General features: G+C 44.8%; 1 protein-coding gene across 4 annotated transcripts; it reads right to left on the bottom strand.

Annotated features, from left to right (window-relative positions):
• Positions 1-23,300: 23,300 nt before the first annotated feature.
• SERTAD2 (SERTA domain containing 2) lies at positions 23,301-120,917 on the bottom strand. Of its 4 annotated transcripts, XM_077814037.1 has the most exons (3): positions 49,433-49,460; positions 48,001-48,102; positions 23,301-28,996 (listed from the first exon to the last, which is right to left on the bottom strand). In XM_077814037.1, exon 3 carries the CDS (start codon positions 28,990-28,992, stop codon positions 28,036-28,038), a length of 957 nt encoding a protein of 318 aa, XP_077670163.1. In that variant the 5' UTR covers positions 28,993-28,996; positions 48,001-48,102; positions 49,433-49,460; the 3' UTR covers positions 23,301-28,035. The 4 variants fall into 4 exon arrangements, with proteins under 4 accessions (XP_077670163.1, XP_077670159.1, XP_077670162.1 ...); XM_077814033.1 differs by lacking the exons at positions 48,001-48,102; positions 49,433-49,460 and adding an exon at positions 120,565-120,917; XM_077814036.1 differs by lacking the exons at positions 48,001-48,102; positions 49,433-49,460 and adding an exon at positions 115,221-117,585.
• Positions 120,918-129,175: the final 8,258 nt, after the last annotated feature.

Here is a 129,175-nt window from a genome sequence, read left to right as displayed (position 1 = left end):
GCATCAGGCACCCAAATGCTTCCATACAATCACACTGAGTGCCCTTCATTGTGGCACAAACCCAAGTGAAACAGGGAGCCTGCAATGAATGCTGGACTTTTCTTAAGCAAGGCAACCCCCTTTCTGAGCCACTGCAGGCAGAGCTATCTGCAGAAGACCTAGCCAACTAATGTTCTCTTGGCCTAATAAATAGTCCTTCCTAATCTAGGAGGACAGGAATACGAATGAGCTGGAGACTGCTTTGCCCCCCTATCTGGCTGGTGAAGCCTGCACATGTCAGTACTTCCTGCTTTTAGGGACCTCCATTTTCTTTCTCCCCTCCTAAAGATCATAAGTTATTTGCAGTCCCCACCACTACCACCCAGGGCTGGCCTCAGCACCATGGAGACCGCGGCCACAGGTCCCTTGGCCATAGCGACAGCAGACTGATTTCTGGCTGCGGGGCATAGGGTTGCTCCCACGGCTGCTCACGACACTCGTGTTGTCACAAAGCTCCCACCCAATTGACTCCTCTGTGGCCCACTCAGTGGTATGAGTAGAAGTCTGATGCTGGGCTGTCTGTGTTCTGGGTTTGTACAGTGCCTAGCACAATGGGGTCCTGGTCCATGACCGGGGCTCCTAGGTACTTCAGTAATACAAGTAATAACAGGACTGAAAGCAAGGGGCCTCATGCATTATAACTGTAGCACTGCCTTCAGCTGAGCCCCTTAATCTTCTGCCTGAGTGTCCCCCTGAGACGTGGTGCTGTGATGAAGGTTTGTAAAGCTCTAAAATTCACCAGAATGTCCCTGTACCCTGTAATGGCCCAATCTTAGTTCGGGAATCATCCCTTGTAAACGCTGGCAGCTGTGTAATGGACGCAAGCGGCTGGACTGTGCTGGTCTCATAGGAGAAGGCTGGGTTATACGCCTAACACCCACTCTTTGATATAAAGTGAGTTAGTGTGGTTAGCCACACAGAACCCTCTCCCCGAGCCCTCCCCACACCCTCGGCCCAGCCCTGTGATCATGGTTGACAGGCGTTTAGAGGAGGGAAGCTGGGGGGGACTGTTGGAGCCCCATTCAAAACTGCAAAGGCTGGTTCTGTGTATTTCCAAGGCGATCACTGGACACAGTTTGGCTCTTAGGCAGCATTGATTCTAAGTATGAACACAAACATGTGGCTGTTGTGGAACCAGAATGGAAACAAGAGTTTCTTTTCTTTAAACTCACCCAGAAAAACCTTATTTCAGATGTTTTGTCCATATCCAAGGGACTGATATGACTTGTCCCTGTTTGTGTGAGACAGTTCTATTTCCAGATAGTTTGTGAGGCTCCAATATTTTAGTATGTGAAATTATTGTGCATTACTGAGCACTAAATTCTCCTGTTGCTCAGTTAACCCTGAAGTAAGTCAAAAGTCTACACGGAGCTGGTGGTCTAACTGCCAGTGGCATCACGCAGCTGTCAGGAATATTGTAAGTTAATAAACTTTCCTTGTGACTGGCTCTGACAGTGGCAAAGTGAGCAGTTGCCTAGCTGCTTTCGTGCACTTAAGTGTTCAGCTTTCCCTCCTTTTCTCTGGTTTTCTCCGTCTCCACCCATCTGGAGTCTGCTCTGGCAACCGTCCTCCTCCCTTGGCTGAAGAGGAGGGAAAGGGGTGGAGAGGGAGGACCCAAACAGCTGTTCCTTTAGGCTCCCAATCAATGTCGCTCCTTAGCGAGCTGGCAGTGTGAGTTCACACATTAGGAAGGCTGCCCTTTCATGCAGGGAGACTGCATGAGCCAGTTCTTCCGCAGCTCAGGGAAGAAGGGGTAGGGAGTTCAGCCTTTTCCAACATGGACCATCAGGCTGGCACAGGTTTCGTATGTTTCCATTATGGGATGATACAGACTTGAACAGTACAGTGAAGGACTATGCTGGCACTTAGGAAGAGCTCTGGTTCTATTATTTCTCTGCACACTACTGAAGTTTTGCAGTTTGCATGTTAAATTCCCTTTGTGTATTAAAGCCACTCTGCTGAGAATGGGATTAGTTATGAGTATGAGATCTTGATGTTCCTGTTTAGAAGGGCCAAATTCTGCTAGTTTAAGCCTGTGTAACTACAGAGTGATTCTACTCAAGCCAAACTGGGCCAGATCCTCGGCTGGTGTCAGCTGCTGATTTACCCCAGCTGAGGATCCAGCCCAATAGATTTGCACTGGTGGAACTAAGAGCAGAATCTGGTTTTGCATGGTCAGACTTTAATCCTACAGTTTTCTCTGCTCCTTGTGAGAGCTCCAGATAGTGTGAATGATTGGTATTTATAAATGCTAGTACAGTGTAATATGTTAGTTGAACAGACATACCATGGTCATGATCCAAAAAGCAAATGCCACTGACAGAGCAATACACAAATCTAAAAGGATAAAGGAGAACATCACCCTTCCCTCCAGTACTGAAGTAGGATAATAGGGGCCTGATTTTTCAGAAGTGCTGAGCACCCAAAACCCCAGTGGAAGTCAATGAGAGCAGTGGATTCTCATCATCTGTCTAAACTGAGGCCCCAGGAGTTGGGCTTTAGTTCAGGACTGTTGCTCCAGGCATGGCACCACAAAGCTATGTTGGAGAGGTCTGTTTCCCTAAGCATTTTTGTTCAAAGTGGCAGAGACGCATCTTGAAAGCTATGGGTGGGGAGTATTACAGTTGAAATCTCATTAGTAACTAACAGGTCTTGTGTACAGAATTCCACATCCCCTTCACTGACTTCTTGCCCTGCAGGATTTGATTGGCAGGCCTCAGAATTGATTCTTGCCTTTTAAGTGTGAACAGAAGGTCTGTGTTGGTTTACAGGTGATACAGGCAGGAGGCCGGATTATTGCCTTACAGGGGAAAATGGGGATTTCAGCCAGAGTACTGAAGGTACAACAGCTGGAAACGTTCCTCCTCAATGAATATAGCTAATGCCCACAGCCCTGGCGAAGACCTGAAATACCGGAATGTTACCTGCTTTGCAGCCAGCCTGCTACTTAGCAGCAGAAAGGGGGGTTGCTGAAAAGCAGCGGCTGAGAAGCAGCATCTGTTTCTTCTTAAGTGGTTCAGGGGATGAATGCTTGTCTGCCATCTGTTGGACTTGGACTGCTGCTATTGGGAAGTGGCCTCCCACACCAAAACCGACCTTTGGGACCCGAGGAACCCGCCTGAAGATCAGGTACCATTACTGATAGCAGCGGCACATGGAAACAAAAGTAATGGCAGAGACTCCAGCCAGTAGGGGGCAGAAGCAGCCAGAGCAAGGAGCTCTGGACATTGAGATCTTCCTCTGTCCTGTGCCGATGGGTGGTTGCTTCAACCCTCTCCCTCTTCCCCTGCCCCCTCCCACCCCCAAAAAAGCATGGAACTAGCATGAGAATTGCTGTCATCACGTAGGACAGTCTGTGTTCTACCCCATCCCTTACCCTGTCTATCTTGCCCATTTACATGGTAAGCTCTTCGGGGCAGCAGCCATCTGCTTCTCTGTGTTTGTACAGCGCCTAGCACAGTAGGTTTGTCCCTTGGCACTACTGTAACAAACAGCATTAAGAATGGTGAAAAATAATGGAACTACTAACTACATTAGCCTATTGCCACACCAAGGTGTCAGCAATGTAATGTTTCCCTAATTGAAACATACGCCATCTAGTCTCAGTTCTGTGCAGTCACTACACTTCAGGGCAGTGACTCTCTCTTACTATGTGCCTACAGTGCCTAGCGTAATGCGCCCCTCACCCCCCCCCCCCCACCAGCCTGCCTGAGGAGGCCTCTAGGTGCTACTGTAATACAACTAATTAATAATAATGCCCTTCGTTCCAGCTGTGAAACCCTAAGGCTTTCATGCACTGGTGTAATTGGGAGAAAAATTATTTGCAGACCCTGAGGTTGCAGAGACATTCCAGTAGCAGAGTGTGGGGGTCTCCTGTTAACAATTTTGCAAGAGTTACGCAATAACCCATTCCACGCCCCCAGGGCTGGGTTAGTTCTGCAGTGTGACATCAGTAAAACATAGGGCAAATGGACAGTAGAGTGCACTTAAGTGAGATTCTCTTAGCCCCTGCCAGGAATATGGCTAGTACCCCTGAAATAGTAATGTTAGGACAGTGCAAAGGAGTCCAGACAAAACTAACCTTGATTTAATGCAGCAGGAGTGGCTGCTTGGTCACTGGTCCCCGTTTTCTATCTGTGCTGCTTATTTCCTCTGAGTGCAAGACTTTACATTTATTTGTACCCAATCTCCGCTATTTGCCTGCAGCCCCTGCTACTCTAATCTCTCCAGGTCACTCTGCGGTTTGTGTGTTTGCTCCCCCTCTGTTGTTTGCTACCATCAGCACATTGGATCATGCTTGAATTTACATCCAAGAAACACTTGACAAAAAAGAGGCTTGATAATAGACTCCTGTTTCTTTGCAGCAAGCAAAACAGGCTGAGGCAGACAAGGGAGCTGTGGCAGGAATAGAGGGGAGCTGGGCTCTAGTTTCAGGCTTTCAGCTAGCTCTGCTTCCCTCTTCTGATAGGAGCAACGCTGCAGCCTGGTGCTGCTGGATACTCACCATAACTGTTTGTTAAAAGATTGAGAGAGCTGCCACTGATACAACAGGGAATCCAGGCTAGAAGGAAAATAAAGCTGGCATCATTCCTTTCCTCTGAAACCAGCAAGTGCCTAGAAAGTAGGGAGGCGCAAAAACGCCACATGCTAACCACCATTGAGGAAGAAAAAGTCTCTGCTCATGGGGGAAGAACTGCTGGTATTGTAGCACCAAAAGCACAATTCATAGCCTATCCCCCGCCCCCGCAGGAGAGTTGAACCAAACTTCATAGTGGCGATAAAAGAGTCTAATCCAACCAGTGAACTCTCTGCACACGTGACAAGGTGTGCGCCTCCTAATTCCCTCCACACACCTCAAAAGGTGGCTGAGAAGTGCCCCAATGGTTTCAGTAGTAAAATACCCAACATGGTGTCAGGATAGCTGCATATTTAATCATCTCCACTTCTGACAGGCATTCCAGACTGTCCTTTTTCATATCTAGGGAATTTGCTGCTGAGAACTGCTTTGTATTGTCATAGACAAAACAATAAATATTTTTGTCCGGTCAAGATTAAATGCGGTGGGGTAGAAGAAGCCCATCTGTATCAGCTCCCAGAGTTAACAAAAAGCCACCATGACTGTCATCTGATTGTCCTCCTTGGGGCTTGAGTAGCACGTGCAAGATGGGCCAGCATGGGCTGTGCCCCTCTCTTTGCGATGCAAAGAGGGTTTTGTGCACCCATGAACCAACTTGACTCTTATTCCTCTACGGGGAAACAAAAACAAATTCCATCAGAGCCCTACGTTGGTTCTTGTAGGATTCACCTCTTGGTGTGCAGTGGAGGTTATGTCTGGAGGAATAGGAAATCCAGGGCCTAATCCATCCAAAAATGTCTGCAGCCTTCTAGGCTCAGCCAGTCCTGGAAGGCTGCACAGGCTGGCTCGGTCTATCCAGGGGAAAGGTTAGCTTGCTGAAGGGCGCATCGAAGCTCAGTTGACAGGAGCTGTGGAGCTGCTCCAGGTAGGAGAGCTCACGTAAATGCTCTCCACGGCTGCCTTGGTAGGGACCCTCTTCCCTTTTCCTCCACTGAAGCAACACAGCCAGCAAAGCCTCATAGCCCTGGAATAGGGGCCAGGCACAACTCAGAGAGGAACACTAGGTTCTGGGCCAGCTTATGCTCCCACTGTGAGCTCTGAGCTGTCCTGGGAGGTGGAGTGCTTTCTAACATTGAAAACACAACCCCCACACCCATCCTTCAGCCTGGAATGGCTGAATACATGGGGCCTGATTATTTCCGCTTTCTGGATTAGGAAACAGAGGGAGGCCTGGCCTGAAATCCTAGATTTGAATCTCGTATCTCTGTAATCGGCCTAACCAAACCCCTCAAAAATCTTCAGGCACTCTGGTAATGGCAGTGGTGCCAGCATGCATCATTTTACTGTGACTTTCCTCAGATCTGGTGTTTTGCTTGAACACCAGCTCCAGGAGTCCTGTGATTACAGGAGAAGCTCAGCCATTCATTTTTTAAGAAAAGCAAATTTCTGGCCCCTGTCATTTGTACTCCAAATACAAGGGTTTAACACCTGCCTCTGAACTTCCCCCATGTGCACTGTGCTCAGATTTCTCCCAACCCAGAGAGCAGTTGGTGCTCTGAACTTGGATTTGAAACTGTATCTCTAGAGACCTGCCTGGCAGCTCCACAGCCGGTTTCCTGGGATTACCCCTGAGAAGTGCTGGGGCAGAGAAGCCATGCATCTCTGGGAGGAGCTCTGTCCAGCCCTACCCACCCCTGCCAGCTGGGCTCCTTCCCACCCTGCCTGGCTGTCTGTCCTGCATTCTTGGCATGCCCTGCGCCCACTCCTGCTGCGTCCTGCCCTTCCCACTTCCCTCAGGCCAGGAAGCCGAGTGTGCGAGGGCGTCAGCGCACGCTAGCAGCAGCAGAGGCCAAGGGTGGAGAAGAGCTGGCGTAGGTCCAGCCACTTGAAGGGAGCAAGGGTGGCCTCACAAGCGAGCTGAGGAGGGAGTGTGAGGCTGTCCAGCTGCTGGGGGTGGATCTTCTGTTTCTCTCAGGGGGACGGCTAAGGGAGGGGAGGTTAGAAGAGATGAGGAGCAGGGGGAGAGAGTGGATTTGGCTGAGGGACAGAACTGGTAGCAGAGTCTCCCTGGCTCCAATCTCTCACAATAGAGCCCTCTGTTCAGTCTGTGTCCCAAGGGTGAAAAAACAGAGCTCTCCATACAGTAGCTTTGGAAATCCCGAGCCTCCCTCAGGCAGGCCAGCGCTGCACTGCATTGCCTGTGTCCTCACTGCCTCCACAGTAGGGGGTACAGTCTCCCCAAGTGTCAGCAAAATGTCTCCGGCCCCTAACCAGAAGGGAAGGCTTCGTGGGCTAAGCACTGCCTAGTGGTGCCAGCTCTTGTGATTTTTTTAGTGTTTTTTCTTAAAACCTCAACAGCTGGACTCATGCTCCTGCATAAGAATCCCAGCTTTCATTTTGAAAAAGAAGTTTCTAGTCCTCATGGTTGCAGAAAAAGTGCCCCAAAAGCACCTCGAAGGTTCAGCAACCAGCAGGCACCAGGAAAAGAACCCAGCGATTTATTTTGTAAAAATCTCATGGCTTTTTCAGCCAACTTCATGATTCGGAGGGTGGGAAAAGGGGCTCATCATTTCTGAGCATTTGAGGCTGGGAACACTGTACAGGGATTGATAAAAACTGGATTGCTTGGAAGCATGGAGCCAAATCCTGAAATATCCTTTCTTCCCTTGGAGGTAGAGCATTTGAGTGCCATGCTGTTTACTGTGTGGGCGAGACCACAGAAACTGAGGTCCTGTCTGTTCTCATTAGAAAGGAAAGATTCCCTGGCAGCTCAGAGCACAGGTTTCCCCTAATGTCCTTGGCCAACATTCCCTGCTGCCTGACGGTTGTAAAGCTTGCTGTGTGTGCCAATATACCCCTCCCTGCTGCCCTTCACCCCAGAGGTGGTTGCATTTCATGATGATGCTTGTAAAGTGCTTTGGGATTAAAGGTGCTATATTATACATGTAAAATAAATATTCGTTAGCGGTGTTAAAATGAATCTATCCTCTGTTGTTAAGTGAATGGCAAGAAATCCACCGGGGCCATTGCACGTTGCTTCAGAGATTGGCCTCGAAAGACTCAGCGTTCACAGCAATGTATTGAGATTTAGAAAATCCCTAGCCTGTTTCTTCCATCTTCCTACTTTATTTCCACTCAAACATTACCTGCCTCAGGCTGAAGATTTGATATGGCTCCCTCTGCATCTGGTCTGTGCTATTGTCTGTATGGGGTACCAGCCTAAGACAGCAGTCTGTACACATGCTGTTACTCAGTAGCTGATTGTTTCACCCTCCCTAAGGGCAGCCCTGAGATCTGTGGGAGCCATGAGCCATCCCCCTCAACCTGCCAGCTCACGGACATCGAACTAATGCTCCTAGACTGCAGAGTCAATAAATAAATAAATCCACCTTTCACAAGTCATTTGACGGTGAACTGTAAAGTAACTTCCCCTCCCCCTATACATTGTTGCTTCCTTTTCTTGTGCGGTAGAAAGCTGGCTGGTCACTGTTTTAAAAGACTGAGGGTGGGCGCCGCAACTGCAGCTCCCATTGGCTGAGGTTCCCGGCCAATGGGAGCTACGGAGCTGGCACTTGGGGCGGGGGGAAAAAACTTCCTGGACGTGCCTGTGTATCTCTTCTCTCTCTCTGTCTTTTGCCCCCTGAATGTCTCTCCTTGTTTTCAGCTGTCCTGGGCCTTGACCTGCCTGGTCCATAGGTAAATACAATGACGGCTGAGCAATCATTTAAAAGAGGACTTGGAGATGAAATCCCCCTGCGGTATGGCAGTGAGTCCACTCAGGCCAAGGTAATTCAAGGAAATTTGGAAAACTGCATCCTGGAGATTAAAAATCATATTCTCTTTATGGGAATAGTAAGACTCCTCACTAATTGTTGGTTTACATGGAAAAAAACTGAAACATACTGAAACATTGACTCACAATAGAAGTTACTGTACCTTAATCGCCTGGTTCCTTTCTCGCCTTGCTAATAAGAAATAAGGCTAATTTAATGTTTACAAAGTCCCAAATCTGTGGCTACACAATTCAGAGGCTTAATAAGATTCTCCTGCCAAGCCAAGAAGAGCTTAGTGGTTTTCAGCTTGTTTTCTCTTTGTGTGTTCAAGACACTCTTGCAGTGACCAAGGCAATTGTGCTAGAAAAGCCTGTATTCCATCAGGCTTAGCCAGTGCCTCTGAGTAAGTGATTTTATTATATATATATATATGTCTCTCTCTGTATAAAAACTCAGCACTGTGCTCACATACAAACTTCAGAGCACCCCAGTGACCATGCAGATGTTGCAGCTGCTCCTACCACCACATTTATATGGTGGCAAATTGTTAATGGGGTGCCTCTCAGGGTTCTATGAGAGAGTTCATGATATCAGTAGGTGCCTGTTGTTTGTCCTCTATGTTAACACAGAGGCAACATAGATCCCTGGGGACGATGTATTTCAGGCATCCTATTCTGGAGTTATGTGACAACTATTTTGCTAGATGATACACAACTTCTGCATTATGGCGAGGGTACATGTTAAGCCTTGGGGTTTGTCCACAGGTGGGAATGGCATCATGTTAGAATATGTGTTAACTGACATGATGTTAAACTTGATTTGTTCCCTTAGTGTGGACAAGGCTAGTTGGGTTTAAACACCTGTTAGCTGGGCATGGCGAGGTGTTTGCTGTCCATGGTTATTAGTTGACAGTCCTCACCCACGAAGTTAACCACATCCAACTACCACATTTAACCACGTGACTTGTCCCTGCCTATACTGGGTGCTAAGGCATGTTTATAGCATGTTCATTACAATATGTTGTTTGACACATTTGTCAACAGCCTGCATGTCTCTGGCATAGAAATGATCATAACAATGTGGGGGGATTTCTGAAACCAAAGGGCCAAATTCTCTTTTCACTTACAGCTGATAGTTAACACCAGATTTACCCCAGGGTAACTGAGAAGAAGAAATTGATGCAAACTGTCCACAGTCATTCCTGGGTGTGTTTTGCTTGCCTGGTACAGGTAGCAAGTTGTACATGGGCGAGAGTAAACCTAGCAAAGAGCCATGTTACTGGGGGTTGAAATCTTGTTGCTGCAACGCAGAGGAAGAGACTCAGCATTGAAAGGAGTACAGCAAGTCTGAGATCATGACTTCACCAGGCTTAACATGCTGTGTTCCCCCTCCCGTCAGCAGCTGACCAGCCAGGCGGAGTGGAACTCTACCCTGAAACACTCAGCTAGAGCACAGAATTAAAGACGGGGTTTGTCTCAGCCCAGATGTTAGTAGCAACACCACCCCACGCACCCCGAGTCACAGTACTTGTGCAGCGCCACGCTGGGATTTGTGAAGTTAATGGGTGGGGCAAGGCAGGCGTGCTCCAAGCCAGTGTGCACTGCAATCATTTACCTCAGTAGCAGGGGCCTGATTCACACCAGTAGGGGTAGGACTCAAGCCTGGGTTAGGGGGGATTCCCTGTGCTGTGTGTATGCAGCAGCCTGATGGAAACGTTACCACCTTCTGACCCCATTTATATTGCAGCCTGGCCTGGGTGTGATTAAAGATTAACTACACTGCGGGCTGGTGATTTTCAGCACCTTTTCCATCTCCCTGTTCGTTGTATGGGCCGATCCTGGGATCAAACTGAGTACCTCCTGCCGGGGGCTGAGTATTCTCCGCTTCCAGCAACTGAGAGCAGAGAACCCAGCATCTCACAGGCTCAGCCCTAAGCCTGTGCTGGGGTAACCCTGTCTTCTGCCTTTGTGCTCCTATTTCATCACCCCGTCCCCAACCCAAAGAAGTCTCACCTCCACGGCTCCTGTTCCCGCCCCTCTCTCTTCCCTGTACGCACCCCCCCAGTGGGCCACTGGCCCCATGTTCCTGCCTTCCTGCATGGAGCGGCTCTGGGTTCCATCCTGGTTCTTTTCCATCTGGTCCCCTGACACCAATTCCTGCCCTGAGGGGGTGGCTGGGAGGCAGCAGGGGGTGAGAATAGGAGTTTTGGCAGGGGAACCAGGTGGGGATTGCTGCATCCTAGAGCCCAGCCTTGGTCCCACTTCCAAGTGCTAAGCACAGCCCCCGCCCCTCCAGTGGTCACGTAACCCTTCTGGGAAGTAGTGAGGCCCTGTGTGCCTGCCCCTGGGGTGTACCACTGGAGCTGGTTGAATAATTCATAGCAAATGGTTCACTAGACAGATTTCCCCTCTTGCTCTGTCCAGAAGCTGTTTGCAATATTCATAAAGGTGTTGGTTGTCATTAGGTATTGTTTCCATCCCTGTAGCACCCACAAGCCCAGGCATGGTCCACTCAGTCAAGTAGTCATTTGAATAATCATGTTAATTTCTGCAAATAATTCTTGGTCTCTTCAGTGTCCATGAGCTGTTCAATATCCCTAATCTGAGGCGGGGTGGGCAAACTTTTTGGCCTGAGGGCCACATCGGGTTTCTGAAATTTTATGGAGAGCTGGTTAGGGGAGGCAGTGCCTCCCCAAACAGCCAGGCAAGGCCCGGCCCCAGGCCTCTATCAGACCCCCCTGCTTCTCACCCCATGATGGCCCCCCCCAGGACTTGTGCCTCATCTGCCCCCCCCCCCTGTTCCCTGTCTCCTGACAGCCCCCCCCCCCCGGGACCCCTGCCCCATCCTCCCCTCCTTGTCCCCTGACCACCCCCGGATCCCCTGCCCCTGACTGCCCCCCCTCCAGGATCCCTGTCCCATCCAACCACTCTTTCTCCCTGACTGCCCCCCGCCATCCCATCCAACCCCCACTCTCCTTCCTGACTGCCCCCCTGACCCCTGCCCCCATTTAACCCCACTGTTCCCCTCCCTCTGACCACCCCAACCCCATCCACACCCCCGCCCCCTGACCACACGCCCCCCCCGAACTCCCCTGCCCTCTATCCAACCTTCCCTGCCCCCTTACTGCGCTGCCTGGAGCACGGGTGGCTGGCGGCGCTATAGCCGTGCTGCCCAGAGCACCGGGTCAGGCCCCCACGCCGCCGCACAGCACGGAGCACCGGGTCAGGCCGCCGCACAGCACGGAGCACCGGGCCAGGCCCCCACGCCGCCGCACAGCACGGAGCACCGGGCCAGGCCCCCACGCCGCCGCACAGCACGGAGCACCGGGCCAGGCCGCCGCACAGCACGGAGCACCGGGCCAGGCCCCCACGCCGCCGCACAGCACGGAGCACCGGGTCAGGCCCCCACGCCGCCGCACAGCACGGAGCACCGGGTCAGGCCGCCGCACAGCACGGAGCACCGGGTCAGGCCCCCACGCCGCCGCACAGCACGGAGCACCAGGTCAGGCCGCCGCACAGCACGGAGCACCGGGTCAGGCCCCCACGCCGCCGCACAGCACGGAGCACCGGGTCAGGCCCCCACGCCGCCGCACAGCATGGAGCACCGGGCCAGGCCGCCGCACAGCACGGAGCACCGGGCCAGGCCGCCGCACAGCACGGAGCACCGGGTCAGGCTGCCACGCCGCTGCACAGCACGGAGCACCGGGTCAGGCCGCCGCACAGCATGGAGCACCGGGCCAGGCCACCGCACAGCACGGAGCACCGGGTCAGGCCCCCACGCCGCCGCACAGCACGGAGCACCGGGTCAGGCCGCCGCACAGCACGGAGCACCGGGTCAGGCCCCCACGCCGCCGCACAGCACGGAGCACCGGGTCAGGCCGCCGCACAGCACGGAGCACCGGGTCAGGCCCCCACGCCGCCGCACAGCACGGAGCACCGGGTCAGGCCGCCGCACAGCACGGAGCACCGGGTCAGGCCGCCACGCCGCCGCACAGCACGGAGCACCGGGTCAGGCCCCCACGCCGCCGCACAGCATGGAGCACCGGGCCAGGCCGCCGCACAGCACGGAGCACCGGGTCAGGCTGCCACGCCGCTGCACAGCACGGAGCACCGGGTCAGGCCGCCGCACAGCATGGAGCACCGGGCCAGGCCACCGCACAGCACGGAGCACCGGGTCAGGCCCCCACGCCGCCGCACAGCACGGAGCACCGGGTCAGGCCCCCACGCCGCCGCACAGCACGGAGCACCGGGTCAGGCCGCCGCACAGCACGGAGCACCGGGTCAGGCCCCCACGCCGCCGCACAGCACGGAGCACCGGGTCAGGCCGCCGCACAGCACGGAGCACCGGGTCAGGCCCCCACGCCGCCGCACAGCATGGAGCACTGGGCCAGGCCACCGCACAGCACGGAGCACCGGGCCAGGCCCCCACGCCGCCGCACAGCACGGAGCACCGGGTCAGGCCCCCACGCCGCCGCACAGCACGGAGCACCGGGCCAGGCCGCGGCTCTGCCCAGCAAGCGCTCGTCGCCCCGCTGCCCCAGAGCATTGCGCCAGTGGTGCAGTGAGCTGAGGCTATGGGGGAGGGGGGACAGCAGGGGAAGGGCTGGGGGGCGAGCTTCCCGGGCCAGGAGCTCAGGGGCCAGGCAGGAGGGTCCCGCAGGCCAGATGTGGCCCGTGGGCCATAGTTTGCCCACCTTTGATCTGAGAAGTGCTGGTTACTTTGGATCAGTCCCATGGTATTGGAGAACTGGGCTGTAGACAGCAACGTGAAATTCAACAATGACAAATGTAAGGCACTACACTTAGGGACGAAATATCGAACGCACAAATACAGAATGGGGGGGAAATGGCTTGGCAGCAGCACTGCTGAGAAGATCTGGGCGTTGTGGTGGATCACAGCCTCAGCATGAGTCAGCAATGGGGTGCTGTTGCAAAAAATACAAATGCAATGTCAGGTTGCATTAACAGAGGCATAGCATGTGAGTCATGGGAGGTGATAGCAGAGCAGTACTAGGTGCTGGTTAGGCCTCAGCTGGAGCACTGTGTCCAGTTTTGGTCACCAATATATAGAAAGGATGTAAAGAAACCGGAAAGGATCCAGAGGTGAGCGACAAAGATGATCAAAGGGATGGAATGCAAGTCATATGAGCAAAGGCTGAAGGAACTGGGTATGTTTAGTTTGGAAAAGAGGAGCTAAAGTGGGGAATGATAGCAGTCTTCGGGTACTTGAAAGGCTGCCATAAAAAAAGATGGAGAAAAGTTGTTCTCTCTTGCCAAGAGGGCAGGACAAGAGGCCATAGGTTCAAACTACAGCACAGCAGATTTAGATTAAATCTCAGGAAAAACTGCCTAACTGTAAGAACAGCAGGACAATGAAACAGACACCTCGGGAGGTTGTGGGGTTGGACTAGATGACCCTTGCAGGCCCTTCTAGCCCTATGATTGTTTCTGGCCTTTGAAGGGTTGAATGTAACTCTTCAGATCAGGTTTCTGGTGCAAAGAGTCATGTTGGCGAGATCAACACAGCTTTCCAGGAATGGTCACGAACATTTGCTGACAATTCTTTGTTTCTGTGAACATTCCTGCCAATCAGCACGATCATTTGGGTGTTAGTGAAAAGTAAAAGGGGTGCGAACACAACCGCATTGAATTCAGGTGTTGCACAGTAGCAGCTATTCCTGGGGGGTCATTTTGACACAATCACCCAGCTTTCCTTAGACCGCTGTGAGGCACCTGCCTGACTTGGCAGACATACAGGCACTAGGCTCATGGATGGACTGGATTTAGCTGCCCCTCCTCATGTCAGTTTGGCTTCAAGCAGTGATCTCCCTTTCCCCTTTATCTCCCTTTCCCCATCCCATTTTTGCCTTGCATTCCCTCAATTTGTCTAGCTCACAGACTAAGGGGGAATGAACTCCCCCCCACACACACATACACACACGCCCCTCCAGCTGTGCAGGTGTAATCGGTGGAATTGCATGCATGTATCTGAGCGCCAAACACGGCCCATAGACATTGGAAGTAGGAAGGACCTACAGTCCTGGAGTCTTAAACTTGCACCTGTCCTGCCCAGGTCACAGGACCGCAGTGTTACTGGCCATGCAGGGTGGGAATCCCTTGCAGAACAGGTGGACAGTTAAAGTTCCAGGATTAGGTCATCTAGTTTCTCTGCTGCCCAGGCAGGATTATTCCCCAGCGCTCTGACAAGTTCATCTTTAAATGGTTCAGGCCATGCTGCTGGTTCCAGCTCCATAGTGCCCCATACTGAGGGGTACAGGGCAAATTCTGCCCTCACTTTTAGCCAGTGTAATGGCACTGACTTTGTGGAGTCTGGGGGGGAGGAGGGGCCAAGAGGGCAGAATTAGGAGCAAAGAGCTGCTCATTTTTTAACCCTTGAAGTCTATGTCTATAGAAACTATAAGGCAGCGGTTCTCCTTCTTATTTCTGTTTCAGGGGGGCTGTGACTGAAGCCCCAAGCAGCGGCGCCCCCCCACCCTCCCCGCCACTGCGGGGCTAAAGCCTCCAGGGCCAGGGACTTGACTTCTGTTTTCGGGGGCAGAGCCCAGAGGGACTCAGGCCAGCTCCACACAGCAGGACCTGGGGAGGAAGCGCCACCTCCACGCCCTGACTCACCTCAGCAGGCCAGCGAGACTGTCTGGGTTGTGTAGGGGTGCAACCAAAAATTATAACTCGGGGGGGAAGTGTGGCTCAAAAAGTTTGAAAACCACTCAGGGTGCAAACAAGGGGTAGCTCAGGGTGCAGGCAGGGTGGTAGCTAGGGGCTGTGTGCGGGGAAGGCCCCCACCTGCAATTGCTGCTCCCTGAGGGCTCTCTGAGCCCCAGAGCCGGATTCCCCTACCTGTGTGGCTCTTACCAGCCATGCAAGCAGTCAAAGGGAGCTGGGGAGCAGCTGCAACCTCGGGCACCAGCAACAGGAGGAGATGGGGGAATGCTACCGTTTCCCACTTCATGGCCCCAGCCAGAGTATTAGCAGCTGCCCAACCACTGCCCAGCTCCAACTTCTGGCCTCTGACTTGGCCTGGGGCTGGGGCCTCAGGAGAGAGAGGAGCTGGGGAAGAGAAGGAGGTGTCTGTGTTGTGGGGGAGGGGGATGGAGCTTCCCCTGGGACTGCCCCTTCTGGGTAAGGCAGTGTAGTTTGGATTGCAATGCTCCTATGCCCCCTAACTCCGCTCATGGGCTCGGGGCTTTAGTCCCATGGGAGATGGTAGGACTCAGGGTTTCATCCCGTTGGCTTCCGGCTTCAGCCCACCCAGGGGGCACCAGGGCTTCAGTCACAGGCCCTGCAGCCCCCCCCTGAAATGACTTGTGGCCAGGGGGCTGCGGACCTCCAGTTAAGAACCGTTGCTTTAAGGTGTAGGGTCACATTCAGTTTTGTACGTACGCTGGTAGAAGAGATGCCTTAAATCCTGGCCTTAAAAGAGTACAGTGGTGGAATATGTTCCCTTGCACTCACAAGCAGACAAACCGAGGGTGAAAATTTAACCTGCAAGTTCTTCAGTCTCAGTTAAAATAACTGGAAATGGTCCCCAGCTGCTGCGTTCAGATCTGCATGGGGACTCCCCCAAAGTCCATCAGGAATGTCTGGCTCTGGGCCTGAGGATTTGGGCCTGTAATGAAAAATAAGCTATGTTAGTTGTAGGCCAGCAGCTTCCTGAAGTTTTCCAGAACATTACACTTCACATAAATGAACTTCAGCAGGGTTCCCTGATAAACAGAGTAGGTTGTGGAGGGGTGGGATGTGTGCGTGAGAGAGAGATGCAAACCGACGTGGGGTACATCTACACTGCACCGAGTCTCAGCACCCAGGTAAATTGACTTGGGCTCATGGAGCTAAAAATTGCACCATAGCCCTTTGGGGCTCAGGCTGGTTAATGTGGAAAACCACAATACAAACCAATGAGATTCCAGCTGACGAAAAGGCAGCAGTTTCCCAATTATTCCATTTTCTCCATATCCTCACACACCAGCCCAGACAAGTGATTTATTTCCGCCTACAAGCAGGTAGAGACAGGAGAAGAACGAGATTCGGACAAAAAAGAGCTCGCTGGCTACCTCAGCTCTGCTGGAGAGTTTCCAAGCAAGGGAACTAAACTGACACCGAGCTGCCTAGGACTGTTCTTGCCTCCTCTGAGTGGGAGGCGGAGTAGAAACAAGCTCAACAGGTATGAGATTACCCTGCTCCAAAATCTTACTGTAGCTGCCTAGACAAGTAGGACGACCAAAGCAACAGCCACCTTTCGCTCCCTAGAAAGGAGGCAGGCGCCTATGCCCGACAATGCACTGCAGACCCTGCAGCAGCAGCATCACCAACTCTGGTGACTTTTCGAAAGCCTCACAACATTTGGGGTCTTTCTTAAAGCCCCAGCGCTTGGAGTCAGCTGATTTCACGAGACTCTCAGCTTTCAGTTAAAAATAAATAAACTTGGTCACTTGCCCTCCTGGTTGTGGAGAAAAGGTGATCCTAAGAACTCAGTAACCTCCCCCACTCCCCTTTATTATTTTTAACATCTACTGATTGTGAAGCCGGTCGGATGATTTTGGGAATACCTGAGGCATGATTTCTGAATGCTTGGGGGCTGCGATAGGAAGGCAGCGTCAGAGTGAGTGGCTGTATTCAGCCAGTAGTGATGGCAGCAAGTGTGGTGACAGGCCCCACGAGCCACTCACTGCACATACCCGTCAGGACAAAGCCTTTGCTTTCTCCAGCCTGGGTGCTGTCACTGGCCTAAGCCTCTCAGGCCTCAGGGGGCCTCGCACCAAAGCAGACTAACTCGTTCCCCCTGACTCAGTCTTGGCTGTATGACCCCACTCCTTGATGTCCCCAGGCAGTGTACATGGCCTGCTTTCCTAAGGGGGTAGAGACCTCTGGGATATAACCAGAGCCCTTCTGCCATCTAGCATGGGAAGCCCCTTCTCCTTGTGCATCCCATGGCCGAGGAGGCAGGAAGGCGGGGACACAGCGGGGGTCTCGCCTGGGGCAGAGAGTAAGGAACAGCGGAGGAGCCACGTATTGCAACTCACCTCTTCCCTGCCCTGTTTGCCGGCGTGTGAGTACGGCATTAACCGGTCCCACCTGCAGTCGCCCCAGGGGACGCCCTCTCAGGCTGGGGAGGCCGCTAATCAAACTCAGGGCAGAGTTCACTCCAGGCTGGAGTCTAGAAGTGGCCCCACTAGAAAAGAGAGAGAGGAATAAAACAACACATTAAATCTAATTAAACATTGTAAAATTGAAATGAACCTAACTGGCTCCGCAGGCCTAACCCTCAGCAAGTGCCTTCCTGCAGCCACGCACCGTGCCCAGCGTCCATCCCTCCCAAGCCAGTCGCAGTTGGCAGCAGTAATTCCTCCGGGAACTGAAATTGGGGGGCGGGGGTTGGTGTTTGAATTTACAGGGGCTGGAGGGATGGAAAACAACTGAAGAGGCAACACTGCATGTGACTAGTTGATTACTTGGGTGGGAATGGGGGTGTTCAAGGGGGCGGGGCGGTAGGGAAATCCCTAGTGGGTAGGCTGCCAGGGCAACCAAACGGGCTAGGAATTCATTGGAGGAGGGGTGGTAAAAGGACGCTGTGGTAGGAAAGATGGAGGACTATTTCCTTGATAAATATTGAGGGACATGCTTCCCGCTGCTCCAGCAGGCAAACGGGAGCGATTACGGGAAAGAGACAACCCCCCCCCACACACACACGCACACCCTTTCTCGTGGGGTGAACCTAGGCTCCAGTCTGGTCTTTAACTCCAGGGATAACATGTGCGAAAGGCTTTGTCCTGACAGGTGTGTGCAGAGAGCGTGTCTTGTCTACATGACTTTGGTTATAGCTACACTGGAGAAAATAAAAACAAGGCAGCGAGTCTCTGCTCTGGGTTTGTCTGCACTGCAGTTAGACACCCGGAGCTGGCCTGTGCCAGCTGACTCCGGCCTAAGGGGCTGTTTAATTGCAGGGTAGAGGTTCCATGAGTTCTGGGACCCTCACAGGGTCCTAGAGCCTGGGTGCCAGCCCGAGCCCTGACGTCTACACAGCAATTAGTCAGCAGGCCTTGGCCAGCTGGGGTTTGTGCCTGCAGGGTAGCCAGACCCTCAGAGCCCAGCTCAACTGATTTGGGCTCACCCTATGAGGCTAAAAGTAGCAGTGTAGGTGTTCCCACTTGGGAAGGAGCCCAGGCTCTGAAACCCAGCAAGGTGGCTGTAGGGGGGGGCACAGAGCCTGGGCACCAGCCCGAGCGGGCATGGCTACATTGCTATTTTTAGCCCCGTAGCGTGAGTCCCACAAGCCCAAATCAGTGGACCCAGGCTATAAGCCTTGTTTTTTTTTCCCAGTGTAGATGGCCCCATATTGCCCCAGGCACCACTGAACGGTAACAGTCCTTAGGCCTGGTCTACACACAGTGTAACTATTTCAGTTAGAGGGGATGTTGTTTACGGATATAGTTACACTGCTATAAGCCCCATCGTGTGGCTCCAGTGCCTTAAACTGGGATGGCTTAATCCCATTAAGGAAGGGGGCCTAAGCTACGCTGCTTTATGGTGCCTTTATACCAACAGAACTGCAGCGTCGTACTCGTATAACTGGCCTCATAGCGCTAAAGTGGGGCAGACGTTCGTGTGTCGCCGAGGCCTAGGGCACCTAAGTGACTTGGGCACTTTGAAACTGTTACCCAAGCCCTTAGACCGCAGGAGCTGGGCCAGGTTGACGAACACATGCCAGCGTCACACCTTTGAAGCCTAGCCCAGCAAGGCCTTTGCGGTAGTGAGATGGGCACAGAGCCCAGTGCTCTGATGTGAGGATGCGGGACACTGTTTTGCTGGTGCTGTTGCAATATGGGGGGCGAGGGGGAGGGTCACCGGGGGCCTTAGTGCACACACTATTCCAGTGCAGGCTCCCAGACAGAGTTTTTGGGTACAGTTTTGGAACAGACAGGAAATTGCACCTGCTCGTTGAACATTTTCTGGAGGAGGGCGTTCTCTCCCAGAACCCTCTTGTCTCTGCTGGTTCCTGCTTGCTTTTGGCTGGCTCCCAGCACAAGGAGAACAGAGGGTGAAGAAATGGCCAAAAAAAAAAAAGTGACTGTTTTAGTTTGGGGGTGTGTGTGCAATCTACCAGGGATGATGGATTCTTTCTAAAAAGGGGGGTGGGGGCATGAGGCCCTGCCCCCTCCATAGCCCCACCCCTGCCCCTCCTCTTCCCCCCCAAGTTCCCATCCCCCAGCCAAGCCAGAAGCTGGAGCCAGGCTGCAGAGCCTGGGCTCCTCCACCTACCCAGGGTAGGGAGGGCTTGAGAGCAGATCCCAACCCATCTCCCCCCTCCCCAGGCCTCCCACCCAGGGCAGTCCATGGCTCCCCACAGCTGCTCAGGCACCCGGGCCACGCTGACCTGAGCCAGGCTCCAGCTTCTGACCTGGCTAGGGAGTGGGGCCTGAGGGGGAAGAGGCCTGGCCTCAGGTTGGGCCAATGGCGAAAAGTGGACAGACCCTAGCGCTCCTCCCACTCCTTCAGATGAGCCCACCCCTTTACCCTTCAGTCTTACATTAACATTGGAGCCACCCCGCCCACTGCCCCTTCTCTACACCAACTCGGCCTTTCAGCTTCACAGAAACTGGCTGGATCCAGTGTCTGATCAGAAGCACCGGCAGGCTCCAGCAGTAATTATGTCCGGTTGCCCCAGGCCTAGGGAGTTGTTGTGATGCCTGTACTATGCTGCTGCTGGAAGGTTAGGGGAGGGGACAAGGAGAAATGGCGTCTCTGGTATGAACAGGGAGGACACCAGACACTCCTTGAACATAAAGTGATAGCCTGACTCATTGCCTGGATGGTTGGCAGCAGATGGCCGCATGAGCACGGGGGACATGGACTTTGGGAAGGGAAAAGGTGCACTTAGATTGTAGTTGCTCTCTTGATTTTTTGGGGGGACGGGGGTGTATATTTAAACTCTTGCAACTCCTCAATAGAGTGACTAATACACCTGCATGACTGCCCCATCCTTCCAGAGTGATCTAGGAGTCCAACTCAAATACCATGAGCCTGAGTCTGATCCCATCTACACTGATGTAATTCCACGGCCCTCCATGGTTCTGTACCTAAACAAACATGGAGTGAGGTCAGAATCGCCTTTGTCTGTACATATAACAGAGCACCCCTCATTTCCCTAACTTGGGATCTATAGTACTAAACAGCACAAGCATCTATTGTTTGAGCTAAAAGAAAAACTCTGTTATCTAGCAGCTGTAGTAGACCCTTCTCCTCCTACATGGACCAGCCATTAAAGGGAGACACAGATCACTCTGCCAGTATAGGGAAAAAATCAGAAAAGCCCTTATCTTATTGAATTGGAAAGATGAGCAGCTTTTAAAAAAGGGACAAATCCTATCCCCACCACCAATCTAGGCAGGCTAGGAACTGCATTCTACCAACAGCTTGAGATTTACCCAGAATCTATACCCTGTTCTGCAAAAGTAGCGAGCTATGGGAATAAATGGCTAAGATGTTTTAAAAATTAAATGTCAACCAAACTAGTAAAAACACAAAATCCCCAATCCCTTTACTAATCGTCTCCAGTTAGGTAATTAGGCTAATGATTCCTAAATATTTGATTAGGAATATTAGATTCCTTACGCACAAGAGTGAGTGTACAGTGCAGATGGGTGTGCTAGGGAGAGTGAGCACAAATTCACTCTGGTAAGATTCTGGTAAGGTATCTAAGAGTTTGGGAAGATGGTTTGCTTTATCATTGCACAGTTACATTCCACCCTTATTTAAATGGCTTCTGGTCTTAACAGAAATAGGAAAGCAAATTCCCCCCTGCTACATCATCACCAGCCTGTCCTTAAGCCTCGCACTCGTCTCATTGGCCTCAGTATTTTTTGTGCCCTGTATTCCTGCAGCCACTTGTTACTATTGCCGAGCAACAGACCTTAGCAGCAGCTGGTCTGCAGCAGTGTCGCAAGCATTCTAAATGCAGTGCCCTGCCATTGCTGGCTGTGATTCCGATGACATGAGCCAGTTCACTGCAGTGGAGACGGTGTCTGTGGCATGTTAAGACAGGAAAGCTCACTGCTTTCCTGAAGTTTCGAATCCCCAACTCAAGCTGCATCACCAGTGTCTGAACCTATGGCCCTGCCTGAATTTGTAAGAGACCACCACCTCTGTGAATACACGAGGCCATACGTAACCAGGATATATGATATGATTCAACCCCTCTGTACCTGGCCACAGCAAAACCCAGTCCTGATGTAGATTCTGCTCAGGAAGACTCATTATTGCTTAAAACTGCTCGAGCAAAGACAAGCCCTTGCCTTCTCCACTCCTGCTATCCTGGGAAGTAAATACCACTCACCAAGAGCTGGGGTTTTCAGGACAAATTTTTTGGTGGCCTCAAGAGTGCGGCCACCAACTCTTTCCGGTGGCTGTGCTCACACTTCTTCCTAAAACACTTAATAAGCTTTAGGAAAAACAAATAAATATGCACATAGATATCATTGTAGTTCCTTTACTGCTAGCTAGTAAGTCTGTTGTGAAAAGTGATACTTTTATGTTTGTTAATATCACTTTTCACAGCAGACTTACTCAGCCCAGGCAAGCCTGGGGACAAATTAAGCCCTGGATAGGGAGGTTGGGGGAGGCAGCTGGAGCCAGGGGTGATGGGGGGGGGGGAGGAGAGTGGGGGAGGCAGTGGAGCCCCACGAACTGAGCATTCTGCCCTGCCACCCCACAGCTGAAGCCCAAAACCTGGGCCCCACCACCCCTGGGAAAGTGCAGAACTCACCTGCTGCCTGCTCCTCTAGTGTTGTGCCCCAGGTAACTCCAGGGGGGTGCAGGGCTCAACCCCTGCTGGCAGCCCCAGCAAGCAACACCAACATCCAGGAGCAACAGGGAGGGAGAGAGGTCGCTACTCCCCCCTCACCCGCATCACAGCCCAGGAGGCTGTGGCCAACAAGAAGAGTCCCTGGTGGCCGCATTTGAGAAATGCTGACCTAAAGGGATGAGAGGGTGACATCTGAAATACAGCAGTGGATTATATAGCAAATGGTTCCAGCTGGCTTTTCATGTCCTAACTTAAAGTGCCTTCCGTCTCTTAAAATGGGACGGATTCTGTTCTCAGCTGCACCAGCTGAAATCCAGGGAAACTCCACAGAAGGCCCCAGGGTTACTCAGGCTCGCCCCAGTGCCAGTGAGAGCAGGGTTGTTCCCTCCTCTCTGTAAACTGACAGCCCCACCAGTCAAATGCAGCTACTGATTCTACATCTAACACTTGGTGATTAATACCACAGAACATAAAGCCAGGACCACACTGCTCCCACACTAAACTCAGGGCTGATCCACCTTGCCGACAGCCAAACCATTCGGAGGGGGCTCCGAGGGCAGAATCTTCCTGGGGGACATTCTCTTATTGTTGTCGGGGTGCAGGGTCTGCTCTCCTGGGGAATGAGCCACCCCCGCCACCCTGCACAGGCAACTAATGGGAGTCAAGATCGATCCCTGTGGAGGCCTTGTGCTCCCTCATGCCCCTCGGCCAGTGTGGCTCCAATCGAGCTATGCTACCAGCAACTGCCACTGGCCATGGTTGCTCTGAGAAGCTCTCTTACAAGGAAACTCCTACCATGGAGGGGGCTCCATAGGCAATGCAGGTCAAAGCTGTATTTACCTTTCCCGGGCAATCTCCACAGAGGAGCTAGGGGGTAGAGTGCGTGTGTCTCGCACAACTGGTCCCATTCAACCCTATGTGAGGCCACCTGTCCCCAACCCAGCTACCCCTAACTTCCATGGAGTACCCTAATGGGGATGGAGAAGTCTGGGAAAGCAACCCCCCTTCCTCGGTCAATAAGTCTCCCAAGCCCTGTCTGGATTCCCATTTAACACAATGTTTTGGTCATGAAAAAAAAAAACCGGGGACAAGAGTTTTGTATCTTTTAATTGTTTATTGTATAATATAAAACTACAAAAGTAAGACTGCTCATTTCCATGTACATTTGTCCAACTGTTTTGATTACAGCCCATACCTACATGTGAATACAGTAATCTGGTTTCAGATGTATATGTCTGTAATATTGCATAGAAAAGGCACAGCGCTAAGGTCTGTGGGGGGAAAAAAAAATACAGCCTTCTTTTTGACAATAACAAGCCCTGTTCAACCACCATGCACTGAACATGTCACACTATATACACCTTTTCCAGAATCTCTGCCTTTACAGATTCTAGCATGGATTACATTGTTAACCCTCGAAAAAGGTTTTGTTTTTTTAAAAAGGATTCCAGAATTTGCATTAGGCCTATTTTCTGAAAGGGGGGGGGGGGGAGCTTAAAATGAGCTAATTTCTGAGAAACATTCAGACTCATTAATGTATGTACTGAAAGCAACTTTCACAAGAGCAGGATGCTGAAATCTGTTCAAAATTAAATAAATGTTTACACCTCTTTGGAGTGAATTAAACCATTTCTCAGGCAGGAACGATTACAATTTGCTCATTTAGTTTTTGAAGAAAGTGTCTCGATCATCTTATTTTGTAGCTTACTGCAAGGAACATGACTAAATAGATGCCTTTAATTTTTAATACTTTACTGCTCCTCAAAGTTTCTTTTAAAAGGAATCTCTCCTTGCTTTGCATACAGATATGTATAGTCCACTCAGACTCTGAGCAGGGACTGTTATTGGGGCCCAATCCTATATTGCTAGCAAAATTCCCACTAAGAACTACGCGAATTACTTATGAGCAAGGACTGCCTGATCAGGCCCAGTAAGCAATAGTAAAATCAAAACCCATGCAAAAAAACATGGTGCACTTGGAAAGTGCATTTACAACTTTTTGTCCGTGTCTTACCATTTTGCACAAATGCAGCGTCAGTTCTTTGCACTTCCTGGAGCAAGGGCACCACCCTGCAAACTCTTGCTCGCTCATATAGCCCCACAGACTTCACGGGGACTCCCTGCATGAGTAAAGATTTAGGGCAAGTCTACGCTACAGCGCTCTATCGGCGCAGCTGCACCAATGCAGCTGTAGTGCGTCTGGTGAAGACGTGCTTTGCTGACGGAAGAGTGCTCTCCCATCGGCACCTCGGTGAGACACCAAAGCTCCGTCAGCAGGAGAGCGTCTCCCGCCGATATAGTGCTGGTGTGGACAGAGCGAAACTTGCGCTGCGGGGCGGGAAGCAGGGGCTTTTTCACACCCCTGAGTGACACAGGTTAGGTTGACTTAAGTGGTAGTGTAGACCTGCCCTTACTCATCCATTTACAAGATCACGCCCTAAAGGAACAGCGATGGTATGCTGACCTTGCTGCTGCGTCTACTCAAGACTCCATCCGACTTTAAAGGGTGCAAGAGCAAGCCCCTTTAAAGGAACTGACGCATTACAAGCCCGATTTTTTTGAGTAATTTTGAGTATTAAAATCTCCCTCATCCATCCTTTTTGCATATTTCAAACAACCAGACCCATACTGGAAAGGGGGCGGGGGGGATTAATGTGAACCGTGCATATCCCGAATAGAACCCAATGCATTTTCTCTGAATCAGGCTCCCATCCCCTTTTCATACAGATTTACATTCCTACAAGAGAATACATTCCTACCATACATTCTGTACATGTTACAATCCAGATGTTGTTAGCTTCACAATAAAATAAATATATTTACAATGAAAAAAAAAGGAATAAATAACTTATGAAAAAATCACTTCAAATCCAAAGCTCTTTTGTTCTGCTCCCATCTTGTCACTTCATTGCACATCATTGTCAATATCCATCACCTGGGTATTCATCTTTTATAAAGAATTCTTATCCTGACTGTTATACTCTGACCTTTGCAAGAAGGCCATGCTATAGAAAGAAAGTTACTGCCAAAGTAGAAGATTCCAACAAGCATTTCAATCTATAGAATTAAAGGTTACAGTTCAAAATAAGAATTACTGACCTTCTGCCTAATTTTATAAATCAGGTGTTTTGCTCTTTGTGTATCTCCTGCCAATTTCCTTTAAGTACTCTGTTATTAAGGATTTCCCTACTTTATTACCAAGAATACACAGATTTCTTTTGAGTGGTAAAGTAGATTTTGAGATCTTGTCTCCTGTTCTGCAAATACAAAGAGACTTCAAACAACCATTTTTAAACAGCAGTTCACTGCTCTGAAAATGGCATTTATTTGAACTGTTGCCTAACATATGGTGCTTGTCTAAAAACACAATTAACTAATCCAAAGAAAGGGCAGTTGTTAAGAACCGATTTACAATAACTTAGAACAACGATAATCAACTGCTTACCATGTTATTGTTCTGAACAATCAACATTATTGCATGGCTTTAGGGTTTTGTATACAGATTGATGCACCTTGTTGTAGCCAGGGTTTCTTGGGTGCTCCAGTTACAAAAGTTGCGGAGTCTGTGGCAGGATTGTTCTCTCACAAGGAATGGAAGCTGCTGAATGAACAACAGCCAAACATTACTGGATGCAAAACAGAGCAACCCTTCCCTAGCTGGCCCTGCGCCGGCAATTAAAAATGGTCCCTAATTCTACAGTTGGTTGATGCCATTCTGTTTGAAGTCATAAAATACTAGTATTGTAAGCGAACTATTGCGATTATATCAACATCTTGTGTCACTTAGTAATTCTCTTTAAAATATATTAAAACTGGCTGATTAATTAGGATCTAGAAGCATTTCCTAATTGTATGATGCATTGCATTTAGAGTAGCAGTTCCTTCATTGCAAAATTTATTTGCTTTGTGTTATGTGTGTGCATTATATATATTTACTAGTAAATATATATGGCCTGTTTAAAGTGCCAATTTATAAAGCTGCCTTTTTAAAGGCAGACAAGACCCAATTTTATCCATGACAAGAAGTGAGCAGAATTGACTGAATATTGCCAAATGACATAAAAACATAATTTAAAATTTCTTAAATAAATATAAAAGTTATTCCTAAAGAAGCCATAGGCATGTCAACAATATAGGTTGTAACCTGCACTCATCAGCTAAAGTACCATTGAAAAATTAAAATGCCATAGCAATTTCAGCAACAGGCATGATACATTGCAAACGGTTTTTTAAATTAAATGTACACCACAATGAATACAGAAATGCTACTGGTGCAGTAATGAGAAGACTTCTCAGGTGTTACAGGGGAGGGAAACATGCATAGAAAGCTGTGTCTGTATATTCATTGTAAAACAGGTCTATAAAGTGTAAAGCAGGTAACAAGAAACAAACCCTAGAGGAGATGCCAAGTGATGTAACACAACTGGCTCCAGTTTCAACAGCAATGGATACGAAGATAAGTCCATCCAGTGCAGATAAGAGATGAGCTTCACTGCAGTAATACTGAAGTTGCATTTTTCAGCACTCATTAACACAGTGAGGGAGAAAGAATGCTCCAAGAAAGGGCAAGTGGAATCTTGAACACAAATTAACTGGAACAAATACCACGTATGCCTTCTTTAAGAAAAATTACAACGAGATGTATTGTTTGTAAATGGCGTGTATATTCCCATTAAAATCATTCGCAGTAACTTCAGCTAAGGAAATGCTGACTTGCTAAAATGGTAACACATTTCAAGTAACAAAGACAATTGGCTGTTCCAAATTTAGGGGAAAAAAACCCAAAAACTTTGCTTAAAAATAAAAAAAAAGATTATACATTTGCTTGACATACTGGCTTCAGGATCAGGTTTTCAGTAGCCTTGATCTCACAAGAGAACACTTAGAATGAAATTTCACAATTATCTCCTGCCAACTGTTTAACATAGGTCTTGGAGTAGACATGGCTCTAAGGTTTTACAAATCACAGTAGTGCACAGGTGGCTACAGCAGCGAGTAAATATTTGTGAAACTCTTGTGAAACAGCCCCAGCCCTTTCTTAAAGCACTGTTTGCATTCAGGGAGACCCAACTGCAGATTTATTTGATCCGTTTTTCTCTTTGCACCATACACATATAAAACATTACAACTCTGTATAAAAGTACAAGTGGTTCTTGTACATCAATTATGCAGGAACTATGTGAGCAAATCCTATCAAAATAGCTATTTTTTGTGTGTATAAACAGCATTTTTTTTTTTTAGAAAAAACAATATAATAAACTGCAGAATCTGTACAAAAATATAAAATAAATTTGGGCAGCAGTTTCTGAACAGCCATGTAAATGCAACACTTAAAGAAGACTAGTTAATGCCTCCAAAGGGCTGAATTGCTAAGTCAACCTATACAGGGCTAAAATGCCAAAAAGGTACTGAGATTATCTAAATAATAAATTTTTTACCTCTTGCAATAAAACTTATAGAAAAAATAGACAAATATGCACATGCAAATTTACAGCTTTCCCCAACATAATCCTTGTGCTTAGCTTTTACAATTCAATTTGTTTGTCGTAAGATCATAGTAATATTGTCTACAATATGCATTCTTTCCTATACCAGGGTATTAGGTCTTCCTTGAGGAACCACTTTAAAAAAAATACATTGAAAGTGGTCATACATGGATGAAGGCACTCCAACTCTGCTTGAAGCAAAAACTAGTGTGATCCTTTTCTTTTAAAAAAGGCAAGCAAGGACGCATGCACAGTGCTGTGAATTTGGAGGGGCGGGGAGGGAGGGAAGGGTTGTGAAAATACTACCAAGTGTATATACTGGTACATAAAAAGTCGTTATACTTTAAGACCCAACAAGCACCTCCATTATGTGATCCAGTTCTGTGAGGTCCATTTTGAAAGGCTGATTTGGGGTTACTGGCTGACTGCTGTAGGGGGCGAGAGTTTTTAGGAGATCATCTGCTGAGACAGGAGCCATTTTTGAGGCAGCTCCTGTAGCGGATGTGCAAGGGTCAAAATCATACATAGATGTGTCAATGTCAGCAAACAGAATATCATCCAAGGTCAAGTCTGTAAGGAAACCTGTGGAAGTTGTTATCTCAAAATTGCCAGGTAAAGAGTCCATGAGTTTTGATTCACTTGTTCTGCTCTCTTGGACTCCCTCAGACTTTTGAACATTAGACTCACTGGAGTTATCTTTAGAGTCATCTGTCGTTGCTGCTGCTTCTGTTGCTACTACGACTGCCTCGGTAGAGGTAGGTGCTGGACAGAGCTCCTCAATTTCGTCCAAGGCCGAGGAGAAACTGTCTTTTACCGGTTGGACAGCTGGAGGTGGTAGTTTTGTAGGACCATCATGTTGGACAGTCTGGGAAGTGCAAAAAGTGTCATCCTCAAGCAGAGAGGCTGGGGTGAGGCAAGACTCCAATGGTGTAGTGATTACTAGGTCAGTGGGGTGAACTGGCTGAGAGGCAAGATGACTGAACGCAGGCTGAGCCTCTCGAAAGCTGTCACCCAGAGGGTCAGTAGGCTGTGAAGTGGTGATGAACACAGGCCTCAAGCTACCTTCTTGTTTGAGTTCCTCCTGGATTCGCCTCAGCATGTTGTTAATTAAAACTGTCTTTTGCAAGCTTGGCTCTGTTAATGGCCTGTGGTTATAAAGTTTCATAAGGGAAATGTTGAAGATAGTCTGGCGCTGTAAGGTGTAAGACACCTTAGATGGACCGTCAGTAGGAGACACCACTTTGCCTTCCAGCCCATCTTCATGCTCGTCAAACTTCCGCTTTCCTCCTTTTCCCAACATATATCTGAAAAAGAGGGGGGAAACCATTACAATAAATCATTAAAAATATTTATATCTTACAGCAAAACATTGTCTTTATGCTTCACACCAACAGCTCAGTGTCCAACAGTTTCTACCTACCCTCAGCAGATGTTCTACATATCAGTGACACAGACGGGTTTGAATCAGATCCCACTCATACTGGTTTCCCACTAGAGTAACTTCATTGACTTCAATGGAGTTACTCCTGATTTACACTGGTGCAATGGAGAGAACAGAATTAGGCACAGATAGCTTTTGCTCTGACTAGACCTACCTTAGTACAATGCTACGGCTGATAATTTAAACAAACCTAAGTCGGTAAATCCAAAGTATGGTTACAGCAGCAACTGTAACCCAGCCCTCTGCACACCTGTAGCATTTACACTGTGCACTGTACAAGGATGCAACTAATGCACGCTGTTAGGTGCATTAGTTGCATTCTTCTCATGCCAATATGGGCACACAGGGCAGAAATTAGGCTCTTCCATTCCTCTCTAGCATTTGGTGCTGCTTCCATCCACTCTGCGGCGTTGAGGCTGAGTGTCCTGCCCTCCTCCCTGCTAGGTGTATGCCTTCAAATATAGCTCTACTGTGGGCATTAATCATTCCCTGAGTTTTGAATTTACATTACCAATCATAACACTGCATTTAACTTAGGGGCTTTTATACTGAATTTCCCTTTTTATTTTAAATTTAAAAAATTCCCAGAAATTATACACTGAGAGATCGCAGAGCCTACTCTCTGGCATTCCGGATATATGTATACCCCAACTTGCTGTTTTACTCAAATGATTAAAATGAACTCTAGACCAGGAAATGCTCGTCTCACCTCTCCAAAGCACATACATGACAAATGAGGGAAAAAATCCTTTCAAGTCATTTAGACCATCCTCCTGCCAATGCAGGATTGTTCTCTCCTGTGTATTCTCCCGTTTAGCATAAAGTTAACGGCTACAGCCACAACTTTCAGAAAGTGACTAGTAATTTGGGGCACCCAAAGTTCAGGGTGCCCAAATTTAGACCCCTTAAAGGGGCCTGATGTCCAGAATGTGCTGAGCACACACCCTGCAGAAATCTGGCACCCTATAATCAAAACACACACACAAAAAATCACTGATCCTGGTCTATTAGAATATTTGTTTCTAGGCACTTTAATGTCCCAAACCGAGGCAGTCACAAATGCACAGCTAAGCTGGTCACCCTATTAACACTTAGCACTAAGATCATAATGGTCTGACAGCCTACCCTGCCACCACCTGCTCTTTGGCTCTCCCTGCATATTTGCAATCACTGTGGATCTTAGACCCTGACTTTCAAAGGTATTCAGCGTTTCTCTGCTCAGGGTTGCAAGGCCTAGGCCCAGATTCGCAAAGGTACTGAGGTAAAACCAGTGACAGCTAGGCACTAAATACTTTTGAGAATCTTGGCCTAAGTGGTTCACATGGCTAAGTCCCATTTTCATTTTATGCTCCTATGTGCCTAAAATCACATCTGGAACTGAGACTCAGCCATCTAAGTCACTTAGGCATTGCAACCCAGAGAAGCAATGCCTTTACAAATCTGAGAACTTTCCATTTTAATTTACTTAAGGGAAGGAGCTTCCATCATTTTGTTCGGGGCACTATTTAGGCTGAACAACAGGAAACGTTTCCTAACAGTGTTGTCAAAAGTTTCGTTTCACCCATTTTTCACCTTGTTTATTTGAAGAAACATCATCTGCCTTTTTCCAGTTGTTAGATTTTGCACGTAGAACATCCACACGCATCCGATGCGCATATCTGGCTAATCATACTGAATCAACAGGGAAATGACACACTACTGCACATGCACAATGTGTCTTATTTTTAAATGCCTAATCAAAGCACGTTCATCACTGAGGCCTACATACATGTCAAGTTGGAAGCTTAAAAATTTCTTTTGAGGTATCAGAGGACAACATTTTTTAAAAGTGTCAGCATGCACACACTTTCCTAACGCAAAGATAAATTTAAAAAAGGACGATCAGAATTTCGTCCAACTTTCCTAGGAACATAAACTGCCTTTGAGCTAAGCAAAGCAGCATGGTGCTTTTCCAATCACAGATGTTTTATCAGAAAGTTAGAGAGCACCTGAAAAGAGAGGCCTAGAAAGTGTTGCCCACATCTAACCAGAGCACCATAATTGTGACCATATTATTGTCAGCAGCATTCACTGGGTGGGAAAATATCGTATTTGAGATGCATAGTAATCAGCTCAACAAACCAATTCTACCATCATCGTAACAGGTGCACCTTATGCTACACACTTGGGTGTACAAACAGTACTCTAGGGGCGGAACTCAACTACTTCTCAACCACGTGACTCTTCCAATAGTTCTGGAAGCACACAGAGGTTTTGTTTTGCTTGGGGTGCTTTCTGAATCTCAATTATTACTCAGGAAAATGGATTTCAAAGCCTGATGTAGAAATATATTTTCTGCTGCGGATGGCCTCCAGATAGTCTTTCAATGCTTGTGAGATTTCAGTCTTGGGATTTTTTCCCCGATAATTAGGCTGCATGGAATGAATATATTGTACAAGAAGTTTTATTGGACGTAATCTAAACAGTTGAGAAGAGAGGCCATCAATACATCTCCCTTACCTGCACCACAAGCTCCATCAACCCCATCTGAGGAAAATCCTGCAGAAGGGAGAAACTCTACGCTGCTCTCACTGCATCAACCCACTGTGGGGGCTGGGGTATCGCAAGTTCACACAGGGGGTAAAGGGTATATAGGTCCCTAGCAAGCCCACATGTGCACAAAAGCCTCCCCCCTTTGCATTGTTCACTTGGCTCCCGCATGCCAGAGTGGCACTCTTCACACCCAGGAGTTATGCTACCGCTGGCTCCCTGCCCGCCCTTTCCTCTTACTGGGGCAAGGGGGTAAAGCAGAAAGCAAGGAGCAGAGAACTCGCATGCTTTTACCTGGCAACAACACAGAGATTAGTGAGAGTGCCTTGAAACAGGCCTAAGGAGTGAGAGCATGGAGTCAGGCGTGTGGCACTGCAGAGAGGCACACCTGGCATGCTGCACCTACGTTTACTGCAATGAAGAAACGAACCATAGAGCTGCTGTCCCCTCACCAGCCGGGCACCTCATTCCCCCAAGCCCATGCAACTCCCAAAGTGCAGGGTTCACCTGCAGGACTATGCAGGGGACTGGAGGCAGGCTGGTGGGGCAGTGCTTCCTTGGTGTTGCTTCCCTTGCTCTAACGACTCTGGAGCCATTTTGACGGGTGTTTTCTCCTGTCATCCCCTCCCCATCGGACAGCAGTGGAGAGGAGGTGGCCTAGGAAGATTCTCATTTAATCAAGACCATCTCTGCTCAGGCTCACCCCTTTCTCTTTTTTATTTAGTAACATGTATGAGGGGAGGAGGATCATAGTCCCCCTGGTAAAGCACAGAGTGGCAGATGAGATCAGCTCCAGATGCAGAGGGAAATTACAACAGAAATATAAGTAGACTTGAACCCCAAGCCTGACTCTTACACAATCCTTACTGTGTTGCCATAAAGGTCTAAAGCAGTGGCTCCCAAACTTCTCACGGTCACGCCCCCCTTACTCCTGTCCACATCTCGGGGCCAGGAGCGGGGCAGTGTGGTTGAAGCAGAGAGCTGCCTGAGTACATACATGCGGAATCGGGTGGGACTGTTCTTGGGATTGCACTCATGCTCCAGTGGCCGCTCCATTTGTCCTGTGCTAGCTTGAGCAGAGCTAGTGTGTGTAGGTCTACACAAGCTGGGCATTTTGTCTTCCAGGTGCTATGCAGACAGACCCTACCTAGGAATAAAAAAGAACCGTGGCCTGGCTGTGGCTGGCCCAGATCAACTGACTCAGGCTCAGCGGGTCTCAGAGCTCAGGCTCCAGCCTGAACCAGAATTTCTGCACTGTAATTTTCTAGCTCCTGTGAACCCGAGTCAGCTGACCCAGGCTCTGGGACTCAGTGCCCCAGGGCTTTTATTGTAGCATAGATATATCTTAAGAGACAACTTCTGCGGTCCTTATTCAAGAAGAATTCCCAGTTCACCTGATGTGAGTTTGGCCTGAGGAAGGACTGCACCACATGTACCCACTGGTTTAACTGTTGTGCAGCTTTCATTTGAATTGGTTTAAGATCTCTAACCTTTCTTCTCAGCCCCAAGCTTTGCTTTTAAAATTGCTCCTAAAACAAAAGCCTTTGCAGAGTGGAGGGGAAGAGGCAGGGTAAAAGAAGCATCAGGGAAATACTGACACATTCTGAAGTTTGTCTAACACTGAATCTAAAACAAGCGTGGGGAAAGTCAATCTTTATGGTTAAAAATAAATCCAAACTCCAGATCTCTTTCTGGAGTTATATGCAATTTAAAAAAAAAAAAAAAAAAAGGGGGGGGGGCGCGCAAAAAACCAAACAAACCCAAGAAAAGCTGTGGAACCTGTAGGCACTAATCCAAGTTTCTTGGCTAGCTACCAAGAATCCTTAAGCCTGGAATCTCGGGTGAACAAAAACTCTGAAATGTAGCATTACCCCATGGAAGTCTGTGTTTTCTCTCATCCCTAGTGCCAATTTCACAGAATGCTCAGCCTCTTTTCTTTTTAAAAGTTCTGCAGGGGCACGCTTCCTTTCACTTCAAATGTGTGTGCCAAGAGCAGAATCGCGAGGCTGGCAGACATGGGATACATCAAAGTAAGTGTTCGGAGCCCAGCAGCTTTAGAAGCTTTGTGCTAGGATGAGCACTGGTAGCCTTACAAGCAGAAAAGGGCTCCATTATAAGAAGACCTAGCAACAGAATATAATGGCTGCCATACTGGGCCAGGCCAAAGGTCCATCTGGCCCAGTATCCTGTCTTCTGACAGTGGCCAATGCCAGGTGCCCCAGAGGGAATGAACAGAACAGGTAATCATCAAGTGATCCATCCCATCACCCATTCCCAGCTTGTGGCAGACAAAGGCTAGGGAGGGACGCCATCCCTGCCCATCCTGACTAATAGCCATTGATGGACCTATCCTCCATGAACTTATCTGATACTTCTCCTCCAACCTTGTATTTAAAGCAGAGCTTTTTAATAGTGTAGGGACTGCTGGAGAAGTTTTAAAGTTTGTCAGTCCCTGGAAACTAGAAAATATTCACTGTACAAAGCAAACCCTTCCTCCCTCCCATCAAGAGGAAAGCAGGCAGTTTGGGTGGCTAACACAGCCTTCCCATGCTAAGTTTTTTAAATGAGCTGGTTTCTCCACTGGGCACCAAAGAGCGCGGTACCTGAAGTAAGCTCCTAAAGTGACACACACTCACTCTCTCTCTAACTTCTCTATACTGTTTTCCAGGAAGCTTAGAAATGACTGAAGTCTTCCTGTACACGACTGTCTAGCTTTCACATATCATTCAACCTTTATGTAGCTCAGAGTGCTGTTAGTGTCCTTTTAAAAGACAGAACGTATCAAGTAACTCAACTTCACCTACTAACTTTACAGTATTTTCACACTCCAGAAATCCCCTATCAAATGGGTCTAAAACTTTCAATCTTCAGAAGTAGCTATTTCTAGCCTACACAAGGAGATTTTCATTTCACTAACTAGGGGCCTAGAATGACTAGCATTGGAACATAAGCTTTTTAAAATATTTTATTCCAGACCACAAATGGGAATTGTTTTGAAAAATTTCCATTAATTACTTGTTCATTCTGCATGACTCCCCCCCCCCCCCACCAATGATCTTGTGTCTACATTAGAAAACATTTCAATTTTGCACATATTGACTTGTTAAAGTATCAAGTGATTTAAAATAAAAGATGCTGAGGTAATATGCACCACATAAGAAACACTCTCTCCAACTTGACTCCACCGGTCTTGGTGAAGAGCCCACTCCTACACTCCCAAGTCAAAACTCCTGTTGAGGAGCTGAGAAAGCCAACTTACAGGTCTGGCTAGGCAAAGAGTAAAAATTAGTGTAAAATTAAATATATTCACACCCTCCACATCTAGGAAGTCACAATAAGTCTGAGGGTACGTCTACATTACCCGCTGGATAGTGATCATCTATCGGGGATCGATTTATCACATCTAGTGTAGACGCGATAAAATCGATCCCCGATCACTCTGCTGTCAACTCCTGTACTCCACCGCAGCAAGAGGCGGAGTCAACGGGGAACGGCAGCAGTTGACCCTGCGCCGTGAGGATGCGAGGTAAGTCGACCTAAGATACGTCGACTTCAGCTACGCTATTCTCATAGCTGAAGTTGCATATCTTAGCTCGATTCCCCCCCCGGGGCAGACCAGGCCTGAGCCAGACAATTATAGAAGGCAGGGACAAACAATCTGACAAAATGCAGTGCTGTCATGGACCATTTGGTATTCTCAGAACGGCAGTGCCCAGTAAGAACTCCAAAGTATATTACATCTGTTAGGAGCTGGTCTACAATGACCTCAGGACCTCTTCCTGGCTACACAGGTTCCTTTTCCTTGGTATTTGTATCCCATTTCTAGTGATGCCTTGCAACATATTTCTGTATTTGTGTTTATGTGCTATTCACGTCAAGCCCAAAGATGACTGACTGTATGTTATGGCCATGTGTTTTAAGGTTGATGTGGTCATGGGCATGAACTACTTTTAAAGGGAGACAATGTAGAACTGATTCAGCCATTCAAAAGAAAAAGAAAAGTTGCTTTGAGATTTTTCCAGAGATATTAGCCACAAAGTAAGCTTCGCCAGCTCCAGCTTTTGGATGACCCAGTCCAGAGAAGTATCTAAGATCCATTCATTCTGTTGCAGAAAGTCTGAACTTGCTTTTTTGTCCTCTGCACTTTAGGATGATTACATACACTCTAGTAGAAGATGAACTTTACAAGAGTAAAGTTCGTGTCATTTAGCACAGTGGGTTTGGTTTTGTTTTTAATTAAAAAAACAAGTGATGTTATTGAAAAACATCTTTTGCCCTTTGTGAAGAAACTGGTTTTGGTTTTGTTTCACTGAAGAGAAACAGCCCGAAGATGGCGGTTCTCTAGATCCAACAGCAAAATGATTAGTAAGTGTGGGGAAGCTTGTAACATTTCTGGTCCTAATTACTGATATGAGTCCTTCACTTTCTCGAGAACACAGATCCATACACATCTTTGAAGACATATTTGCCAGTCCTGGTCACAAGGGTATTCTTTGCTATTGCTGGGCTGAATCCTGAAGTCTTTACTAATTGGGAATTTTGCCTAAATAAGAACTGCAGCACTGGAGCCATAAAAAGTAAAATGAAAAAGAAAATGGTTTGCTCACCTTCTACCTAGCCCAAGGGTGGGCAAACTTCTTGGGCCGAGGGCCACATCTCGGTGGGGAAATTGTATCCAGGGCTGGGGTAGGGGGTTGGGGTGCAGGAGGGGTGCTTAGGGCAGGGAGTTGGGGTGCAGGCAGAGGGCTTAGGGCAGGGAGTTGGGGAGCGGGATGCAGGAGGGGTTTGGGCTCCAGCCCGGCGCCACTTACCTAAAGCGGCTCCGGGGTGGTAGCAGCGTGCACCGGGACCAGGGCAGGCTCCCTGCATGCCTGCCCTGGTCCCACACTGCAGCACTCTGGGAAGCGGCTTGAACCAGGTTCCTGTGCGAACGCCAGTTCCCAGCCAATCGGAGCTGCGGGGGGCAGTGCCCGAAGGCAAGGACAATGCACAGAGCCCTCTGCCCCCCGCCCCCGCGGGCCGCAGGGACGTGGTGCCGGCTGCTTCTTGGAGTGGAGTGGGGCCCGCGGCGCCACACGGGACAGTCCTGTGGGGCGGATCCAAAGCCCTGAGGGGCTGGACCCGGCCCACGGGCCGTAGTTTGCCCACCCCGACCTAGACAATACAGGCTTGTTCCCTACTGTATATTCTCCAAGGTTTTGTCCAGTTTAATTTTAAATGTCTCCCATTCACAGTGGTTTTTCTTGGAAAGCTATTCCAGAACGCAAAAGCCCTCATTGCTAATAAAAAGGTTATTTTAAAAAGCAGTTGAACACCTCAAGAAATATACCCTACAGAATCCACAGAACCGGAGTCGGATCTTTAAGAAGCCATATCCCCCATCCTTTCGCTTGCGCTGTCACCTTGGGAGTTCTCGATGCTGAATGGCTTAAGACTCACTCTCAAAGCTAAGACTGAGTGGCTTTTTAAAAGGCACTCGCATAAGTCTCAACAATTCACAGGCAGTGTTTTGTCCTCATGGGTCCAAAGTTTGAAGGAAAGAGAAAACCAGGAGGAGCTGGTGTGTGCAGAGTGGCTTAAAGCAGACCTGGCAGCGTCTACTTCCTGACTGAAATCCTGTGTAGCTGAAACCACAGCACTTACATAAAAATTAAAAGAGGAGAAAAATGGATTATTTCACTTTCTTTTCTCTCAGAAAAGAACTAAAGCCGAAATCCTGCAGGGTGAAAAGGGAATTTGGGGAAATTTTCTCTGTTTAACTCTGAGTATGCAGCTTTTCAAGCCTCAGTGGTGATCGCGCTGAGATTTTAAGTTTTTGAGGCACTTTCTGCGCTGCCTCTGTAACATGGAATATTATTTCTCTTCCCGACTTCAAATCTCGGAGGGACAAATTCTGGTGAAACTGAAGTCAGTGTTTTGTTACAGACTTCAATGGAAGCAGGGTTTGGCATGCAATGCCACAGGACCACGAGTAAAGGGTATTTTGGGTCTATTGGGTAGTTTAACTGGCAACAGCATGGGCCAGAGCCTCTTATCCAGCCAATCTGTGTTTGGCACAAGGACAGGAGTGGGCAACTTTAAGCCTTTTTGATATTCCCAGATCCTAGGGCTGGTCAGGGCAGCCAGAGGGACAAGCTTAAATTATACCCAGCCACCTATGGGTTCAAGAGGCCATTTGGGCGGTGAGCAGCAAGCAGAGCAAAAGCACACCTATCCATATACCTTTCCCCTCAACCACACCCTTGAGTGAATCCCTCACAGAGCCAGACCTGCCAGCTTTGTGTTGCCCAAGCAGGGCCCAAGATCTGGCCCCTAAATTCCTGGCAAGGATGTCACTGGTTGTGCCAGCCTATGACCACCACTGGCCAGAGGAAGGAGTTAGAAGATTAAATCTGTCCATTTAGATGGAAGCCCTCCAACCTCCTAAAGGAGCAGTGGGGACCCCTTCTCCCACAACCACTTGTTAAAGCTAGCAAGGAAGGGTAATTACCAAGGGTAAAAAGCAGTTACTCAGCTCTGGCTGGAGAAAGCTAACAAATCTAGCATTCATTTCTCATTTCACTTTGTATTTTTTAAAAATCCATACTTACTGGGTTTTAGCTCAAGGAATTGGAAGAACAAATTATGTTGATTTAAAAACAAAACAAAAACACCCACAGTCCTTAAATATACACTTCCTTAAAGATTTTGTTTGCTTGGTACAAAGGCAAATCCTGGCATAGCAATGTCACGCTAGGTAGCTAGTACAGTACGTATTGCATGGCAATGCACAACTAGATTTGATATGCTGCAGCTGGCTCCGAATTTGTACATTAACTGTTTTTGCAAGACTTCTTAGTGTCTGATTCTGATCTCACTGATGCAGGCTGCACACCAGTGTGATTCAGCTTACTCCAAAGGAGTTTTACTCCAGATTTACACTACTGTAGGCAAGAATCAGGTCCTAGGTCTTGATATTATGGGCACATGACGGGTGGGAGAAGCCAGAAGAGATGGAAGGCTATATGGAAAGGGACAATATTGGGGCTGCTCTCCTCTCTGACTTTTAATAGTTAGGATTTCCCATTTACAGTGTGTTTTTTCTAATACCAAGTTGTTAGTTCTAGGTCCGTTCTGACCTAAGTTCCCTGTAAGCTGCGTGACTGCGCAGCAAGCTATCAAGGGCCATGCAGGCGGGAAGAGGCGTCTCTCCCCCGGCCCCGGGCTGCTGCGGTGAGAGAGGGCTGGGGGGAGTCCTCTCTAGCCACCGCAGCTCTGGGGTAGCTTTCACCCCAAACCCCTCATCCCCGGCCCCACCCCAGAGCCCACACACCGCCAGCTGGAGCCCTCCTCTCCCCCCACACACCAACTCTTTGCCCCAGCCCTGAGCCCCCTACTGCACCCTAAGCCTCTCATCCCCGGCCCCACCCCAGAACCTGCACCCTCAGCTGGATCCCTCACCCCCTGCGTTCCCTTTGACTTTTTTAAGGAGTAAAAATATTTGTTTTAATAAGCATTCACAAAACTCTCTCCATTGAATATAAAAAGTTTCAGCGCTGCACTCTCAGAGAGCACAGGGCATCATTCACATTCACCAGCCTTCTCTGCACAGTGCTAGCAATAACCGTAAATGCCAGGTGGTTTTGCTGTGTAGTCTGTATGAAACTACTCTCCCCATTTGCTTTTGTGGGGGGCATTAAAGCAAGTTTTAAACCTCAGTTGTAGAGGCTAGTACAAATGCACCCCATACACGTCAACTCAAGCCAGAATTTTCAGAGGTGCCAGTCATGCCCAACCATAGACGGCCGTGGTGTGTGTTTAGTTCTTCTGAAAATCTGGCTGGTTTTACACAGATACTGAAGTGGAAGCACTGACACCTGGTAAATTTAATAATAATGCTTAAACAAAAGAAAACAAAAAACCCACAGGGGAAATTTTTAGTAGCGATCATAAGTAGGCTTTAGTGCAGTGTACTGAAAGTTATGGAAGTTGTAATGATAGGATGCCAGAGGAAGTTTAGAATCTCAGTATAGGAACATATGAAGTCCTGCAGTTATCGTTGGAGTTCTACTTTGCACTTCCAGGAGTTCTGAGGTCCCTGCAGTGACATCCATGTTAATTGGAAAGTAAGGTGAAGCTTTCCCTAACAAATAAGCAATGCAATTATAAAGCAAGTCAACAGTGTAAAGCCAGCTAACGTGTTCCAGCGATATTTTGAAACTGTAATCCGATACTACTGTTTCCATCCTCGTGCCTTGCCTGCACTCCCTTGTTGCATACTGTACTATTTGAGGCCCAGAGGGCAAGGCAAGCTCTTGCTGTTTATTAACGATCAGACACTGCATTTCGACCGAGATCTGTATGCACACCACCCGCAATACTTTCTCGATAGTTTCTTAAACTTGCAGATTATTGAAACCCTACCAGAAGGTTAACCTTTTTGGAACAACTAAAGCAAGCAACCCCTCCTCCTCCTGCCCGCAACTCTCTCATTTTAAATCTCCAACAGTTTTTACTGTGCTAAAAAAGGCAAAGCCACTCTAAGCAAGTCTCTACTCTTGCAGTCTGCTAAGTTTTGCAGGAAGCATATGCTTCTATTAAATTAGAAACAGTTTCTAATGCTGTCAGTTTGCTAAGTGTAACCTTTTCTCTTGGAAGAAGAGAAGCTGGTTTAATGTTTTTGACAAACTGCACTCAGCAAACAAAACTATGTCAGATGAAGCTGAAACAGGCTCCAATAAATATCATTTAAAATAAATTAGGGCCTCATTAAATAATCATTTGAAAGAGGAACAGGTTTTGTATGTTAATAAGAGCGTTTTAATATTAAGAAATTGTATTAAGTTTTATTGCCCTAATACAAGTTGAAGTCAAATTTACCCTCCTTTGCTTGTTAAGCCATTAAAAATTATACTGAAAGAATTAGGAGGTGATCAAAAGTACACAGGTGCTGTATATGGAAGGAAGACTAGGCACTTTAAAAATGGCCACCTGAACAGAAATTACGAGCAAATAACACAGGCAGTATAAAGGCACAGATGAATGAAACAGAAAAAGGATCTTCTTTCTGATACAAAGGAGAACAAGCGATGTGTTTTTAGAATAAAGTATTAACGTTTAAAAAACCCAACCAACCAAACAGTGCTTACTGTCTGGCAGGGAGCTGTCTTTAAAGCAGCAACGAACTGTTTTGAGACAATACACATTATTTTTATGCCAGCGCCTCCAGCTAGCCAAAAGGTCAGTTCTGACATATTCTACCTTGTGTAGAACTTCTCTTTTGCCTCCTTGAAACAGTGAACAAGGGCATCAGTCAAGTGTGAATGTGATCACGAGACTCAAGCCTTCTCCCTTTTGGGAGTTTCATGCAAAAATTTGCTACCATTGCTAACTGGCTCAGCTCCACCAGTGGGAGCGCTAGCATGGAACCTATGATCACAGGCACAATTTAGGCCTACTCGGGGCAGAAGTAGATAACACTGTTAAATACACTGGCAGCCCATTCACACCATTGCTACCACTGGCGTTAGCGAGGGGGAAATATTTACACAGACGTAGCCTTATCCCGGGGCACCTCTTTGTCCACTATCCTCGTTACTCTTTTCGCCGGAATAGCTGCGCATACTGCAAACCAATGAAGGCAAAAACAGGTTCCTACATGGAATCTGCAATGCCGCCTTGGAGCGCTGGGAAAAAAAAAGAGCACATTCTCCCCCAGCAGAACAGGAGCGTCAACTCTGCAAGGATTCGTCTCAGCCAACATGAAGAGCGAGACTGAGGTTACTCCGAAACTCGGATCTCCACGTGGCAGGGCTAAGGAAGTTGTCCGGTCTGCCAAGCATGAATCAAGTTATATTATGCTGTATACACATGGTTCAAACTCCTTTCAAATGGTGCAGTGAATTGTGCTGCCACTGTACAGTAACAGCAATCTCTCAAGCACCACGGTTTGGATCCCTGCACTTCTTCTGTGGGAGAGAATAAGAAATGCATTAACTGAATAGTATCCAAGACTAATCAAGCTGCATGGACTGTGCAGAATAATCCACATCTTATTAAAAAAACAGGCTATGCTTTTTGTTATGTGAAGATATGCCATGGGGCCTATTCAAAGTTACCTCTGGGGGCTGAAGTCAGGTACGAAGTCTCCACATTTTAGATTCTCTGAGCATGTCTCCCATTAAGGGGCTCTCTTGTCCAGTAGTCAGCAACGCTATAGGCCACAGTCCTGCAAGGAGAACCACATGGGCAGGCCCTTGAATGGAACCGCACTGAAACCCACGGGGCTCTGTGCAGCATCATACACTTCTACTTGGAGAACCAGGGTCCCAGTTTCTTAAAGCTGGGAAGCCTCAGCAGTTAAGATGACTGGGCACTGCTTTAGGGCCAAATCCAGTTGATTGTCCTCCATTCCCACTGACTTCAGAGCCTTCAGGAATCCATGTGCTGAAGAGCCTACCAGGAAGGAGCAGCTTAATTGTAAATTAAATCCAAAACCAGGTGAAAGGCCTACTACACTAACAAAATACATTTTCCTGTCACAGTTAACATTTGTCAACTGTGATCACGGTATGCTACTGCACACAGAGGATAAGGGTGATGCTGAAATATTTAATATTTATTTATCCCTCCCTCCCTCCTCCCTTGTGATTTTGTTAATGTGCTCAACAAGGGGGTTATGCTGTGCTGTGTCATGTTCAGCTGGTTAAACAAGACATCTTTATTGGCATGTACATGTCATGGTCTGGTTGATGTACTTAGTGTATTTAAAGATCCAAAGTCTTCAGTCTATTCTCCCCTGGATGCATGCAATTCCTGTAAAGGTTAATGGGAGTTATGTGTGCATCAAAGGGAGACTAGACCCCTTTGTGTATAATGGAAGGTAGTTTTTCTCATGTATTTATAATTACTTGGATGGAGTCCTTGCTTTCATAGAGTCTTTTCATAGAGTCTTTTCCCCAAAGATACCTTGTTTTTCCCCTCACATTGTAGACTCTTAATAAAACACACTGGGAACTCCCCCCTTAAAACAGAAGATGAAGCGTTTGCCAAAATGCACATTATAGCTTTGAAAATGGAGTATTGCATAAGTTACCACAGTCAAACTGAAAAGAAGCAACTTGACTTTTCTTTTTCTGTTAAGAAAAAAAGTGTGGCATAAAATGCAAACTACATCTCACCAATGGGAAATCATCTTAGCTTCTGTCTTGTAGGTTTCATATGTCAACCAGTTTCTTGCCACTGAAAGTAAAAAACCATGAACAGACTACAACAGGAAGTGTTTCCATGATGCTGTTCTCAAAGCAACTGTTCTTATGTGCTTTGGAGTAGTTTTCAACATTTTTTGCTTTAATAAGCGAAGCACAGATTGCTTTAAACAAACAGACAGGTCACAACAATCCTCAAGATCATTAGTTTTACATACGTCATCTAATCAGAGGTAATTGTTATTTTTGTGCCAGGTCCTGCAAACTGAGGGCTTCAAATGTTCTGATACTTGTAATAATATGCAGATTCTTTATTAAAAAATCTTACTAATATGTAGAAAGGAGCATAAAACATTTTAATTTATTTTAATGGGAGGAGTAGCTATTATCCTGCCTCTACCACACATGTGAACACATGCAGAAAAAATGGTCCCGAAGATAAGATGTGAAAGTTTGCCAAGACAGCATTAAATGAGGTTAGAAAAGTGGACAACTGTTGGCCTTTCAATCTAGTGCACTAAAGCTCTTGCATTTGTTGAAATACAGCGTGTGTTTTCATGTTTCCTGAAGCAGAATTCTGAAAGCTGATAAAGGGAACTTTGGCTAGCATTGAACTATAATGAACTTATGGCAACGGCAAGTAAGAGGCAGAGAGATTTAATTTTCATGGTATCTGGTTGATTCCACAGTCAGAATAACTAAAAAGACACACAAAAATAGTAGAATTATGAATATTAACCCACCTGAGCTGCATAATGTCCAGTAATTAAAGTGCTAATATCCTCAATCCTCAGGAAAAAATTGTCATGCTAGACCTACATGGTTTTATCCAATTATCCTACTTTGGAACACTTCTATTTTATGGCACACTTTTGGATCAATTCCATATTTAAAAGCCTGGCTAATGCAGGTCAGTTAGCCTGGAATACTGTAATTTAAACACTGATACTGTGTGTGCATTTGGGGGATGGGAAGCTGGCCCACATTTCACAGAAAAGTAATGTTAGAAGAACAGAATAAAAAGAAAAGAGAAAGCGTTTTAAGTTGCATTTCCCCTTTAAGCCAGACACAAATTATACACCATAGCCAAAGTTCCCCATTACATTAGTTTTCTTTCAGAGTTACAATGACTAGAAAAAACAAAACCCAACACAGCAACTGTGTATTGTGCATGTCTTTTTGCACTCACATTTGGGGCAACACACCAGATAACCAAGGCTTAAGTTTAAAAATACAAAAAGGTATAATATTCCGTTCTGTACATTTGCAATATTTTGTGCAATGAGGGTGTGTGTAATCTTAGAAAAACCAATTTCCCAAATATACGGGGGTTGGAGAGTAACAGAGGCGATGTATCTGATCGCAGGAGGGTAACAGAAGCAAAATTACTGGGCCCATGGGAGGGTGGGGTACTAAAGTAGCTCTGCTCAAAGCCCTTCTGACGGTCAGTGATATAAGTTACTGCTCTTGGTGAGAGGAAAGGCAAGGGGATAAGGGTTGATTTGCAGCAAATCACACTAGAGATAATGCTTAAATACTGCAGATTGTTACACACACACACCCCTCAATGCAATAAGGAAACAAAGTTACCACTATTGAAAACACTCAGGTGGATTTCATGGGTACCAAAGTCTCCTTTTTATGATGAATTAAAGAAACTTACTCTAATAAAAGAAAAATGTATCTTTTAAAATAATATACAAATATTATATATTTTAAAGAAACAAATATTTTTCCAGGGGGAGGGGCTACCCCTTAGCACCTGTGAAAAATATGAGTGCATGAGAACACAGGAAGATGCTGCCATACTTATGAATTACATTTAAGAACTTCATTTTTGCAGCTACCTACAGTTAAGACAAAGCTGCCTCTAGGCATTTAAAACTAGTCAGACCTGCTGCAGCAGCTGCACAGTCTGCTTCGAATATGCCCTCCACACTCCTTCCAACCCCCACCCCTACATATCCGCATAGTTTACCGCCAATCATGGGCGTTTCTTTCTATAGTGTAGTTCACTCAACCATCTTATTGCCTCCTCTGGAAGGGAAAGAGTGTTTCAAAAAGACCAGTGTGAAATGCTAAGAAAAAGTTGGATATTAGCAAATCGTAGATACAAATCACATTTCAGTGGAAAGTCTGTTTGGATCCTACAGCATGATTGTTTTGCCATGGATTGAAAATCATGGCTCAAAGAAAAATGTTTTGCTTGTTACAGATAATCCTGTCAGGTATTAAATCTGAGGAAATGAAATCCTTCACTTAAATACTGTAGTGACTGAACACGTGTCAAACAGAAGGAAGGGTCTAAACCTACCCAATTCAAAATTCCTTTGATCAAATCAGTACAATTTTGTGTCACTCTGTTTTTTAAACAGCAGTTTTTAAAGATTCCTATCATGCATTTGTATCTGCTTCATATAATTTTTATATATGTAGTAACACTTCTCTTATGCTGTTCTTTTCTTAACAGGAAACACAGGAAATGGAACCAAATCCGGCTCATTCACTGATGTGTAAGTAAGACAAGTAGGATCTGGCTCTCACTGATTACACAGAATGGGACATATGACACTTAAAGTAATGTAAAAACTGAACTCCAAAGCCCAATACTAGAGACCATTCCAGCTTTTCCAAAAGGGACAACGGGGCTGTAATGGGACTGAGGTTCTGGCTCAAAAAGACTTCAATAGAGTTACTCCAGTGTAACAGAGAGCAGAATCTAGCCATATAATTTACCTACCTACATGCACATATTATTTATATTGGGGTAGTGCCCAGGAACCCCAGTCATTGCCCTGGACCCCCTTGTGGCAGGCACTATACAAATACAGAACAAAATGACCACCCCACCACAAAATGCTTACAATCTAAAGGCTGTACGGTCACTTTTAATTTGGCTTCCCTGGACTTTTCAGTGACACTGCAATCTGAATGTTGCGGTAACAGTTTGTTTTCCGTTTACATTACATATTATTTTTTGCTGACTGCACTGGTAATGCTGAAAAAAAACAAAACAAAAAAAAAAGGAATACCTCAGTTGTGGCAAACATTAAAGTTTACTTCATTTACAGCAGATAAAAAATTATAGGAGAAGCAGGCCCTTCTGTTCAGAAGCAGCTATACTCCTCCTGACTGATCAGTGTCCTTGTAAAATAATTACTGGTAGAAATGTGTCAATTGCATCTATTAAAAAAAACCAAAAAACCCCACACCAACACACCTACCATTCATTCTTAGATTTGCAGATTCCACTTTTTATAAACTAATAATTAGTGGGAGGCTCAGCTACACTAAGTATTTGCACCTATTACCAGCTGCCTTCCCTTTAAACTGGACCTTGCTCTCTTTTCTTTTAGTGCATTCATGATCTTTGGACTCAGCAATCAGAGTCTGCTGTTTCTGGCACAGATTGATTGGGGGCGGAGGGGGGAGGGTGCAAGAAACTGTTGCCACTGAAGCGGTCTCCTTCTGTGCCAGGCTTACAAACATGAACTAAACTCACAAGAAAGTATACCTGCATTAAACAGAACTTATAAAAGTAAGTGGGTCTTCAGACGATTGTCTATACTTTTGAAGGGATGCATTCTCTTTTGTGAAAAGCTACACTTTAGTATGTGTTACCTAAATGCAAAAATGGTCCTCACAACTCTGGATTACCCTGCCTTACTTCAGCACTCCTAGTCAGGGACTATGGCAAAGCATTATACATCAGTGTGAAATATAAAACATTCTAAATTGGTTTCCAGATCAATGATTCTCAAGAAAAAAAAGGCTCATTAATTGTTAGCAAAAGTAGTTCAACTAGATACTACTAAGATCTGCTGTATCCAATGGAGGTGAAACTTCACTTAAAGAAAATGTCAACCTACATTACAAAGTTTGAATTTTCATGCTGACTGTTTTTAGTACATTGTGCCCAGTTGTGTGATGTCTTTTAAGAAGTCATTTTCAGTACTTGGGTCTTCTCCGTTATTTGTATTACTTCCACCAAAAGCATTGTGAAAAACTCATCTTATCTTTTGGGTAAATCATGCTAAGACTAGCAGATGTCTAAGGAACACAGTTACACTTCACAATAAATCAGCATATACGCCTGTTTAATTCTGTATATTGTAATTGTTTTAAATAAAGACAAACCTACATATGTTTAGGCTAAGAAGTTTCTTTTGTTTTTTAAACAACTTCAGAGTGAATAAAAATCAGCTTGACATGAAAATCAAAAGGAGTACTTCAAGAAGCACAAGGAATAGCTTCATTCTCTAAAGAGCGTAATTCTGCTTCTACTGAAGACAATTGGAGGTTTTGCTATTGACTTACATGGAAGTAGAATCAGGCTTATCTAAAGGAGGAAACTGCAGCTGTTATGTTAGATGCTGCAATACTTGCTTGGACAATGGAAGTGTTCCCTAGGATACATGCTCTAATGTACCTGTCTGGCACCACAAGTTACTAATCCTCCTTCCGTCTCTAATAAAGGGAGTGACAGTATTAATACTAGCCCATAAAGGTAAATTAGGTTCAGAAGACACCAAGCTTGTTTTATTATGCATGAAAAAAGTATCACTTTTACTGTGAGCAGGAAGAGCTACTTTTAATTAGCCTACCTAATCAACTGCTTAGTTTATAAAGCAATATATGTATGTTAAGCAGCAAGTTATAAGAAAACTCAATTAGTTATGCAATTACTTTACCATGTGAAAATCCTGATGACACTGGATCAGAAAGCTAGGTAAGGTTCACACAACCCTTGTGTACAATTTCTATACCCTCTATACACTTCATCTGGATGTAGAGAGTTTTATGCAGGTAAATCTCTGCACGCTGAAAAGACAAACTATGAACCTGATTCTTCTGTCACTTTAACCCATGTAAAATCAGAAGTGGCTCCATTTACTTAACCGGAGTTACACTCATGTAAAATTGGTATGATGGGAGAATCAGGCCTCTGCATTGTGAGGATTACAGGTACTCTGCTGGAGCGGAATACAACATCCACTGAAGTCAGTGAGAGTCTGTCCATTGATTTCAGTACACAATAGATAGGCCCTGGGTGACGGGTGCTTGACTGTTGCTTTGGACTCCTCCGAACCAGGACTGCCAGGCACAGCAACTCATATCACTTTCTGTGTCACAACTTTGTAAAGGCACTAACCTCCACCTGGGAAGGAACTGAAACTGGCAGTTTCATTTTGCACCATCAGCTGATCAGAACTAGAGTCCAAACTGTAATCAATCACTCCTGGCTCCTCCATAACTGCATATGAACAATTTGGTACTTCGTATCAAAAATCTCCTTGCATTTTATAATACAAACCTCACAAAATACAAGAACTACAGCATGTAATATGCACTACAAATGAATGCCTTTTCCTTGAAAGACTCATGTTTCTAGAAAAAACAGTGAGTGACACACAAGTGGTGCTAAAATCTCAGGATACCCCAACAGCCAGGAATCTACTTTTACAAATCCCAAAACACTCATGCAAATAAAGCAGAAGTCACTTTAAAGCCAATGGGCACTGCAAGAGAATAAAATAATTCTTGCTTTGAATAAAATGTTTCCAACATTCCCTAAATCTGTGTATTCCTTGGTGTGTTGATATTACCTCTAAAACGTTCCTGAATCTTGTTCTCTAACCCCCCCTCCCCCCGCATGTTTTTCTTCTGCTGGCATTGCTTTTATCAAGGAAAAACGTAAATATACTGCTGCTCGATGAAAAGACACAATAACCCCCTGTCCTGATGCCACACAGACACCAAGCATGGAATAATCCAGCTGTTCTGTAACCTATCTGGGACAAGCAGAGCCTCCACCAGGGTAAGTCATTTCAGCTCCAACACATCTAAGGTCTTCTAGATTCAGAACCCTCCCCCAAGCCCTTTAGTTTGCCCTGCAAAGATACACACTTCCAGTGGGACTCCCAAGTCCTGTTTGCCAGGGTCTGAAAGCAATGGGGGAAGGGAGGGAGGAAAGGTGGGGGGCAGACTGCAAGATGCAGCTTCCACTGCACCTTGTCTCTTGCCGGTGTCCAGAGCTCTCCGGCCCATAGGGAAAGTTATTACAGCAGAGACTGTTTCTGCAAGTTGGAGGTAAACATGGCTCTGGGAACACTAGCGCGCAGCGCTACCAGAGCGCTGCCCAACAACCCCCGCTTGAGAAAGTACGTACGCATTTAAACCACACACACACACACTCTGCACATTTGGAGACAGTCCTTTTAACAGGATCCTCTTTTCTGCTCATCCCGCTCAGAGCCCAGCCGCCTCCGGAGGGGGGAGAGCCCAGCTCCCGAGGGTTACAAATAATGCAAAAAGCACCGGACTCATGGCTAACCCCCCCCCCACACACACACACCCGACTTCTTGCAGAGTTTTTGTCTTTGGTGCTAACCAAGGGAAATCGATTGTTTGTAGACACAACACCAGTGTCATTGTGTTATTGCGTATCGACACCCCCCCCCCACACACACACACCACAAACACACGCTTTTCTCACCAGCACCTGCGGTCCCAGCCGCCCCTAGCCCCCGGCAGCTGGACAGCAAAGACCCCCACCCCCCGGCCGCGCAATGAGTTGAACTTACCACATGCAGTTCCACCTGAGAACTGGAGCATCAGGGTCTGCACGCGCCTCGGCTACACCCGCTCCATATGTCGCCGGCTGGCGGGGACTGGGGGCGGCACGGCGGGAGGGAGGGAGGGAGGGAGGCGGGGGCAGCTGGAGGATTTAAGCCGCGGCTTTCTCCGCGCCGCCGCCGCCGCCGCGCTCACGAAGCATTATACAATGGAGGAGGGAGGCAGGCCGGCCGGCCGGGGGGCGGAGAGCAGCCCGCGCGCCCCGCACTTGCCATGCACAGAGAGTGACGCGAGGAGCGAGAGAGGCTGGGGCGAGCCCCTTGCCCTCGGGCTCACGGCGAAGCTCCGCCCCGGGGCTAGTCTCTGCCCCCGCCCGCCCCCGCCACAGGGCTGGGGAGGCGGCGGCGGCGGCGGCGGCGGCGGCGCCTCCCCGGGCCGGGCGGAGCTGCGCTCCCCGGGGTCGCCGCCTGCGCGTGCCGCTGTCCCGGGGGGCGGGGGGGTGGCCGCCGGCGGCAGCCCCGCACGCCGAGCCCCCTCCCCCGGGGGGGGCACCTGCCGGGGTGTGGGCGGCTTCTCCCGGCGGGGGCGGGGGGGAAGCAGCGGCCCCCCCCGGGCGGGGACAAAAGGCGGAGATGGGGGGGGCCTGGCGCGCAGCCGGCCAGCGGAGCGCCGCGCAGCCACAACTATGACAAGCATCCGAGCTCGCCGGCAGCTTGGGACCGGTCCGCAAGTCGGGCGGGAGCAGGAGGCGGCTGCGCCGGAGGGACAGCGGCCGGGGGCCTGCCCCCGCAGCTCGCAGGGCGGGCGCTGGCCGGAGCGCTGCCCGGCCTCGCTCACCGGCATGTGCGAAAAGAGGCGGGGCCCATTGGTCGCCGAAGTCGGGCTGCACTTTCCCCGGGTTCCCCACGCAGCAGCTAGAAACCCCTCCCAGCGCCGGAGACAGCGAGGCGCTCCCCCGGGGAGGTGAACCAGGAGAAATCCCAGCGAGTTGCCCCGCTGAATCCGGGATGCACCACAGGAAAAAAAAGAAAAACCACAAGCAGGGCAGAGCAGGGGGCTTGTAAGCGACCTTCTGCTTGTGGAAATGTTCTTTGCAACCTCAAAGCTCTCTAGAAACGTGTCAGCAATGTCCTGATGATACCCCCCCCTCGTCAAAGCCTTCATGGAGCCTGGCTGTGGGCTGCAAAAGGAAGCACTGGCCGCCTAGCCCAGTCGTCCTCAACTTCTCTGGACTACTGTATGCCGCTTAGGAGGCTGATTTGTATTGTATACCACCCCTCCCTCCCCCCAGTTTCATCTCACTTAAACTACTTGCTTACAAAATCAGACATCAAAATACAAAAAAGTGTCACAGCAAATTACACTGAAAAACTGCATGTCTCATTTTTACCACATAATTATAAAATAAACCAAGTGAGATAAATAGTGTATTTCTAGTTCTGCATATAGTAAGTGTATAGAGCAGTATAAACAAGTCAGCATCTGTATGAAATTTTAGTCTGTACGGACTTTGCTAGTGCTTTTTATGTAGCCTGTTGTAAAACTAGGCAAATATCTAAATGAGTTGATGTACTCGCGGAAGACTTCTGCGCATCCCCAGGGGTACCCTATTGAGAACCACTGGCCTAGACCCTTATCTTTTCTATTTCAGAGTTAAGAACGTGTCTTGGTTTTTCAAAGTTTTGTATTGTAGCTTCTAAAACTACAAACAGAAAAACATGGTACACGCATCCCCCTCTATGAACAGAAAAATAGTGATAATATTAACTAACGTTACTACCCCTTGATCAATGCACTGTACAAACACCAACTAATGAAGTCCTGTGCAGTTAATTATGTATTACACCCATTTTACAGAAGGGGAAACAGATACAGAGAAATTAAATCATATGAACAAGACAACACAGCAACTCAATGGCAGTGCTTGGATTATTATTAAAATTCTTAGTTCACAAACTTCCTCTCAGTGTTACAGTGCCCACCCTTCAACACCTCACCTTTCCAAAAAAGGTTACGTAGTTTAAAACAAACAAACAAACTAATAGAGACTTAATTAAATTAGCAGAGAAAACTGTGCACACTTGTTCTCTCTCATCTTGGAAATATTTTTTTTTTTTAACCTGGGAAATGATTTTTCTGTTAAAAAAAAAAAAAAAAATCACAACAGTGATTTTTCTCCCCTCTATAGAATCCTAGATTTGGCTTTACAGATATATGCCCATGCACAATATTAGGCCAAATGGGTATGTTCAAATGCGTAAAGACTTGAGGGGGGGGGAAAGCTTTGAACCATGTGTTATCTGAAAAGAAAGACTGTTATAAGTTACCTAAATGATTATGTTTTAAAATGTATTTCTAGACACTATTATAAAAGGCAATACAAACACCTTAACATTTTGGCTGCAACCCCAAAAGCATCTCAGATCATTTTGGTCCACTAAACCAGTACTTTGGGACAATAAAGCTTGAAGACCTAACATAAAGGAGATTATCAGTCATTAATATCAAGACAAGTTTAGGTATTATGTTCAAAATGTTCTGTAATGATTTGCAATCAATCCATTTTATGGTCGTGTTGCAATTTTCAACCAGAGCACTGAGGAAAAAAAAGCATACTTTTGAAAAAAGTTGAATTTAACTGGAAGCTGCATGCACATAAAATCCACAAAGTCAAAACATTTTAAAATGAAAATTACCAAAACAATAAGAAACCACTGATGATTTTACAAATTTTTAAATTATAATTTAAAAAGACAGGTAATTTATATTTTAAGTTTCTAGTCTTTTAGATGATACTCCACTTCACATGGCTATGGCATACACCATTACAAAAATATTAGACCTGAAGCATTGGTGCTTGTCCATTTCCACCAGAGCTGTGTATTTTGGAGGCCTCCTCATATCTTAGTGTTCTTTCCCATTCCTCCCTCACAATCAGCCTCTCATTTTGAGGAAAGCAAATGAAATAATACCTATGATCTCCTGTTGGGATACAAAAGGTAGCACTCAACCAGATTTGCAAAGCAATTCATGAACCATTTATTGAATTGATAAGTGGCTCATGAATTGATCGGAAGCAGGCAAAAATTAATAGTAGTCTTTCTGATGGCTGGATATTATCCAGCAGATAAGATAACCTTCTGTCTGCCTGAAGGAAGCAAATCTTTTCTTGAAGGCAAAAAAAAAAGTAACTTAATGTTACTGCTGAACTGAACTGTGATATAGCAAAGACTTCAGCAGGTTTCAGCATTCTCATAAGCCACTAAAGATTTTTATGTATATTTTAAAATAATTTTCACATGCTACATCTACTAAATTTTATGGCCAGATTTTGCTCTTGGTTGCGTCAGTGAACATCCTGAGTAAACCTTTGATTTCAGTGGATTTACACCAGAGAAGGTATGAGCAGATTTGGCCTACAATAATTGTTAGATTTAACATTTCAAACAGTATTATGAATAGATTTTCTCCAATATCTTTCATAAAACGTCAAGGCACATACTGGGTGCTACAACAGCTACTAATTCACTAGGTGATTAACTCCTCTATAAATGGGGAGGCCAGATTCTGATATGTGTTAGGCCTAGTGTCATTTTGGAGTAATTCCACTGAGCCCAAATCTTCTCTTAGTTAGACCAGTGGAAATCTGGAGTGATTCCATTACTTTCAACAGAGTTACTCCAGATTTACACTGGTGTAATTAAGAGTAGAATCTGGCGCCGAGTGTGTTGCCTATACGATACATTCAGACCACAGAGGCTGTTGTACCTTGGAATTCAAGTTTACAATTAACTTACAGCGTCTGCATGCCAGTGAGTTTGCTACTACAAACATTTGCTAAAGAAGCAGTTGAGTTTGGTTCTGATATCTAAGGGTCCAGTCTTGCGGTTATATATTGCATGGCATGGGGCCAGAGTCCATTTCATATCACTTTTAAACTGGTATAATGCTACTGACTTCAATGGAGTTGCTCCCAATGTACACCAGTCTGAAGAAAAATCAGATCCCTTCTGCTTATTACAGTGAGTGACCCCACTGAACTTTTCTTGATGAGTGGTTTTTTGGTCATGTTGTAACACAATTGTCGCATTCAGTGGGAATTTAGTACACCCTGCATCTGTGCCCAAGAGTCCCCCAACTGAGTGTAGTCACACATGCTATGTAGCCTAGGAGCTTCAGCACAACTGAGGGCTTGTTTACGCTACCGCATGGGGTCAATCTAAAATACGCAACTTCAGCTACGTGAATAGCTGAATAGTCGACATACTTAGATCTACTTACCGCGGTGTCTTAGCTGCGGTGTGTTGACAGGAGACTCTCTCCAGTCGACTCCGCTTGCGCTCCTCGTTCTGGTGGAGTACCGGAGTCGACGGGAGAGCGCTCAGCGGGCCATTTATCGTGTCTATACTAGAGACACAATAAATTGACCCCCGCTGGATCAATCGCTGCCCACCGATCCAGTGGATAGTGTAGACAAGCCTTTAGGCTCCACTATGTCAGGTCAATACGTCACTGCCAGTGTGCGCAAAGGTTACACTACGTTTATCAGATTAGCCTACCATTGGCTGTCCCACACTGTGAATGTGGCTTCTCTGTAACAAAACTCCACTGCCCCAAGATCACCAAACTGACCAGATCCCGCTATTATGGCTCTACCGTGAACTCCACCTTAGAACCCTTTCCGTCCCTCTGAAGTATGTTGCTTAAGGGACTACACTACATTCCTGCACCTCACTCAGAGGGGAGCCATGCAGCATAACCACTCTGGATGTCAGCCCCTCGGTTCTGAACCACGCTAACAACACAGGCTCAACCTGGTTTTGGCACTTGTAATACTTTCCTTTCAGGAGCGTGTGACAGTCTAAGTTTGCAGTGACACAGACAGACACGGTGTCTTCAGAACAAAGCCTTCTTTATTCCTCAAAACATATAGAGCAAAGGGGAAAAACAATAAGAGGCCCACACACGGGTCTTAAGTTATACCTTCGACTGTCCTTGCCAATTGCTGCAAGTTTCCCTCAGCCCAGTTAACTTTGTCTCTAGCAGGGAGAAGCAGCCTATCCTACTGCAGCAAGCTCCCCGTCTCTGTGAGTCAGTCAGCGGTCAGCTTTCACCGACATTCCCTGGGTAGCCTTCGGCCACTCACTCAACGCCTCTTTCCAAGGCTGAGCCTAAGATCAAATGGGATCCTAAACCTCAAAGATGCTGGAAGGAGCCAGCCACTCTAGTCTGGATGGAGCCGGCTGGGGTATTCCCCAACTGATAGCTCCCCCACCCCCCATTGTTTCCTCAAAGAGCTTTTTATCTTTGTCATTGTTTCATTTCCTGTGGATTGGTTTCCCCCTTTACAGCCTCCTTTGATTTAACTCCTGCCATTCAAGCAGGTTGATATCAAATAGATAATCTAAGGGGTAAATGAGATTTGTGAAAAACACTACACAGAACTCCCTCATTCTCCACAACACCTACAAGAGGTTCGCCTAGATCAGGGGTGGGCAAACTACGGCCTACAGGCCGCATCTGGCCCACCAGCCATTTTAATCCGGCCCTCAAGCTCCCTGTGGAGAGCAGGCTCTGGGGCTTGCCCTGCTCCGGCACTCCAGCCGAGGAGCAGGATCGGGAGCCGCTCTGCACAGCTCCTGGAAAAATCAGCATGTCCTCCCTCTGCCTCCTACGCATAGGGGCAGCCAGGGGGTTCTGCTCCACAGCTGTCCCCGCCCCAAGCACCGCCCCCACAGCTCCCATTGGCCAGGAACTGCAGCCAGTGGGAGCTACAGGGGTGGCACCTGCGGACAGGGCAGCACGCAGGAGTGCCGCCTGGCTGTGCCTCTGTGTAGTTCCTGGAGAGGGAACATGCCACTGCTTCTGGGAGCTGCTTGAGGTAAGCGCTGCCCAGAGCATGAACCCTTGAGCCACCCCCACATGCTCCAACTCCCTGCCCCAACCCTGATCCCCTCCCGCTCTCCGAACCCCTTGGTCCCAGCCCGGAGCACCCTCCCACACCCTGAACTCCTCATTTCTGGTCCCACCGCGGAGCCCGCACCCCCAGCCAGAGCCTGCACCCCAATCCCAATTTTGTGAGTATTCATAGCCCACCATACTATTTCTAAAGCCAGATGTGGCCCACGGGCCAAAAAGTTTGCCCACCCCTGGCCTAGATCACGTTGGTTAGCGTAGAAACAGCTGGGGACTGAGCCAGGTGTTGCTGAACAGGGAAATAAGTCAATGGAGGCTTCTAGATCATGAAGGAATTCTGGAAGTTTGACCATAATCCTCCTGGGCTTGCACAAGTGCTCCCAGAGGGCAGCTAATAATCACCCACAGCGCACCACAGTTTGGAATGGTGTGAGCAATGGTTTTCCCAGAAGGCATTGCTGCTAACCTGACTGAATGAGACCTAGTCTGGATGCAGGGCATAAGAACAAGTCTACTAAAACATGAACACGAATACCACATGAGGATAGCCTGCATTGTGTTTACTACAACTGAGTCCAAGCATAGCCTCACGCTGTTGCTTTGATTGGTAAAAACATCCACAGGATAGATCAGGCTCTTTTACACTTCCAAATATTTGATATTGAAGTATTAGCATAATGTTACCATTAAAAGGCTCACCTTTGAACTCCTTACTTAGGCAAAACTCACCGGAGTAAGGATTGCTGCAGCAAGCCTGTCACTAGTATCCTTACTCAGAATCCAGGTATTATGGTGTTTATAGCTGCAGATTTTTGGTTCTTCTTGAAGTAATTCATTAGACTATTATTAACTGATCGATAACATTTGAATACCAAGATGCGTGCTGTTTAGGAAACAACAGCATTATTGAGGCTGCAATATTAACTTGAACATCAACATCTTTTACTTTTTCAAAAAGAATCAATAAAAAAAGTTTATTACATTTCTAGTGTGATCCTCTACCTATTTTAAAAATGTATTGGATACTAGTATTTTGGGAGATTTCATCAGGTAATTCTAGTTACAAGTCTAGTCGTTAACAGCATTCTCACTGAATGATTTTGTAGTGAACTAAATTCAAACAGTATTTGGTGCTATAAGGAATTTTTTCCCCCTCAGTTCTCAATTTTTGGACAAGATTGAAAACACAAGTTATGTTTTTTAAGACACTTTTTTAAAGAAATGGAAAAATAGCAATACAGAAGGAGTCCTTAGATGGGTCAATGTAAAACAAAGGAATACACCTCTAAATAAAAATACAGAAATGGTGGGAAAACACCAGAGGAAGCAATCAGTCTGTGGGCCAAATTAACCATAAAGAGATTGAACTCCATGAAAGCCAGCAGAGTTGGGCCACTAATTCTAGTTCCGAGCATGCCCCCATGCGTGAATAGTACTGCTGATTACAGACACTGTTGGGCTAACACACTGTAAGTAAAAAAGGCAACCACACTCAGTTTTGTTGATGCATTATTCACTTCTGGTTCATAATCAAAATTAGACTAAACTTCAATAACTTAGTGAACAGCAAGCTCTGCAGATGCAAAAAAAAAAATGTGTAGTAAGAATGCTTGTAATAAAGTCATTTCCACAGTGATGTAATACAGAGACACATTTACTAGTGTAGATGCACCCAACACAGATCCTTAACATATTAAAACACAGTTTGGTTCTTTCTACACAGGCAAGGCCACACATATTATAACATATTTGGGTCATTATCATGAAATAGGGCTTGAATACCATAAATTTTTTAGCATGAATAGGACCAGATAGGTAATCACAAGCAGGATTTGGCTAGCATGGCTCACAGAGGGAAATGCTCTGGCTCACATTTATTGATAGCAGTGACTGTTGCTTGTGCAATTTCAGTCATAATAAGGATAAAGCCTAGATGCTGCTATGGATTGAAAAACTCATTTAAACCCATACTGTCAGAGTTCCAGCATGCTCTTGTTTATATTTGCTATGAACGTGCTTGTGCCGAAGAATAAATTTCGGTCTAGTTTACATGTAAACATGCATATGCATGTACACATCAAAATGGATGAGTATATTTCTACCTACTTTGGCTTATAAAAAAAACACAAATGGTACATCAAGCTAAGCTTTCATAGCATTTCTGAAGTTTGGCACCCCATTAAAAACTTTAGGAAACATCACAGGGAGTACAGATTCAAGGAGGTGCCAACTGACTGATACTTAGGCATTTTATTAATAACCCAAATGTGTAATGATATAACCTGCCTCCCACCACCACAAAAAAAGTGCAAAAAGAAAAAGAAAAAACTGTAACATGCAAACATGAGAGGGTCTGATCAAACAGTGAATGATCTACACGAGTGGTTCTCAATATTTTGGGGCTCAGGACCCACCTGTAAATGTTTATGGCCTCTTGCAACCCAGTAAATAGTCTGGGGTGAGGTTATGGTAGGATCCTGCCCACCCTGGGGGAGGGAGGAGGGGTTGGGTGCTGCCCAGCGCTCACCCCACAGGGGCAGCTCCTGTGCTGTGGGGCTGGCTGGGCTTGGCTCGGCTCTCCACTCTGGGTGTTGCAACCTCTAGAGTTGCACAGCGCTGCTTAAATTTGGCCCCGCCCCTTTGACTGGACCAAATTTGTGTGAGGGGAATTGTGACCTGGCTCATGGGGTTGCCATGCTACTCACTCAGATTTAGCCTACCTGGAACTCCCATCCTCATGATGGCTGGGCAGAACCTGAGTGCCACTGGGACCCCAGGGGTTGCAATGCTCGGAGTAGGGAGGCAAGCCCAGCTAGCCCCGTGGGACAGGAGTTGTCACAAGACCCTTTGAAACATTCTATCGACCCAATTTTGGGTCCCCAACCCACAGGTTGAAAAACCCTGCTCTACACAGCTTCCCCTTATAAAAACAAAACAAAAAAAAAAAACCAGAAGTTGAATCTGCCCCACCAAATTTAGAGGAAAAAGTGTCTGACAGCAACTAGCACGAGAACATCAGATGTAGCATAAACTCCCACTGCTGTTCTGTTCCGTTACAAACAACTACACAGCAGACGGAGCCTAAACTCATTGAACCAATGCATTAAATTACATTTCTAAGTGTTTCACTTTCCCTCCCTTTTAAAAAAAAAAAAGTACAAACTTTGAAAGCCATATAAGCAAACAAAGCATCATGTCCGATTCTTTACTGACTACAACTACAGTAATGACTCACTTGGCCTCATTAGATTTAGCTGTGTTAGTGAGAAGAAGAGTCAGCAAAATCCAGTACTGTATATGCAGGTAAATAGCTACTAGTCTGTGGAAGGGACATTTGCACACCCAGCACCACCTGAAATCATCATTGTAATGGTCACTAACACATTACTGTCTAAATAATTAAATAAAAAGGACTACATATATAATAAAATTCATATATTTCCCTTTTCATAATTTCTAATTCTTTCCCACTTCAAGCACAAAGTGAACAAGAGGGCAGTTCTCCATCTGTAGGACAACAACAGGAGAATGGAAGACTGAAGGCTCTACAAATCACTATTTCTAATTTAGAGGTAAAATGTAATAGCCTTGTGGACAGACTCAAGAATCGATGTCCATCACAAGCAGTAGAGACTCCGAAACTTAACACAAAGGGCCATGTACTCCCACTCTTTCCACCTGTGCTAGCAGAGGAAAGCTAAAGCCACCAGAATCTGGTAGGGGGTGTGGAAGTGGGGAGAGGCAGCTGTGCTCCGTTTATCCCCACCCCGCTGCTGTCATAGCCTGTGACTAGGGATTCAGAGGAAGGAAAGGGGATATTACTGAGGCAGGATGGCATGGAGCTGGGGAAGCAGCTGCTGTATGCGGCATGCTCCTCCCTGAGCCTGGTGGCGTTCTCTGAGTGAGCTGAAAGCTATACAGCCTTCAAGTAGCATTAACTCCCGCTTCTGCGCTTTCTAACCACATGGGAGCAGGGAAAGGAGAGGCAATACAGGACATTGGTGTGGGGAGGGAGCCAATGACAAGGCAGAGCCATTATGCCAGACGAAAGGAGTCAGCCCAGAAAACACGAAGGAGTCACAACCCTGCTACCTGCCAGTATGCAGCCTGGGTAGGCTCGGTGGGGCTTCCCAGCTGCGCTCCTGGGAAAGAAGAATGGGAAGGAAATTCCATTAGGCAAACCAGAGTTTCCCCCCCGGCTTTTCCTTCTACTATGGATATTTCAGCGCAAAGAGGAGGCCAGGCCCAGAGATCTTCTCTCTTTCATGAACAGATGAATTGTATTTGGTGGAATAACTTTATAAGCCAGTTTCTGTCTAAGCACATTTCTTAATGCAAACACAGGAATTGCCATAAGGCCCATAGTCCATCTAGTCCAACAGCCAATCCTTGACAGTGGCCAGCATCAGATGCTTCACTGTAAAGTGCTAAAATCCCTGAAATGAACAATTATAGAATAACATGCCTGCAGGGGAAGTTTCTTCTAACACCCTGTCAGTTAGTGGTTGGTTTCTGTGCTGAAGCATGACTGACTATATCCTTTTATTAACCTATCTAATGTAACAGTGGATGTTCTAAATCATTCATAGAAGTATCTCATCATTTCTTGAGTACTGCTAAAACTGTGGCAATGAGTTCCACATGCAGATTTCCCCACTTGGCTCTGGATTTTAAAAGGATTTCTGTTAGCCTTTAGTTTAAATATTTGTTGACGTTCTCTTCTGCAAACTCCCTTTACTCTAACGTTTAGCCAAGGTCACAGTGATAACAGTAGAAGCAAGGCACATCTTCAAGTACACCCTCCCCCGCCCCCCCGGTCAGTGCTCAGAAACGTCCCACATGCCGGTAGCTCCCCCAGACGGAAACTCTCTCTCACCTGATATGTTGAGATTCAAGAAGTGCAAGTACTGTATTCCTAACATAAGTAATTATGTGTCAATCAAAAAGGCTGTCTCCTAAAAATGGCAGGCACTACTTGCTGGCCCCTTAACGTTCCAGACAGCTTATTTATAATTTAAAAGGGAAACCTAGGGTTTTGTTTTCTTTTAAAAACACATTTGCTTTTAAATAATATTGTTTCCCCCATGGTGTTCAGGTGAACACCTCTAAAACTCCAACACATTTTTCTTGCTTTTTGTTAGCAGTCTCTTTTGGAGGGAGAAAAAAACGCATTTGTTGTCTTGAACTTTGGGAATGTGAGTTGTCTCCCACTTTACTGAGTGAATCTTCACCCTAAGTAAATTGAAACAGGGAGACCTTTTTGAAATAAGCCTTAAAAAGTTTTAATCACACAATTTCTTGCTAGCTTGCAGTCATTCAGTAGCTAGGTGGTTCTAAATAAAGAATTCTAGTCAACAACAGGAAATAACTCCCACAGAAAAAAGGGCAGAATACAAACTCTCACCAACTCTTGTACACAGCTCACAACAGCCTTTTGTTTCATGCACAGTACGTCTAAAATCTTTACTTTTCAGAACATGTTCTTACTAAAAAAGTTTCCTGAACAAGGTTTTCAAAATGGACTTGTTCTCAGTCAGAGACATTTTACAAGTGCCTGACTTTCAGAAAGTGTGGGGCACCTGCTGTCTGAAAATCAGAACACCACAAGTCACCAGCCAATTTTAACAGTTTAGGTCTTTAACATCTAATTTAGAAATAGATCATTCTAGATATTGGCCTGACCTTGGAAACACTCTTAGTTGCTTGCTTCTTCACCAAGCTATGTTCCCCTCAATGAGACTACATGTTACCAGGATCTGGCCCTTCAAGTAGCACAAGAAACAATACAAATCTGAGTCTACATATTCTGGGGGGGAAAGGAAACATTCATACTGATTCTTTTTACAGCACATTTCTGTAATTCAGATTAACCAGTCCAGATTGATCAACTACTCTGGCCTTCATTCTACAAATTAGACAGATTGACAGGAGGGGAAGATTTTCACACTGACAACTTCTCGAGGTTCCCCATTCTGTCGAGCCTCCAGTTCGATGTTTCTGTAGAAAAATGCAGAGAAGAGCTATCCCATCTGCATGAGTCAGTTGAAATGGAAGAATTCTGGAAGGGTGACTGAGGGCTTCCCTACACGAGCATTTAATTCATGGCAAGCTGGGGTCTACGCTGCACTAGCCCACTACCTTTCAGCATAGACCCTATTGACATGCACTTACAGTTCCTTTGTGTGCTTTGATTTAGTCCCACTTTGAAATGTGACTAAATCAAAGTGCATTAAGAAACTGTTAGTGTGCAGCAACAGGGTCCACAAGGACCGTCAGCGCAGAGTAGATTTACACTCCAGTTTGCCACAAACTAAATGTTCATGTACACAAGCCCTAACTCAAAGAAGTCCAGCTCAGCCTGGCCCAATTGTGGAACAGAAATAGTTCTCTACATTGCTATGTGGAAGACCTGGTTTGTTGTTTCCAAAGCTGGCTGGGGCTGGATTTGTGGTAGATCCAGTGCTCAGTCTCTTCAGGAAGGACTCCAGAAAGGGAGTGCCTTGTGTTGCCCCACAGTAACAAGCAGCATTAATGGGCTCTGGAAGGAACCCAATCTTGCAGAAGTCTTCAGCCAGAAGGATGACCAGGATGCAAACCCTAAAAATATGCTGGGGTACAGAATGGAAGCAAAATGAGGAAGGACCCTCAGGGCTCCAATATAATGAAATAAGAAAATCCAACTTACAAGTAGGAAATTTCCCTTCCTGTGCACACTGATGGAGTGAGAAAACGAAGCGGAATATACGTAGCAAAAGTTAGCACTAACTTTAACGAGAGCAACGACAACTCTACAGCCAAAATCCCGCACTAGCAGAGGTACTGACATCTAGCCAACTGCATCTAGAAAATTTATACAAATCATACGCATTCAGAAATAACTATCTCCATATTCACATAACAGAGCCATTAAGGAGACCTGGGTCAATAATCTGTATTTTTCAAAGTCCTTCAATTTTCATTTACTTACTCTGTTCCTGTTAACATCCTGGCTGCAAAATGTACTAGGATTTGGGGTAGTGAGGTTTGAGTACACATCCCTGTGCTCTTAGTTAGTGGAAGTTTCCTGTTCCCAGCCTCAAAAAAGAAGGTACAATCTTCTCTGTCAGGAGGAGATTTTAAACTAAAATTTCCTTTCAGAAAAATAAGGCTCTTTACCTAAAAGGTGGATTATCATGCTGTCACAAGATGGACTGGGTCCTTTAAGAAGGAACTGCTCCTGCCCACCTGTGCCACATTAACAGCTTTTGGCCTGTGATAACAGTAGAAGCAAGGCACATCTTCAAGTACACCCTCCCCCACCCCTGGTCAGTGCTCAGAAACGTCCCACATGCCGGTAGCTCCCCCAGACGGAAACTCTCTCTCACCTGATATATTGAGATTCAAGAAGTGCAAGTACTGTATTCCTAACATAAGTAGTTATGGTGTCAATCAAAAAGGCTGTCTCCTAAAAATGGCAGGCACTACTTGCTGGCCCCTTAACGTTCCAGACAGCTTATTTATAATTTAAAAGGGAAACCTAGGGTTTTGTTTTCTTTTAAAAACACATTTGCTTTTAAATAATATTGTTTTAAAGGACCGGGGTCCTGTAAGAGCGGAAGGAAGCTACAGTGAAAGGGAGAGGAAGCTGTGGCAGAGAGCAGGAGGCTCCTGCAAGTGACCCTGACTGGGAGAAGGGCTTGGGCCTGGAAGCCAGAGCCAGACAGCTGAAGAAGGCTGAGGGCCAGAACAGTAGAGGGTTTTGACTGTTCACTTCTCAAAGCTGGAGAGCAATGGGCACCAGGAGGTTGTTAGATCCTTTCCTGGAGAAGAAAGGATTCCAGGTGGGAATACTGGGGAGTTTTTGCTGAGAAGAGGAGGGACAGACTCCAGCTAGAAGTCCTTAAACAGCGGGCTGGGACTGAAGAAGAGCCCCAGGACTGGCAGAGCTGAACAGGCGTTGCATTGATGGACTATATTTTGGAACTTAGAGGACACTTGGAATTATTTTATGTATTTGTTATGGACTTAGGACCCAAATCTACCACCTTTACTCAAGTACAGTAGTACTTTGCTCCATAAAAAAAACCAAACCATTTGATTTCTCACCAAATGGCAGAATCAAGTCAAAAGATTAAGGACCCAATCCTGCAATGTAATCCTCACTGATCAAATAGTACCATTTACTTCACTGGGTCTACTCGTGGGAATAAGGATTACTTAGGTTAGTGAAGGTTACAGCATCGGTCCCCATGTATAACCATGCATACTGTGAGACATACAAATATATGGATGATTGACCCAGTTGTCCCGCCAGAGCAATTGTGCCAACATGTAGATAGTTTTAAAATGCATATTATTTATTAGCTATCATATGTTTAGGCATCTTTAGGACATTGTTACAATTTGTAAATATTGTACGTATTTAGAAACCACTTTTTAGGGTTATATATCTCAAGCATTTTTACTTCAAAATGCCAGTGCGATTATACCACATTTTAACTTAATCCCAAAACAAATTTGTTTTTAGAACTCAAAGCCTGGTTTGAGTCATATACAACTGCGAGAAGTCAGTCTGAATTGGTAAGCTCACTTTTCTTCCCCCACCCCCCTGCCTTCTTTAAAAATTTACAGAAAGGTCAAACCAATTTTATTTTGTAAACAGAAATTGGCTCTTAGGCTGAAAATTCTGTATGTAGAGATTTAGCCTGGGATGAAATTTTGTGGCTGTGTTACGAACCCTGAAAAAAGGTGTACACAGTGTTGATACCATGGTCTTTGCAACTATCGAGAAGCCGTGGTGGTCACTGCTGTAGTGATCGGACCTGACTTTAGCACTTTCAAAAGGAAGAAAAGCTAAACAAATAAGTATCCAGCAGCAAATGCACAAAGTTTATAAGCTCTCAGCTGTTGGCTGAAATACTATAACTATTTCAGTTGATTATCTGACTTTTGAACAAGTACTATACTTCAGTGATATTTCAGCCCACATACACTGACACACACAATGTCTAAAACTGCCATGATTCATCTTCAGTTCTAGTCATGCTCACAAGTGATGTGGCGTGCTATATGTGCCTACGGTATCTGCGTAATTTAGCTTCATTTTCCTCAGCCCCCACCGTGCATTAAGTGAAGCTCCAACAAAACACAGTCATCCACCTCCGACTCATCCTCCTACCTGCTTGGAGGATGCATACAGCAGGATACTGATGAATTAAAAAAAAAAAACAGGATGACAAAGAGAGAGAGAGATGTTAGAAAGCTTTCTAACATCTTACGGGAGTCAAAAATAATAAGGATAATAATTGAAATAGTCACTGTATTGTGTAGTATTATTGTAGCAATTGCACTTAATTATTACACATTTCATATTTTTGTGACCTTGTCTTTCAGGGACTGTTCGTATTAGAAAAGATTTCTCTTTCTTTTTTAAGTCACAATCCAAGTTTCATGAAGGCAGCCACAACATCAGCTGCTTCCCACAATAACCTTGTAGTGACCACAAGCTTTCCTACTCTGCCCTGGTCAGACTGCTCTGACTAGGCACAAAAGTTAGTACAACCTCCCTACCAGTGCAATTGTAGACCTCTTGTCTCCATGGCATCCAACGGCTACCAGCCATTATGAATTACGTGTGGTGGTTTTGTGATCCAGCTTACAGATCACTGAAGGCTGAGCGAAACTCCACTCATTGGAGACATTAGGCCGAGTTTGAACAGAAATGAAAGACAAGCTCTTTATTTGACAAATCTCATTATCTCACAGACATTCAAAATACACCCCAGTCACAGAAATACATTACAATGTCGTTCTAAAATTAAAGAGCAGTGATGTTTCAGCATGTAAATGGTGCGTGATTTAGAAAATGTTTACATCCCTTTGCTAACATTTCCAACCCTTTTCTTGTAACTAGATGGAGGGAATAAACACTCATTTTTATTTATTTGTTTACAACTGAAAAATAAAAAAAAAAAATAAAAAGGTCAGTCGTGTTTCTTTCAGCAGCAGCAGGAGACCAGACACAGTGAGTCACCTTACCTCCCTTAACGTTGCTCTAGAGGGGCTGCGTGACTTCTCTCCCACCCCCAGATGTTATGAAATTGGGAAGAAGGGAAATTAGCATCAGAAGATAGGAGGAGAGAGACAGTTGTGAAATACTATGATGTTAGGAGCCATGGAAGTAGCTAGGTAAAATCTAGAGTAGAAAAGAGCAACAACAAACTAGGAGAATGGATAAGTTCCTCCGTTTACAGGGTCACTGTGTCTGCCCGTCTGTCACCATCACCCACAAAACCAGCCAGCTAGCCAGTGTCATATTGCTGATTCCCCATTCATGATCCTAGCCGACTCAACACCAGCAGGCCAGATCAGAGATTAAGTTCCCTACCTGCCCATGGGCCCTCCCTTGCTCACTGAACTGTCATTCAGCTCTGCGTGCCTGGCTTGCCAGCCGGCTTTCTGCTACATCCCTAGCTGTTGCCGGGCATGTGTGATTGACAGGCGTGAGTGCAACGCCTGCTGGGGTGTACAAGCTGGCTGAAATGTCAAGACCCAGTGGATGAAGCTCAAGACAAACTGAGTTATCCACAGCCTGCAAAGTTGCACCCTAGTGGTGTGACTGGCCCAGAAGTTAGCACTTTCTCATCAAGCAAGTTCAGTTCAAATCAAACCGCGAATCAGTCAGAGGGACGATAGCAGTCTGGCTGCCTTCCCTCCCTGCCTGCTTTTACCAAAGCCCCGTAAGTGGTGAAAGCCACTCTGGATTTTATTTTCTTAAGGTACATTTTGTTATACTGCATTGGCCCAAATGCCAAATCATTCCCACTGGGTTTTAACTCTCCCTCATTCCACCAAAGAACCTGCTTTCTGCAGGGCTCACCCAGCTTTAGCTCTTAGGCAGTCTGAGAAATACACTGCATTTTCTTGTGTTCATTTGTTCCTACCCCCTCCTTTCCTAGTGCTCACAAATCCCCACAAACAAGTGAAAGAGTTGCCATAGCTTGAGGAGTGAGTGGTCACGGTCAGGAAGCTACTGGGGTGTGTGTTAGCTATACAGTAGAACCTCAGAGTTATGAGCACCAGAGTTACGAACTGACCAGTCAACTGCACACCTCATCTGGAACAGGAAGTACACAACTGGGCAGCAGCAGAGAACAAAACAAAATGCAAATACAGTACAGTACTGTGTCAAATGTAAACTAACAACAAAATAAAGGCAAAGCAGCATTTTTCTTCTACATAGTAAAGTTTCAAAGCTGTATTAAGTCAATGTTTAGCTGTAAACTTTTGAAAGAACCACCATAATGTTTTATTCAGAGTTACGAACAACCTCCATTCCCAAGGTGTTCGTAACTCTGAGGTTCTGCTGTACATGAGGGCTGGAGGAAAACCAAGTCATAAGTTGGGAGGGTGCTGACTGCAGTCCCACATGGCTGTTGGACGTGACATTAACACCTAAAGGCCCCAAGACAACTGGGACTTGTGTTAAGGCACAGTACAGACAGGATATGTCTAAATTGTAATCCAAAGTGTGAACACAGCACGGATAGGTATAGCCATACCAGCATGGCTACAAATGGCAGCAAAGATCCACTGGTACGGGTTGTACAGGCAAGCTGGGGACACCAGGTATGCGCTCCTGTTGCTAGCCAGTGCCAATGCCCATCCCATCACTATTTTAAGACGTACTCGTACAGGGTTGTCTACCTGTTTCTTCAGTCACACCTCTGGTTGCAATGTAGACCTACTCTAAGAGGCAGAGATTACAAACTAAACAGAAAAGACAAAGGCTAGGAGAAAGGAAGGAAGGACTAACCCCATTGTACAGATGGGGAACTGAGGCAAAGAGAAATTAAGTGACTGAAGAACATAAGAACAGCCATACTGTGTCAGACCAAAGATCCATCAAGCCCAATATCCTGTCCTCTGACAGTGGCCAATGGCAGGTGCCCCAAAGGGAATGAACAGACAGGTTATCATAAAGTTATCCATGCCCTGTCACCCAATCCCAGCTAGGATTGGGACACCAAACAGAGGCTAGGGACACCATTTTTACCCATCCTGGCTAATAGCCATTGATGGACCTATCTTCCATGAATCAATCTAGCTCCCTTTTGAACCCCATTACAGTACTGGCCTTCACAACACCCTCTGGCAAGGAGTTCCAGAGGTTGACAGTGCGTTGCATGAAAAAAAACACTTTCTTGTGTTTGTTTTAAACCTGCTGCCTATTAATTACATTTGGTGACCCCTAGTTCTTGTGTTAGGAGAAGGAGTAAATAGACACTTCCTTATTGACTTTCTCCACACCAGTCATGATTTTATAGACTGCTATAATATCCCGCCTTAGGTTGTCTCTTTTCCAAGCTGAAAAGTCCCAGTCTCCTTAATCTCTCCTCATATGGCAGCCGTTCCACACCCCGAATAATTTTTGTTGCCCTTTTCTGAACCTTTTCCAATTCCAATATATCCTTTTTGAAGATGGGGCGACCACATCGGCACGCAGTATTCAAGACGGACTAGGATGCACTCTCAACGTGTCTCCAATTGGGCCTCCCGCCCCAAGCCTCAGAGAACGTAGTTGCTCATTATTTCAGCTCTTCCTGTCCAAAGGTAGGGAAGCTGTTGGTCTCCCATGTGGCCATGCATTAGGTTGTCAGCCCAGACTGTTTTAGTTAATTTACTCAAGAAGGTAAGGGGCAGACCTCCTCGTGCAAAGGTTTACACTGTGATCTGAGAAATAGCACTCGTAATTCTATACAGTGGCGGGAAAATCCACCGGGGAAATCATGTTAATTCATGGGGATTTTCCCTTCTCCCCTCCAGCAAGTGTTAGAGCCAAAAAATTCAGAATGAGCCTCTGTTAAATATCTCCTGGTTAGGCTAACAAAATGGGTCAGCGTCGGTGAGCCCACTGTCTCCCTAATAATGGGGTTTACAGTTCTCAGCTTCTCTGAAACATGAGAAAAGATGCTTCAGGGCTTAGCTAAAGATGGCAGGAGTTCATCAGCCTGTGCCCACAAGAAGAGCCGAAGCAGAGAAAAAAAAACAAACAAACCTGTTTCGTCACTATCATCGTTTCTTCCCAGTAGAGATATAATAACCCCACCTCCAAACTTTGCACTGTATCTTGACCATGGTCTAACCAAGCCGCGAAAGACTCTTCACATGACAAAACCACCAAAAATCAGTTCAGTCATTTGTGCGACAGAGAACACACATGCAGTTTCAAACCCATTCACAAAAAACTGTTGCCACGCTAACTTTCAGCAAAGATTTTTTTAAAAACGAGTAACGCCAAAGCTCTGAGAACCAAACGCTACAAACATTGCACCACAATGGAGTCCATTCTTCTCCCCATGCACGTGCATAACCCATTAACATGAATGGGAGTTGAGCTTGAACAGAGAACATTGTAGCCTAGTGTTTTATAGTTCTGAGCTGTGCATGCTTTTTTCCCCTCCCAGATTCGGCCAAGGAAAGCCAAGCTCCCAGAGTGCTGATCTGCCGCTTTCAATATGGATTCTGATTAGCCAATTCACTCCTGGCTATTTTGAAAGATTTTGGTAATTATTCTTCCTCAACTGATATACATCCCTAGTGGATTAGGTCACAACACACTTGTGTACAAACTGATGTAACAGAGATATCTTTAACCAGCTAAATAAAGGCATACCTTCTCAATACAGAAAGCAACTTAACTGGACTCATACATGGAGACTAAGGGCTACTTATTGAAGCAGTCTAGATACAGAAGCGTAACATCCACAAAAAAAAAAGAACGTTAGAACTTTGAAAGAGAAACTATGCACAGCCATCTGTATGTTAATTAAAAAAAGCTGCACTGTCATACACTTTTGGTTAATTTTGTTTGCTAGTTGTGTAGATCACAACAGTTCCCAAATAGTTACAGTTATATAACAACCGTCTCCGGGAGGCACAAAGGTGATCAGTCTATGGGATGGAAAGGAGTTGAAAAGGGTAATTTCTCCTGCACATAAAAGAAAGCAGAACCCTTGTCCGCTCAAGTCAGGCCTATTTGCTTTAGTCATTAGAAATGTACAAAAGTTATTTTTACACACACGGCTAAGAATTGCAGCATAGATGGCTGATTTAGTGCCGATGACTCTAAGCTTCTGAACCCTGGGGTAATGCCACCTACCATGGCCTGTGTTCTGCTAGAATTTCTAGAGTTATTTGCTTCTTAAACCACCCCTCCCCCCCCCCCAAAAAAAACCTAAAAAACCCGAACACGCACAACCACTCTATGACGACCTGACTTCAGAAAATGCCCTTTTTACTTCCCATATTTAAAACAAGATTTGCTTTACGGACTATGGCCCTGATCCAGCAAACATGTATTTAACATAAGCATGTGAGTAGTACAACTGAAGTCAAGCATTTGCAGGACTGGAGCCTATTCTTCCTGTTGCATTAAAGAATATATTATAGAGTTATGAATATAATAATAAAAAAGCTAACATGAGGTTTGACTGTGACACAGAATTCCACCCCCTCCACACCCCCCAAGCTGACAGAAAAACATTTACAATTTAAAAAATATTCTGTATATGATAAGGACTTGGCTAGATCAAGCTCCATTAACAGCTTTAGACCATGTTGGTCTTAAAGCCTGGAAACAGACTGGTGTCATTTAATCTCCTAGATTAAAATCACTTAGCGAATATTGTATTGTTTTACTGTCCTTGCTGTCATTTCAGCATTCAGGGGCCTCACTGGAGTTCTTCTGCTGGGTAGTTTACAAGCTAATGAAACCTAGCACAGGAACAGCTGCCTGAATGTATGTCAAACTGCATCTGGCACCCATCTATCTTCCAGCCATCTAAATTCACCTCTGAAATCATACAAAAGCAGCCGCAGAGCTCCCTGCAGCCACTCCAACACACCAGTCTTTGTCTCATCAAGCCTGTTAAGCAATTTAGTTTTTAATTTGCCTTGTATTTTATAGTGGCAGCTTTTCAAAGGAAGGGGAGAAGTTAAAAAAAAAAAAAAAAAAGAGTATGTGTATAGAAAAGAAAGCCTTAAAAAAAGTACTGTCAAGCTCTGACTATCATTAAACCAGTTTTGGCTGAAACTGTATGTTTAGGGGTTTTCCAATGGAGACACTCTGGTGCCTGCAACACCCAGACAGGGAGGGGAGACTGCTATACAATTCTTGAATTGTTGTCACGGCTATTAAATATGCCGTAGTACAAATACCCACCAGGGCTGAAGGTTTTCAGTGCATTGGCTCTGGAGAGGTATAAAAAAATACTGGTATTAACTAGCAGATAATTTACAGTTACAAACACTGAACAGAAGATTAAGTCAGTGTTGGAAAACGGTTATTAAATCCCCCTTATCCCTCACAATTATTTTGCTTAAGTATCTTGTAAGTTAAAAACATTTGACATTTATCTTTAGTGTTCAATTGACTGAATTGCCCTCAGAATTTGGGGAACTACTTTCTGTCCTCCGAGAGCACACACTCACGCATGCACACCCAGAGCCTTGCAGCTTTATGGCTTGCTACACTTGGGTAAAATTTGTCTGCGGCACTGACACAGACAAGCCACAAGTTGCTGACTAAAACAGGCAAATGAAAAACAAAGTGAGTGAGTGAAAATGAAACTTCTCATTTCTCCCAATAATCGGGTGTATTTTTCACTTGCGACACAAGCACAATTAAGGGTAACGCTTGCAAAAGCTGCTCAATAGACAAAGTCAGGCACAGCATGGGCAGCAGCCGTACAAGTGTCACTGCACGGCCTTCGTCAGTGCACACTAACAGGCAGGCCCACCTCTAGAAGGAAAAGGCCTGGCCCTAGTGTCTGAACACAAACTCTGGACTGGAGCCAGGAACTCCCCAAGTTCTAATCGCCGTTCCCTCTAAGCTATGTGCGTGTGTACACAGATCCTAAACCCCGCGCGCATGGCGAAACCCCGCACTCACAATTTGCACAGAAGAAATTTTTTGCGCATACAGCCTGTCAAAAATTAGAGGGAACATTGGTTCTAATCCTGGCTCTGTCTTTCACCCTGAACACGGGCATGTCACTTAGGAACGAATTTTCAAAGCAGCTTGCATGTACATGCAACGGGGCTTGTAGACACATGCTCTTCCGCACACATTGGGGGCATCAGTTTTCAAAGGTTTATGCGGGCATCTAGACAGACTGAAAAACTGGACAGCCATTGTGTGCAGCCCACTCCTGGGTCGGCAGAGATTGCAGCTGCATGCACAACAGCGGGATCTTGAAACGGGGGCGTGTGTGCCTCATCCAGCTCACATGCCTGCTTCTCCTCCCTGGGGGCATCGGCAGCTCAGATGGTCATTGTACCACAGGGCCACCAGTAGATGAAGCACCAGGCTGGTTTGACCAGATGCAAACTGAATGTTACAAGCTGCGGAACGAGCAGGAGATGAACTGGATGAATGGGCCAGTCTCCTTAATACACATCTTTCTCAGACTTTGATATTTTCCCAAGAAAAAGATCCTCCTTCCTTGACTGGACCTAGAGCCAGCACAGAGCTGCTCAAGTACAGTTTGAATCATTTGCAGTCAATGCCTGAGGGCTGGGGGAGAGGGACACTAGGACAAACTAAGACTACTTTTGCATATAGTCCTCCTCCTATCTATCCATGAATATTTTTTATATTGTGATCACCACCACCGTACCTGAACTGCTTTGGCAGGTCCATGCTCTGCACATTTCCAGGAACCCCCTTTGAAAATTCTATGCATGCCCCTTTCTTCCTTGCATCCCAGATTAAGTATCCAAGGACTTGCACTCATGCAAGTGTTTGAAAATTTGGCACTTCATCACTCAGCCTCACTTCCTCTCCATCTGCAACATGAGGATGCTAATATGTGCTTACCAACCTCAGAGAGGTGTATGGATTAAATCTTGTAAGGCAACTTTCAAGATGAAAAGCGCTATTTCAGTGCTAAGTATTATTCGTTTGGTCTCCATGCCATCCAATCCTATGGCTTCCCAGGTGGGATATGCAACAAGGAGGCCTGTTGAGATGGTGGTCTTGTTGGTATGGAGAACTGTCCACTAGGAAATGGCCTGAGATCAACAACTCATTTTACATAGTTCAATGGGGTGCATCTAAACCAGTCAGCCTAGAGACAGAAAACACCTGACCCAGCCAGCGGAGGAGCTAGAGTATACTGAATTTTTACAGGGTTCTTCCCTCCCCCATTTATAAATGCGATAATGCCAGAAGTTGAGAGTATTCTCATATGCTGAAGTCACTGCTTTGAGGTGATGCGCTCTTGTGGAATGTTGTTGTATTCTGCTGCACGTCACACAAACAGTTGGCATACATGATGGTCATCCACAGAAGGGGTTTGGGTGTCATCGTTTGATTTGTATCTATGCTGGAAATGTCAATTTCATGTTGCCTCTGTCCTCAAAAAAGTTTTTTATTATAATTTAGCATCATTGGTATGCTAAGTCCTGCACTGGCAAGTCATCAAAGTCTCAGTCCTAAGGAATGTACAATCTAGAAATACAATGTGCTGGTGAAGGGTGAAGACTGAATGGTGACAAGAAGCGAAGTGACGTGGGAACCCTTTTAACTAGAGTAGAACCTCAGAATTACGAACATCTCGGGAATGGAGGTTGTTCGTAACTCTGAAATGTTTGTAGCTCTGAACAAAACATTACGGTTGTTCTTTCGAAAGTTTACAACTGAACATTGACGTAATACAGCTTTGAAACTTTACCATGCAGAAAAAAAATGCTGCTTTCTCTTTATTTTTTTAGTACTTTATGTTTAATACAGTACTGTACTGTTTTGTTTTGTTTTTTTTTGGGGGGGGGTCTCTGCTGCTGCCTGATTGAGTACTTCCAGTTCCAAATAAGGTGTGTGGTTGACAGGTCAGTTCGTAACTCTGAGGTTCTACTCTACAAGATTTTACTAGGCCTCATGGAAGAATTATGTTTGCAGAAGGAAGAAGGAGGAGAACAAGAGGGAAGAGTAGCAGACTAGGGCTACAAAGTGAGAGTACTAAGCACAAGGACCCAAGTGGAAGACGACACACTGATGTGAGGGAAGGAAATGAAGGAGTTCTGCAGCTTGGATTGAGTGAAAAGAGATAAGAGAGGTTTAGGGGTCAGAAGCTAAACTGTGTAGGCCTTAACAGTAAAGACAAGGAACTTAAATTCAGTTTGGATGCATGGGTTTTATAGAACAGGATGCTATATTTATGACACTGTACACGGTTACTACTAAACATGTCAAAACCCACATGAAAGAAAACTCCCTTAATTGAGGGTTACGTGTGTGAAAATCCACAAAAGTCCAGGGAGGGAAGCTACTAGTGATCTCAATCTCAAAAGACTTAGAGCTCAGTTTTGGATGATTGTTGTAATGATATCCTTATGGAGGTCCTCCCGCACCAGGCTCCATGCCCACTCCTTTCCCTTCCCCTCCCCCACAAAAAAAGTGGCAATAAAGCACTGAGAACCTTCAAACATGCTGAACACCTCCCTACCAATCTGGAGTGGCGAATGGGACCGGAGCAGATCATATGCAAAGGAAGCACCCATCTCTCTCGGCTACAGAGCGCCATCGTAATTCCACCCAGAATGTGGTTTCATGACCAGCACGGGAAATTGGTAGGGGGGTTATCTAACACAGGTACAATTTATCCTCTACTGATATATTGCCTTCTGGCAAGTAAATTTATTCCTTAAATGTATCTCTCCCCAAATGACCATTAATTTGGAGAAGCCATGATCAGCATTGTTAAGGACTGTCTCAGGTCATATTTATTTATTAACTGAATAGATATGATCCTGCAATCCCAATTTTGACAATTGAGTATGATGGCAAATGTATTGCACACAAAGGTTCATCCCTTTAACAGATAGAGGATTATTTAAACAAATACCCTATTTCACATGATGTGCACCACAAAATTAGCTTCCTGACAACTGAAAACTGGGACCCTTTGACAGATAATTTTCAGCATCCTGTATAACATTTTATCTGGCATGGATTGATGCATCCTTGATCTCCTTACTTCTTGTTGCTAATTTTACATGACTTAGAGTGACTTTCACTGCCAGAGGTATGGAGCTAGGCACTAGCATCCTGAATGTTTACAGGATATTATAATACACCCTCATGCAAAGACCCAGTACCCAGCTAGGCATCTCCACAAAAGATCTAGAGGGCAGGGAAAGAAATATTCTCTCCACGGCCACCCTGCAGAGAATACTTCAACCCAATAACTTTGAAGGAGCTTTCCTTGGCCTCAGTGCATCATCATGGGAGAGGACCTGTGCAGCAGAAGATTCCGTAGGCCTGTCTCTTCCTTGATTCCTACGAAGTCATTGTTCTAGGCGGCTGTGCAGGGAATTCCTGGGCAGCTGTATCTTTGCACCTTGCAGTAGGTCACCTGTCCTGACCCACTGCTCTGTGCTGCTGTACAGGGGATCCCCTTCAGAGCTGTGATGCAATAAGCATGTAGTGCCTGTGTGGCCCACAAATCCAGTTCCTTCAACTCTCCCTTGCCTTAATGGTTCAGATTCCATGAGACTGCTAAGGAGGCGGGTGCTGGATGTGTCCCTTGAGGCATAATTTGGAAGGGTATTACCGTTTAAACGAAAAGTATTTTTAATGGAAAATCCAGAAGACTTTTAATTTAATGGAGTTGTTCTTGTGATGGGTGTTTGTTAGGTGAACCTTACTGTAGGGAAAGAGTTCTCCAAACAGGCCAGCCAAGAACTTACACATCTGGTTATCTATAAATCAGGGCTCAAAAGAAAGTGAATGTGGTCCCAGGGTGGTGCATTTCAGTTCAAGCCACTGCTGAAACAAGCCATGCAGGTAAACAACTAAGAAACCCCATTAACAGCCAACAGGGTCACATATATGATGTTAAAGCGCAGAAACAAACTACAACAAAGTCCATTTATTTATGCAGAAGGGACGAGCGAGCTATCAGCATGCACTTTACAGACAAACAGGAGGCACGCAGGGTGATCAGATGTCCCGTTTTTATAGGGAGAGTTCCGTTTTTGGAGACTTTTTCTTATATAGGCGCCTATTACCCCCCATCCCCATCCTGTTTTTTCACAGTTGCTATCTGGTCACCCTAACTAAATACCTGTGGCAAAGAGCTTACATCCTTAGCAGTTTATAAAAAGAGGGAGGTAATGCAAGGGGCAGCAAGTGACTGAGCCGTGAGGTTATTCTGACATTTTGCAAGACAGTGATTATTCATGATCTGTTTTGCTAACACTTCCTTGTGGAGGGGACAAGGATTTACAGGCCTCGTATTTCACAGAGGACTTGTTCTGAGTTAAGGGTGGAGGCCCCTTTGGAGGGGAAGATTCCGATCACAGGGAAGATGGTGCAGAGATGGGAGGGACATAATAAAGCATCTACTTGTGCAGCTTGGGCATGACAAAGATAGCAAACAAAATACCAAGAGCACAGAGCCGGGCTGGGGCTAAACTGTGCAGCCTGAAGGTAAGAATATGCTGCTTAAAACGGGTGGAGAAGGCACTCCAAGCCAGCGAAAGGATTTGAAGAGGGGCTAGACCTGACTAGAACAGCAGGGAGCAGACATGATTTTTGCAGCAGCACTTTGGATGGATTAAAGGGGGCTGAGGTGACAGCCTGGGAGGCCAGGGATGGGGGAGATCGCAGTAGTGCAAGCAAACTATGATCGGGTTTGGATGACGGTGTTAGCAGAGAGAACGGAGCGGAACGAAGGGAGTTTGGAAATGGTCTGGAGAAAATACAGCAGGATTCAGCAACAGCATCGATGGGCGGGAGGGAGTCAAAAACCAACACTGAAGTTGCAAGCCTTTTTTCACAGCGTTAATTCAGCTAAGAAACACTGAATCAAATGGGTCTGAACAATGGACTATTCATTGGGGGGGGGGGTGGGGGTGTTGTTCCCTTCAACCAAGTAAACTATTGTCCAGAGATTTTAAATATTTTTTTTTAATTGCAGAGGGTGAATCACTGCCTGATAATTTTGTTCAGAACTGCTGCCCTTACACCCAGTCACAGCACTGTGTGTTCATTACAGGTTTCTGGTGAACATAGGGTAATCACTATCTGTGTGAGTAAATAACCATGACTAAAAAGTGACACCCCCACCCCCGGCATGTGGAAGCGTAGTCAGAGTGATGCACAAAAGGCTGCTAAATTTTAAAATGCAGTTCTACCCTGGAAATTGACTGTGTTTAAATAAATTAAAAAATAAAATAAAGACACCCTCTTACTCAACAGATGCTTCCTCTGTGGGTCTCATCATCGCTGATCACTTCAACAGCAGGCTTTTTGCTACCACTGCCTTTGGCATTGCAGCTCTAGGAGAATGAGCCGGACTCTGTGTTCTAACTTGTCCATTACCAACAGGTGTTCAGGAAGTTCTATTCAGAGGTTGCTTTCACTGACAGCCATGCAACCCCACTGAAGAGACTGATTGGAACAGAGGGCAGAATTCGGCCTGCAGAATCTTTCTTTCTGATGTCAAGAGCTGGACAGACCCTAGCGTGGCTTTCAGAGCCCATGATGAGGATGTTGGGCTGGCTATTAGAAAAATACATCATTGTGCCTAGAAAGTATGGTGGCTGGCTCTCTCTGAATACTTAAGGTAGGCTTTCTGCTTGCAAAATGAGCACCCTTGGTATGGAAGTCAAAGAGGAACAAGGAACCCCACAGTGACATTTCTACCTTGCAGGTGGGAACCACACTAGTTAGGGGCAAACCTCAGAAGGCTCCGTGCAGATAAACACCTAAGGTCAAACCAGAACATTTAGCCACCACGCTGTCACATCCACAATCACATGGCCTCAGGGGGTGCTCTAAGATGGATGTGTCTCAGCCACAATCCTCCCATGAGCAGCCAGCCCAGCATCCTGGGGAACATGATATCCTGCTTATCCATTCACCACCACCCCAGCCCCTGTGCGTGGCCTCCATGCCTTTGGGGCTAGTATGGGGATGTGGCCCCACCTCCTCTAGGTTCCCAGGAGCATAGGGAGGGACCAATCCTTGTGCTCTGCAATTGCGAGAGGCATTTGCATCATCCGTACAAGGCGGGGGGGAAGGCAAGGCTGCTTGTGCTTCCCTTCCCTGCGCACGCATACACACACGCACAAGGACCTGTCAGTCTGGCCGACCTGTATTCAGAGATTAATAAGGCCAGAAGGCACCATTATGATCTTCTGTGCTGACCTCCTGCATGACACAGGCCACAGAACCTCACAGTTTGTACATCAAGCCCATAACTTGTTTGTGCTATGGCATATCTGTTAGAAAGCAATCCAAGTCTCAATACCACTCTCCCTGAAAGCTTCATGTCTGCAGAACTGTAGTGGAAATCACCTGGGCAAGGGGCTGTCTCAAAGTTTTTAGTATTTCTTGCTTCTGCGGAAGTCAGAAATACCATAAGAAGAGCCTGTCTAGTTGGTATTTCATCACTACTACTTCCACCAGGAACCAGGAGTTACTTCTATGCATTGCTAAAATGATCCTTTTAAGCAAGTCAACCAAACTTCAGACTGTTTAGCTGACGCTTTGCAGGAGAAAGCTCAGCTCTGTTCTTTTTTTAAAATCCAAACAGCTCTATCCAAGCAGAGTCTTGGGAACACTGGAAATGACAGAACACCACTTCTTACATTTTGTCTTTCACACAGAAATGCTGTGGGCTTCATTTAGCTCTGGAATACACTGCCAGCACAGGGGCCCATCAGAGGAATGTCAGCCTGATTTGGGAGGGGAGGGAATGGGGGGGGGAGATTATGCACTATTAAATGCAACTTGTACAAATGTAGTCTGTGCATATTATATATTGCACGTACAGTTTGCACACAAAAAACATACCTGTTACGCAGGAGAGATGTGAAGGCAGATGAAGTGATAGTATATAAAACTGTCCAAATCATCTAGGTTACTATTTTCATATACACATTATATATAATTTTATATGGTTTCATATTTAGGGTTAATGTAGTTTACAGAATTTCTTAATACACCAGTCAGACATTGTGAATGACTATGGTTTCGGGACTGACATATTGGAAGTGTCAACTAAGCGCCAAGAAATATACCATTAAAAACACCACTTCAACTCTTCAAAAATTCCCTGGGTAACTGGTTGTGCCTGGAGTCACCCTTTGTGGTCCCTGGCCATGAGTCCCATGGCTTTCCAGGTCCCGCTAACATTGATCTGAGCTTTCGTTATAAGCGGGGCGGGGGGCTTCTACCTCTTTTCATTGTGAAAAGAGCCTTCAAAACGTGAATGGAAGGCTAGGGCTGAAAGGACAACAAAACAACTACCCCCACCAAGTCATTCATAGTCCCAATCACATGGATAATGGTCCATTTAAAATCAGAGAGTTAAATTTGGGTCCCCACCATCCTCTCCCCAAAAGAGCCATCTCACTGGATTACCAAAATAGCTAGGAGTGACCCCAGCTGTGCAGAGAATGCCTGCTTGCAATACTTAGGCTATGCAAAATACACAAAGGCAGATAACTACACTTCCCAGGGCTGCTCTCCTCACAGCCTTGCCAGTATGCCTGCACCACAGATTTTCTTCTGTCACCTACCCACACCGAGGACTTCTCCAATTCCCTCCATCAAAAGGTGCAGAGGGAGAACGATTCACAGGTTGGCTTGCAGAGCCTGGCCTGCCCTTCAGAAGCACTACAATCCCCCCAAAAGCTACTGCTCCCTTCTCCCTCCATGCAGCCACCAACATACAGAAGAGAAGGAATAATGCAGGGGACAGGAGGGATAGGGTCAGGGAAGAGAACTACTGGTGGAGGAAAGACCAAGAGAAGGCATAGAGGAGATATGAAGGTGAAGTAAGACAGGTGGCTGAGGGGAGAAGACTGGTGGGTGGAATGAAAGAGAAAAAAAAAAAACACACTGAAGTTAAGAATTAGAGGGAGGACATGGCCAATTCAGAAAATAAAAAGGGGGTGGGGGAGACTATTTTATAGACAGAAGAAACCATCAAACATTTTAAAAGGATGAAGTTAGCTTGAGGAAATACACTTACCTTGAAAATGATTACAAGAAAGATATACCAATAGAGAGAGACAAGTGGAGGATAGGAAGAGGATGGGAAAATAAGGAGGGAACAAACACAGAATCAGAGTTATTTTTGCCTTCACTCACACAGGTGCAACTCTCCTTAAAGTTCATGTTTAAGTGAGACAGGATTTGGGCCCCATATTTGACAGTCCCATCAGATAATCTTCAGACTAGGATTAGTGTCCCCCTCCCCCCCCCAAAAAAGAATATTTTAAGAATGCCTCTGACAAACCCTCCATCACAAGCAAGGACATGCAGTATCTAGACTATGCTCACCGAGTTTAAAATCAGATTACCAGACTCAAGGTACCAATCCACCCACATTTTCACACATGACCAGTTCAAATTATTTCAGCTGAACATTTTTATTTATCAAAGACATTTTTACTTGTCGGTTAAACATTGTAGTAACAAAATTTCTAAAAAGCATTGCACTGTCCCCTGCGAAACAAAAATAAGGCTCCCCAGTTCACGTACCGGTACTGCGCTTTGCCTCCAAACTCCATGAAAGTCTGGCATGAACTTCCCTTTCAGACATCATACTTCTCAAGGACAGACTTATAGAAAAGATGCACTATTTCCCTTACATCATATGTACATGGACTGAGGGGCAGACGAAAATGGCTGTGTGAATGTCCTGTGTGCTGATGAAGCTGCGAGCAAATGTCTTCGCTCTTTCTGTTGTAATATGATACCTGGCTTTCGTGATCATTCCAGTTCTTGAATTAGGAATGGAAAATGTGAAAGCTCTTTCACAGCAAAGGTTTAGGGACAAAAATCTCCATGCTACTTTCTTACATTTGCTTTACGATGGACTTTAACACCTGTGATGGGTACATGCGTGTGCACACACAGAGATCTGTGTGCAAAGGCCACCAACCACTAAACCTTTCTCTTATACTGTGGTTCTAGTAATGCCTAAGTTTCCCTGAATTTATTTCAAGTGCCATATTTTTAAAGGTGGTCTCCCCAGCTTTGCTGTTGCAAGTTGCAATTTTGTGAATGCAAAAAAAGCATTTAAACAAATAGCTACAACTAGCTAGTTAATGTTGCAAATCAGAGAGTTAGTATCTAACTGCCGATAGCTGCTTCTGCAAAAACTGTTCCTGTAGTTGACTGCAAGAGTAAAATGAGAGGCTGAGTTGAGATCCCTACAAAAATGTTGTTCTACATTAAAAAAAAAAAAAAAAAAAAAAATCCCTTCAGTACATGCGTGCAAGCGAATCAAGGCATCTTCATGCACATTTGCTTCTTTATGTACCCTCTCATAGAACTGGAAACTTTAATTCCCTAATAAAGTATATGTTTTGTAAGGATTTACAGTCACTATACTTTGCAATATAAATCTAAATGCTTGGCTTCCACAGACAGTTGTGCATTGGTGAAAGATACTGTGTAGTCGCCTGCTCCAAAGGAGAAACTTTCTTGCTGAGTGTTGTGTTAAAGTGATTTCAGTTAAACAATTATACAAGTTGCCAAGCATTATTGTAACATGCTGCAAGGCTTTTGATGGCAACATGATTTAATAGTTTGGGGTGGGGGGAGGCACAGCCCCACAATCCTGCTGAATCCATCATAATAATTCTTGATGTCAGATTACCTTTTTCTAAAGTAATAGCAGCAAAAGTATCTTTTTTCCCCTCTGTTCTGATAGAGCCTTCCCATTTAGGCTCAAGGTCTATAGGAAAACAGGAAAATGGTTCAATATGGGTCAAGAAAACTTGGTAGTTCTTGAGATTAGCATACTGATCGCTTCCTCCTAGAGACAGAGGTTTACGTTTAGCTCAGGAGGCAAATTTCTGCATGCCACACAGGGAAGGAAAAGTAAATTATCAAATGATCATTGGCTAATGATGCACTAAAAGCCACAACTAGTTAATACAGCATCAAGTCAGTCATCTGAAGCCATCAAAAGATGCAAGCAGATTAAATTACAGAAGCAGGGCCAAATTCAGAGGAAGACAAAGATGGTATAATTTCACCTTCTTCCACAAAAGTTTAAGAGCATTCATTTTTCCGTCTGCAGCGTTGTTGTTATAACCATGTTGATCCCAGAATATCAAAGAGCAGGTAGATGTGGTCATCTCTTTTATTGGACCAATTTCTGTTCAGAAAAGAGACAAGCTTTTGAGCTACTCAGAGCTCTTCTTCAGGTCTGGCAGATCTCTTCATTTTTCTGAACAGCTGAGAGATTTCTAAAACTACAGCTACTGTGCATATGGAATTTAGTGAAACCATCATGGATCATCATAAATGTTTACATTTGTCAGTGTGGTGGGAAATAGGAGTTCATTATGGAAATTAATAATGAAAAATAAAAGCCTTCCCTCTGACCTAAACATTAGGGCAAGGGTATCCTAGCCTGCTGGGTCCCAAACTGTGGTTTGTGGAGCGTTGGCTGGTCACATGTTGCTGGCTTTCTATCTCATTTCCAGCAGCTTCTACAGATGCCAAGACTCTTCATTGCAAAGGAGAGCTGGCAGACTAGTAAAAGCAGCTAGAGGAAAAAGGAGGAGGAGGAAGCAGACTGGCTGTCTCCAATAGGAGCATCGGAGGGCAGAACTGCACTGCCCTCAGGCACCACTAGCATGACTGGAGTGGCTAACCACCGGTAAAGGAATAATAACCGGGGAGAAAGGAATGAGGTAGCAAGATATTTTGTCTTGGGGAGAAGGGGTAGAAGAGGGCCAGGTCACTGGGCAGCATCTTGAGAGAGATGAAGAAGAATGGAGCCAAAGAGAGGAGAAAAGTGTGGTCAAGTAACAGAGAAGCATGTGCAAGAAAGAAGGGAAAGAATCACAGAGTAGATGGGAGGAGAGGAGAAGAGATGAGTAGACACAGTGTGAGCAACTTCTTTTTCCCCAGATGGGACTGACCAAAATAAAGATGCTAAAATGTAGACACACTTTCCTAATGTTACTTTGCTATGTAGACAGTTGTTGTAGTTGAGATGGTTCACAAGACAAATCTCTTTATTCAGATATGGTCCAAACCATAAAAAACAAAACAAAACAAAAAAACCAACCCTCATCCCAGTCTCCTAGTGCTAAAGAGTTACACGTTATGCTGTGTCTATCTTCACTGTAGTGCCATGGTAGCAGTTCTGCAGGTAACACAGAAGCAGTCCTATTGCTTCCAGCATGACTTCCCATATACTCTCACCCCCTGCCTGTGGCCAGGAAAAAGACTTGCCCTGCAGTGTCATTTGCACCTATATCCTAAACTTTACCTGCATCCGTAGCCAGACATCTAAATCTTTGATACCACAGTGCTGGTTTCTGCAAAGCTCTGCTCCTCTAAACTCTGAAGGTTTTTGAACATGGATATATGAACCAAGATTTGCTATTACATAGATTTATAAAAGGTGATTGTCTAGACCCATTTTACATGATTTAGATAAAGAGACATTTTCCGCATTCCAGGGAACATATACTCCTTTTCCTTCTGTATTTATTGGGCCAACCTCTGTGAAATGGGGGAACAGCCAGAAGGCCAATCATGGAAAATTCTTTACAGGCCTGGACAAATATAGCCAGAATCAGGCTCAGACAGGTCTCTGGTGAATGCCAGCTGCTGAGAACACGCTGGACCCAGTTTCTGTGAGCTCTCCTACTGGGACAAAACAAAGCAGACAGATCCCTGCTGAGCACAGGTGCCATGGTGGCAGCATACACGAAGAGGCCATCTTTGAGAGAGCCAGATTCTAGACCACGCACAGCTTTACACACCATAATAACTGGTCCCTTGAATTTTTCCCAGACATAGACTGGCAGCCAAAGCAAAGTATGGAGGACAGGTGTAAGATGCTCTGGCCAACATGCCCTCTTCCCAAGGTGGGCAGCTGTGTTCTACAATAGCAGCTCTTCTGGGACAGGCCCAGACAGAGTGCCCTGCCGTAGTCTGGCCTTCAGAAAGAGAGGCAAGACCGCATTTGACAGAAAATGTTGCAAAATGTTGGCAGGCCAAAAGATGAAGAGGGGCATGTCCTGGGTCACTAGAGAGCGGGAATCCAATAGAAGTGACTGTGATTCCCTTTGATAACAGGTAGGCAGATAAATCATCTGGGAGTGCACTCAGTGACCCTGCAAATTTCTCAAAACTTTCTCCTCTGCCAACACGCTTCACCTCTCTCTTACCTGGGCGGTGCCAAAGCCCACTAGATTTTACGCAAGTCACCATCTCCATCAGACACTCCACTTAGGTAGGTGCCTTAGGCAGACACAAAGTGAGCAGGGAAAAGCTCAAACTGGGCCCGATGGGATGGGGACAGAAAGAGGAACGTTGTCAGTATATCGATAACACCTCAGCATGTTCACACATACACATCAGCAAGAGAGCAAGACCAAACCCTTCAGGACTCCAAACAAAGTATCCTCATGGCACAGGATGGTAAAAATGTCCCATGCTGCAATTACATTTCCTTTAATGCATGGCCTCTACACACCCCTCTCCTGCTTCATCTGTCACAGTCATTAGAAACTCACAGTGACCTGCTAGGATGATTCAGGGAGAGGGGCCCTTTTGGGCCTAGAGGATGATTGTGGACAATGGATTCATAGTGTCCCACTAGGAAACACCCTGGTCTAGAGGCAGCATGTCCTAAACTCACTAGGACCCATCAGTCTTCAAGAGCAGACCATCACAGCAGGCCCTCTGCAGGGTCAGAAGGCTGGAAAGGCTTTTAGCTTGGGCTGGAAGAGATGGTGCTCAGATCACGCAAGTTCCTTACACCCCCAGCATCATACTGTAAAAATCAGGTCCAGAGCGTATCCACTTCCACAATTAGAATCAACAGTCACACGGGATGACCTCAAGAGTGACATGAAAGTCATGAGATGCCAGGTCACTGAGCTAAATATATTGTCTGCACAAAGCCCCCCAGGACAACCAGTCTTGGTGACACCAGTACAAGCACCAGTCTGCCAGCTTAAATAGGAAGCCTGTAAGGGACAGGGGTATGCACCAATAAGATGCCCAGCAGATTGTCACAGGAGTTGCACTTAAACAACAACTTCAATCTTGGTATGAGGCATTTTCTACATGTAGGGCCAGATGGAAAAAGCAATAGAAAATGGATGGTGCTGTGAAGGAGATGGTCTACTTGTAGTTCATCTGCAGAACTACCTTTAAAACAATATGAATGTATTTTATCAGGCCATTTATGCCAGGATATTTAGAATTGCTGCTGGGGACTGGAATCTTGTAGACATATCAGACTAACAAAATGCTTGTTTTTAGAAAAACACTGTTGTATCAAGGTTATATTGTTTGAAAACAGTTCAAAACATGCAGTTTCAAATCACAGTTTATTTGTAAAATGTGTATATCAAAAGAAAAAAACCCAGAGCTTTGGAAATTTCATAGATCTACGCAACACGAACACAATGGTCAGCAGGATTTACTGCATTCGGAAGAATACTTGGAAGCACTGGGTGGGGTGCCCCAACATATGCTGACCACTGCTACTGAGGGATGTAAAATAAAAGTGAGGCCAGGAAATGGGTGGGGAGGGGCAAATAGTGAATGACATGGCCATGGTCAGGAAATGCGCTTGGCAAGAGGTGTGGAAAACAGAGCTTTACAGGAGTAAAACAACCACCACAAAACAGAAGGAGGAGGAGGAGAATTGCCAGCTATGGAGAATTGGGAATGGTGCCATTTGACGGCACATTATGACCAGCAGTTGCTTGGTGCTGGTTAAGGCCTGGTATCATGTGATCTGTGCTCAGATAAAAGGGAGTAAAGGAAAAGAAAGACTAAAAGACACATTTATACTAAGGTAATAAAACAGTTAAAATTAGGAAGTTGGAGCAAACACCTCTGCCAACAGCAGTACATTGGAAACAATGGATTTCTATAGAGGGTTAGTTTTGCAGTAAAGGCAGCCACCAGCAAACTGTATTCTAACAAGCAAGTTAGCTACAAAACTGTCCCTTTACAAGGCAGAGCTGAAGTAATACATCATCCTAAAAAAGGGGAAAGTATCTTCTGAGAAGGGAATAAAGTAAGAGATCAGAGTGCAGAGCACTGTACCATTTTGACACTAACAGATGGCTCAGTAAGTCCCAAGAACACCATCAAAATCATCCTGCTGCATCTGAATGCCACGTCCAGTGAAAGCAAGTAGACAGCCTGTGCAGGAGTTATGCCCTCTTAAATGAGAGAGTGCCTAAGTAATGTAGGTCAGAAACTGGAGCAACAACAGGGAAAAAGAACAGTAAGAGAGTCACTTGAAGGGATGCTCTTGAGTGTATTTTCTAGTTCCCAAGATAAGGAGTTATCGAATGACAAACACTGTTTAGAAATCCAGTGGGATCTCCAAGATGCGAGCATAACCAAACTATCCCCCTCATACTCACTCCTGGTGTCTTGTTATAGGATGTGGTTCTTTACAAATACATGATGAGAAAATCTCTGCCCCAAAGAACCTACAATCTAAACAGAAACGACAAAGGGTTGGAGAATGGGAATATTATTAATGGGGAATTGAGGCTGAAAAATTAAGTCACTTGCTCAAGCTCACACAACAAGTGTGTGTGACAGATCTGGGAACTGAACTCAGGTCTCCAGAGCCCCAGTCTAGTAGTGCCTTTAGCACAAGACCATTCTTTCGCTCCTTATTGTCTCAATCAATTAGACTTCAAATTCTTCACGGCAGGAATCAATCCCTTTATTTATTCTGTGAGGTGCCTAACATTGTTGGGTGATGTAAAAATTAACATTTTCCCTTAAAAAACACTCATCTTACTTGGAAGGTAGGAAAACGTTCTGTCCTATTATTTAGGGCAGCAGAAAGAAGAACATCAGGCATACATAGTACAGAAAAGAGTAAGAGCAAATACACAGTCTCATGGAGGCTAACTGAAAGCTCCTTGAGACATTACAAATCAGTGATGTTTGCACAGCATTTTGTAAATATAAAACAAATAATAAGCATTAAATATTAGGGATTCATCTTAAATCAAGCCTAAGAATGTCTTAATCTGAAGGAATATTTCCAGTGCTGAGCATTTAGAAACTGAGGATTTTGCACATTAGTTTTTGCAAAACACAGTACAAAATGAATCATGAAGCTGGTTATTAGTGAGTTAGTGGACCAACCATGTCAAAGGTTAGCTCATAGATGGGCAAGGCTAGAAATGTTCATAAGGCTGGAGCTTTATAAATCAATGTGGTTCTTCACAGAGGGATCTTTTTGCCCAAGTGTAAATTAACCATTAACCATTTAAAATTACAGACAACATCCTTTGTGCACATATTCTGAGCACTCCATAATTGAAAGGTCAGTAAAACTTAAAAAAATGTTGTCCATTTGAAATACAATACTTTTAGGAGAATTGTTTTGACTTAGCCAGCTTTTTGGAACACAACATTTGACCTAACTTTGTGCAGCACACCAACAAAAGTAGATGTTTACAGCACAAAGATAATATACATTTTTATATATTGTGGTTTGACAATCTTATTCAACATGTGTCTGATTTAACATGCTTATCTGATTTTCCAACTACTAAGAAAAAGAAAATACTTTGACAAGGATTAGCACTACGCAAATATTTTGTGATTACAATTTTTCAAAAGTTTGTTTAAATTGGCTCCTGAGGCACAGTAAGAGAGCCCTTCACAACGCAGTTTGGAGAGGACTGTAGTTTAAGAGTACTAGAGGATGTATTTGCTCTCCGGGCTCACAGGAATCCCATTTCACCCCCTCTAACTTCTACGAGTTGATCAGCACAGAGACAATGAATTTTACCTTCCCGGAAGGTGCACAGAAAATTATGATGAGTGCTGTAGGTTAAAACTCCTCAGCATACTCAGTTTCTGCCATCTGAAACCAAACAGAGTACTCACTACCTATAACTAGAGTCACCAGTTTATTTCAATGTTGCTTGCAAGTTATTTTTATAGGGACTTAATTATTTTTCTCTGGGTCTTGGCACTGCCAACTAATTATCCTGAGTAAAACCCTTGAGCGATGGCAGACTTGCAGTCATGCACCTGTATCTGTGATTAGGCGAAGGAGAATTGGACACCACTCACCCACCCTGACAGTGACACACACACACACTCCCTCCTCCCCCTCCCCCTCACACCTTTCCAGGCCTTGAGAAAGTTCTTGGATGAAATCCTGGCTGCACTGACTAGCAGTTGACTTCAGCCCATCCCCTCAACCCCATCCCCTTTACAGTTTCTTCAAAGATCATAAGATTAATATCATCTTATTAAGGTAAAGCTCCTATTTCAAAGGCTGGTGGTCACAAGAGCTGCACTAAACTCAGCTGCTTCAGACCACCTGAGTTTTGCTTTAATTTGCAAGTTTGAGTGAACCCAAAGCTGAACATGAAGCTTCCGAGTTTTGCCTGGTTTTGGTTCAAAACTAGAAACAGACACTGCATTTAACAAGTCCCAAGTTCACTCGAATTACTGCCAAAGATCACCAGGCCTTGTAATGAAAGCCAAAGCCCAGAAAGTTTTGTCCAGTTTCAGGTTTTGTAACAGAAATTTCCCTCTGCATTAGTCATTGCTTGTTTACCTTACATGTTGGTGTGTGTGTGTGTGTGTGTGTGTGTGTGTGGCAGGAGTGTAAAGCATGTGTATTTCAAGTGGGAACCTATATCTCAAGTTCATATCACTACAAATATTCCTGTGCCCAAACAATTTCTAAACAAACAAAAAGAACAAAAATTGTGTCCTCATTTATATTCAAATCAAGGGCACTGCCTGGTTATAACCAAGGACAGAATTTGATCCACCGTGCAAAAGTTAAGTCAACTACAAAAATGGAAAGTGAACTAGCCCTCAGGGACTGGATGGCTCAAGGGACCCAAATGCAGTATAGAGCACCAGGTCACCTGTTTGAATCCAACCCAGATGGAAACCAAATCCCAGTTGCTGGCTTTCCCTAAGGATATTCAAAGTCAATTTTTGCCCCAGAGAACGTCTCAGAACTCACGTCTACAGCTGGCACTAACGGAGAACCTGGCTAGCAGCATGCAATCAGAACAGCCAAAGTATGGATGGATTTGGAGACTAAGCAACTCTTATCCTCAGAGATAGTATACCTCAGCCTTAAGCTGAAGTGTCTGGCAGGACATGTTGGGGCAGCTCACATGGATGCTGCCTGGGCCACACCTGTTCTGTGGGTAAGCAGAGGACTTCAGTCTCCAAAACCCTTGGTTAATCTGGCTCCTTTCACGGTCACTTAAAACCAGGCATTATCAAAATAAATGTTTTATTGATAACAGATGAAAAAAGGAAGGTCTGAAAGGATTAGGCTGTAGCATTTATTAAGAGTGCATCCATGTATAACCTCTCTCACTCATTGATATAATCAACATCAGTCCTTACATTTTTACGGCTTACAGCCATACCTTGGGCTGTGATCTCCTCAATTCTTGCAAGCTGAGCAGGGTGAGGTTGGGTCAACACATGAAAGAGAGAGACCTTCAGAGAAAAATCCAAGTGTTGCAGGAAATGGAGTAGGTAGGGATTCAATCATAGTACTCTTCTTCCCTCTGACTCAGTATTATTGAGCCAATGAGTATTTTTAAGATGAGATATTGAAAACCATGTCCTGACCACCTGAACATTAAAGATCTAGCAGTACTTTTTGCAAGAAAAAGCTCAGGTGTCCTGACCCTCTCTCAGTGTAGGTAACCGGTTTACTTAACTTCCCCATACACTTTCAAATAGCTACAATAAACTTCTCCACTTCCTGTCCTAAACTCTTATATGTTGCTGTACCGTTAAACAGCTGCTGCATTCCACCCTAATGTGGATGCTTTTCATTAGCAAGTGAAATGATTTCTGTATGTGTATATGAATAGCTTGCAAAGTGCATTAGGATCCTTCATGATACACGATTCATTATAAATGTGTAATATTAGTTACTTTTGTTAGAATTGCCAACGCGACTGATTTCCGCATCTATGACCGACAAACAAATGCATTTAAACTAGATAAATAAAGTGCACAAGATACAGTTTTTTCCAGCTGTAATTCATTCAAAAGTTCTAAAACTTTATGTAAAAGCTAATGAGTTCATTTATGAGAGTTCCACGTGTCAGCTATCAAAATGATCGCTGTTACATTATGTCATCTGACAGTTCCTGCACTCCCTGCAAATTCGTCTTGATTTGAGATGGCACAAACTCTTGCAGGTACATTTTCCAAGGAATTATGTGGGATTCTAGCTGCACAACTCCCTTTGGAGCCAATGAGAGTCAGATAGCTAAAATCCCAAACAACTCTTTTGAAAATTTACCCCATGGAGCCATAGTCACAAAACTTTAATAATGGGACTTTGTCAGGGAGACAGCTTTAAACAGTTACAGAAACTGCGAAAGAAAAATGTACAATAGCAATAACAGCAACTTGCTTTCTAATCTTTGTACTTTCAGCGACTTAAAGGTGTTTGGAGTTACTCTGAAATGACTTCAGTGTGACTATGTCTGGCATTCTACCCCAGGGAGAAAAGGGCACTCACATAAAGTCTCAGCTTCTCCTTCATTAATATTTCCTGCAGATAAAGTTCAGATTTTTGTTATCCATGAATTTTTCAATTAAATGTTTTCAATTCCTCAGTCCATTGGGTTGCTTTTAATTAGACCTTGTGCCTGTGTCAGAAATTCTGGAGTTTAGTCTTCCATTGATCATGTAGTCTATCAGAAAATGTATCCTCCTAAAACATACATACAAAAATATAGGAGAGAGGGGGAAAAACCAAACCCAGCCCAGTTCTCTCCTACCAGAACCATTCTGCATCACTGTCACACACATATGCTGTATGTATTTAGAAGAAAGATACAACAGGATTATGTACAGGGGTAATTTTGGTGAAATGTGGGAGGAAAGAAGAGATTAATATTCTAGTACAATTTAAGAAAAAGATGCCACCTCTTTTTAAGATGGAAAAAAAACTTCTTAAAAAAAAAAAAAAGGCAAGTAACTTCAGATCAGAAGAACATACACATCAACACTTCAAGCTAAAAAAGCTACAGATCCGGAGCAGAATGCTCTATGGCTATTCCCCGCACCCCCGTGTACCAGATGTACCGTATAGTAATTGTCTAGGCAGCAAGATCACTACTTATTTTGGAGTTAAACTAACAAGCTTGGGCTAAATTCTGCCCTCAGATCCACACAAGCTTCTCCTGTTGACTTCAGTTGTACAACATGAAAGTGACCTTGTCCCACATCTGACTTAAGATTTTTTTCTTCATTTTTTTTTTTTTTTAAAGAAACAGAAAAATAAAATAAATACACCTCAGGGTGCAAATGAAAAGCTGCAACTTTGTGCCAAAACATAGTTGAGACAGACACTTTAACTTGCCTGGAAAGGACACAGTCCACTTGAAATCTAGCCAAGTGGGGGAGGGGAGGAAGAGTTTACAAATTACTTTCAGCTCTATACCTGCTCCCATTGTCCCCTGCCAATTTTTGTGGTTTTACAATCACAATATTTCTATTTAAAAAAAAAAAATTCTCTACCACTTGCCATGTGAAAGAGAGACACACACAAACAAGAAAACAGAACAGAGCAAAGGGTGGAACTAACTAGCTGCCACCAAAGTGTTATCAAAATTCACAAAGTCAACAAGCTGAGAAAAGAAAAGGTTTTCCCTCTGATCTCTTTCAGTTACAGTAATTTTGGATATTACTTGTATCAAAAGTAGATAAAATATTTTGGGGCAAATGTGCGATTTAAAAAAAAACAAAAACAAAAACACTTGATCCCTTTCAAGTTAAAAAGATGTGCTGGGGGCCCAAAGAACCACCCTTCACCTAAAAACAACAAAATAAAAGCCCTCCCCATTCTGGAGAGGGTGTGTTATCACAGAAGCAGTTCTGTTGCTTTCTGCTGAAGTGTTTGGTTGGTGAAACCACACCCTCTGTTTGGCGCACTTCATATGCTGCTCCTCGCTCCCTCAGCAGGGCCCTGTGTTTGAGACGAGTACAGCAGAAAGGAAGTAAAAAGCTTTGGCCAGCAGCTGTTACTGCCGCTTACTCTCAGTCACTCACAGAAAGGGAAAGAAAAATGGTGAAGAGGCAGCAACTTGTTTTCTTTGTTGAGTCCTCCCCACCCCAATCTATTATTCATTCAAATCGCCCTTGTTGTCACACTTTCCTGTTTTTAAGACATGGGTTCAAAGTCCTGCCTCAATATTGCTTCGAAGAAAAAAAAAATTGTCCATTTTAAATAGCGTGATCATTTTTACAACAGAAATAAGTGAATCTTCAGGGGAGGAGACAAGAGTTTCAACTGAGCACTGTGAGATTTTGAACAGTAATGTTAACACTAGTCATAAAATCAGCCACCCATTTGCTCAATCACACAGACGTTAAGGGCCCGCACGATGTACCTAGCTGTCAAATTATTCAAATTCCTATTTGTGCTGCACAGGTCCATAAAACGCTGTTTCCTTCTGCTCTTGAATTTCCCCACCCTCCGGTTTGCCTTCCTGACTTCTTCCTCCCAGTCTGACTTCTGTGGCTTCCCCGCCAAAGGAGATCAGTAGATTTCCTGTGCCTGCCACTGCCCTTAAAAGGGCAGATCTGGAGGCGAGCAAGAGGGAGATCCTTTCCAGATTAAAAGACAGCATCAAGGTCAAGAATGATTACCTGGCTGCACAGATCTTCTCTTGGAGCTGGGATAGGGTACTTCATGGAGCCTTACTGTCAGGGCTAAGGTGGGAGGCGGGGTGACAGCATGGAGAAAATTCCTATCTACTTACTGCTCTGCAGCAGGGGAGACTCTGTGGCCCACTGGAAAAACGGAGTGGGGGAGGGTAGAAGGAGGCCATGATATTTATAGGGACGGTGGGATACTTGCAGGAAGGCTTAGTTGCTCTACATAGCAGCTGCCTTCCTCAGTTCTGCAGCTCTCAGCTGCATAGGGGTAGGGTTCTTCTCCAGTGAAGGCCAACACCAGAGGGAAGATGACTGTGTGGCCGGTGACAGGGCTAGGGCAGCAGAGGCAGGCAGCAGCAGGAAGGTTTGTAGCACCTCTAGGGCCAGGAGACCGCTTGTAAATGTAGGTGTCTTCCTTGCAGATTTCTTTAACCTCACCAGCCCTGCCTGGCCCTCCTTCTATCCTCACAGCCTTGCACGAAAGAAAAAAAAAAAAAAAGCCACCCCTCCACCCACAGCAAAAGCTAATGTAAACTACCCTCAGCTACACCACACTCACTTGAGCCAGTGCCTGGAGCAGCAGCTCTCAGAATAGAACCCTGAGGACACCTGAACTCCAATGGCAAGAGTCCCACTCCCCGTGTCTGTTATGACCTGCGATGCTGTCACCCTGTTCTCCTCTTTCTACGTCTAGCCTTCCTCCTGCCAGCTCACTGTGACAAGCAGCACAAGGTGCCTCAGTGGGGTGGACCTGGAGACCTACTCTTCATCTTTGTGAGCCTCTCCCTCCTCACACTGTTCATGCTCAAGGGAGCAGAAAAGGACACACGCACCCCTATCCAAGTAGGCTGCTGGGGTAGCAAGGGCCCAAATGAAAGTAGACAGTCAGAATCCCAGGCAGAGGAAGAATTCCCAGGCCTAGCAGCAAGGGAATGGAAGAGCAGAGAGCCAAATGCCAGCCAGCTAGCCACCACCACCTCTCCCCCAAAGTGATCATGGCAGAGATTCACTCAACAACTGCCCGCGACAACAGAGGGTGAATTCTAGTAAGAATTTACGGTCCATTGCTGACCTGAACAAACTTCAGAATTTAAGTCCTTCTCATTTCCATGAAGTCAGATCAAGGAGTGTTTCAGTAATGAACCCTCCCCACCTCACAAACCTATGGCTTGCATATTTACTAATTTGCTTCATGCTCAAGGGTCTGAAGAGAAGCCATTTTTGCAATTGTTCATCGCTATTTTCATCACTGTGGAAATTCAGTAAGATATCAGGGCAGTCTCATGCAGCATTGCCAGCTCTTGCAGTTTGATTGCCATTCTTGCAATACCGGATGTTTGTCTTAAAGCCCCACCTCCTGGAGTCAAGTGATCATAAGAGACTCTAAAACTTCACTTCATCTTTAATAACATTAATTTCTAGCCCTTATGGTTGTGGAGAAAAGCTTGAAAATTGGTACCCTAAAGCTCAAACACCAGAAGGCAAATAAAAATCTTTTTTTTAAATGAATAGTTCCAGGATTTTTAAATTATTCTCATGATTTCTGGAGGCCTGATCCATGACTTTTTAATCACTGGAGCTGGCATTACATGACAAATGCCTAAGCTACATGACAAATAGGAGCACAGAAGTGTAGGACTGGAATGGACCTCAGTAGGTCATCTAGTCCAGTCCCCTGCACTCAGGGCAGGACTATGTCATAACTAGACCATTCCTGACCGGTGTTTGTCTAATCTGTCCTTAAAAACGCCAATAAGAGCTTCTACAACCTCCTTCGGTAATGTGTACCAGTGCTGAACTACCCTGACAGTTAGGAAGTTTTTTCTAATGTCCAGCTTAAGTCTCCTTTGCTGAAATTTAAGCCCATTGCATCTTGTCCTATCCTCGGAGGTTAATTAGATCAATTTTTCACCCTTCTCCTTGTAACAATCTTTTCTGAACTTGCAAACTTATCATGTTCACCCTCCCCTCGCCATCTTCTCTTCTCCAGACTAAACAAACCCAATTCTTCTTCAATCTTTCCTCACAGATCATGGTTTCTAGACCTTTAATAATTTTTGTTGTTCTCTGGTGGACTTTCTCCAACTTGTCCACATCTTTCCTGAAAAGCAAATAGACACTGAAAACAGATAAAGCAATCTGACACACTTTTTAAAAGAATTATCTTGGTAAAACAGAAGGTTATAGAAAAAAATCATAATCAACTAACATTACTCTGTAACTCTGCTGGGCAAGTTTGGGACCATTGCCACATAAGCTGGGTCTAATGTGCTGCATGATATAAGAGGGGATGCCTATAAGCAATGAACCCTAGTTACAAAAACAGGGCAAACTGCCATCCTTACCTGGGGGAACCACATATAGAGGGGGTAAGAGATCCCAGAGTGGGGCCAGCAGTGCAGCCATCTCAAGAGCCATCTTGCAGTTGCAGAGCAGGAAGTCTTGGCAAAACAGGCTGCAACACACGGCTTACCGTTCCTTGGAACAGGACTGGTTTGTAAGTGTCCAGCTCGGGATTACCACTGACAGCGTGTGCATTAAGCACAGCCCATATCTCCATTAAATTGCACTGTGTGACCAGCATGTTAGGTGGTGTGACAGGGTCCGGCTAGATGGCTACAGGAGAGTAATAGAAAGCAGATATATTAGCCCCAGGATAAGTAGGTCCCTTTTCCCTGGGCAAGGTAACAGGGAAGGTTCCAGAACAATCAAGAACCTTCTGGAGACTGGTTTGAGCATTGGCCTGCTAAACCCAGGGTTGTGAGTTCAATCCCTGAGGGGGCTATTTAGGGATCAGGGGTAAAAATTGGGATTGGTCCTGCTTTGAGCAGGGGGTTGGACTAGATGACCTCCTAAAGGTCCCTTCCAACCGTGATATTCTGTGAACACCTGCAGCCAATCAAGAAGCTGCTAGAATCAATTAAGGCAGGCTAATCAGGGCACCTGGGTTTTAAAAAGGAGCTCACTTCAGTTTGTGGTGTGCGTGTGAGGCGCTGGGAGCAAGAGGCACTGGGCGCGGAGAGTGAAAACGCAGACTGTTGGAGGACTGAGGTGTACAAGCATCATCAGACACCAGGAGGAAGGTCCTATGGTGAGGATAAAGAAGGTGTTGGGAGGAGGCAATGGGGAAGTAGCCCAGGGAGTTGTAGCTGTCGCACAGCTGTTCCAGGAGACACTCTAGACAGCTGCATTCCACAGGGCCCTGGGCTGGAACCCGGAGTAGAGGGCAGGCCCGGGTTCCCCCCAAATCCTCCCAACTCCTGGTCAGACACAGGAGTCGACCTGGACTGTGGGTTCAGAAAAACGGCCAAGCTGAGGGCTGCCGTGAAGCTCCAAGGCGAGCAAATCCGCGAATAAGCGCAAGACCCATCAAGGTAGAGCAGGAACTTTGTCATAGTGGGCAAGATGATAAAGCAGGATAGCACCCTGGCATTTACACATGGGAATAGGGAGAAGAGGAGAACCACCCTAATGGTTCTTTCTTCCACCCTTTGCAGAACAGACAGCAGGATCTGGTCTGTAGTGAGGCCATGCCTGAGAACTGAAATGCCTTTGTCGCTAGCTGATATTGGAAATTGACACATGCTGCAGAAGGCCAGCACAAGGCCCGCTATGCCACTTATGCCTCACATGGAAACTCTGGGTGAAATCCTGGCCCCACAGAAGTCAGTTGCAAGACACCCATCCATTTCAATGGAGTCAGGATTTCACCCTCTGTGGGCATAAGTACAAAATCTGTGCCAGACCTCGGGAGAACGAAGCCACACAGCAGAGACTGGGATTACACAATATAGTAATATGCCACCAGATCAGTAAGAGACAAATGACAGTGGACGCAGGGCACTGAACCTCAAGCACAGCGTGTAACCGCCCAGGATGTATCCTACCCTCTTTGAACTGAGGTCAGAGGGGGATGTCTTTTTCTTACACTTTGGCAACACTTCTGTAAATTTCTCATGCCCACGAAGTCTCACTGAGCTGTGCTGTGTTCGACACTCCAAGTGAGAGATCACCTGCGCATCCCTTACACGAGCAGAAAGGAGCTACATACTGGCCCTGAATAGATTGGTGCACAAACCTGCTCCAAGATAGAGGCTTCAGGATCCACGTTTACATGGATCCAGCGGCCCCCAGCTGGTGCAGAGGAGTGTGTAGCAAATCAGTTCACTTGCTCTGGTTTGAGAGGGGTGAATTTCACCCCGCAGCCCCTCTACACTCCACCTGCAAAGAGTCCAAATATTTGGGCTTCAGGCGGGTGGATGAATTTTACCCAAGTGGATTACATGTGAGCATTCTTAACTTAACTGGGTTATCTTTCACTTACAGGCCTGTTACAACATAAGGGTTATTTGAAGGCTTCAATTGTTTGGTCTTATCTAAATAATCTGAGGCTTACATATAAATCAAGAAGGACCAGATCCTACTACCACATGCCAAAAGCCTTGCATGGGTGCTGAGTACTTTCTACACACACTGATTTCAAGGAATAGTCTGGCTAACAGTAGGCTAGGGCTCTTCCAGGTTTAAGAGATACACTATTGTGCCTCCTTTCTGAGACCGAAACAATCCCTGGTTTACATTATTTCTATAAAATGTGTGGGAAATACCCTATGATTGTTTTCATCCTATACCAAATAGTTTCTTTAGGAAGTGATCTATGACTCTGTGCACTGATGGTTGTAAAAACACCTAACCAAAAATGGCCCCCTTCTCTTCTCTCCTCTTCCCTCCCTTCCCCCTCAAATAAAGCCAGATTGTATTACTAACCCCATTCATGTATACCCTTAAAAAGAGATTTCAACATTTTTTTAATTCAGAAAACTGAAAGGTTTACTGTTGTTCTCATTCCCCTCTGGGATTTTAACAGATTCTGCAAACTCTCACTGCAGAATTGACAAGGAATACGTACTTTTTAGCTGTCTCCACTGCAGCACAAGGAATAATGCAGACATGAAGCTCTTTTATACAAGACAAATATTTTAACATGTTACTGAGAGTCCTTTTCTGGCTCGTATTTTAATCATGAAAAATTGTTTTTAGCAGTTTGTCAACTTTTTGCTGTAATATTCTGATTTTCTGTCAAACGGTACCGCGATTTTTCATGTTAGTTAGAAGCTTAACATGTCAGGTTCAGTTCCCTGAATTATATCTAGACTAAATAAAACCCCAAAACCACTAAGAATTAAAACTATAATGAAAAATTTCAGAGTAGCAGTCGTGTTAGTCTGTATCTGCAAAAACAGGGAGGACTTGTGGCATCGTAGAGACTAACAAATTTATTAGAGCATAAGCTTTCGTGGGCTACAGCCCACTTCACCGATGCATAAAATGGAACACATAGTAAGAAGATTATATATATATATATATATATACACACACACACACACACATATATATACAAACACACACACAGAAGGTGGAAGTTGCCATACAAACTGTAAGAGGCTAATTAATTAAGATGAGCTCTTATCAGCAGGAGAAAAAAATAACTTTTGTAGTGATAATCGAGATGGCCCATTTAGACAGATGACAAGAAGGTATGAGGATACTTAACATGGGGAAATAGATTCAATATGTGTAATGACCCAGCCACTCCCAGTTTCTATTCAAATCCAAGTTAATGGTATCTAGTTTGCATATTAATTCAAGCTCAGCAGTTTCTCATTGGAGGACTAGATACAATTAACTTGGATTTGAATAGAGACTGGGAGTGGCTGGTTCATTACACATATTGAATCCTTTTCCCCATGTTAAGTATCCTCACACCTTCTTGTCAACTGTCTAAATGGGCCATATTGATTGTCACTACAAAAGTTTTTTTCCTCCTGCTGATAATAGCTCATCTTAATTAGCCTCTTACAGTTTGTATGGCAACTTCTACCTTCTCTGTATGTATATATCTTCTTCCTATATGTTCCATCCTATGCATCCGATGAAGTGGGCCGTAGCCCACGAAAGCTTATGCTCTAATAAATTTGTTAGTCTTTAAGATGCCACAAGTACCCATGGTTTTTTTTTTAAATGAATAAGTGTTGAATTCAACACAATGGGAAAGTCAAATTTAATCGTCTGCTTGATTGCCTGTTATATGGTACTTTAATTGTGCTGCAATCTCCAGTACAATCATATCAGCTCGACAAAGCAGTAAATATTTTAGAGCATGAATTGACAGAAAGGACTACTACATACAATAAGATCAGACTCAAAATACTCTTATACAGCACTTAAAATCACCTCTCTGCTGCATGCAAAGTTATCAGGAATTGCTCTCCGATTTCTGTCATTAACCAATCTTTTTTTTTTCCTCCCCCCCACCAACTCCTCTAAAGTCTAGCCAGAGATTATCAAAGCCAACGACAGGCTTTCAACAGCTTGGCCAGTTGAAAATCTCTCAAGTTGTACTGCTATCACCACTGCACGAGCTGACGTCAGACTGTTGTTTACAGGAGATGGGATACTGCCAATTTCCACTGAGCTGAAGACAGCAGTGCCCGGCCTCTTTTGGCTGTGCACAAAAAAGAACAAACTCCTTTTGTGTGTTGGTGCACGGGGGAGAGAAAGAATGAGAGCGTGCGCACATGTATGTGAGTGCATGCAGGCAAAAGGCTACTTATTCTTCACTCGGACACCAAAAAAGCCAAAACAAATACACAGTCTTCTCTAGGACAGCAAAACCTCAGAGTCAGACTGCAAATAAAAACCTGGTTCTGTTTTTATCACAGTACATATCATACTGCATACGAAAACCATAGTTGCAAAGACAACGGAGAGCAAGGAATTTTGGAGTTCTCCCTACCGCCCCTGTAAATACTCCCAAAATCTAAAATGTTTGCCCACCAATAAAAGGATTAAGATGAAAATGTGAATACACAGAATGTCAAAACTTTGCACTGAGTGACCAAGCATTGCAGGAACCATTTAAAATTTCAGAGTAGCTACAGTTCCTTCCTCTTCTAAGGCCAGGAAATCCCCTTGTCAGTGCTAACATACATGAATAGAATCCACCAGAGGAAGATATTTTGTCAAATTTACTGCCAGTAGAGAAAAAAAAAGAATAGCGCCTGACTTAACATTTTTCTTCTCATTTATGGTATTTCCTGGAACCCAGCAAACTTAAATGTAGGTGTGTTTTCAGGGCAAGGTGGGAGGGTGAGCGGTGGGAAATTAGGGGCTGGAGGTGCAGAAGAGGGACAATTTCAAGTCGAGTGAAAGTTAGCTGAAGAAAGACTGATTAATCCTGCTTTTTAAAAACAAACAAAAAAAAAAACCACTACCACCACCACCGACAGATAGGCAGAGCCGTATCAGTTTGCAAGTGCCATACCATAGCTTCTGCCTGTAGGAAAGTTTCAGTTACGTTTTAATCGTGGAAAAAGAAAGTGCATCTATTTGTACCTAAAGTGAAGCTTCTAGGATTGGAAGGTGACCTACGAGACTGCATTTCTGTTCTCAGCCCCTGTGGCTCGAGGCTACAATGCAAGAAGCTAAAATATCTGACTTCAGCATAGAGTTGGCAGAAAGCATGTTGACAGACTTCCCAGAGGCGGCAACACGTTGCAGATTTCCTTTACAGGAGTAAAGCCTCACAATCCAAAAGCCAAAAGATGGCCTTTTTCAAATACTCCAGGCAAAGTGGACAGGATAGCAATTCTGCGATCTGTCTGGGATTCTGCTGCACCTCAACACTAATTAGGAATAAGCGCGAAACATCTCCCTTTGTAGGCTGACAAAAAGGGCATTTCACCAGCACAAGAGCTACCTCTCCAACAATACCATTTGGACAAAATTCTCATTTCTGGGTCTTGAGCTTCTTAGTACAAGCCAGGTGCCTCTCCCTTAGGTTTTTGATCCCTAAGGATAATGGTAGTTGTGTACTACCATGGACAAAGTCAGTCAGAACTTGCTTGAGCAGTCTGTAAAAGAAGCTGTGTAATGTGTATGTTACACAAAAAGGACTGTATTGGTAAGAGACTGGACCCATTGATAATACATAGTCAGGGCTTGACGTGGTGTGACAGAACGGATATATCAAAGAGGACCAATTAAATGAGTCCGTCATGAATTGAGGGCCGTAATCCATTATTAGCTCATTGAATCCCATGGTGAACAGGTACAATACACAATATGTTATTGCATTGTTACTCAATGTGTTGTCTGTGCCAATCTTGGACCAGGGCTGACTAGAAATTTCATGCAGCGCTTTTGCATCCTGCTTCCTGTATTTGTTACAGATTTCAAAAACTTATCTTCAGTGGCAGCATGAGTGCCTGGCCACAACATGACATCCCAGCCTCTGTTCTTGCATTTTTCTGTACTCAGATTGTGATTTGCATTTATGACCTCTTGCTGTGGTATTTATGACATAACATCCTTTACATAGAAATTCCATATCCCAGTAAGTTTTTATGCTTGAAAATACCTGGGCTTGACTCACTTTTTGTTTCTTATTTGAGCTTATCGAATTTTGTTACTGAATTGGACAGTTCTTGAGCTGCACTTATTTCAAATTCCACTTCCTACCGTTCTTCGCTTTCATTAGTTCTAGACATCCAATCACATGACCTTACATTTACTCCGATCTTAGGCTCCTGGTTAATCTCAAAATATTTCAGTACAGATGCTTCTGTAACATTTTTTTTTTTTAATTCCATGAAGTTTTTCCTTTTTCCTATTGCCATTCTGTACTGTCCTCAAGCTGTGCGGTCACACTTAATAGTAACAAATTAGTAATCAATTTACTTAGTGATAACATGCCCATGAATCTCTGTGTTAGGCCTCCTTGTTTCATGATCTTTCCACTAGTAGAAGTGCTTCAGTTTTCACTTGGGTCTGGTCAAACTCCTTTGGGGGGTTGTGTTCTCCCCAAATCAAGAAAGCATCAACAATTACCTTTCCTCAATGCAGATTAGAAGATGCGAGACATGGAGTTTTCATCCAGAAATGATGATACTTTGGCTTTTAAAGTCTAGACATGGTTTCCTCATCTACTTTCATGGGCTAGAGCAGGAGTTCTCAATCTTTTTCTTTCTGAGCCCCCTCCTCCTGACATGCTATGAAAGCCTCCACAGCCCACCTGTGCCACAACTGGTTTTCTGCATAGCCAGTAGATTAATAACCAGGGCTAGCGTTAGGGGGTAACAAGCAGGGCAACTGCCTGTGGCCCCACACCACAGGATGCCTGCAAAGCTGAGTTGCTCGGGCTTTGGCTTCAGCCCCACATGGCTTGGGATTTCTGCCCTGAGCCCCGGGGAGTCTTAACATGGGCCCTGCTCTCTGGTATATTTTCGTACACCCCCTGAAACCTGATTACGGCCCCGCAGGGGGCCCCAGACCTCTAGTTGAGAACTGCTAGGCTAGAGCTCTAGAGTTTGATGGCCTTATTAAGACTTTTTGGATAGGTACACATATATTTAAATTTTTTTTTTTTCAGCGACCACACTGTTAATTCAGCTTGCTGTCTGTATTCAAGCAATAATTAACTATTGTTTGGTCATTTTCATCTTTTGCTTCATCTCTCACATGGTGCATGTATCTTGGTGATCTACCGAGATCTCTCTCATATGTTGTATTATATCCTTAAATTCATCTCAGTCCATTAAACACCTCATCATGTTCTTTAAGAGCCCCATTTGAGCATCCGTATTTGTAGACTGTTCTTCAACTCTACATACGACACTGTCTGTTCCACTCTTTCAAGCTTTACTGAGTGGTATCTGCCCTTATTCAGGCATGCCAGCGTGGCTTTGCCACATGGGCTCATTTCCCAGCTATATGAAACTAGCTTAGTTTATTTTAACATTAAGCAGTCACTAATGTTTCTGTATATATTTGCGGTGATTTCTTTGCACTCAGCTCCAGTATCTATTTTGAAATTCATTTTTTGCTCATTTATTTCCATAGTCACACACCACTCTGTTGTAGAACCTTCCTTGGTCATTTTAATTAAGTGACTCAACAAAGACCACTGTTTCTGCATCATCATTTGATTTTTGTCCTTCAGCAGTATGTTCATGAACATCATTTGGTTTTATACTTTGAAATTTGTGCTGATGTGAAGTGCTTTTGCAAAATGGTAGTATACTTTATGTACACATTGTGCTGGACCCCTTGGCTTTATATTGCAATTACCTCTGCATTTGTTACTAGCAAATCTGGGTCTACTATTTTTGTTTACAAATGTATTCGGTCTTTATGGCTCCATATTTTTTTTAGTTAGCTACACTTCAGTTCTTCCACTGCTTATTAACAGTTTCATTGAGGGAAAAGTGCAGTTTTCCCCAATCCTGCAAATACTCACTGCTCTTTGCAAAGTCAAGGCTGTTGCTCACAATACCTTTTTCATCTTATCAGTTATACCACAAATCATTTGGTTTCCAATTAGTCCATCTGCTAACAGTTCAAAAATCTCATGATTTAGCTTTACGTAAGTATGGAGTACTATGATAAATGGGAGCCAGCATAAAGGTGGTGTACCTTTCCCAAGTGATATTCCTGCATTGGTCAAAGGATTAAATGACGTATTTTAATGACTTTCTAGCAGTTTTCAGTTCTCCCCATGCTTCCATTGGAATCAGCTATAGATCTCAATTGCTGCATTGTCAGAGTCAGAACCAAAATGCCCTCCCCAATTTCTCTGCAATGCCACTGGTTTTGAGAAAGGTTTGGAAGTACTGCAACCACTTCCTCCAGTTCTTTGCCAGGCTCCCTTCCAGGCCAAGGGATTCAGGTGGCTTCATGTGCTCAATTTTTGTCAAGTATCTGGTTTACTTCCAGTACCATTTAATAGACGTCTGACCATACAGGAGTGCAAGGAAGAGACTGAACTTTGTTTCTTGACATGGGTCAGAGCTACAAAAAAATACCGCTTGTCACGAGAGGGGACAGTATCCACAAGCCACACCTCCAGCTTTCCATCCCATCCCAGCTTTCAACTGGGTTCAGGTATACTTTTCTGGTGCATCCCTTCCTGCCTTCCAGTCGGGTCCATTCCTCATATTTACTTTTCAGGAGTGAGCAGCCTTCTGGCCTCCAGTCAGTCGGGAAGCACCCAGAGAGCTCCAGTCTCTGCTCTCCAAAGACGCTGGAGAAAACTGAACTATGCTTGGATCTTTGTCAGTGCCTTGGTACTTTGATGAAAATCCCTGCCCCCCCTTAGCTCCCCAAGATCCCTCCTGGCAAATAGAGCCACTGGGCCAATGCCACCAGGTGAATGAGGAAAAGGATCTCTTCTAGGCACTTTTTGATCCTTTTAGACATGAGGGCCCCAGCTCACCCTGAATCTCAGGGACTTCAGTCAACACCCAGTCAAGGAAAATTCAAGGGATTGGGGTGCTTGTCAATAGAAGGTTGAGTCCCCCCACTGGGAGGGATAGCTCAGTGGTTTGAGCATTGGCCTGCTAAACCCAGGGTTGTGAGTTCAATCCTTGAGGGGGCCATTTAGGGATCTGGGGCAAAAATTGGGGATTGGTCCTGCTTTGAGCAGGGGGTTGGACTAGATGACCTCCTGAGGTCCCTTCCAACCCTGATATTCTATGAATATGCAACATCCTACCTATTAAACAAGATGCTGTGAGGTGAGTGGGCTAGCAGGCAAAGGAGATACTAGGAGGGGCTGCTGACAGAGGAGTCCTCCCCTTCTAAACTGAGGGGCAGCACACTTGGCAGGATTTTGACTGTTTAACTCTCCAGGGCTGAGGGAGAGTGCAGCGATTCTAAAGCCTCAGCTGCTTCAGTCTTAGTGATAAGAGGCCCAGAAGGAGCTGGCAAAGGGCTGTAACTCTCCTTTGCTGTCTTTTTTCCAGGATGTCATTGAAGCTTTTGTTGACGAGGCTCAGGTGTACTGAACAATAGTAGTGGAGCCGGTTGCAACTTTGCTGATTGGTGGCAGACTAGAAACTGGCTCTCAGGGGAGAGAAACTAGTCAAGCCAGTCCCAGAACACCATCATTCCTACTGGTTCATTGTGCCTGAGTGACAAGCCAGAGAGACTGGAAATTAAATTAGTCTGAATTAATGGGTATGTTGAGTGAACCAGAGATATTCCAAAGATATGGACCAGGTTTTTACTTAGGCTGCATCTGTAACTGCAGTAGGGACCATGACGGTAGGGACCATGTAACTGCAGTATGGACCTTAGCCTTACCTCGGCAATTGTGCCTAGGGGTGAATTGCTCCCATCCTCTCCCTAAACCAGCTGCCATGAAGCTGCAGGGAAGTGAATGCTGGGAGACATTACTGTAGTCCCAGCCATTGTGGGGTGGGGCACATACCATGCCCCCCAATCCACCAGAAACCAGCTCATTCTTCCAACTCCTACAGATCCGTGCAGAAAGGACAATCCCCCTCTACTGATAAGCTATTACCAGCAGGAGAGTGGGGTGCGGGGAGAGAAAACCTTTTGTAGTGGTAAACACCCATTTTTTCATGGTTTGTGTGTATAAAAAGATCTTCTGTACTTTCCACAGTATGCATCCGATGAAGTGAGCTGTAGCTCACGAAAGCTTACGCTCAAATAAATTGGTTAGTCTCTAAGGTGCCACAAGTACTCCTTTTCTTTTTGTGAATACAGACTAACACGGCTGTTACTCTGAAACCTCTGCTGAATGAACACCAACTTCCATGACTCCACACAGTGGGAAGAATAGGCATTCCAGCTGTCACTCCCAGCCTTTGCAGCAACTGACAGAACGGTGTGTGTGGCGGGTCCCTACTCTCCAGTCCTAGAAACTATTGCTCCTGTTGCTTGGTCTGCTCTTTAGCTGGTATTGTTCTCAGGAGGAGAAAGGGAGCAGGGCCTGGGGAGAATCAGGTGACTCATGTTAAAATCAAAATGTAAAACAAATTAAAAAAAACAAACTTAATTTTATATTGAATTATTCATATTGAATAGGGAGTCTTTCCCACATGCTCAATTGCATATTGTCCCCCAGTACCATGAGAGCCTCTACAAATGGAGACTTTCCAGCAGAACTATCACAGATGGGCAGATAGAGGCTACAAATAGTAAACCCCGGGTACTAGCTCTGAGAGCTAGGATCATGACAGTACGACTGTAGTTGCTTCCTTGAATTTGCTGTTTTTAGCATCACAGTGAATTCCAAAAATAAACACTTGGTCCATATATAGCACTGCTCATCTTCAAAGTGTTTTACAGACACCAGCAAAATCAGCCCTCTCAACAACTCTGAAGTGGGCAGGTATCACTCACATTCTACAGATAGGGAAATTCGGGGAGAGGGAGAAAGTGATTGGGTCCTGGTTACAGAAGTCAGCATTTGAGAACAAGCTTTTGAACCCCAAAGATCCTAGCTCTCCATCCCCAGCCTGTTATCTGTTTTTTCACGGTTACTATAAAGTACTATTTCCAGTTAAAAAAAATCAACAACAATATTTGTGCTTATGTGTTAAACAAGATGAATAGGGAAGCAAATGAATAGAACTGAGGGGGAGATACTCAACTTCTGCCTTGTAGGACTACGGTTTGAACTCCACTGTCATGCAGTCCTTAGCAAACATCTACCTAAAAGCAATATATAGCAAATATTGACTTTTTAAAATGGAAAATTGCTAGCAGATGTCACTCTTATCAAATGTTGACTTTCAACAGCAACTACTGCATCTTTGTCAGTTGTTCAATAAAGGTATCACATTAGATACCTTGCTGACTTTTTCCTCAAGGACCAGGCTGCATGCACGGCCATACATATCATGTACGAAGACCATGCATAAGTATCACATCACCAAGTACCAAAAGGACGAAGAGAATCTACTGCAGACATGTAGTTCAGACACTGCTGGGAGTTTTAGCATCCCTCCCCACATTGAATTCACTCTCACTAAAACTCACTGCAACCTAACTGCATGTGAAAAATCTCTGCTTAGGAATTCCAGCTCTTACAATTAAGCTTACAGACAAAATGTCCTTTTCTCCCCTTTAATGAAATTACTATTTATTTCAAAACTATGAGGAGTACTTATTTCATTATGGTATCTCGTGACAACTCATCATTCACTGAACTTCACTTTGTGATCTATGAGAAACTACAGCCCATGCTCAGACAGTTCTATTTAAACTAGCCCCGGCAGTTGAAACAAAATCATTCCAACAGCAGTACTGAATTATGGAGAGGACCATTCAAAATCTGAAGACATAATATTCTTCAGTATTCACAGAGCTTAATATCTTCAAACAGAAATTACTCAAGCTGATGTATCACATTATTACGGAGTCAAAGTTCCTCCAAAAGGGAGAAAAATGTAATAGAGAATAAGAGACTGTCGGGGCCAGCATACTGAGAGATAGAGCCTTACAGCCACAGGTGAGAGCAGAGATCAGTTCCTGTCCCTTTCTCCAAGCCAGCAAGACTAGGAGTGCTACAGAGGAAATACACTTTGTCCTCCTGTTTAAAATAGGAAGTGCCTCCTCTCATTTGACAGTGCTTCTTCCAGCATCAATGAGCAAAGAACATTGCACAAGCCCTCTTGGCTAAAAGGATGGTAGCTGTGATACAAAGTTTTAAAGTTGGAAGGGATGTAAAAATGCAGGGAGATAACATGTACTCCATAAAAGACCCCCTGGGCCTTTTTCCTCCCATGCCACTGGGAACAATGTCATACAAGACAAAAGGCCTGATCAGGAAACATGTGGAACACTTGTAACACCTCTCAGGCTCTTCATTCTGTAAGTATTAGTGGGACAAGTTTGGGACTTAAATTGCTCAAACTGGGGCTGGTGAGAGGCTAGGAGCCCAATCTGATATGCATAGGAGTCCTCTAGAAAATGAAAAGCACTACCATTGGCCTAGGCAGCTCTCCAACAGCTTCAGATGATTCCAGATGCAATATATTAAAAATATAAAAGGAGATTAGGCTTTTCAGTGTCAGAGGCCAGAGTGGAAATACCCCAATTCTGACTCAAGCTGGTAGATGCTGAGCATGCTGTATATGAGAAATATGCCACTGTAATATATGCAATGCTTCTTGGTGCATCTGGAGCCCCTATACGTTGTATGTTGACCTTTTGCACAGGAAACAACTGTGTGGAAACTGTGTAAAATGAAGTATGTGTCACAGTCCAGCACTGCAAGCCACATGCACAACACGAGGGACGCAAGATTGCCATCCTTGGTCTCCTATATTCCCAGCCCACCAGAGCACACAGCTGCTGGGAGTTAGCCTTAAAGAAAGCCACTTTGCACTTCATGCCTCATGCTTATCGCTGCCCAGCCACGAACCAGAGTCAAGACGCTGAACTATTTCCAACTCTGGATGGTGTTATGTCCTTCCTTTCTGTTAATATACATCAGGAAAGAGATATAATGGCCATACCTCATACATAATTAAGAAAGATGGCAGTGGTACTGCGTAATATCTACATAGCATCCCCCCCACCCGAGACAAGGAAGTCTGTATCATGTATACGCCATTAAAATGGAGGAGAGATGAAAGCAGCCACTTGTGATATAGTACAAGAAAAGTCCTCCATTATGAAGTCTTAGACACTCAGCATTAATGCCCCTGTGCATTTTGCTGTGGGCCCATCACAGCAAGTGGCTTTCACCTACAAAAACTCTGTGCCCAAACTACATGCTGCTGTTACAGAAGGGCTTCAGGGTGAGAAAGATGCTGTTTAGAGTTTCCCCTCATTTGCTATATAAGGCCCTCGTATTGGCTCTCATAGTCCAAGTATCTGAGTGGCTTGCAATATTGAGTGTATTTATCGTCACAACTCTCTGAGGTAGAGAAGCACTATCATCTCCATATTACAGATGGGGAACTGAGGCAGAGAGAGACTAAGTGACTTGCCAAGGGCCGCACAGGAAGTCTGTGGCAGAGCAGGAATTGAATCTGTCTCCCCCACAGCCCAGGTTAGTACTCTAACCGCTGGGCCATACTTCCATTATGTGCTTACAAGTCATCTTTGCTTGGTCCATGAAAACCTTTTGTTCCCTCTGTGCCTAAAAGTCAAGAGGACAATTTGGCTGCACATACTGTTACCCACACATCTGTCTCCTTATTGGTTATTAACAGCTTAGAAATAATAGGAGAAAACCAAAAATACAACCATCGTGCATAAGCACTAAAACACGTGAACAAAACCTCTCTCTATTGCATACTTTAGAGTGTTATGTAAAGAGAAACACAAACAAAATATCTCCACTTACTATGTGATCATGTACTGTCTACAAGTCTGCATGGGGAGGTGGAGCCACTAACAGAGTAACAATCTAAGCTGCTTTTTAGTAAGTGGCTTAAGAAATATCTTGTGATTAAAGCAGAGGACTGATCATCAGAAGGTCTTGCTTCTATTACTTCTTCTGACACAGATTTCCAGCGGGAGGGGAGGAATCTCTGTGCCTCAGTTGCCTCACCTATAAAACAGGGATAAAACTCTCTTTCTATCTGACAGGGCGCTTGCAAGTTTAAGTTAACTGGACCAGATCCTCAGCCCCGTCAAATAGCTGAAGCAGAGCAAACATACTCAGCGCTGACTTAAGTGGCCAGGTGAGGATTCTTCTTGTGTAGCAGAATCCTCTAGGCGCAGGGATCCAGGATAGACAGCACTACACTACCCCCTCACAGCCTCCAGCATAGGGGCATTCTGAGGTCAGCCACAGGCAGCAAGGGCCCATTCCTGTCTGAGAAGCATTCAGATACAACAGCAACTGGTCAGTAGAATTTCAGATCCTACATGAAGATTTTTTTCCTCCTAAGAACTTTCATACTTCTCTGTGCTGAAAAGGACAATTCCAGGGCCTCATTAACATCCCAACTGTGAGAACACCAAAAATGCAAGCACAGGATTGATAAGCAAGCATTATTTGTAACTAACCCCCCCCTTATGATATATTGAGCTTCCACAGGTTAAACAAGCTGAGATGTTTCAACCAGGCTGGACTCCTCCATCAGAGCCTGCAATCTGATGTCAATGGGTCTTGTGCTCCCTAGTCACTTAGTTACCTAAGACTGAGCTGAGAAGCCTAACTGTAGGTTGTTTTTGAACATTTTGACCCATGTGCATAAAAAAGTTTCACAATAACTTTAACATATTGACAATCTAAACAACTTTTCATGGTTTACACCAAAGCAATTTTTTTTTGAAGTGACAGATTTTATGACACGAGGAGAAGCCAACTTAATAAAAACCCCATTTTAGCCCTTTGAAATCAATGGGAGCATTCATGTGAGTGAAACTTATGTACCTGCTTATGTGTTCACAGGATAACGCCTCCCTTTTCAATCATTTTGATTTTTGCTTACAGCAATTTTGTAAAATTGAAATACGATGCCCAATGAGTAGCGGCACTTAAAAACATTTAAAATTTACAATTAAATTGTAATCCAACATTGTAATAGCGTAAATTTTCAAATTAGTTTTCATGAAGCCTCAACCCGATTTAAATCGATTATTAAAAAAAAAATCAAGTGATTTAAGTCAATGATCAAAATCATCTTTAATTAATCACTCCACCTTGCTGTGCTCAGGGCATTCAGTGCTATTATGGTCTTACTTTATTATGCGCAGAATGCTGAGCATTAGAAATTATCTGAAGTCCTCCACCACACAATGGCACTGCCAATGACCTACCCTACTTCTCATCTCCCCACCCATCCCAGGATGTTTCCACTGCTCCCCTGCAAATTCAGCTCCCGGAGTTCTCACCTCTTCCATCGTACTGTCAAATAAAGAAAAAATGGTTTATTACCATTGCTCCCGGGCCACTTCTTTGGCCACCAATGAGGCATCACAGATAAAAGTGTGCCACACGCAACCACACTGTTTGTGTGTCCCCAGGACCGACTCTGCACGCAGATGTCTCGTGAATGAGCACACTGCACAAGCATTATGTTTCCAGTGACAAGAAGGATGGGAAAATTGCCAGCCACTTGCTGTAACCTGTTTGTAATGCCACTTACTGGCTAATTTGAGGAAGTATGTTAGATACCTTCTTAGAAAAAGCTCTGCATTTCATCCTTCCAGATGGAGGAAGAGAGAAAGAATCTCTCCCCTCTCTTTCTTTCTCTCTCTCACGCACATGGAATAGAATTACAGCTGAAGAGTTTTTATTCTAAAATTATTATAAGAACATATACAAGAATGGCCATACTGGGTCAGACCAAAGGTCCATCTGGCCCAGTATTCTGTCTTCCAACAGCGGCCAGTGCCAGATGCCCCAAAGGGAATGAATAGAACAGGTAATCGTCAAGTGATCCATCGTCCATTCCCAGCTTCTGGCAAACAGAGACACCATCCCTGCCCATCCTGGCTAATAAGTTCATGGAGGATAGGTCCATCAATGGTTATCTAGTTCTTTTTTGAACCCTGTTATAGTCTTGACCTTCACAACATCCTCTGGCAAGGAGTTCCACAGGTTGACTGTGCGTTATGTGAAAAAATACTTCCTTCTGTTTGTTTTAGATTTGATTATTGATTATTTGTACTACCCTAGCACCCAGAGGCCTCCGAGCACTGCTTGAAACATAAACAAATGAGACAGCCCCGGCGTCCTTACAATCCAAGTCCCTGGTTTCAGGTACTTACAACTTTCAGAGAAGTTACTCTTTGCACTGAAGTTTCTCATGGTTGTTCTCAACCCAAAGGTAATGGGAACTCAACATGGCATGCACTCAGTTAATGTTTTTTTACTCCTGTTAGAACGCTTAGGAAATTAGATGCAAAAGAAATAAAATAAAAAAATCCCTACACAAACTCAACATTATATAGTTGAGAGTTTAAATGAAAAAGAGCCAGAAAATTCAAGCATACAATAGCTGCTAACATAATAAATCCAACCACACTGCAGCTTGTATATACATTGTAACTCAACTCCCCTTTTTGAATCCTTCCATTGGCTTCCTATCCGATTATATCAAACTCAAATTTAAGTTTCTGGTGAACATTCTCAAAGCTCTGTCCCTCCCTTCTTATCCTTCCTGTCAAACATTGCCTCCCCCCACCCATTCCCAACCTTGTTCACCAATTTTGTCAGATTTTCACAAAGTCATCTGTGCCACACACCTCCTTTCATGCAGCCCCCTACGCATGGTTTGACCTCCCTGAGGTCACCTGCAAGGCACCTAACCCTGCCCACATTTACATCTCTCTTAAAAGCCCCAGCTCTGGCATGCTGCCCATAGTAAGTCTTGTTGATTTCTATGTAAATTGCCTATTGTTATTCTCCTTCCCCTGACCTTTGGCTTTAGGTTGGGAGCTTCTTGGAGCACGAACTGTCACCAAGTGCCTGGCACACAGTGGGCACCATTGCACATAAATAATAGCAACACACATAAGGATATATATTAAGATAATGAAATACTGGTCCCATCTTTGACCCAAAAAATGAGCACAGTAGTAGCTCCTGGAGATGATGGTGGGGAACCTGCACCCTATGCTCATACAGCAACTGGGGATGTGTTCAGATTTGCCTTCTCCCCGCCATGTTACCTATCTCTGAAATGAACCATTGCCCCCTTTTCATTATAATAATTTCTAATCAGTTTTGTGGCATGGCAAAAATCCAGCATAACCATTAAAAAACACATGGAAACCACACACACGAATCTAGCCTCTTCATTTAAAATAAATAACTCATGTATGTAATGCAGATACACAGTCTCAGGGGGATCTGGGCCAGATGAATAGCCCCTCGACTCTCCAGCACTTACCTGATGCTGATTTTTCATAAGGGGTGCTACTATCTCACTCCCCTTTTCCTCTGGAAAGAGGAAATGTCACTGTCCTCTCACACAAGTCAAGGAAAGGGGAGCAGCAGGGAAACCTTCATTCCTCTCCCTTGGAGGCAGCGGGATGTCACTGCAGGGCCAGAGAGAACGTATGCTGCCCAATCCCTTGGGAGCTTTCTCTGTCCCATCCCTTCTCCTCCCATGAGCCTGGGAAAGCAGTAGAAGATCTTCCCAGCTCCTCCACTTCAGAACATGAGTCCAATTGGTGCATGGGGGGGCGGGGAGGGAGAGACTATCAGAGGAGAAAAGCATCAGAGCTACTGGTTAGAGTTCTTAATATCCATGTGAACTGGAACACAGGACTTGCTACAGACTTCCCAGTACCTGAAGGGACCCGTTTGCCTGAGTAAGAGCAGTAAGGATTTATACTACATTCATAGCTGGGGCGGATAGTAAGAGCAGGAAGCAAGCACTCAGGCAAAAGCAGGACCCTCTGAGGCCAGGACTCTCAGGCAAAGCCAAGGAAAGTCCTGCACCCAGAAAAAGAGAGGGAAGGAGAAATCAACAAGCACTTAAAGAAGAGCAGCTGTCAGAGCTTGAATTGCAGGTGATGAGAGAATATGGGTGCATGCAGGTGAATGAATCACCCAACACGTGTGTATGCCCTGGACAAAGGGGATATGTTGATCATGATGGGAATAAATCATCAATACACACATGACGATTAACAAGTATGGATGCAAAAAAGGACAAGCTAACAAATGCTCTGGAAACTGTAACTTTTGAATTTTCTGCACCGTGTACTTACATCCCTAGCAGGGTCGTTTTGTGTGGGTAACCACTTATGCTTGGACAACTATGATGCCGCCCCTACAGAATAATAAAATGTATGAAGTAATGAAGTTTAATCCATATGTTACAGTCCAAGAAATCCAATATTTGCCCTGAGCAAGAGGGCAGTTCATCTAATTTTTAATTAACTACTGGAGAAAAAAAAAAAAATCTGTGATTTAGGAGAGTGGATTTTCTAAATTGGGGATGCCACATGTGCCATTATGTCAAGCCCCTCAATCTAACACTTTGAAAGATAAGAAGCACCTTTTACTGGGAACAAACTAAAATATTTGAGAGTGAGGAAAATTTTAAAATTTAGAAGTTTAAGCAAACATAATTTTATCAAAAAGAAAAGGAGTACTTGTGGCACCTCAGAGACAAACAAATTTATCTGAGCGTAAGCTTTCGTGAGCTACAGCTCACTTCATCGGATGTAGCTCACGAAAGCTTACGCTCAAATAAATTGGTTAGTCTCTAAGGTGCCACAAGTACTCCTTTTCTTTTTGAGAATACAGACTAACTCGGCTGCTACTCTGAAACCTATAATTTTATCAGTTTCAAAGTTTAAAAAATTTTGCTTGGGAGAGAGGAAAGGGGACTACTGCTACTTTATGTTTTTTCTGCCATTGCAAGTCAATTTCCAACATGCTTTCAGTACTGATCTAACTGTCTGTACATCAGCTTCCTGCTTTTACTCTGCCAGAGTAGTCATAGCAAGATGACCCTGGCTAGCAGTAGCCTTAGATATGTCAAGTCTATTTAGAAACAGTATTTTCAAATAGGTTACTCATCATGGTGAAAAGCACTGCTCACCTTTCAAATTTTTAGACTACTGGGCCCAGCACAATAGCTGATGTAGTCCTTTAAGAACTAATAAGAAAAGATGTACCTTTTACCTCCATAGTATTCCTGAGTTGCATTTGTGCAGCATGTAAATTACAACACAAATGCACCAAATATTGCCTTTTTCCTGTCTACATTCATTTTTAAAAATATATATTTTGGTGCCTAACCTGAACGTACATGTATTCTTCTGGTACGTGAAGCCAGTGGGCTTTACTGTGATTTCACATACTCCTGTATAAGTCAGGAGACATTCCACTGAAATCAGTGATGCTGCACCAGTGTAAATGGTATCAGAAGAAAAATGTTTATGACTACAGAACAGTCTCAAAATGCACTCTGAAAAGTCACTCAGTGTATTTAAGAGGGAAAAGAGCAAACGGATGAGGCACACAAAAAATAGAAAGCAGAAAGAGGTGAAAAGATGGGAGGTGGGTGGTCTACTGCACAGGGTACTGGAGTGGGGCTCTGGACCCATCTTCTATTCCTGGCTAACCTCCTGACCTGCTTTGTGCCACCTTGGGCAAGTCATTACACCTCACTTTGCCTCTGTTTCCCCTCCCACCCTTTGTTTATCTTGGCTGTTCAAGCTGTAGGCTGTTTGGAGCAGGGACTGCTACTATGTTTTTGTATACTGCCTAGCAAAACGTGACCCCGATCCTGACTTTGGCACCTAAGTGTTAGTGTAACTCAATAATTGAGAATACTAATAATGGTACTAAGAGGTAAAAGGAGAAAGGAAGAGGAAAGAAACAAAGGAGATCACGAGGAGTGAGAGAAGAGAAAACAAGGGAGGAAACAGAGGAAATGGAAGAGTTATGAGACAAAAGAAGAGAAGTATAAGGAGGAGTAAACACAGGGGTAAATATGCATATCATCTATTTTATTTCAAGAAAAATACAATTCATATTCCTTACCACAGTGTTAGTGCTTTATTTTCCCCAAAGTTTATAGTATATATAGGAAAATGCAATAAATTAACATTTTAATTTTGACAAGAAAAATTCCAAGTTCACAAGAAATTTGATGTCAGAATTAATGCTCTTTAACCTCACTGTTAATGGCCAAATGGTTTACAAGACAGAAACAATGGTGTAATTATGATTTCCTCTCCACTTAGAAGCTCCACATTTTATGTGACTTTATGAAAAGTAACATCATCATTATTTCTTGATATTCTGGCTTTATATTATTGAATCTAAAGAAGTTTGTTCCAGCCCAAGTTAGGATTTCTTTATCCCTGTTTTTCACTTCTGTGTTCTTACAACTTTCCTTGAACTGATTCCCACAGCTGTGCCAAAGAAAAATAGTGAAGGCCACAGGGTCATAATAAGTTTCCTTAACTACAAGCAGTATTTTGGAGAATCAGGAACCTATTTGTAAAATGTGCTAACTCTGACTCCCATGGTCCTTTGGGAACAAAACCTGACCAGAAGACAAAATACAGCTTGTAAAATGCAGATGAACGCTAAAAGCCCCACTCTGACCCTCACTGGCTCTGTTTAATAATTGATCAGCATTTTATTGTTTGCTTGTTAAAGATTACAAACATTTTTTTCAGTTTCATCATAGAAAGGATTTTGGCTGGGGTGGAGAAAAGGGGAACACCACTGATTTTGTGTGTTTCAGTGCAGTGAAAAATGCAGGTCCACAGGAACCACTAGAACAGACTGGGGTGTGGCTCACTCCAATCTGCATTGCCTCTGAAATGTCAACATGAACCATATTATTAATTTTCCAAGTTGGTGACCTTTACTGTTGCATGCATCATGAATCTGGCATTTTGAACAGTTTCTGTTCATACAAGAACAAGCTTTGTAAGCCCCAACATACCAAAACTCAGTACTTGCACTCCTCACACGTGTCATGAAGTAGGTTCTTCATAAAGCTGCTGACTTGGAGTTTGTTATACGTGGATTCTAGAGCAGTTAAGAATTACAATACAGATCACTAAGGCAGGCAAGTTTCCTCACAACAAAAGATGTAGAGTACCTTATCTTGCTTGAATAAATGTTTTGGAGTATCTGGTTAAGGGTCATAACACTCAGGATATTTTAAACAAGTTATCTTATTTTAATAAAGTAATTTTCATTTCAGTTGCAAAACACAAAGTCCCAACATTAAGGGTTAACAGCTCCCTTTTACTGTCCCATGATATTTCATACAGATCACCAATATTTAATGTTCCATACATGTTACAGAGGAAGGCTGTCAATTTGTCACTTCTTTCTCCCCAAGTACTTAATTTGATTGATGGTCTAGTTACTTGTTTTGCTAATACCAGAACAGGTGGACCTTTGAGGCAAGGAGAGGCTAACCAACATTACAGACTCTACAGAGAGCAATACCAACTCTTTCCACCCCACCCTCTAAAATAGTTAAGGTCACAATTTCTCTTTCAAATTTACTTTGGGTACATCACATCCTGGTATATTGGAACCTTCATACATACTTCAAAGCATGAGTATGGAACCATGAGCTGGAAGTGAAGGAATATACAGCATTTAGGCAATAGGAACCAGTGTCATGCCAGCATGTCATCTGAAAAATAAGTGACCCTCATTCTTGATTCTGCTGACAGACACACTGAATTCACTTACAGGCCAGCATTTTAGTGTGATTTCTGAAAGGCAATCTAATAAATAAAGATTTAAAAAAACAAAAGCAAAAAACATTTATTATCTTTACATGTATGGTCTAAACTGAAGAGAATGCCTTTCTAATTTAACTATATCGCAAGCCAATGTGAAATGCTACCAAGAAATAGCATCTTTTTTCTTTTAACATGGATCTACAATTAGAAGAAAAATGGGCATTTTATTGATTTTCATAAAATCATCTCCATGGCTTAACAGACTCACTAGATTGCTAAATGGTAATTTTCTAATACTATGGAATCTTTCCATTTAATTATATAACTTCCACTTGTTGGAGCCCAGGGTACTGGTTTTAGCTTTCCAGAGGACTACTACACTGATGGTCTTGCACAAAAGACAAACATCTAATACAAACTGCAAACAAATTATTACTTATTTGGTATGGAAAGTCAAAGGAAAACTGGGAATCGTTTTCCAATGTCTTACAGTATGTTTACACACCAACACCTTCGAATGTTGACAGTGTAAAATAATTCCAATTTAAATTCTCCCTCCACCATGGTATTTCTCCTGTAATATATTATGAATATAAAAATAGAACACAAATATTCCTGCAATTATGATTTCTATTGAGACTCTAACATGAATCACTTTCAGCTCTCAAGTATTTCATAGGGGCAATTCAAAGTCAGATTTAAAGATTTCTATTAATTTCACTATAGTTAATCTGAAGGAATTAATTCAAATATCATTACTGTACTTCCTCTATATAAAAGATTATTAGACTAATCATTTCTTCTACGAGCACTTTTGTTTAGAAAAGTTAGGGTGCAAAACGAATATCACCCTTCAAGCTGATGTGGAGGTTTTTAGAGACAACAAAGCAAAAATTAAAAAAAAAAAAAAAAAAAAAAGAATTAAGCATAAAGTTGCCTGTTCCATCAGTTTGTTTTGCCAAAGCTAGCACGTTACTAGCTGCCAAATTCGGTTTTCCTTAAGCAGGCAAAAAATTCTCACATACTTAAATGGAAATTTTATTCAAATAAGGACTGCAGATTTTTACTCAATAATCCTGTCGATCTTGAAAGAACATGGTGAAACTCTAAAGTCTACATGCTCTCTTCACAAAGTCCCTACACTTACTTCCTATTTTGTATCCTTGGTTCACGATGCCTCATTATTTCAGATCAAATTGTGTGACTAAGCAGTGCTGCCAAATAAAAATTTCATGTAATGTTTGAGCTGAAAGTGGTATTTGCTTTTGTTTCCCAGGCAGATACTATTTTGTAACTAATAGCTGTAGTTCCTCCAGCATCCTGAAATGTATGCATTCTTGTTTAACAAACAGACAAGATGACAGTATCAATACAGAGTGGGAGAGCCTCTAAAAACAATCTAGTTTGCATAATTAACGTTAATTACAACAACATCGCAATCAGTGACACAAAAGCGTAGCAATGAATACAGTCATAAAAGGAAGTGAAAACATGAAACAAACATGAAATAATTGTCTGTCATCCTGATCGTGTCCAATACAAGTTTCAGGAGATTTATTAAAAAGTACATGTAATGCATCAAGGCAGGACACAACACCACTTCGCTAGACAGGTTTTCTTCTTAACAGTCTGTTTAGCACTGATCTTTCTGCTAAGACAGAAGTAAGTCAGACGAGTAGCATTGTGAACGCTTCCTACAACATCAACTGCTCTCAGAAAGACTATTGAACTGCTTCTGCTCCCATTGAAATCAACAAAATTCATGTCATATTGTAAAAAAGCACCTCTAACACTGCATTCCCAACTTGCCTCCCGCAAGACATTCAGTATTCAAACTTCCCTCCAGCACAGAATTTCATTACAAAACACTGAATTTCACAACAATCTTATTCTACCTTCCACAGCATCAAGAGAAATACCCAGAATACTTACTTGCTTGCTTATTTCATTTGTAGCATGGTGTAATCATTTAATAGAATAACTTCGCGCTTTGTTCTCAGAAAATTTTGCCATGACCCCAATAAATATAATATATTCTTATTTCAAAGAATAAAATTAAATATTAAGGGCCTGATCCTGTCACCCTTACTCACACTGATTGGTACTTTAGCATGTGAGTAGTCACACCAGGATTAAAGGGACTACTCACGTAGTAAAATACCACTTAGTGTGAGTAACAGGAGCAGAACTGCCTCTGATGAGAGCTGGAATCACAGTTTGTCAAGTAAGTATTTGGAGGCTTTTTGAAAATATTGGATTCTAATCTCTTCCTATACAGATGTAAATGAAGAGTAACTCCATTAAAATTACTGGAGGTACACTAGTATAAAACTGGTTTCAGAGAGGTGAAACAGGCCTATGTATAGGGCCCCACCAAATTCACAGCCATGAAAAACGCATCATGGACCATGAAATCTGGGCTCCTGCCATGAAATCTGGTCTGTTGGGTGCTTTTACCCTATATTACACAGATTTCATGGGGGAGACCAGCATTTCTCAGATTGGGGGTCCTGGCCCAAAAGGGAGTGGGGGGGGGTCACAAGGTTATTTTAGGGAGGTTGCGGTATTGCCACCCTTATTTCTGCGCTGCCGTCAGGGCTGGGCGACCAGAGAGCGGCAGCTGTTGACCGGGCACCCAGCTCTGAAGGCAGCACCGCCGCCAGCAGCAGCGCAGAAGTAAGGGTAGCTGTACCACGACCCCCCCGCTACAATAACCTTGTGACCACCCCACAACGCCTTCTTGGATCAGGACCCCTACAGTTACAACACCTTGAAATTTCACTTTTAAATAGCTGAAACCATGAAATTTACAATTTTTAAAATCCTATGACCATGAAATTGATCAAAATGGGCCCTGAATTTGGTAGGGCCTTACCTATGTAATATTGACTCAACAGACCATATCTAAAAGGACCCCATGAGAGCAACTGTAACAGGTATTTTAAAAAGCTTTACACACATTGGTCACATTCATACTTGCTGTAAGTACACAGGGTCTGACAATGTTATAAAAGCAATGATTTTGGCTCATAATTTTTTTTTTATTGTGCATATCAATTAACAAAAAGTAGTTACCACTTATGAATAGTGGTCACGTTCTGAATTTAGTATCTCAGCCATCATCCCAAGGTTTTTCCTTTTCCAATGTCATGGTGACAATATATGAATTTCTCACCTCTCCAATTTGATTGCTCTGGACAATCACTGAAATCTCTGGGTTTCATTTCAGTAGTCACTGGCTAAAGAAATCATAGCTATCTTGATTTCTTCTCATTTACAAATATATATATTTTAAAGGACTGTTGAAACTTGGTATACAAGATCTTAGTCTGGTACCAATTTATTTATTTTAACAAAGTTTAGCAGAAATTTCTAGTGACTGTTTTTAGCCACGAGTTAAAGACAAAATTGTAGTGTTGTAATAAAAGGAGCGTAAACATCCAAACACCGCAATTCAAAAGTAATTTATTTACCTGATTTGAATGTTGTAAGTTATTAGTCTGCTATTTAAAATATTTTATATATAGATAAAAGTACTGTATACTTTTATACATAGTATACATAGGTAAAGTACTGAGGCTTGGAAAGTATCTTCTGGAGATACACTGTAAGTACTTGTTGGGGTTGAGACTTAGTTTTTCATTTTAGCACCTTTGGATATTATGGTTACACAAAAGACAAATTAATGCTCCAGTCTCATTTTTTAATTATATATTAAACGATCAACACAAACAAATTCCAGGTCAAACTATTTTACACTAATATTTTGAATCTGAGTTTAGTCCACCACAAGGACATTCAAACTGAAGACTTAAAATCCAATTGGATACACTCATTTTCCTGTGATTCAGTTATAAGACTCATACATTCCATATGTGTTGAAATATCTAGACAGATCAGAGTGTGCCAAGGATGCAGTGGTAGAACAAATGAATTTCCTTGTTTGTTGTGGGTTCAAACACTTTACAACTACTTAATGGTTTCGTTTTAATAAAAAGGACATACACACAGCACAAAATTTCAAAGAGTTGAGCTGCAGTATGATTTGGACAGTAAGTTGTCTACTGCTCCCTCAAAATACATTTCAATATGAATTACTTTCAGAAGTTAGTAGATATATTCCATAGAATTTTTTCTAGTCTCAAAAAGAAATATTTTTATTTCAAAACATGAATGTATCTATCGCCATTTGATGTGGATTTGCACTGATCACAGGTACTTTATAAAAATACAAAAAATCAAAATCTAGACAGACAAGAGGGGAGTAAGGGAGAAGGAGTAAAATAAGATGAGAGGGGGAAAAGTATGATCTTTGATCCATGTCAGAGTTAACTTTAAAGAAATCAATTCAACTTTTAAACAGTTTGCAACAGATAAGTGACCCATCCAGCAAGTAGCAGTAGTAAAGGATAATGATCACATACCCTCTCGCCCACCCCCATTTTCTTTTTAATTCTACATATTTATTGAATAAGCAAACAGCACATGCCAAGACACAACCCAAACCCCATACAAGACTTTTTCTCATTAAAAGAGTGTACCACACAAAAATGTTAAGTCAGAAAGGCCATGTCTTGTACTCACCCTTTCCAGAAGAACTCAACAAATCTAGGCTCCAAGACAAGGGGGAAAGAGAGGAATAAAATAAAGGGGAAAGGGAAGAGAGGAAGAAGAACAACCACCGAGGAACAGGACAGGGAGACAGACTGTAATAAATAGGAGCCCAGGTGCTGGAGTGGCTTTGCTCTATCCCATCACTTTGCAGCAGCCCCGGGCAGGAGGAGACTAGCTGGGGGGGAAGTTGGTGCTGCAGCTGGCGGGGAGGATGTGACACTGTAGCAAGTCCAGCCAGCCAGCCATGTATCAGAGGGGGAAGCGGCGGCAGCCCATGCACGGGGGCTGGGGCAGCGCCGGGAGCAGCACCGCCTGCCCGCACACGGCATTTAATGGGATTGATGGGTTGTGCAGTGACTCACAGACTTTAGTTAGTCACAGGAGGGGGAAGAGCCCCGCCCACACTGCTCCAGGGAGCCTATGGCCAGGCCAGCCAGGCTGAGTAGCAGGGCTGCCAGCCAGTGCCCTTGCAGCTCTCACCCAAGGCTGGTGGGGGGCCCTTCGCCCAATGAGTCTTCTGAGGACACTGCTGCGAAGGGAGAGCGGGAGGAGGGGAGCCCTTTGGGGACGGAGCCTCTCCTGGTCTGGCAGCCTGGCCAATCCGCTGTGGACCTCAGTTTGATGGGCATGGCGCAGCCGGCCAATCAGAGGTGAGAGGGAGGCAGAGGAGGCGGCATCGTCCCCCTTTTCCTCCCCCGTCTAAATTGGTCACGCAAAGAGGGGGGAGGCTGGGAGCCTGGCAGGGAGGGAGCGAGCGGGACAGATAGGTGGGGGCGTGGGCTGCACTGGGGGCGGCGAAGCCTGCTGCAGGCGCAGGGGGAGGGGAGCCCTGCCTGGAGCCTGCAGCACGCGTTGGGGGGGGGAGAGCCCTGTGGGAGCCTAGGGGAGGGGAAGCCCTGTTTTGGGGGAGGGGGATGTCCCTGGGGGAGCCTGCAGCACGCGCTGGGTGGTGGTGGGGAGCCTTGCCCTGGGAGAGCCTGCAGGGGGGGAAGCTGTCCCTAGAGGAGCCCTGTTTTGGGGGAGGGGGAGGAAGCTGTCCCTAGGGGAGCCCTGTTTTGGAGGAGGGGATGGGGAGCTGTCCCTGGGGGAGCCCTGTTTTGGGGATGGGGAGCTGTCCCTGGGGGAGCCCTGTTTTGGGGGATGGGGAGCTGTCCCTGGGGGAGCCTGCAGTGGCGGGGGGGGGAGCTGTCCCTGGGGGAGCCTGCAGCGGGCGGGGAGGGGGAGGAAGCTGTCCCTAGGGGAGCCCTGTTTTGGGGGAGGGGGAGCTGCCCCTGGGGGAGCCTGCAGCGGGCGGGGACGGGGAGGAAGCTGTCCCTTGGGGAGCCTGCAGCGGGGGTGGGGGGAAGCTGTCCCTAGAGGAGCCCTGTTTGGGGGAGCTGTTCCTGGGGGAGCCTGCGGGGGGGAGCTGTCCCCGAGGGCGGGGCAGGACCTGGAGGGGGCAGGCTCTTGCAGCGAGGGCAGCAGAAGCTGGGGAAAGCGGAGGCGGGGCCGCCCCTTGGTGCAGGCGGGAGACCTGAGCATGGGCAGGGCTTTGAGTTGTGCCCGGGCTGAGCCCCGGCACCGCTGGGCTTGGCAGTCCCCAACCCCGGCACCTGTTTCTTCATTACACGTTAGGCCCGGCGGAGGAGGGAGCGGGCCCGGGGGACGCTCTGCGGGGCTGCCTCTGACAGCCAGCCAGTCCATTAGCCGGCGCGGGGGCTGCCCTGCAGGGCCCGGGTGGAAGCAGCCGCCCGCTCGGGGCGGGGCGCAGCTGGCGCCCAGGAGGGCGGTGCCTGTGGGCTCGGGCAGAGGGGGCGGACGCTGGCGGGGGCCGGGCTCGCTGCTCCCGCACGGGCCCCTGTGCTTTCGGGGCGGGGCTCGCTCGCTGCGGCTGAGCAGCCAGCTGTGGGCCTGCTGCAAGTTGCGATGGGATTTCCAAGCAGAGGGTGGGGAAGGCTTGTTACCGCCACAGCCCCTGCCGGGAGTCAGGTTCCCTGTGCTCGGGCAGGCCCATCCCAGCCAGGTTTGCAAGGAGTGCGTTTCCCTTTGTTCAGGGTGATGTTATAGGTATCCCCGCTCGGTGCCCAGGATGTTTTCTCAAGTTTGAGTTGACTTTTTAAAAACTAGGACATTTAAAAACACTCACATGTTCCTTAGTTACAGAAAATTGACCATTGGGGTGGTGGAGATACAAAACAGAGTGGGTGATAAAAATCATAATTGCATTACAAGTATTTAGTTTCTTGGCTTGTGGATTGCCAGGCAAAACTAACAACTAAAGAGAACATCACTTGTGGATAAGTGCAACACACATTATCTTTCCAGACTAAATTTCCATTATTAATAATGGACATTTTTTTGTTTCTGGTGTTTAGGGAAAGTAAGAAATTGACACTTAGTACTATTTGCCAATTAATTTGGATCTTGCTAAGCAGGCCTCATTACAACCAACAAAACCAGATATTTAAGGCTGAGCATTCATACACACATACAGCAACCCTAAAATTCTGCAATGTTTTAAGGGTTAATTTTTACAGCAAGAGCATAAAATAATTGTCAACCATAGGTATGGGGGGATGTTTGTTTTGTTTTTTAAGCAAGGGTACCAAAAGAGGAACCATCTCAGCCTTCTGCAAAACTGCAAAAAACATACCTGTTCGAAAGATGACTTGAGAGAGAGAATTGCATTGTGCCCTTTTTGCATCATGATAAAAGGCCTGAAAAAAACATTAAATTATTTATTCTGCTTGTTTTTACCTTAGAAATATCAGGAATGACTAGACTCCTCTTCTTTGCTTTTGCGATGGATCAATGAACTAGAGTGGAAGCTTTCATATCTCTCCACTGAAAGAGTAGGAATGTTGAATCACAAAGATCTTTTCTCCAAAATGCTTTGGTCTCTCTTGGTGTTTGTGGTGATGTCATCTTTCTAGTTCTCCAGTCATCCATTGTGTCTTCAAGGAAATACGGGTTAGGCAAGACCTGAATTTCTAGTATGAGAGAGCAAGCTGAATAAAGCCATTTGGTCCAAAATAGACATACTTTTTTTAGCTTTGCAGAAAGGCATATACTTTCGTTGAAGGGCTCCTGGCAAGTCGGAGCAATCCTCGCTATGCTTACACATGTGCCTACGGCTACCCTGATTGCACAAGCAAATTTTAGGAACGAGGCTGTCATTTTAGTAGTATTGTAATTTTATTTTAAAACTTAACTATGGAGACTTCTGACTCCTTCATCACTGCACATTTTCTGAGCCGCTCCCCCAAACCTCTGTTACCGTGCTTTAAACCTGATTGGTGGTTGTAGTGTCTACCACAGAATCCACTGTTGGTTGTAGAGTAGTAGCCTACCACTGATAGTTTGTATCAGCAAAAAGGACAAGGATTACGTCTGGCACTTGCTAGTTTCTAAGGTGCCTCAAATAAATTGGTTAGTCTCGAAGGTGCCACAAGTCCTCCTCATTCTTTTTACTGTTGGGTGTGGAATTCTAGAAGCAATGGCTTTTCTTGGTTCCTTGGCCATTGTCAGTAATCATGTCAGAGTTTAACCTCTTCCAGTACCTTTATGTATAGTATGTGTAGACCGGGGGGGAGTCACATTCATTGGTTGGAAGGTGGAATTCCAGTTTTAGTTGTGCTCAGTGTGCTGTGGGTGCATACATTTAAGACTTCATACTCCACTCAATCCATAGTAGAATGCCCACTAGTATCAGTGAACGGTTTGCAGACGTCAGTGGTAGAATATATAACAACTTCTAGTATTACCATTATTTAGTATTTGGCCAATACCTGATTGTCACGCTCACATTAACTTGTAACACTACACCTGAGGAGGATTGAACCTGAGATCTCTGAATCAAAAAAACCCCCTCATCTGCCTCTACTGCTTGAACTAAAGGATAAGATGTAGGTAGCTCAAAGGCAGTAGCAGATTCAAACTTCTGTACATGGGCTAGCAACTAGAAGGGGATAAAGAACACTATGTTAACATACGTTATACCTATTTGTGTCTCCCTCTTTCATCCCTCTGCATTTCCTGCTTTATGGCAACTCCTAATTTCCACCAGTATGTGAGCTTCCCTCCTCCCATTTCCACATTCTATTCTCTAAAATGATCAGCAATACAAAAGTTATGTTGACATTCATGAGTTAAACTCACTTTATATTGTGCCGCTGCAATGAGATTAATTGGGGGTACAAGGGAGTTCATATTTGTCTGCAGACCCAGGAAAACAGTACTGCTTTAGCTACACTCAGTTCACAGGCATGAAAGCTAGAAACTTTCTCCCAACCTGGGTAGACAGACACATGCTAGCTCTGCTTGAGCTAGAATGCTAAAACTAGCAGTGTGGGTGTCACAGCATGAGTTAGCCACCCAAGTACAAGCCTGTCTGACCACCTGGGTCTGTGCTTGGGTAGCTAGCCCATCCCACACTGTTCACAACACTGCTACTTTTAGGTTTTGTCTACACTGCCAATTGAACGACAAAACCTTCCACTCCACCCCCCAAAAAGACAAAAGTTTTGCAACACGAGTGTCTGTGTGAATGCCTGCGTTGTTGGCAGGAGCACTCTCCTGTCGAAAACGTGAACCCCACTCGTAGGAGGTGGAAGTATTTTTGTCTGCAAAAGTGCTGACAAACAGCATTTACACTGCCCGACATTTAGCGACACGGCTGTGTTGCTAAAAGCTGTGTAGTGTAGACAAAGCCTTAGTGAGCAGAGCCAACATGTCTGTCTACCCGGCCTGGGATGCATGCTCCCAGCTGCAGTGTAGACATACCTTTAGAGTGAATTCCAGACTCCCATTGACTTTAATGGAGTCAGGGTTTCAACCTTTTTAAAAAAAAAAAAAAATAGTCTTAGATTCTGCACAGTCTGCATGTTGTCATGTAGAGCGGACCAGATTTGGCCTATGGGACATGTTAGACACCTCTGGTGTGGGTAGACGGATACTGCATAGACTAGTGAACTATACCTAGAAACAGAACCGCAAGACCCTGCCCAAGAAGAGGTAGCATCCAGTTACACAATGATATTTTTCTCCCTATGTACCGAAGGTATTAAAGTATGTTTGCCTGCTCTTCATAAGAGGACACTAGCATTTTGAACTCATAATTTTGATTTCTTCTACAGCCCAGTTTTGCAGTCCTTTTGTATGTAGACTGCTATTGATATCAATGGGAGTTTTATGTAGCAAAGTGCTGCAAGATTGGTTGTCAGTATAGGAAGGCAACTGATACCAGTATTTGAAGTGACATGTGGCATTTTGGACGCTGTACATTGTAAATTTACAGTCCAAACATTAGAACATAAAGCAGAGTTTTCCCAAAAGCTCTAAAGTGGTAACCTCACGTTTGCTTTCTTAACCCTGCACGTCCATCAACTTTTCTGAAAGTCACAGTTTACCTTTAACTCCATTTAAGGTAAAACCAAAATAGTTAAAGCTGTATTCTTTATCAATACCCATACTATATGTTCCAAGTTTGGGGATACATGCGGAGAATGTTTGAAGGCTCCCTACAATGGTTGACTAGTATTTTGAGTGAAACGTTGTAAAGTCCCATTGAAACAAGCTGGGTTTTTTTGTAATATATTTCCATTCCTTTTGTTCTATATCTGAAATATGTAACAACTACGCTGTAAATGGTACTATGGAAAATACTACTTCAGTTCATACTGGATTGTGGTCCAGAAGGGACTAAATCGAAACACTGGATCAAAACCATCCCATTATTATCTAGTTTCATTTTATTTAATGTATCTCAAATTTTGCTTTTCTTTTAAGGACTATTTTCACATTAAAATGTGGACGTCTGAAGACACATTTTACTTGGAATGGGCCCATTTTCACTCAAACACAAGCCAATTTACACTGGATAGGAAGTTCATTTTTAAACTAAAAATTGGGACACGTGGCAGTTTCTGAATCATAAGAAAATGCCACCATTTAGATTTTCAAGGACTTTTGCTTGGCATTATGAATATTTTGAACACCAACTGTCAGGCACTGGGAACTTTGTCAATATTTTTATGACTCTCCATGCTCAAAGACTTCTGGGTGCTGCTGAAAAACATGTCTTAAAACCATAGGCAAAATGTCTAGCAAATCAAGTTGGTGATAAAATAAATCAACCCCTCACCCAACAAGTCCCTTCACTCAACAGTTGGGAGATTCCACTCACCCACCTTCACACCTCTTATAGAATCATAGAACTGGAAGGGACCTCAAGAGGTCATCTAGTCCAGTCCCCTGCACTCAAGGCAGGACTACATATTATCTAGACCATCCCTGAGAGGTGTCGGTCCAACCTCCTCTTAAAAATCTCCAATGATGGAGATTCCACAACCTCCCTAGGCAATTTATTCAAGTGCTTAACCAAAGAACAAAAGTGTGTGTGTGTGCACTTGGGGGGTGGGGGAGAACAAAAGTCAGCCGTATGAGGCCACTGATCACACACAGCTACCACAATGGGACATAGTGGGTATATCCACACTACAGCTGGGAGATGAGAGTCCCAGCACAGATAGACTCACCTGAGCTCTGGCTGAGCTAACGCATTAAAAAAACAAACAAACCCAGCATGGACATTGCTGCACGGGCAGCAGTTTGAGCTAGTCACCACAGTCCAAGCCCACCAAACCGCTGGGTCCAAGCTTGGGCACCTAGCCCAAACCACTGCCGGTGCTGCAACATCCACACCAGCATACTAACTCAAGCTGAGCTAGCACAAGTCTGTCTACCCACACAGAATCACCCCTCCCAGCTACCGTGTAGACACATCCAGTTGACAGATCTTCCCTCAAACTGGCGCCATACACGGTTGGCGAGCCCTTGAGGCACAGTTGTTGGATAACAGGTGGCTAATGCAGTTCACTAATGTGGGCCTCATCATGCTGCCGCATTCTGTACGGCAGTAATCTACAACTGGGTATCAATGCAGGCCCTAGTAAAGCACATATATACACATCTCACTGTTGCCAACTCTGGCAATTTTATTGCAAGTCTCACCATACTTGGTATTTTTTCTTAAGGCTCAGCCCCTTCAGTACAGTGATTACAAAAGAATCTCAGCTTTCATTTAAAAAAAAAAAAAAAGTCTCTTACCCTCATTGCAGAGAAAAACTTGAAAACCTGATCCCAGTGTACCTAACCAATGCAAAGCCTTTTGCAGACACTCTTATTTTGATTTAATAATGGCCTTTTTTTTTTTTAAAAGGATTAGCTTAAATTTATAGGGAACTGGCTTAAGCTAAACAGAAATAAGCCTCTCAAAGCCAAAATAAGTGTCCACACAGAGGTTTGCACTAGTTTAACTAAATCAGTTTAAAAAACAATTTAAGTTAAATTGGTGAAACTTCCCTGTGTAGACAAGGCCTAACTGTGCAGAGGTAGTTGTTTTTTCTAGCTTACAGGTCCAATAACTCACGGTCCATAATTTAGATGTGGTGTAGAACTTTGGAAGAGGGTTGCATGTCTCAGTTTTGGCCCCAGCTCACTCCCATCTTTTTTGCTCCAGTGTTTCTCCTTTTATTGCTTTTGTAGCAGTGACAAATGGGATAGAGGCAGTGGGCAAAGAAAAATGCCGCTTTCAGTTCGTGTACTTTGTAAAGACATCACTGTGACACTATACCCCATATTCTCCCTAGAGATATTGTTATTATATGACTATGGCATAACTAAGATGTGATCTACACAAGATGGGTCATGTGAGGTCTCATTGGAAAGGTTATGATTTACTGAATATGATTATCCTGTTTGTAGGCATGTAGCATTTCTGTATCAGAAGTTAGGAGTATTGATTATATAACAATTACAAGTGGGTTTACACCTGAGGAACGCCCACCTGTCAGAATGCAATCAACCTGGATGGGCCATTAGGGAGAACAATGGGAATTTGAAGATGCTAATCTCCCACCTTCCTTAGAAACTTCCTGGGATGCTGCAAACAACCTTTGACTCATGGTTGCTGTGACACTGCAGGGTCATGTCATCATGTCACCTGGTACTGTAGTCCAAGATGGAGTCCTAGTATATTTCCACTAATAGGGAGTGGGAATCAAACTGGGAAACAGAGAATTCCTGCCATATGTAAATCCTATTTAAGGCAGGGAAGTGAGTTAATCAGGGTTCATTCTTCACTGAAAACCCACTCAGGATGACTACTGGAAACATCTAAGAAATAAAGACAAAAAGCCAGGTGGGGAGAAGAGCTGAGCTCAGGCTGGAAAAGGTGTCTGGCCTATGAAAGAAATGCCTAACACAACATTTAGGATGAGAAATTACTACTTGCAACCAGTTTCTTTTGTGTCTAAAGCTTACATTACGGTTTCTGTTTTATCTGCTAGGTAATCTGCTTTGATCTGTTTGCTATCCCTTATAATCACTTACAATCTACCCTTTGTAGTTAATAAACTTGTTTTTGTTTATTCTAAAACCAGTTTGTGGAATTCCTAACGGGGGGGCTTTGCATATCTTCCTCCACATCGAGGGAGGGGGTGAATTTCATTAATTTATGCTGTACAGTTCTCTGTGCAGTGCAAGACAATACAATTTTGGGTTTACACTCCAGAGGGGGTGTACACTTGAGTGCTGGGCAAAT

Source organism: Eretmochelys imbricata, chromosome 3 (assembly GCF_965152235.1).
Source record: "Eretmochelys imbricata isolate rEreImb1 chromosome 3, rEreImb1.hap1, whole genome shotgun sequence".
NCBI lineage: Eukaryota > Metazoa > Chordata > Testudines > Cheloniidae > Eretmochelys > Eretmochelys imbricata.
The sequence above is the reverse complement of the archived record's forward strand: the minus strand, read 5'-3'. Positions and strand labels throughout refer to the sequence as shown.

What these genes read in the sequence shown, in the direction of transcription:
- SERTAD2 (XM_077814033.1), bottom strand. Translation starts at nt 28,992, where the DNA reads ATGTTGGGAAAAGGAGGAAAGCGGAAGTTTGACGAGCATGAAGATGGG.